This window comes from Bos indicus x Bos taurus, chromosome 15 (genome assembly GCF_003369695.1).
Source record: "Bos indicus x Bos taurus breed Angus x Brahman F1 hybrid chromosome 15, Bos_hybrid_MaternalHap_v2.0, whole genome shotgun sequence".
NCBI classification, from domain to species: domain Eukaryota; kingdom Metazoa; phylum Chordata; class Mammalia; order Artiodactyla; family Bovidae; genus Bos; species Bos indicus x Bos taurus.
In genome coordinates, this window is record NC_040090.1 from 2,552,585 (window position 1) to 2,674,480 (window position 121,896).

General features: G+C 46.1%; 2 protein-coding genes, 2 long non-coding RNA genes and 1 pseudogene across 4 annotated transcripts; 2 read left to right on the forward strand and 3 right to left on the reverse strand.

Moving 5' to 3' along the window:
- Positions 1 to 36,333: 36,333 nt before the first annotated feature.
- Positions 36,334 to 37,357, reverse strand: LOC113904635 (olfactory receptor 9I1-like). Its single transcript, XM_027561760.1, has one exon. It carries the CDS (start codon positions 37,355 to 37,357, stop codon positions 36,416 to 36,418), a length of 942 nt encoding a protein of 313 aa, XP_027417561.1. The 3' UTR covers positions 36,334 to 36,415.
- A 23,974-nt stretch (positions 37,358 to 61,331) lies between these two features.
- LOC113904636 (olfactory receptor 9I1-like) lies at positions 61,332 to 62,398 on the forward strand. Its single transcript, XM_027561761.1, has one exon. The coding sequence runs from the start codon at positions 61,453 to 61,455 to the stop codon at positions 62,395 to 62,397; it is 945 nt and encodes a 314-aa protein (XP_027417562.1). The 5' UTR covers positions 61,332 to 61,452; the 3' UTR covers position 62,398.
- Positions 62,399 to 82,085: 19,687 nt separating this feature from the next.
- On the forward strand, positions 82,086 to 96,271 carry LOC113906000 (annotated as a pseudogene).
- Positions 96,272 to 101,323: 5,052 nt separating this feature from the next.
- On the reverse strand, positions 101,324 to 111,369 carry LOC113905247. Its single transcript, XR_003514621.1, has 4 exons — positions 109,284 to 111,369; positions 105,463 to 105,575; positions 104,020 to 104,117; positions 101,324 to 102,749 (listed from the first exon to the last, which is right to left on the reverse strand). It is a non-coding gene; the product is annotated as an uncharacterized LOC113905247 (long non-coding RNA).
- A 602-nt stretch (positions 111,370 to 111,971) lies between these two features.
- On the reverse strand, positions 111,972 to 114,853 carry LOC113904638. The gene is made up of 4 exons (XR_003514578.1): positions 114,642 to 114,853; positions 113,521 to 113,620; positions 112,644 to 112,705; positions 111,972 to 112,550 (listed from the first exon to the last, which is right to left on the reverse strand). It is a non-coding gene; the product is annotated as an uncharacterized LOC113904638 (long non-coding RNA).
- Between the last annotated feature and the right edge of the window lie 7,043 nt (positions 114,854 to 121,896).

Genomic DNA, 121,896 nt, shown 5'->3' on the forward strand with positions numbered 1-121,896 from the left:
AACTTAAAAATCTAAACATCATGCTTTATTTCTCAGGAAAACATACATTATTAAACTAACACATGGGCTTCCCAGGTGGCTCAGTGGTAAAGAATCCGCTGGCAATGCAGGAGACACAGGAGACGAGGTTTAACCCCTGGGTCAGCAACCCACTCCAGTGTTCTTGCCGGGAAAATCCCATGCACAGAGGAGCTTGGCAGGCTACAGTCCACGCGGTCGCAAAGTCAGACACGACTTAGCGACTGAGCACACACGCACGCTAACACAATAGAAACAGAAAAAAGGTAAACACACTATGAGACTTGAGAAGTAGTCTAAGCTCCAGCCACCACCAAAGACATCAGAGTACTATGGTTTGTATGTTAATGTTCTTTGGAACCTGCCAGGAACTGATAATGCTGTGGTTTTAAACACTCTGAGTACACAGTAGAAATAACACTGGTATCAAAGGCAGAGTCAGATGCACATGTACACACACCAAAATAAAACCACAAAGACCCATTGAGTCAATTGCAAAGGCCTTGAAAGAAAAAATTAGCCAAGTGAGTCTTTTTCATTGGTATAAAAAACTAAGGTTGGAATTCCTTCCAAGATTAGAATGTCTATTAATATGATTTATCTTACTATATATTAAAAGAGAAAATTATATGATTATTATAACATATGCCCAGAAAGCATTTGGTAAAATATAACACAGTTTAAGGACAATGAAAATAACAAGCTTGAAAATTAAGACTAGAAGTAGATTTCTTTATGTTGGTAAGGAAAATTACGTTCCAGAAATTAGCAGTGAACATCATCCTGAATGTGAAATACTAAAGTTATTTCCATTAACATCCCATATGGAGCAAAACAGTTGTCCCTGACAGTAATTATTTAACATTTTTCTGATAATCATAACCACTATGGCAGATTTTTAAATTAAATAAATTGTTAAAAACTTAAGTGGAATAAAAAAGTTACAGTTGACAGATTATTATACTGCAATGTAAAAAAAAAAAAAAAAAACCAGAGAACCAACTGAAAAATTATCATGACCTAATAAAAGATTTTAGTCTGATGTCCATGGAAGAAAAATATAAAAGATAAATAGCTGTAGCTGACCAATTCTGAACTGTCCATTAGGGTCACAGCTAGCTACACCTGGCATTTAGCATTTGATATGTGACTAAGTCAGGCTTCTCTGGTCGCTCAATGGTAAAGAATCTGCCGCCAATGCAGAAGCTGTGGGTTTGATCCCTGGGTCTGGAAGATCCTTTAGAGAAAGAAATGGCAACCCACTCCAGTATCCTTGCCTGGGAAATCCCATGGACAGAGGAGCCTGGCAGGCTACCGTCTATGGGGTTGGAAAAGAGTTGGACATGACTTAGTGAATAAACAACAATAACAACACGTGGCTAGTCAGAGTTAAGAGGTCTCATAACAAAAAGAGCATGAAATATCTTAATGTCCATAAATTATGCTAAATATGGTATTTTAGATATACAGTGTTAAATGAAATCTATTATGAAAAATTAACTTCATCTATTTCTTTTTAATGTGACTATAAGAAAATTTTCAATTATGATTGTGGCTCATATTCTTTGCTCTTATTACTACTGGGCAACACTGGATTAGACAATGCAATCGAAGAACGATTTAATTTATACCAAAAACAAAATACTGGTTACTACTTAGGAACCAACTTAATTAAAAAAAAAATGCACCACCCTATATAAAGAAAATCATAAAAATCTATAGGACGTAGGGCTTCCCAGGCGGCGCTAGTGGTAAAGAATCTGCCTTCCAATGCAGGAGATGCAGAGAGAAAGGTTCGATCCCTGGGTCAGGAAGATCCCCTGGAGAAGGAAGTGGCAACCCACTCCAGCATTGTTGCCTGGAAAATCCCACAGACAGAGGAGCCTGGTGGGCTGCTATCCATGGGGCCTCAAAGAGTCAAACATGACTGAGTGACTGAATACAACAGAAAGACATAACAGAATAAATGGATAAACTGGGCGAAATTACCACGTTGTTAGATAAGAAGGCTCAAAAATATGAAAATGTCACTTCTCATAGAATTAAATCTATTATTTTGGTGCAAATCCAATCCAGTGAGCTTTCTGCTCGTGTTGCTTGGTTGTGTCACGACTGTATCAATGACCCCAGTCAAGGGTTTCCCGTTAGCATACCTTTAGCAATGTGACTGCAGCTCCAACCTCCCAGAGACCGAATCTGTTTCTCCCCTCTTTCAACATTGTCCTGTTTTATGACTTTGCCCAACAGAACATGGCTGAAGGGGTGGCACTGTGGATGCTGAGACCAAGCTTCAAGAGACTTTGACTTGGGCTCTCTAATGGCTCAGTGGTAAGGAATCCACCTGCCAATGCAGGAGACACGATTTCAATCCCTGGTCCGGGAAGATCCCATGTGTCACGCAGCAAATAAGCCTCCGTGTTGCAGCCACTGAGTCCACATGCCCTGGAGCCTGTGCCCCGCAGTAAAAGCCACCACAATGAGCAGCTCTCCCCCCCTCAACTAGAGATGAGCCCCCACCCCTGCAACTAAAGAAAAATCCTGTGCAGCAGCAAAGACCCAGCAAAGCCGAAAATAAATAAATAGATAAAATAACTTTTTAAAAAGAGAGAGAGACGTTGGCTCTTAGAGTCTGCCACTGTCCTGGGAAGAGTTTGGGCTAGCCTGTTGGAGTTTATGGCACTATGGGGACAAGAGCCCAGTCGCCCTACCCAAGGGCTCCCTCTAGCCAGCCAACCCCAGATAAAGAGGTGAGAGACAGCCAAGCTGCAGCCCTATCCAGGATTCACTACAGATTCATAAGCCTCCCCAGCTAAAGTCAGAAACACCAGCTGGCTTACCCCTAGAGTATGAGCAATAATAAAAGCTTATCGTTTTCATCCAATGAGTTATTAATGAAGTAGATACTGATACGGGCTTTGCAGGAGGTACTAGCAGTAAAGAACCTGCCCGCTGATGCAAGAAACGTTGGGAGACGAGGGTTCGATGCCTGGGTCGGGAAGATCCCCTGGAGGAGGGCATGGCAATTCACTCCAGTATTTCTTGCCTGGAGAATCCCATGGACAGAGAAGCCTGGTGGGCAGCAGTCCGTGGGGTTGCAAAGATCTGGACATGACTGAAGTGACTTAGCATGCATACATGCACATAGATACTGATACATTTGATAGAACCAGTTGATATTAAAGCTTATCTAGAACTTTAGACACATAATACAAGCCAGGAAATTTCTGAAGAAGAATAAGATGTTTCACCCTATCTGATATCAAAAGACAATTCAAAGCTTCAGGAATTGAAATTAAGTTAAAACTATTATAGGGTTAAAATACACCTGTGGAACAAAAAAGTAAATACTGAAAACAAACTCAAGTAAATATAGAAACATGATATTAAAACAAAGTATCAGATTAATGAATAAAGAAAATAAGTAACAGCATTTAGGAAACTGGCATACAACATCAAAAACCAATTCAATATGAATTAAAATTGCTCATTTTTTATTTACAAAAATATGAAAGTGTAGTTTTATAAGCGTTGGGTAGACGGCAGCAGGGAAGCTTGCAAAGCCTGCACTTGGCCCAGGGGTTGGAGATGCTCTTGCGGGACCTGGCAGGAGCTGAAGTGGTTCCGTGGCAACCAGGTAAGCCAGCACGTAAGCAACACGGCTTGTGCTGTGCTCAGTCACTTTAGTCGTGTCCCACTCCTTGTAGCCCTAGGGACTGTAGCCCGCCAGGCTCCTCTGTCCTTGGGATTTCCCAGACGAGAATAGCGGAGTGAGTTGCCATGCCCTCCTCCAGGGGAACTTCCCTACCTAGAGATCAAACTGACATCTCCTTTATTGCAGGCAGAAGATTTACCGCTAAGCCACCGGGGAAGCCCAAGGGACAAGGTCCATGAGCTGTGACAGTCTCTCTCTCCCAGCCCCGTGGTGCTCTGTACCGCCCCTAAAGTCTAAAAGAGCGGGACTTCTCTTTCATTCACTTCCTTCTACCAAACTCATGCAAAATGACTCTTGTGGCCCACACTGAACCAAAACTCTATAAGGAAAGAAACTGTGGGGAGAGAGGCTCCGGTTTGTGTAACTGACACAGGACACACCCACCAGCAATTCTGTTTCTACCCATTTATCATCAGAATGATGAGCAAGAGAGCATAACTACCCATGCTTGGAGTTTGTTCCAACATCCCCATTGGAAGACATTAGGAGAATAAATAGATAAATAAGAATATCTTCATACAAAGGAACCCTATACAGCTTTTGAATGGGAAGAAAGCATACTGCAATTTACAAGTTATTAGAATTTCCACTGAGAAGGAAACGGCAACCCACTCCAATGTTCTTGCCTGGAGAATCCCAGGGACGGAGAAGCCTGGTGGGCTGCCGTCTACGGGGTTGCAGAGTCAGACACGACTGAAGCGACTTAGCAGCAGCAACAGCAAAATTTCCACAACATAAAGCAAACTAGCAAGTTGCAGAAAATGATATAAAACATATCATTTTTGTTTAAGTACATAAATGCTTATTGAGCATAAAAACATCCATGCAAAAGTAGTGAGTTCTCTCTGGGTGATGAGATTGGGAGGCAGAGGGGAAAGAAGGAGCCACTGCCCCCTTTTATTTAATATTTTTATGGATCTTTTCATTTTATTACAGCAAAATGTATTCTTCATAATAAGAAACCCAGTTAAAATCTTTAAAAGAAAGAGAGTACCTTAAAATAAAAATCACAGGAATTGATTAAATGCTAACAAAAATATTTTAGAATCTTAGACTCTGTACCTAATGCATTTAATCAGATCTCATCTGTTAAGATAAATGAATTTAGTATCTTTATTATTGACTAATGAACTAATGAATAGTAGTAAGTAGAATATTTTAGTATATTATTTGATTAACCCAAATAGGCTTTTGGGTGACGCACCATCTCTGCCTTTTTCCTGCAAGTTGAGAGACTTCAGAGAAGGATTCTTAAATATAGAGAAATCTGAGCATGTGATTTGTAATTTTCCCATGTGACTAAACAGAAAGAATCCCCATGTTCAATCTTGGAACCCTAGGAGGTGCATAATTTTGTAAATGTTGACTCCTTAGATGAAGGAATTTCCCTCAAGATGTCTGTACTGAAGCACTGAGGGGTGGGGATTTCCCTAAAGCATGACTCACTCGGGTGCCTGAGGTCAAGAAACATATTTTAAGCTCTACTTGGCACTGCTAACAATACCTGGCCCCTTCAGTCAACAGACACTCATTCACTGTCCAGCAAGTGCCAGCCGTGCACGGGAAGCGCAGGAAGCAGCAGTGGGCAGGGCTCGCGTGGGCTCTGCCCGACTGGATCAGTGAAGGTCCGCTGGAAAAACACAAGACGTTAATAAGCAGCTGCTCTGTTTCAAAGGAGAGTTGAGGGGGAGCCAACAAGAACAAACGTCCAGCCCCAGCCGTCCCTTCACAAAAGGAATCGGGAGTCGTGAAGCTCCGGGAGGTAACAGGAAATGATCAAGCCAGCTTTAGATCGAATCCCTTTAGAAACAAATCTCGAGGTTTTTCCTTCCGCAGACATCGGGCCTGCACCAGGAGCCAGGAACCGTGATCAGTGTGTCCCATGGGAAGAGGTGCACACACCAGCTGGCCGTTTAGTCCACAAATACTTACTGGGTACTTACAATATGCCAGGGCCATTCTAGGCACTGAGGATACAGCAGAGAACCCTGCACTCATGAACGGACACAGACGTGGAGTGAGAGAATCAAGAAGAAAAACATATGTCAATATTATGTCACATGTACCTACAGTATTGACGAGTAAGTGAGCGAAAGTCGCTCAGTTGTGTCCGACTCTTTGTAACACCATGGACTGTAGCCTGCCAGGCTCCTCTGTCCACTGAATTCTCCAGGCAAGAATACTGGAGTGGGTGGTCATTCCCTTCTCCAGGGGATCTTCCCGACCCAGGGATGTAACCTAGACCACGTGTAAAAGTGATAACTAATGAAAACCTACTGTATGGCTCAGGGAACCGTACTCACTGCTCTAGGGTGACCTGAACAGGAAAGAAATCCAAAGAAGAGGAGCTAATCTGTATATGTATGGCTGAGTCACTTCTCTTATAGCAGAAACTAACACAACCTTGTAAAGCAACCAAACTCCAAAAATATTAATATAAAAAATTTTATGTCAGATGGTGATAAGTGCTATGCAGGAAAATACAGCAGAAAAGGATACTAGGGAGGTTGTTCGCAATTTTAAATAGGGTGAGCAAGGAAGGCCTCATCAGGTGATACGTGAGCAAAGATTTGAAGGGGTCTTGGGTACGAGTCACACACATGTCAGGTGGAACTGCATTCTAGCAGCGGGAGCAGCAAGTGCAGAGGTCATGAGCTGAGGTCACCCCTGGTGTGTGCTGTGGTCAGCAGTAAGTTCAGAGTTTAGCAGAAGAAACGAGCATACAAAAAGGAATTTTTTTTTTACTCTTAAAAAAAATTTTATCATAGTATAGTTGCTTTTCTCCTTTTGCCTTCAATCAAAGGAGAAGAGGGCGGCAGAGAATGAGATGGTTGGATGGCATCCCCGAGTCAATGGACACGAATCTGAGCAAACTCCGGGAGATGGTGAAGGACAGGGAAGCCATGTGGTCACAAAGAGTCAGACACAACTTAGCAACTGAACCACGTAGCTGCTTTACAAAGCTGCATTAGTTTCTGCTGCATAGCAAAGTGAATACATTCACGCATATACACTTAGCATATATCCCCTCTTTTTTCGATTTCCTTCCCATTTAGGTCACCACAGAACCAGGAATTATTTTTTAATTCAACATGACAAGTGATGATGCTGGGTATTTTTGCTAACTAATCAAGGGAAGTCACGGCAGACTTCTGGTGCCAGGCCCCACAGAGAGTGGCTGATATTGCTGGAGGCAGCTGGGCAGCAAGATTATCGTTAAATGGAACCATTATGCATGTGACAAGTGGGAAAAAAAAATTGACTCAGCAGCACTGGGTGCGGACCAGACTCACCTGACCCGCTTCCTCACCTGAAAGCCACTTCACCTTTCCCTGAACAGTCTCCTCCCTCCTCGCTCATTGTCCTCTGTTTGCTCATGAGCCTGTGCCCGCTCACTGACTGCAGTCTCAGGCTGAGGGTATAGAAGCACAGCGGACCCCTGGGTCCTTCTCGCCACCCGCTGCTCCATCCCCACCACCACTCTTAACCAGCTGTGTGCCCCCGCGTCCTTCTCCTACCCTCTCCAAGCCACTCCTCCTCATTTGCTTCCCTGGACCCTTCACATCAAAAATACATAGGTCTGGGCTTCCCAGGGGATTCAGTGGTGAAGAATCCATCTGCAATGCAGGAGACGTGGGTTCAGCCCCTGGGTGGGGAAGATCCCCTGGAGGAGGGCATGGCTCCTCACTCCAGGATTCTTGTCTAGGAGCCTGGGGGACTACAGTCCACGGGGTCACAAGAGCTGGACAGGACTTAGCGAGTAAAAACCAGCAGTAGATTGATCTGTACAGAGAGATAGAGAGACACTGACATCGTGACTTTCTTTCTGTGGGTTTCCCTTCTCCAGCACAAGACTGCTAGCAGGTCCTGCCCCACTCAACGGCTGACCCAGGTCCCCAGGGAGAAGTTATTGGTCACGCTGGGTTCCAATACAACCATTTACATTCGGTCATAATGTAAACGACCGTTCTCCGTTTACATGATAAACGGGGCTTCCCAGGTGATGATAATGATACAGAACCTGCCTGCCAACGTAGGTGATGTAGGAGACAAGGCTTCAGTCCCTGGGTTGGGAAGATCCCCTGGAGGAGGGCGTGGCAACCCACTGCAGCATTCTTGCCTGGAGAATCCCATGGACGGAGGAGCCTGGAGGCCACGGTCCGCAGGACACGAATGAAGCGACTTAGCACACAGGCACGTGATAAATGGCACCTGTAATTAACAATAGAGAAGGCTCCTCTTCCACATATGCCCGTCTCTAGCAGCATGTGCCCTGCTGGGCCGTCACTTAACCAGCACTGAGGAAGCCTGAATTCTAGTTCTGACTTGTCCCTTGAGGCGTCACCCACTTTCCAGGGTCCGGTTTCCTCACTGGGAACAATTATGGGCTCACCCACCCTCCCCAGATGTGACCTGGGAGAAACACATTCTGTGAACACAGGGCTCCCCACACCACACACTTTACCCAGCAAGGGTACACGGGAGCCTATTCACCAAGGGAAAGACAAGGCCCATTGTGGCCACCTCCCGGGGTCAGGAGCTTCATCAAGGTTCCCCTTTCATCTTTAACCCTGGAGAAACCTTGGGGAAAAGAGAAGCAGGACGCATGCCTGGCTCGGAGAAGCAATCGGCACAGACTGCAGGCTGCGTGACCTCTGCCAGTTCTCTGCGGCTGAGAAACTGTGGCACTTATTCTTAGCATCCGAGGCACAAGCATTTTTTATGAGTCTCAAAATGTCCAGGCAAGACAGGAAAGGAGCACTGTCAGGAAAAATCTCCTTTAACAAAAGCGGAACTGGGAAGGGGACGGATGGGGACCCCCTGCTCATCGCATCGCACTTCCCTGTGGAAGCTGTGCTACAGGCCAGAGTGAAACTTACACACACACCTGCAAGCTCACACCCGCAAACACACCCCACACACGTACGTGCATACATGTCCACACATGGATACACGTTTCCTGCGTTCAAGAATTGTATAGGCTACCATGAGAAGCAGGTCATATCTGTAATCAATCATTTCCACACGGGGACAGACATTCCAGGGAGATGATTTCCAGGGAAGTGACATTTACAATGAACCTTGACTCTTAAAATTGCAAACTCTTGATTCCCCTTGCCCTGCTTTATTTTTCTCCAGAGGAATTATGACCTTCTAAAATAACATGAAATTTACTCATGATATTTATTGTCTCTTCTTCACCTTTACGTCAACTCTGACCAAAGCTCTTCTTTCACTTTCTTTCTTCTTTTACTTTCTTTCACTTCTCTCCTAATAGAGAAAAGCAAAGAAAGAAAAACTAATAAGCTCTAATATCTGCTGGGGTTTCCCCTGTGGCTCAGTGGTAAAGAATCCACCTGAATGCTGGAGAAGACTCTTGAGAGTCCCTTGGACTGCAAGGAGATCCAACCAGTCCATCATAAAGGAAATCATTCCTTAATATTCATTGGAAGGACTGATGCTGAAGCTGAAGCTCCAATACTTTGGCCACCTGATGCGAAGAACTGACTCATTGGAAGGGACCCTGATACTAGGAAAGATTGAAGGTGGGAGGAGAAGGGGACGACAGAGGAAGAGATGGTTGGATGGCATCACCGACTCGATGGACATGAGTTTGAGCAAGTCTGGGAGTTGGTGATGGACAGGGAAGCCTGGCGTGCTGCAGTCCATGGGGTCGCAAAGAGTCAGACACGACTGAGCGATGAACTGAACTGAATGCAGGAGATGCGGGTTTGATCCCTGGGACAGGAAGATCCCCTGGAGAAGGAAATGCCAGCTCACTCCAGTATTCTTGCCTGGGAAATGCCATGGACAGAGGAGCCTGGCAGGCTACAGTCCATGGGGTCACAGGAGAATCAGACACACCTTAGCAACTAGACAACAGTAATAATATTTGCTGAGTACCTTTGACCTTTCATAGACTTTCCTGGTGGCTCAGACAGTAAAGCGTCTGTCTACAATGCGGGAGAACTGGGTTCGATCCCTGGGTTGGGAAGATCCCCTGGAGAAGGAAATGGCAATCCACTCCAGGACTATTGCCTGGAAAATCCCATGGACAGAGGAGCCTGGTAGGCTACAGCCCATGGGGTCGCAAAGAGTCAGACACGACTGAGCGACTTCACTTTTCACTTTTGACCTTTCAGAGAAATGTTGCATCCATTTTATGCTGAGAAGGACTCTGTGAAATACAGAGGTAATGGGACTGTCCCTGTTCTCCCGAAGCAGCCACACAGCTGGGGGGCGGTGGGTGGGGAGGGTGGAAACCTACACACCATCGCTCGCCAACACCCACTAACCTTGTAAAGATGTCATGCAGTCTCTCGCGGTGCATGGAAAGCTCTCAAAGAACAGAAATTATGTTTTCATTTTTCCTGTATCCTATGTTTCAGAAGGAGAAGGCAATGGCACCCCACTCCAGTACTTTTGCCTGGAAAATCCCATGGATGGAGGAGCCTGGCAGGCTGCAGTCCATGGGGTCGCTAAGAGTAGGACACGACTGAGCGACTTCGCTTTCACTTTTCACTTTCATGCATTGGAGAAGGAAATGGCAACCCACTCCAGTGTTCTTGCCTGGACGATCCCAGGGATGGGGGAGCCTGGTGGCTGCCGTCTATGGGGTCACACAGAGTCGGACATGACTGAAGTGACTTAGCATAGCATGCTTCAGAAAACATAAAAGGCATTAAATTACCTCTTAGTACTACTAGCTGGCACTGTGAGTCCATTTCTGAATCCTTTGCATTTCTTGCCTCCTTCCAGGGACAGTAAACAAGATCAGCCTTCATGTTAGTGCCCCAGCTTCCACGGAGATGCAAGAAGTTCTTTTCCCAACTACCAGAGGCTGGCACAGAAAGGCTCCCCAGTGCAAGCTTTCTGCCTATTCCCAACACCCAAAACAATCTTAACAGCATGGATTCACTAACTGCATCCTCAGGACAGTTGCAAGTTACGCAGCCTGAGTCTAACCACCCTGACAACCCGTTATTAAAATGATGCCCTTCATAAGTGTTATCATTACATTATGTCATGGGAGGTAGTATCATTACATAAAACATAGTCAAACAAAATGTCATAATTCTAAAAGATGAAAGGCGATTTTCTCAGAGAGGTTAGGACGGTTTTCCTTCTTAGGACTTCTTATTCCTGATGGCTAATGACCATAAGGGCTTGTGGGCAAGTCACATGGTTTCAAAGAGAGAATAACTGTCCAAGTTTTCCTCAAGGACTCTTTTTCTGGTTTCTCTGAGATATAAATCAAGGGATTTCATGTAAGAACTGAAAAATCCACGTCGGAATTCAAAGTCTGTGGGTGGGGCTCATTATGAATTAGGCTCCCAGCCGGCTGCCTACGAGAAGAGACGCAGAGAGAATCAGGGTGAGGCTGAGCTGGATCAGACCACGGCACTCCTGAGACTTGGGCATGAAGCTTTGGTTCCCAGTAGCTTCTGGGGCCCGGTTTCCAGGAGGTCTAGCCACAGCCTGACTCCTCTGACCATGATATTGCCCATTTTGTCTTTACAATACAACCTCCCACTTTGTCTTAAGTGAGTGACTGAAAATCACTCAGCTGTGTCCAGCTCTTTGCGACCCCGTGGACTGTATAGTCCATGGAATTCTCCAGGCCAGATTACTGGAGTGGGCAGCCTTTCCCTTCTCCGGGGATCTTCCTCACCCAGGGATGGCACCCAGGTCTCCGACATTGCAGGCGGATTCTTTACCAGCTGAGACACAGGGGAAGTCCAAGAACACTGGAGTGGGTAGCCTATCCCTTCTCCAGGGGATCTTCCAAACCCAGGAATTGAACCAGGGTCTCCTGCATTGCAGGCAGATTCTTTATCAACTTACCCTGGTAAGAAAGGGTGGAGAGTGAGCAGAGTGCTCGACCTGGGCAGGCCCTGGACTGGAACCAGCCAAGATCGTGCGTTTCAGAGACTGGAAGGGGCCAGTGTGACCCGGGTTTGGTAACAGGGAACATGATCCGAGGGAAGCAGAGAGCAGCTCGTCGGGGCTGGATCATGCAGGGTTTTACAAGCTGCGTTCAGTTTGGTTTTTACCCTGAGAGCAACTGAAACCTTACGCACCAAAGTGTCAGGCTGACTCACAGGCTGCTGGAGGAAGATGCCCTGTTATTATAGAGAAAGTCACCCTTTCCTGTTCTCTACCGTCCAGTCTCCCCTGTTTCTCATGTGTTGCTAGTTCAACAGCTATTCTGCAACCAAAATGGCAAAGCTTGACTCTACATCTATAGAGGGCTCTGTTATACAAGATGTTAAACAAAAATGATCAAATATATATTACACATATACTTTATGCATACATACACACGTATATATATATATATTATATTGGTGGCTCAGCTGCTACAGAATCGGCCTACAATGCAGAAGACCCAGTTTTAATCTCTGGGTTCGGAAGACGCCCTGGAGAAGGGAATGGCAAACCACTCCAGTATTCTAGCCTGGTATATCCTATGGACAGAGGAGCCTGGTGGGCTACAGTCCATGGGGTCACAAGAGTCGGACAGGATTTAGTGACTAAACCACCACCATAGATCTCATAGAAGGTAGACAGATATAAACTCAATCTAGACAAATAGACATTTATATGCAAAGACAGAGAAAAAGACACAGAGTCCAGAATAGCACAGGAGAAACTCAGAAAAATGTCCTTGTCCCCCAGATATCTGCTTTGAAATGTTGTTCCACTAGTTAAGTGAAATATTTATCATTTTTTATTTAAAATAAAATACACGTTTAAACCATATGGACATGAGCAAAACACCTTCCATATAGCAGAGAAACTGAGTGAACTTTTCCTCAAAAGTTATAAAACCTCACTAACCAATAAGACAAATCTGAATTAGGGAAAGGACTGAATTGCAGAATTTCTACTTTATTAGCTACACGTCAGCTTATAACTTGAACTAATTGCTAACCAGGAAGACTGCCCTGCACAATGCAGCCACTGATTACAGACCGCCTCCTGCCACTGTTCCGTGGGCCTCGGGCCCCTTTCCTCTCTACTAGACTTGAGGACCTGACTATGCCTTCATTTCCTTGAATTTTCCAAAACAGATTTACTCCAGAGGTGGGTACAGAATAAGATGACAATAAATGCTTGGTTTTTAAGAAATAAATTGGAATCCTTCTCAAATCACATCAATGCCTTGTAAAGGAGAAAAGCTAAACCACCAAAACAAACACACACACACAAAAAATAGTCAAGTGTCTGTCTTAAATATTATCTTCTGGATTAGGCTATTCAGTCACATCCCTCTACAATGCCCATACTATCTTCTTCTTAGCAGTAGAGAAAACATTGTCCTGAAACAACTGTCAAAATGAAGGAGCATCCGTCCTTTTACAGGTTTCTCTTCAACTGAAAAGTTGGGCATTCTTTTCTTAAAGCAATTTTTATTGGAATTTAGTTGCTTTGCAATGTTGTGCCAGTTTCTGCTGTACAGCAAAGTGAGTCTGCCACATGTACAGACGTGTCCCCTCCCTTTAGGATTGCCTTCCTTCCACGGAAAGAGATGGGAATACCAGACCACCTGATCTGCCTCTTGAGAAATTTGTATGCAGGTCAGGAAGCAACAGTTAGAACTGGACATGGAAAAACAGACTGGTTCCAAATAGGAAAAGGAGTACGTCAAGGCTGTATATTGTCACCCTGCTTATTGAACTTATATGCAGGGTACATCATGAGAAACGCTGGACTGGAAGAAACACAAGCTGGAATCAAGATTGCTGGGAGAAATATCAATAACCTCAGATATGCAGATGACACCACCGTTATGGCAGAAAGTGAAGAGGAACTCAAAAGCCTCTTGATGAAAGTGAAAGTGGAGAGTGAAAAAGTGGGCTTAAAGCCCAACATTCAGAAAACAAAGATCATGGCATCCGGTCCCATCACTTCATGGGAAATAGATGGGGAAACAATGGAAACAGTGTCAGACTATTTTTCTGGGCTCCAAAGTCACTGCAGATGGTGACTGCAGCCATGAAATTAAAAGACGCTTACTCCTTGGAAGGAAAGTTATGACCAACCTAGATAGCATATTCAAAAGCAGAGATATTACTTTGCCAACAAAGGTTCGTCTAGTCAGGGTTCTTCCTGTGATCATGTATGGATGTGAGAGTTGGACTGTGAAGAAGGCTGAGTGCCGAAGAATTGATGCTTTTGAACTGTGGTGTTGGAGAAGACTCTTGAGAGTCCGTTGGACTGCAAGGAGATCCAACCAGTCCATTCTGGAGGAGATCAGCCCTGGGATTTCTTTGGAAGGAATGATGCTAAAGCTGAAACTCCAGTACTTTGGCCACCTCATGCGAAGAGTTGACTCATTGGAAAAGATCCTGATGCTGGGAGGGATTGGGGGCAGGAGGAGAAGGGGACGACAGAGGATGAGATGGCTGGATGGCATCACTGACTTGATGGACGTGAGTCTGAGTGAACTCCAGGAGTTTGTGATGGACAGGGAGGCCTGGTGTGCTGCGATTCATGGGGTCGCAAAGAGTCGGACACGACTGAGCGACTGATCTGATCTGATCCTTCCACTTAGGTCACCACAGAGCGCTGAAAACAGAAAAAAAAAAATTGTTTTCAGTGCCTGTGAAAGTCATGATTGCACCACGCTTACTCATGTTGTTCGTTGTTTAGCTACTAAGTCACGTCCAACCTTTGCAACCCCATAGACCATAGCCCACCAGGCTCCTTTGTCCATGGGATTTTGCAGGCAAGAGTAGTGGAGTGCTTTGCCGTTTCCTCCTCCAGGGGATCTTCCTGACCCTGGACTCTACAAAGTGTTCAATAGCACTGTGTTTAAAAGTAGATACGCATTGAAGAGTTCCCTGAGCCTTAAGGCAGGCTCTCATTAGCCATGATTTTATACATTGTGTCAACAGTGTACGTGTGTCCGTCCCAAGCCCTCCTTTCCTCCTTGTTATCCACCATTTGTTCTCTACATCTGTTCTCTATTTTGCTTTGCAAATAAGATTGTCCACACCATTTTTCCAGATTCCACTTATCTGCATTAATATAGGATATTTGCTTTTCTCTTTCTGACTTAATTCACCCTGTATGACAGTCTCTAGGTCCATCCACATCTTTACAAATGACCCAGTTTTGTTCCCTTTTCTGGCTGAGTAATATTCCATTGTATGTATGTACCACATGAACATTCTTACACAACCTTTCCTAAGCCAAAATGGCATACAGCAAAAAAGCGATTGCTTCAAGACACATCTGACTAACAGATGCACAAGTGAACTGGAATAAAGCTCGGATGCTCACAGACACGGTATGAAGCTACAGCAGCCTGATGCTGAGCTCAGTGCCCACGGAAGGCGCGTGGCGGGGCCGTTCTCTCTGCTGGGTGTGCCCTGCCTCTGTACTGGCCACTGTAAGACACACGTTGGACACTAACTTTGCTTGTCACTTTTTTTGGTAAAAGTAAAGATTCTCTTTGAATTTATTTTGGTTAGTGAGAACAAGTACTAATGTAGGTCTTCAGTCAAAGTGGCATAAAGCAAATTTTCAGAAAGCAGAGCACATATGTACAGGCACACCTCAGACATTGTGAGTTCAGCTCCAAACCACCACAATAAAGCAGCAATTGCATTAAAGCAAGTCACAGACCTCTCTGTCTTCAGTGCATATGAAAGTCCTGTTTACACCATATTGTTTACTAAGTCATGTCTGACTCTTGCAACCCCATAGACTGTAGCCTGTCAGGCTCCTTTGTCCATGGGATTTCCCAGGCAAGGACACTGGAGTGGGTTGCCATTTCCTTCTCCAGGGATCTTCCAGACTTAGAGATCGAACATGCATCTCCTGCATTGGCAGGTGGATTCTTTACCACTGAGCCACCAAGGAAGCCCACGCTGTAGTCTACTAAGTGTTCAATAGCACTGTGTCTAAAAATAGATATACATACCTTGATTTTAAGACCCTTTATTGCTAAAAAATGCTAGCCAAGATCTGAGCCTTCACCGAGTTAGAGTCTTTTTGCTGGTGGACGGTCTTGTCTTCATGCTGATGGCTCAGGGTGGTGGTTGCTGACAGTTACAACGACTGAGGCCATCTTTTAAAATAAGACAACAATGAAGTTTGCCACAATGATTGACTTTTCTTTTCACAAATGGTTTCCCTACAGCAGGCAATGCTGTTTCATAGCATTTCACCCACAGTGGAACTTCTTTCAAAATCGGAGTCTATCCCCTACAAACGTGCTGCTACTTTATCAATTAAATTTATGTAACATTCTAAATCTTTTGCTGTCATTTTAACAATCTCCACAGCATCTTCACTAGGAGTAGTCTCCATCTCAAGAAACCACCTTCTTTGCTCTTGCATTAAAGTTTTACCATGAAATTGCAGCAATTCAGTCACATCTTCAGGACCCACTTCTAATTCTAGTTCTTTTGCCGTTTCCACCACTCTGCAGTTACTTCCTTCACTGAAATCTGGAATCCCTCAAAGTCATCCATGACTATTAGAATCAACTTCTTTCCAACTCCTATTAATGTTAACATGTTGACCTCTTCCCATGAATCACTGATGTTCTTAAAAGTATTTGAAATGACGAATTCTTACTTTGCTCAGATCCATCATAAGAGTCACTATCCATAGCCTTACCAAGTGTATTTCTTAAATAATAATTCTTTAAAGTCAAAATGACTCTTTGATCCATGGGCCGCAGAATGAACGTTGAATTAGCAGACATGAAAACATCATTAATCTCACACATCTTCATCAGCACTCTTGGGTAATCAGGTACTTTGTCAATGAACGGTGATATTTTGAGAAGAATCTTTTATTTTCTGAGCAGTATGTCTCAACAATGGACTTAAACTATTCAGTAAACCATTTTATGGGGCCTCCCTGGTGGTGTAGATGGTAAAGAATCCGCCTGCAATACAGAAGACCCAGGTTTGATCTTGGAGTCAGGAAGATCCCCTGGAAGAGGGCATGGCAACCCACCCCAGTATTCTTGCCTGGAGAATCCCATGGACAGAGGGACTGTCACAAAAAGTTGGAACAAGACTGAGCAACTGAGCAGGCACACACAGGTGGCTTAAACAACAGAAATTTATTTCCTCGTGGTTATGGAAGCTGGAAGCCCAAGGTCTGAGTGCCGACATGGTCCTGATCCGGTGACAGCTATCTCTGGCTTAGACAGGTCACCCTCTACCCGTGTCCTCACACCGTGGGGAGAGAGAGCCCCTGCCGTCTCCTCTTATAAGGACACTGATCACTCAGATCAGGGCCCCATCCTTCCGACTCACTAAACCTTACTACTTCCTTCCCCCAAATGCATTCTCAGGGGGATTATGGCTTCAGCATATGAATTTAGGGGAATGAGATTCAGCTCATAGCAGCATCCATCTTATCTTATCTATTTGGAAAAAATGGAAATAGTAATATGATAAAATTTGAATTGTCCAGAGGATTTAGAGAGACTCACCCTTTACCTAGGCCTAAAACTAAGAAACTTAAAGTGAACCCTAAGTACAGAAAATGCTTTTCTCCTACATAAACATCAGCTCTAACTTTATGCTTTTATTGTACAATCTTGACTGTATACACTTGTGTTTGTTTTCCTGAGATGAATACTCATAGTTATCACCAAGTTATCAAAGTCTCCGTGCAAGAAACCCCTCTGAAAGTAAGAACCATGGGGATTCGAGATGAATATTTTATGTTGAGAATGAAAAGCTCTCCCTTAAGAAATCATCAGTGAATGTCTAAAGACAGACTCCTTCCGACTCAATAGGATCTCAGTAAATATGTATTCAGCTGAATCCCAAGAGTTGCATCCCACAGTTCCTTCAAGAAATAGGCCAGGATGTCACCGGCGCACAGAGGCTGGTAGCAGTTCCCAGAGAAGGGCAGAAAAGGCAAATCGAACTTCATTCAGTTAATAGATATGTTAGGAGTGTATTTACATCGTGCATAGATTGAGTCAGGAGAAGAAAAGCAGTCCAGGTGTGAGACAGACACATTGCTCAAAAATACAGAGGAAGGTGGTATGCAGCAGGGTGGGGGAACGGATGGACCGTCATGGAGACACAGAGGGAGAAGGAAGCGATCAGTCCCACTGAGCCCCTAGAAGTCTGGGGTTCTAGTCCAGATGGCAGCAGAAGGAGATCGTGGAAGCAGGAAGGGTGGAAGAGGAGGGCAGGACCCCACAGACGGGGCAGATCGAATGGGGTCTCCTGAGTGGGCGGACTAGAGTCAGACGGCGGAGGATACCCGCAGAAAAGGGTGAGACGGGAGAACGTGGCACATGAGGCTTCCTGGGGCAAGTGAGTGCTGGGCTACATGTGTGTGATCAGAAAACTTCCCTGAACAGAAAGACTACCTTGAACAAGATACCAGACGATACGAAAGTGCAGGGTGCTTCTGGAGCCAGTACATAGATTTCGGGGCCCCTTTCGGCATCTCCCCACTTCCTAAATCTGGAGCCCCTAATGTAACTCCCCCAACATGTTCACCAGTTGCCAAATGCCTCACCCCTCCTGCCTCAGCAACCATGGATCTTTCTCTCCTGAAGTACCCTGAGATCCATGTTATTCATGACGTTCCCCTAGCCATCACCACCGCATTTATCAAAACCCTCCTGCATTGGCAGGCAGATTCTTTACCACTGCGCCACCTGGCCGTGTACACACTGCTATATTTTACACGGAAAACCAGCGAGGACCAACAGACAGCACAGGGCACTCTGCTCAGTGCTGCACGGCAGTCTCGATGGGAGGGGAGTTTGCGGGGAAATGGACATGTGTATACGTATGGCTGAGTCCCCTTACCTTTCACCTAAACCTATCACAACATTGTTAATCGGCTATGCCAAAATATAAAATAAGAAGTTCAAAAGAAAAAAATAAAAGAGTCTCCCTGTTCTCTGTTTGGTTTGCTAAAGTCTTTCTTTTCTCTTTAGAGACCATGTAAAGGAATCAACAGCTAAAACATTCTCTTTTTTAATTTTTTTGGGCCATGCCATGTGGCTTGTAGAATCTTAGTTCCCTAATCAGGGATCAAAACTTGGCCCTCAGCAGTGAAAACACAGAGTCCTAACCACTGGACCTCCAGGAAACTCCCGGTAGCTGAAAGTTTTATTGTTGTACGTAAAGATGTGTTGGCTAAGAATTTCATTCTCTCTTGAAAATTGGTGAATGTTAGCCAAGGTTCTTGTGGCTTGACTCAGAGGAGTCACGACTTCTGTAAGAGTTTCAGGCACCATGACGTAGCAAATGGGACAAGCTTTTGGAGGTAGTGCACGTGCCCAGATCATGACACTTAACACCAATTTGGGCAAAGAGAAAGGTGTCAAAGACAAAAAGCCCTGGTTCCTTGTAAGGGCTCGAAGGGGAGAAGCTGGCCCAGGTCTCTCTCCTTGTCTTGCACATCATCCCCGCCGACCCTTCATATTATCTTTTCTTTGTGCACGTCTCTCTCTCCATCCTAATTTCCCCCTTTAATGGGGACACCAGTCATGTTGGCTTGGGGCCCCCTCTAATGTTGTTGTTGTTCAGTGGCTAAGTCGTACCCGACTCTTCGAGACCCCAGGAACTGCAGCATGCCAGGCTCCCCTGTCCTATACTATCTCCCAGAGTTTGCTCAAATAAGCCCGTGATGTTATCCAACCATCTCATCCTCTATTGTCCCCCTTCTCCTCCTGCCCTCAATCTTTTCCAGCATCAGGTTTTTTTCCAGTGAATCGGCTCTTCACATCAGGTGGCCAAAGTATCGGAGCTTCAGCTTCAGTGTCAGTCCTTCCAATGAACACTCAAGGTGGATTTCCTTTAGGTTTGGTCTCCCTCTGATGACCTCGCTTTAACTTGATTTTGTCTGTAAAGACCTTCAAATAAAGTCACACTTTGAGGTACTCGGAGTCTGGACCTCAGCCTATGAATTTGACAAGACGCTCAGTCCCACCAATACCGTGGGAATCGTAATTGCCCTGGAATCCACCCACACAGGTTCCCTGTTGCCTGCGGTGGGCTGGGTTTCCCCAGAGTCAGACCCTGAGATGGGTTTGAGAGCACGTGGTCCTTGTGGGAGGTGACTGCAGGAGGTACAGAGAGAGAAGTGGGAAGCAAGGCCGAGAAAGCGAGGAGGCCAGAGCCGCGCATGTTCACAAGAGCTTCCTGATGTTGTCAAAGGAGGCTCAGGCTGGCCAGCTGCACAGACCACACTGCAGATCGACCCTCTCCCAAGCGGAGTCGTCTGGGAACTTACAGACACTGCCCCTCCCTGACTGAGGACTGCTCCGAGAGCCTGCACCCCTGGCCTGCCGAGCTGCAGGGCGAGTGGTCAGAACAAGCGGCCAGTGTCTACAGTCGGAATCTCACATGGTCTGCACTGGAGCCCGCGGAGGGGCGCCGACGGCATCCCCCAGATGCTGCACGTGGTGCGCCCAGACGGAGCCACGGACCCACATGGCAAGCCTGGACGCTGCACCTCCCCTGAAAGCACTCCTTCTCTCAGAGGCCTCACTCTATCCCTGTCACTCCCAGTGCTGCAGGAAGAAACCCTCCTCCAGGCCACAGGTGCCACGTGAAGGAAAGACCTCTCTTCTCGACTCTGTATTCAGCCGATATCCTAATAATGGGGAATACCGGTGCGAGGAAATCATGTTGGTTGAGAAGCAGGAATAATCTCGGTCCCTTTTAGACTCTCTCAGCTTCATCACAGGATGAAAAATCCACAGCACTGATTATTTTTATGGCTAAGCCGAAACATTGCCACTTTGTTAATGAATGAGGCCGCGTGCAGAAGACCTCCTGCCGTCTCCAGGCCACTGGGCTGGGATCTGAAAAATTAAGCTCAAACTATTAATTTTCTTTTTTGCACATCGGAGTCTCAATGCGAAATCTTCTTCCTTCCTCCACTCTCTCTCCCCTCCCTTCCCTTGCCTTCGTCTTTCTCCCTTCCCCTCCTGCCCTTCCATCTTTTCCTTCTTCTCTCTCTCTCTCTCTATCGCCACTTTAAATATTTCTTGCCTCTTTCAAAACTTGCTTACATAACTTCCACCCTATTATAACCAGCAATTAACATGGGTCGCACATAGACTAATTCCAGAGACCCTCTTCCTTGAATCAAATCCGTATTCCTCCTCCATCCTGTCTGCTCTTTCTGTGTGCTGAGTCATACTCTAGTGATACAGTGACGCCATGAATAATCCTTCACATCTATGTAGCTCAGGAGTGCGCCAGGGGCAGAAAAGCTTTGAAAGGTCATCTGAGCCGGAAATTATGCCGCTCTCTATGTATAATTCCCCTTTGATCCAAAACAGAAGTCACAAACTGATGAACCACAAGAGAAATCCAGTCATCAGATATGTTCTGTTTGCTGCAGGAAGAGTTTTTTTTAAAATCAAGAAACTTTCTATTTAAAATATTCAATTTCAGGACTTCCCTGGCATTCTAGGGGTTAAGACTTTGCCTTCCAGTGCAGGGGGTGTGGGTTCAATCCCTGACTGGAGAGCTGGGAGGCCACATGCCTCACAGCCTAAAAACAGCAGAAGCAATATTGTAACAAATTCAACAAAGACTTTAAAAATGGTCCACATCAAAAAAACATCAAAAAAATACAATTTTGTTAAAAATAAAAAATTGGGACTTCTCTGTCCAGTGGTTGGAAGTCCACCTTCCAGCGCAGGGGACACGGGTTCGATCCTTGGTCGGGGAAGATTCTATAGGCCACAGGGTGATTGAGCCTACGCACTCTGGAGCCCGTGCGCCACAGCTCAGACCCAGTATAGCCTAAAATAAAAAAAATAATAAGAGGTATTAAAAAAAAAAAACTGTCTTCTGAAAAAATTTTTTAAAAAATCAATTTCAGCCTCCTCTGGAAAAACCAAAAACTATCTTGTTGCAACACAAATTAACTCTTGGCTAGAGCAAAGGTCCTTGCTGTCTCGACAGGAGGCCTCCCTACTCAATTCCTGACCCCGCCCTCCTGGACCGTCTTCAGCACAGGCCGCACCACAGTTCCTTGGCTCTCGGTATTTGACTCTTCCACAACAGTCCCCAAGAAGCGCATGAACATACGGAGCCCCCGGGAGAGGAGCGCTGTCTCCAGATTCAATCACGCCCTCTGGGAGCCAGGCGCGCCGAGGCCGGTCCTTAACCTGTGAAAGCCAAGCGTCCGCCACTGGACCCCGCTCTTCTCCTGAACTCTAGACGAAGGGAGAGCTGCTCTTCTCATGAGTTTTATTTAAAGCATGCAACCCCAGTTTCTTATCTAACATGGCTCAGTCATGTCCGACTCTTTGCAACCCCATGGACTGTACCCACCAGGCTCCTCCCCCCATGGGATTTTCCAGGCAAGAGTACTGGAGTGGGGTGCCATTTACTTCTCCAGGAGATCTTCCTGACCCAGGGATCAAACACGGGTCTCCTGCTTGCAGGCAGACGCTTTACCCTCTGAGCCGCCAGGGAAGCCCTTTCACTCGCGCTTGCTCCCCAGTTTCCTGTCTAGCATCTTGCTTTTTTATTTCCTGGACTTGGACCACTCTGCTTTTATTCCTTCAAAGCATGAACTCCAGGGCCTTCCCTGGGACTCCAGAGCTAAGACACCAAGCTCCAATGCGGGGGGCTCAGGTTCAATGCCTGGTCAAGGGTCTAGGTCCCACATACCACAACTAAGAATTCACACGTCACGACTAAACATCCCGAGTGCCTCAGCTAAGACCCAGCACAGCCAAATAGATAAACGAGCAATTTAAAAAAATAAGGTATAAAATCCAGAAATGAAAGTTTTCCTCCTGAGAGATAAATTCTAGAGACTTCTCTCGAATTTCATTCATGTACTCATTAAAGGGGGCTTCCCAGGTGGCGGTAGCGGTAAAGAACCCGCCTGCCAATGCAAGAGACCTAATAAGAGATGTGAATTCAATCCCTGGGTGGGGAAGATCCCCTGGAGGAGGAAATGGCGACCCACGCCAGTCTTCCTGCCTGGAGAATCCCATGGATGGAGGAGCCCCGCAGGCTACAGTCCCTGGGGTCACAATGAGCTGGACACGACTGAGCGACTTGGCGTGCATGCACCCGCTCATGAAAGGTTCTTCACTAAGCCCTTACCAGCTGTGAGGCGCTGTACCAGGCCCTGGCATCACATTGACAGGCAGCAAGGCTCAGTGGCCCCCTTCCTGCAGCTCACATTCCAGCTGGGAGAGAGTGTTACTCTGCCTTCTCCCAGAGAAATGCAAACTTGCGCTGCGATGCACGCAGAAGAAATTCCAGATGGATCCAAGAATTTAGACCTGAGGAGAGAATACAGTTCTCACAAATCTAAAGGAAAACATGGATGAATAACTTTATTTTCTTACAGAGGGCTTTCTAATCACAACAGGAAATCTCAAAGCTGAAAAGGAAAAAAAAAAATGGATCACACTAACTACATCAAATTTTAACATTTTGGGAGGCTGAAAGTACCATAAACAAACTCAAAAGAGAAACTAGGGAAAATATTTGCAACCCAAATGACAGGCAAAGGACTTATTTCCCCAATAAACAAATTACTCTTACAAATCGATCGACAGAGCACATAAAAAATTTATGAAAGAAATATAAATGATGCAGACAAATGAGATAGCTCTGAACCTCATTAATAATGAAAGAAATACAAATTAAAATAATGAGATATTTTCCGAGTAAATATTGGCCATGATATTTGAAAACCAATCCTCCTTGGTGCTGTCCATACGTAGGGAAGCTGGCATCCGCATTCACGGCTCATTGAAGCTACCCTTCAGCAGGGAATTCAGTGACACACTGACTTTATATGGTCTTGTTCTGCGATTTTAATTGCTCCTAGTTTTATTCTCTCATCCAGCAAGCCCCCATCACATCGTGCCTTCCAGAACGAGCTCACACCTGCACCTCCCCGGATTCTAAGACCTACTCTCTTTGTTCTACTCGATTTATAACTTCTGGTGTTCAGAACTGCTGCTCGCCTGGTCTGGAGGATTTCCACGCAGGTTGTCTTGGTTTCCTTAGATCTCCTAGGAAATGCAACAGCAGTCTGGCTAACTTTGAGCTGTCCCTGCCAAGGCTCCTGGTAAAGGGAAAACCGCCCTGGAGCATCTTTCTACCCCAGCCTCCTCCCACACAGTTCCTGACAATTGTACCTGGAAAAGAAGTAGAATCACCCAGAGTTCCCAGTGAAAGTCAGTAACATCAGAACCAAGACAGCTGTGTTGAAGCTCAGGGTTGTTCTGGGCAAGGTAAAGAGACAGACACTGAGGACTTCCCTGGTGGTTCCTGGTTAAGAATTCTCCTTGCAACACAGGGGACATGGGTTCCATCCCTGGTCTGGGAGGATTTCACCTGCCCCACAGCAACAGATCCCTGCTCCCACCTACTGGAGCCCGTGTGCCAGAGCTCGCGCTCCGCAACAAGGGAAAGCCCAAGCACACCCGTGAAGACCCAGCGCAACCAAAATAAACAAACAAATCTCAAAGGAAGAAATAGAAACTAGACATTCCGTCACTGCCATTATATCTAGAAGTGCCTTTTCTCACTTGAAAAGACCCTGATGCTGGGAAAGATTGAAGGCAGGAGGAAAAGGGGACGACAGAGGATGAGATGGTTGGATGGCATCACTGACTCAATGAACATGAGTTTGGGTAGGCTCCGGGAGTTGGTGTTGGACAGAGAGGCCTGGTGTGCCGCAGTTCATGGGGTTGCAAAGAGTCAGACATGACTGAGCAACTGAACTGAACTGAACTGAACTGCCTTTTCTCAACAAAGACTGCTTGTGTCCACATGGTTATAATGAGGTAATACCCACTAGATCTATGTTCCCCAGTGTTCAGCTCACTCTCCTTGTCCAATGCTTGCACTTTAATATCTGGGCAGCCCCACAAGCCATAAGCAGGAATTTGACTTTATGCCTTTTGTGATAAGAAAATAATATTCAGGCTGAAGACAGTTTTCACTCTCCTGCAGGTTGAATTTGCCCATTCTGAAGAATGTCCCCTTCCCCAAGTAAACTATGAAAGTGAATAATGCAACACCATCTTCTCAACAGAACTTTAAAGCCCAGTTGCTATTTTTCTGCAGTCCCTGGAATTATTTAACCTTTTCAGGTAGAAATTGGCCCGTTGACTACAAGGAGTCACTGATGCCCTGAAAATGAGTAACCAGCTCCTTCCCATCAATCCTGTGACTTTTTATACCCCAGCTTCTCTCATGGTGCTACGATTTCAGCAAATGTTAATTGAGTGCCCCTTTGGTGGTTCAGTAGGTAAAGAAACTTGCCTGCAACTCAGGAGACCTGGGTTTGATCTCTGAGTTGGGAACTTCTCCTGGAGAAAGGAATGGTACCCACTCCAGTACTCTTTCCTGGAGAATTCCAAGGACAGAGGAACCTGGAGGGCTTCAGTCCGTGGGGTCACCAAGAGTCAGACACAATTGAATGATTTTCACTTTCCCATCAATCCTGTGATTTTTTTATACCATATCTTCCCTCGTGGTGTTAGGTTTCAGTGAATGTTAATTAGATGCCTCTTTTCAATAAATGGTATTGGGAAATCGGATATCCACAGGCAAAAGTTAGAGCTTACCTTACCCCACCTACAAAAATGAATCAAGATCAATCAAAGAGGTAAACATAAGAGCTGAAGTTACAAACCACGTAGAAGAAAATCTAGGGGGAAAGTTCATGACGCTGGATTTCCTGAAGACTTCCTGGTGCTTCCCTGGTGGCTCAGATGGTAACGAATCTGCCTACATTGAGGGAGACTCGGGTTCAATCCCTGGGTTGGGAAGATCCCCCTGGAGAAGGGAATGGCAATCCACTCCAGTATTCTTGCCTGGAAAATTTCATGGACAGAGGAACCTGGTGGGCTACAGTCCAGGGGGTTGCAAAGAGTCAGACACAAGTGAGCAACGTTCACTTTTACTTTGTTCAATAAAGGATTTATATCCAGGATATGTAAAGAACTCATACAGCTCAACAACAGTAAATTTTTAGATGAGCAAAGGACTCGAACAGACATTTCTCCAAAGAAGATATATTATACGAATGGCCAATAAGCACATGAAACAATATTCAACACCACTAACCATTAGAGCAATGAGATCAAGACCACAGTGAAATACCACTTTGCACTCATTAGGGTTGGTAGCAAAAAAAAATATATATATATATACAAATGTTGGTGAGGAAGTGGAAAAATTGGGGCACTCGTGCATTGATGGTGGGAACACAGAATGGTGCAAAACGGTAAGTGACTCCCCCAAAATTTAAACATAGACACACCATGTGACCTAGCAACTCAAGTTCTAGGTATATGCCCAAGGTGTTTACAGCAGGGACATGAGCATATGTTTGTACACCAACATTCATAACAGCATCATTCCCAATAGCCAGGGTATGGAAACAACCTCACGTCCATCAGCAGATGAATGGGTAAGGAAAAATGCGGTGTTCAAAGAGGAGAGAATGACCGGAAATCCTGCCCATTTGCTACAGCATCGGATGACTGAAGGCCATTATGCTAAGTGGAGTCGGTCAGATTCAGAAGAACAAATCCTGCTCAATTCCGCTCACATGGAGTGTCTAAAATAGTCAAACCCTTAGCAACAGAGAATATGATTGTGGTTTCCAAGAGAGAAATACTAGTTACGTCCCAACACTTCATCCAGGATCTTGCACATAGGGAGTTACTGTTATAAAATCCATCTCATTTTCTCCATACCAGTTAACTACATCCAGTGTCCATTGTCTATCTCCTCCGTTAGGATACACGCTGCACAAGGACACAGGTTTGTTTTTTGCCAGTTTTATTCAGTGATAATCCTACCAAACTGACAGGAAAATGTCTAGCATAGTAGCTCCTCAATAAATAGTAAATGTATTAAATTAATGAATAAAATATTTTAGGCGATATCTATTGAAAATACGAAGCAACAGGTGTTGTTGTTCAGTCGCCCAGTCGTGTCCGACTCTTTGCAACCCCATGGACTGCAGCGCACCAGGCCTCCGTGTCCCTCACCATCTCCTGGACTTTTCCCAAGTTCATGTTCATTGTATCACTGATGCCATCCAACCGTCTCATCCTCTGACACCCTCTTCTCCTGTAGACAGGTTATTTTTTTAACTTTTTATCTTGGAGTATAGTCGATTAATAATGTGATTGTTTCAAGTGAACACCAAAGAGATGCAGCCATTCACATACACGAATGCAATCTCCCCCAAACTCCCCTCCTATCCAGGGAGCCTTATCCCTCGTATCCGCATTAAATATAGTAGTCTGTTCATGTCAACTCCCTAACTACCCCTTCCCCCTAATCTTACTCCACTGGAAACCACAAATTCATTCTCTGAGTCTGTGACTCTGTTTTGTAAATGAGTTCACATGGGTCATTTTTTTTAGATTCTACAGATCATGTTTGCAGCCCCCTGGACTGCAGCCCACCAGGCTCCTCTGTCCATGGGATTCTCCAGGCAAGAATACTGGAGTGGGTTGCCACCTCCTCCTTCAGGGGATCTTCCCGACCCAGGAATCGAACCCACATCACCTGAGGCTCCTGCACTGGCAGGAGGACTCTTTACCACTTGAGCTACCTGGGAAGCCCAATTCTGCACATAAGGCATGTTTTATGATATTTCTGCTTCTCCAGACAGTCTAATTTTACAATACCTTTTAGGGGGAAACCCAAAAAAGTAAAATTTACTCAGGATAGAATTAGAAACAGTTCAGATATTCATTTCATTACAGAGTCTAATGGAGGGAGGGGGCCCTTTTGTTATTGCTGTTGCTGTCATCTGTGTGAGTGTGTGTGTGTGCTGTGTGTGTGCGTGCACGCTGTGTGTGAGTGTGTACATGTGTGTTCTGTGTGTGTTGTGTGTGTGTGTGCACACGCTGTGTGTGTGCACGCACGCTGTGTGTGTGTGTGCTGTGTGTGTTGTGTGTGTTGTGTGTGTGTGCGCACACGCTGTGTGTGTGTGTGCTCTGTGTGAGTGTGTGTGTGCTGTGTGTGAGTGTGTGTGTGTGCTATGTGTGTGTGTGCTGTGTGTGTGTGTGCTATGTGTGAGTGTGTGTGTGCTGTGTGTGTGTGTCTGTGTGCTCTGTGTGTGTGCTATGTGTGAGTGTGTGTGTGCTGTGTGTGAGTGTGTGTGCTGTGAGTGTGTGTGTACTGTGTGTGAGTGTCTATGTGTTGTGTGTGTGCTGTGTGTGTGTGCTGTGTGTTGTGTGTGTGCTGTGTGTGTGTGCTGTCTGTGTGCTGTGTGTGTAAGTGTGAGTGTGCTGTGTGTGACTGTGTGTGAGTGTGAGTGTGCTGTGTGTGAGTGTGTGTGTGCTGTGTGTGAGTGTGTATCTGTGTGTGTGTGCGTTTGCAGGATAAAGATATGCTGAGATAAAGAAAAGGCACAATGTTCTTTTCAACAGTTTTCAGAACAGTTCGTGGTTTTTGAAGAAGAGATAAGTAGAAACAGCTGACACCTTGTTTCCCGATAGGATTAAAAGGATGAACAGTATAATGTCCGTGAAGCACCTTGGTCTCCACGGAATAACCTGGCAGTTGAACCATAGGGAAGCAGGATGCCTACCTTCCTTTCAACTTCTGTCAGCTTTTCCCAACTTCTTGGGTGATTTATTCTCTTCATACACCATATCTGAGTAAGATTCGGGAGAAAATATTGCTTGAGGTTTGATTCAGCATCAAGCAAAATGAGATTCAGCACCTAGAGCTATCTCAGCTTCCTTGAATTCCATCACCGGTAACCAAAATGTTTCATTTTCTTTTTATCCGCTACCTGTCTTGCTGCCCAGAAGAATGGGAGGTCCGCGGGGGATGGTGATGTTGGGGCATAAGCAGCTCTGTTCTTGTGGGCATTTGCACATGGTTAGCATGGCATTGGGCTTCCCTGGAGGCTCGGACCATAAGGAATCTGCCTGCAAAGCAGGAGACCTGGATTGGGAAGATCCCCTGGAGGAGGGTGCAGTGATAAAGAATCTGCAGCCAATGCAAGAAAGATCCCCTGAAGAAGGGAATGGCAACCCAGTCCAGTACTCTTGCCTGGAGAATTCCATGGATGGAAGAGCCTGAAGGGCTACAGTCCATGGGGTCGCAGAGTCGGGCACGACTGAACGACTAGGCATAGCAGAACACATGATGGCATTGTCCCTTCCACGAGTGTGTGTGTGTGTGTGTGTGTGTGCACACTCAGTCATGTCTGACTCTTTGGTGATCCCATGGACTATAGCTCGCTAGGCTCCTCTGTCCATGGAATTTTCCCATCAAGAATACTGGAACAAATTGCCATTTCCTTCTCCAAGGGATCTCCCCGACCCAGTGATTGAATCCATGTCTCTTGCATCTCTTGCATTCGCAGGCAAGTTCTTTACTAGCTAAGCCACCAGGAAGCCCATCCCTTTCCTGTAAGTTAGAAAAATAGAATTTGAGCGGGGATACAGAAAAAGAAATCTGTGGACTATTTCTGTATGTCTTGATTATCATGGCAAAAAAGTACTTTTTTGTGGGTTTTGTTGATCCTATCTGAAGTGTTATGACTGGATGATATGCATGGATATGGTGGATACGGATGGTTGCTGCTGCTGCTGCTGCTGCTGCTAAGTCGCTTCAGTCGTGTCCAGCTCTGTGCGACCCCATAGACAGCAGCCCACCAGGCTCCCCCGTCCCTGGGATTCTCCAGGCAAGAACACTGGAGTGGGTTGCCATTTCCTTCTCCAATGCATGAAAGTGAAAAGTGAAAGTGAAGTCGCTCAGTCGTGTCCGACTCCTAGTGACCCCATGGACTGCAGCCTACCAGGCTCCTCCGCCCATGGGATTTTCCAGGCAAGAGTACGGAGTGGGGTGCCATTGCCTTCTCCATGGATGGTATCCATACTCATACATATATGTGTAAATATGTGTAAGTAAGTAAGTAAATATGTACATATAGACTGGGACAAACGATCCAAGATTATGTGTTGTGTTGATTATATGCCATAATTCTGACCTATACCCAGGCCCTTTATGTGATAATCTGGTTAATTGGGCCTTACACCTACATTCATTCAAATTAATACATGTGAAAAACGGAAATCACAAAGTATTGGTGATGCTATTTTTGCCAGCTTTATTGAGATAGAATTGACATATGACATTGCGTGAGTTTAAGGTATGCAAACATGATCCGATAGACCTATGTCCTGTGACATCGTTTACCACAGTGAATGTAACATAGCCTTCACCTTGCATAATTACCATTGAACTGTAGCTGTTCCAGTGAAAACACCTAAGAATTACTCTCAGAGCAACATTCAAGTAAAGAACACAGTGCTGTTAACTATACCATGGTGTACATTAGACCCAGAACTTATTCATCTTAATAATGAGAAGTGTTTGCACCGCCCTTTGCCCAACATCTCCTCATTTCCTCAACCTGCAGTCCCTGGGACTCGTCGACCTGTCCGCCCTCTCTCTCCACATATAAGCAATATCATATGAGTCTCATCTGCCTGCATCGGGTTTACTTCACTCAATATGACAATGTCTGGGCCCACCCATGTTGCTGCAAAAGGCGTTTCGCTCTTTGTAACGGCTGAGTAATCTCCACTATCCACATGTACCACATCTTCTTCCATTCATCCGTCAGGGACATTTAGGCTGCTTCCATATCTTGACTATTGTAAATAGTGCTGTGAAGAACACTGGGGTGCGGGTCTCCTTTCTAAGCTGTAATTCTGCACGCTTGCAGCTGTGGAAGCCTGGGCTGGCTGCCAGTACAGACTGGGTGCTGGCTGGAAGCAGGTGTAAAGAGGTGGGAAGGACTCGGGTGGTTGGCATCTGGGAACATGAACACCTGTGGGGTAAAAAACAGTGAGATACGCCTGGGGTCCCCCGAGGTGGCGGAGCTGGCTGTTGGTTTCCTGGGTGGAGAAAGCTGTTGGGGTCCTCTGCAGAGCAGGTCTCTGGGAACTATGGTCGCCCCCACTATGGGGCTATAGTGAGGGCCTTTGCCCTGCTTCCCTGTTCCTAGCCATCTCTTTAGTCTCAGCTTCACCAGGCTCTGGGTTTGGTAAAACCAAAGTGGTTCCTCTGGGGACACTGGTCAGCCTCTCGGCTGTCCGTTCTCAGGGAAGGGAAGTCTTTCCAGCCAGGGAGTTCCCTGTTGGCACGGAGAAGCGCCAGCCTGGGGGTGAGACAAGACAGGAAAAATGAAGCTGTCCTTCCTTCCCTTCTATGTGGTCATTCTCAGGCTTCTGTTCCACTGTGTTGACATTTTGGAGGTGGACTCCTGGGCTCTCCCAGAGCTGTTTTTGATCGTGGACTCTTCATCTTTGTGAGGGGAGGAATCCTGGGGTCTCCCACACTGCCATCTTGGTGACATCATTTTGGGGGTTGTTCGAAACGATAAGAAACACACAGCACTTTGGCCTCTTGATGGATTGAATTAAATGGGTCAGTTCAAAGTCTGAAAGTCTGCTCTTTTATCTTTCCTATATCATTTTTGGTACACTGAGGCTAAAGTATTACAGCTGAAAACTTAAAATTTTGAAACATGATTCCTAAGAGGGATATATTTAGAAGTTGAAAGGGATTTAAAAAAAGAGATTTCAATATTGCCAGCTGGATTTTATCACTCAGTGTTCCCCAGATATACAGAACCAATGGAACATATATATGTACACGATTTTTCTTTTTTAACTTCTGTTGGAGCACAGCTGATTCACAGTGTCAGGCTGGTTTCAGGTCTACGACTAAGGGGATGTTATGTTACGCATATACACTGCTGTTTGGTCTCTAAGTTGTGTCTGACGCTTTTGCAACCCCAAGGACTGTAGTCCGCCAGGCTCCTCTGTCCATGGGATTTCCCAGGCAAGAATACTGGAGTGGGCTGCCATTCCCTGCTCCAGGAGATCTTCCTGCCCCAGGGATGGGACCCTGTGTCTCCTGCACTGCGGGTGATTCTTTGTCACCGAGCACCATATCCACTCGTTTTAAGATTCTTTTCCCATATAGGCCATCACGGAGTATTGAGTAGCGTTCCCTGTGCTATGCAGTAGAACCTTAGTAGTTATCTACTGCATTTACGGAGAAGGCGATGGCACCCCACTCCAGTACTCTTGCCTGGAAAAGCCCATGGACGGAGGAGCCTGGTGGGCTGCAGTCCATGCGGTTGCGAAGAGTCGGACATGACTGAGCGACTTCACCTTCACTTTTCACTTTCATGCATTGGAGAAGGAAATGGCAACCCACTCCAGTGTTCTTGCCTGGAGAATCCTGGGCTGCCGTCTCTGGGGTCGCACACAGTCGGACATGACTGAAGTGACGTAGCAGCAGCAGCAATTGCATATATAGTAGTGCACATATGTCAATCTATAGATTTTTTTTTTCTTAAGCCACTTGCATGAGGTATGATTGACATACTGAAAACTGTACATACTCAGTATATACAACTTGATGAGTTTGGAGATAAGTGTGTACCTGTGAAACCATGACCATAATCTCTATAGTACACTTTAAAATTTACTAAAAGAGTACATCTTACATTGTGTTCTTATCACAAAATAATATCATTGTAATAAAAAATAAATAGTGCGGTAGGAAACTTTCAGAGGTAATAGATCTGTTTATGGCAAAGCAGGAGATTTCTCACAAGGACTGGCCCACACAGTTCCTTTTACGGAAGTAGGAATTCCCACAATCCAGGAAACCCAGGGAAGCAGAGGTGTGGTTCAGGGTTCAAACACCAGGGAAAGCGATGGTGTTGATCCCAGTCCAAGTTCAGAAGGAAGCGTGCTTCGGTTCATGCAAGTCAGGAAGAGAAGCTGGCATGAGTTACCCCCCGACCCCCGACCCCCGACCTCTGCTCTGTGCTCCAGTCAAGCCCTCAGGACTGGAGGGCACCCACCACACTGGGGATGGTGACCTGCTTTACTGAGTCCACCAATTCAAATGCTTATCCCCTCTACCAACATCCTCACAGACACACCCAGAATTAACGTTTAGCCAAATATCTGCACTCCCAACCCCGGGGGTAAAATCGACACATAAAATCACTGTGATCGGACCCTATTCTCCAAAAGACTGCGTGTAGCGTCTGTTTTGGCTTAGTGATAAAGAACTCGCCTGCCAATGAAGGAGACATGGGTTCAATCCCTGGGTCAGGAAGATCTCCTGGAGGGGGAAACAGCAACCCACTCCAGTCTTCTTGCCTGAGAAATCCCACAGACAGAGGAGTCTGGCGGGCTACAGTCCGTGGGCTTGAAAAAAGTCAGACATGGCTTAGTTACTAAACAACAGCAGTGTCTATTTTAACAATGAGTCCTGCCAATGAGATAAGTGAAAATTCTTGGCCCAGAGCCTGGTATACATTAGACACTATGGGAATGTCTTCATTCATTTATTAATATACTTAGGTGGAAATGTAACATAAATGCCATTTCCTCTAGTGCCTTATCTCATCACCAGAAGATGGGCCCCTAAAACACGCTCAGACTTCATCTGCATTTCATTCACTTGTGCACCCCTGAAGCAACTGCATATACATCAAGTACTGTGCATGCGTCAAAGGGCATTCACGTACAGGCAAAGGTTGCTGCCACTCACCAAGATTTCCTAAAGGAAATCAACCTGAATATTCATTGGAAAGACTGATGCTGAAGCTGGAGCTCCAATCCTTTGGCCACCGGATGCGAAGAGCCAACTCATTGGAAAAGACCCTGATGCTGGGAAAGACTGAAGGCAGGAGGAGAAGGGGATGACAGAGGATGAGACGGTTGGATGGCATCACCGACTCAATGGACACGAATCTGAGCAAACTCTGGGAGATAGAGAAGGACAAAGAAGCCTGGTGTGCTGCTGTTCATGGGGTAGCACAGAGGAAGAACCACGTCAAATAGAAGTGGGGGGAAATGTGAGGCTGCTCTCACCACTACTCAAACAGCACACTCACTGTCTCGCATTTTTCTCATTTATTTATTTTTTAAATGGAAAGTTTTTCCTGCCTTTAAGCATGCAAGAACCCTCCAAGGGGCGATTTCTTCAGCCCATTGACAAAGTCTGGCATATAGCAGGAATTACTGAACATGTGTTGCCCTCTGAAGAAAAAGTAGTTGTTGACCATTTTGATGAATGGACACCAGGTGCATACCTGATTAAATCCTGATTGTGGTTAGGTCCACAATTCAGAGAAGAAAAGGTACACCACATAAAAAGCGGATGCCTCCAAAAGTGTATTTCCCCAAATTCACCATCTTCCCAGAATCGGTCCTATACCAATAACATGGTCGGACACCCACGTGTTATCTTTCTCTGGCCTAATGTGTATTCTAGAACAAAGCAGACAGTACTGGAGGGCAACCAAGCACCTCTTCCTGGAATACACCACTTGTTGTTCCTTTGATGAAGTGGGTCTCTTTCCCTCCATCTCCACTACCTAAGACTGCCCCCCTTCCACCCAGTCTCACTGCAGCCAAAGGGATCTTAAATTTCAGAGAAGATTATTTCATCCCTTGCTTTTCAAGTAAAGTCCACAAGTCCCTAAGCGAGCCTGCGAGGCTCTCCATGACCTGGTTTCTCTTGAATTTAGCAGCTGAATCTCACATTAAGCCTCTCACTCATCAGGCTGCAGCCACTCTGGTTTCTCAGTTCCTCAAGGCATCCTTGCATTTGCAACTCCTTCCATCTGGAGTGGTAACCCCATCCTATGACTATGACATACTTACTCTTTAAGCCTCAGCTTAACGGTCAGCTCCTCAGGGGAGGCTTACCTGATCTCATCAAACTGAGTCAGAATCCTACCATACAGGGTAACAGTATCCTGTGATGCTTCCTCTCTTCCCCTTTCCAAAATCACATCAAAAAATTAATTAATTGGGTTCAGTTCAGTTCAGTCACTCAGTCGTGTCCGACTCTTTGCGACCCCATGAACCCCAGCACGCAAGGCCTCCCTGCCCATCACCAACTCCCAGAGTTCATTCAAACTGGTGTCCCTTGAGTCGTGATGCCATCCAGCCATCTCATCCTCTGTTGTCCCCTTCTCCTCCCACCCTCAATCTTTCCCAGAATCAGGGTTTTTTCCAATGAGTCAGTACTTCGCATCAGGTGGCCAAAGTATTGGAATTTCAGCTTCAGCATCAGTCCTTGCAATGAATGTTCAGAGTTGATTGCCTTTAGAATGGACTGGTTGGATCTCCTGTTGTCCAAGGGACTCTAAAGAGTCTTCTCCATCACCACAGTTCAAAAGCATCAATTCTTTGGCTCTCAGCTTTCTTTATGGTCCAACTCTCACATCCACACATGACTACTGAAAAACCACAGCCTTGACTACATGGACCTTTGTTGGCAAAGTAATGTCTCTGCTTTTTAATATGCTGTCTAGGTGAGTCATAACTTTTCTTCCAAGGAGAAAGTGTCTTTTAATTTCATAGCTGCAGTTATCATCCGCAGTGATTTTGGAGGCCAAAAAAATAAAGTCTCTCACTGTTTCAATTGTTTCCCCATCTATTTGCCATGGGGTGATGGGACCAGATGCCATGACCTTAGTTTTCTAAATGTTGAGTTTTAAGCCAACTTTTTCAACTGTGTCGTGGCTCAGTATCTATACCCTGCATTCTAATCTCCATGAAGGAAAAACCATGTCTTTCTTATTTACTATTATATTCCTGAACTTAGTGTTATTTCTGAGATGTAGTTGATAATCTATAAATATTTGCTGAATTGATGAATCAGATTGTGGAATCTCCATGGAGACATTTCCCAAGTAATATTTCTAGTGGACGTGAAGGTCGTTAAAAGGTGGCAGTCAGATTCATGGTCATCTGTCTGCAGATGATAAAGTAAATGTCCTATAGGAGATGGAAGTGCTGGTTTTCATCACTGGAGAACAGAAAATAGCTTGAGTGAACTGAGCCAGATGGTGCATGAACAATGCTTCAGAAATAAACAGGGATCCTGACCTTTGGTGACCAAGAAATATTTCAAAAGTTATCCATCAGGCTCAGTTCAGCTTTACACCAAGATCGAACTGTTTTCAGTAATTAATGCAAGTCATTACACCTTTCTTGGATTCTGCAGTGTCTTGGTCCTCTACAGTACCTCAGGAAGTAAACTAACTTGAACATTTTCCAGTTCACATCTATTTTCCCCTTTCTTTCCTCTATTTTTCTTCCCTTATTTTCTTCCCCTTGACTCTTCCATGACAAATACCTAAATTATACATGATTGAATGTTGAGGATCCAGTTTCTTTTGGACAAGGTTGATTTCTACCCCACTACCCACAACCAAGGAAGATGACTATCCTCACTATGTAAGCAATAAGCTACTGCATTGTAAGTATTCAAAGTCCAGATGTTAGCGTGATGGGAAAAAAGAAACTGTGTAGCTGAGAAAACAATCAGCAATATTCAGGATGGGTTCCAAAAAATAAATTTCACATTTTATAGCATCTTATCACTTATAAAGTCCTTCAGCACTCAATTTCTCTTGAGACTGGCTTTAATCATAGCTAGGTAATTTTTACTGGTGTGATAACTGAGGCAGAGAATTTCTGGCTCAAGGTCACAGAGTTAATAAAGCAATTACTGGAACCTAAATCTACTTTTTTTTTTTTTTGCCTCCATATGTCTTTGTAATTATCAGGTCTGGTTTCTCTATTACAAAGACAAGCTAAAAGCCCAAAGGATTATCTGCAGGAGCTTCTGAATCAACTGAGCTCAAGTCTTACTCTGCTTGGGAAACCTTCAACCTGCTGAGAGCTCTCTTCAGAGCCTCCTTCACTTCCTTGTTCCTCAGGCTGTAGATCAGTGGGTTCAGCATCGGGATGACCACAGTGTAAAATACTGACACGATCTTGTCCTCCCCGAGAGATTTTCCCATGTTACCTTTCAGGTATATGAATATGAGCGTCCCGAAGAAAAGAGCCACGGCAGTTATGTGAGAAGCACAGGTGGAGAAGGTTTTGGCTTTGCCGCCAGCTGAACCAATCTTCAGAATGGCCCGAATGATGAACAGGTAGGATATGAGAATCACTGAAACGCTGGTTGCAATGACCAAGAAAGCTAAAAGGTAGATCACCCGTTCTCGTGGCCTGGTCTCACTACAGGCAAGCTTCAGCAGAGGAGGGAGGTCACAGAAGAAGAAGTCCACGTGGTTCGACTTGCAGAAGGAGAGAGAAAAGGCGCACCCGGTGCGGACCACAGAATTGACCGCGGCACCACCGTACGCCCCGGCCACCAGCCCCAGGCGCGTCTGGGGCGTCATGGCCGAGGCGTAGAGGAGGGCGTTACACACGGCCACGCAGCGGTCATAGGCCATCACGGCCAGAAGGAAGCACTCAGCACTAGCACAAACGGTGAAGAAGAAGAACTGGGTGGCACAGCGCTCAAAGGTGATGGTCCTCTTACCGGTCCGCAAGGTCTCCAGCAGCTGAGGGACAATAACGGAGGAGTAGCAAATGTCCAGGAAGGAGAGGTGGCCGAGGAAAAAGTACATGGGAGTCTGGAAGCGAGGGTCACTCTGAATCAGCGCCGTCACCCCCAGGTTGCCTCCCAGGGTGATGAGATAAAGGAGCAGAAACACAAAGAAGAGACCCGTCTGCAGCTCGGCCGACAGCTGGAACCCCAGCAGAACGAATTCTGTTACCAAAGTGCCATTCTCCGCCATGAGTCCCAGGCTGCCCACTGAAATCAAAAAAGAAAACCTCATTAAAGATAAATTCAGATGAACACGGCCTGATCTGGTCACTTCCAGCAAATCACTTCACGGGTTTTGAATACCTGTATTTCTTTTTGACCGTGCTGGGCCTTGGCTGCTGTGTGCGGGCCTTCCTGGGTGTGGCCAGCTGGGGCTAGTCCCTAGTTCCGGTGCACGCACTCCGCGGCGCGGCGGCTTCTCTTGTTGTGGCGCACCAGCTCTAGGGCGAGCGGGCTCAGTGGCTGCTGCTCCCAGGCCCTAGAGCGCAGGCTCAACAGCTGTGGCGCACGCGCCTTGCTGCTCTGTAGCGTGTGGGACCTCCCCAGGTGAGGGATCAAACCCACGTCTCCTGCATTGGCAGGCAGAGTCTTCACCACTGAGCCACCAGGGAAGTCCTCACTTTACAATTGTTACACTTTTTCAGTGGATCTTGCAGAGATCCTTGCAAGCACATATTTGTTCATCCTGCTTTTCGCGAGAAGAATATGAGGGTCAAAGAGGTGAAGTGACTAGCTCGTGATTTCATAGTAAAGAGGCAAAACCAGGACTAGAATGCAGCTCCTAGGCAATTCCTAACTTCTTACCGGTTCCGAATTGGAAACAGTCCTCGGCCTCACTGAAGAGTGAGGAGAAACCCTGGCGGTATAGCATTAAGGATGTGACCTTTGAAATCAGACCGTGGTTCCCATCTCTTGAGACCTTGGCCAAGTTAATTGAACTTTCTCAACCTTAGCATCCTTGTTGGTTGAATGAGAATGTCAGTGCTAAAGTCATGATATTACCGTGAATAGCTAACACTTGGTCTGACTCACACACTTAGAATTATTTTTTTCTAAATTCTGCAACAATGTAACATCTTCTAGGTTCATGTGTATTCTGGAATCTTATCTCCAAGTCCACAGCCCCTTGGAATTCCAATATCAACTCTATCTTTCTGCGTGGCTATTTTGATGCACATATGAACCCAACAGAGTTGGATGCAAGACAGTGAGCTGTGAGGAGCAACCTCAGCTAGAACTCCTACAAGCTGTTGCCCGCCAAGTCTCTTCTTCCTCTCTGCTTCTGCTAGGCAACATGCCCTGGTTTTCACATTCTCTTATTCCAAAGATACTGTCCCATTATTTTAAAATGCCAGATCACTATCAATTGGTAAGAATCATGAATCAAGCCATTCCAGAATTAGCCTGCAAAGCTCCTTAAGGGACAAAGCCACCACACTGAGCTTAGAATTCTAATAGAGATCGAGGGCTCACCGAGTATTCAGACAATCTTGCTTCTGTGCCTTCTGGATGCCCATCATCTGGGGTAACGGAAATACTGAATGCGGACTTCAAAGGTGATTCTTTTTGTCCTCCATCCTTGAAGCAAAAACTGAATTTGAGAGAGCTCTCACAGGATTTTAGATAATTGAGAAAATAAAACTTTGCCCAATGTTTGGCAAAAGCTGATCTAATGATGAAATAAGTGTCAGTGTCTGGTGTTTACCCCTCCGCCACTGAGGTCCTGCTAAGGTAAATATTTAGGAGTTCTTTTCTTTCCTCGGGGCCCAAAATAATATTGACTCTCAACCAAAACAATGGCTTGCTGCGTTCTTGGAATTCACACAAATCATCTTGACCAAAAAGGGAAAAAAAGAGAGAGACTCATGTTCATTTATTTATTCAGTAACAATCTGCTGAGAATTTACAATGCGTGAGGCACTCTTCTGGTTGCTGGGAAGAAAACACAAAGATCTTTCCCTTGTGAGGTGGTCATTCTAGCAGAAGAGCTAGGTATATACAAATATATTTCTTTTAAATAAAGAGCTATATTTTTTAACAAGCTAGAAGATAAGTGCTATGAAAGACGTGCACACACAGAGCTTTGGGAGACCCCAAGTATGGAGAGGAGCGTTAACAGGCTCATCAAGGAAGGCTCACTGAAAAGGGACGTTTCTGCAGAAATAGTGGGAATCAGGCAGCTACTCACGCTCCTTTGTACACATCATTTATGCACGAACATAGGAAATGAAGACACCAGCAGCGGACCACTGCGCCTCCATTACACAACACACAGAATCCTTCGGGTCCTTCTGAGACCTGAAGACAACTTTGTTCAGAAGTGCCAACCTCCTGTGCCAACACAGAGCGAAACCCCTAAGGTGTCAGAGGCTCGATGATCAGCCTAAGGCCACTCACTGCACAGACAGACTAGAAAGCAGCACAGCAGCTGAAAGCGCCCGGCAGACAGGCGGGGCTCGCTCCAAACTCAGCTGTTTCTATTTGTGTGACCTTGGGCCAGGTGTTTGGCCTCTAGACTCGCAGACACAATATCCTTGCAATAGCAACCACAGCTCTGCTCTGCTGCGGGAGGCGAAAGAGACAATTCGTGGAAATACACATGACCTGCGTAGCACAGAGTAAGCACTCAATACATGGAATTGTTACAAGATGATTTTTCAGCCACTAGGTTGCTCTGCCATGCAGAAATTGAATTTACCCCTGTTTTACTACTGAGTAAAATGAGGCTCAACTGGTTAACCCAACCTTCCCAAGGTCACACCAGGACCTCTGGCTCTAAATTCACTGTGCTTCCACCAACCGACACAGGACTCGTGATTCTGGCCCGGGAAGTGAGACACTAGCCCAGCTCCGAGCAGCCCCGGGGGGGAGACGAGAGTCAGTACCCCCTTCTCCCACAACTCCCCCGAGAGACACTTCTAGGTCTCCGCTGCGGGAGGAGCTGGTCGCCTTGGGAGCGGAGCGTCATGGTGGGGAGGGCCGCTGATGATGCTGAGCCAGCAAGAGGGCACGAGGGGAAGGTCGGAAGCGGCGTCTGGAGGCTGGCACGGACGCCTGCTGTCCGCCGCTAAGGCGGTATGGAACTCAAGCAGCTCTCCTCCCATCTCTGGATCTGTGTCCTCATATGACCAGACTGGACTCCGTGACCTTGACCGCTGCGTCCTGTTCTTCAGTGTGAGGACCTCTCTTCTCTCTTAAAAGTCCCACGACAGAGGAAAAGGGCAGGTACTAATAGCAGTGAGGGAGCACAGCATTACAACAGCAGTCGCTTTGAGTGAACTTCTGTTCTACGTGTTGTACAGACACTGCCTCACTGACCTTTCACAGTACGCCCGACACTGGAGACTCGGACTGTCTGTACTCACAGCCTGGGAACTAGAGGCTTGCAGAGGTGAAGCAGTCTGGTTCCAGGAAACCACCGGGCTTGCCTGGGGCTCAGTGGTAAAGAGTCCGCCTGCCATTGCAGGAGACGCAGGTTTGATCCCTGGGGTCAGGAAGATCCTGGGGAAGGGAATGGTAACCCACTCCAGTGTTCTTCTCCGGGAAATCCCATGGGCAGAGGAGCCTGGGGCTACAGTTCCGGGGGCAGCAGAAGAGTCAGATACGACTCAGATACTAAACAACAACAAACCATCAGGCTGAGATTTGAACCAAAGTCCGCTGGACTTCAAGGTCATGCTGCCAACTGACAAACAACTAATCTCAAAAATATACAAGCAACTCCTACAGCTCAATTCCAGAAAAATAAATGACCCAATCAAAAAATGGGCCAAAGATCTAAATAGACATTTCTCCAAAGAAGACATACAGATGGCCAACAAACACATGAAAAGATGCTCAACATCACTCATTATCAGAGAAATGCAAATCAAGACCACTATGAGGTACAATTTCACGCCAGTCAGAATGGCTGCGATCCAAAAGTCTACAGGCAATAAATGCTGGAGGGGATGTGGAGAAAAGGGAACCCTCTTACACTGTTGGTGGGAATGCAAACTAGTACAGCCACTATGGAGAACAGTGTGGAGATTCCTTAAAAAACTGGAAATAGAACTGCCTTATGATCCAGCAATCCCACTGCTGGGCATACACACTGAGGAAACCAGAAGAGAAAGAGACACGTGTACCCCAGTGTTCATCGCAGCACTGTTTATAATAGCCAGGACATGGAAGCAACCTAGATGTCCATCAGCAGATGAATGGATAAGAAAGCTATGGTACATACACACAATGGAGTATTACTCAGTCATTAAAAAGAATACATTTGAATCAGTTCTAATGAGGTGGATGAAACTGGAGCCTATTACACAGAGTGAAGTAAGCCAGAAAGAAAAATACCAATACAGTATACTAATGCATATATATGGAATTTAGAAAGATGGTAACAATAACCCTGTATACGAGACAGCAAAAGAGACACTGATGTATAGAACAGTCTTTTGGACTCTGTGGGAGAGGGAGAGGGTGGGATGATTTGGGAGAATGGCATTGAAATACGTATAATATCATATATGGAATGAGTCGCCCGTCCAGGTTCGATGCACGATACTGGATGCTTGGGGCTGGTGCACTGGGACGACCCAGAGGGATGGTATGGGGAGGGAGGAGGGAGGAGGGTTCAGGATGGGGAACATATGTATACCTGTGGCGGATTCACTTAGATATTTGGCAAAACCAATACAATAGTGTAAAGTTTAAAAATAAAATTAAAAAAAAAAAGGTCATGCTGCCAGCAGCTCACAAGCATGGTAATGAGTTACCATCTAGTGAGCACCTTTTCACCACAACCAGAACTTTCTACTGGCTTTACAAGCGTTACTCTCTACATTTGGGCAAAGAGGAGAGAAACACAAATTAAATAAAAATTTTGGAAAGTGACCACAACTCTGAGAACACTGCACACGTTCTCCTCTTTGTGGTATCATCTTTACTGGCCCCACCTTGTCTGCAGGGATGTAAGGCAGACCACGTGCCCAGGACTACCACCAGAATTAAACTCCAGTCAAGAACATGCCGCCACCAGGAGCACAGGTTTAAGTGGCAAGGGAAAGGCCATGTGGCCAGTCTTGCTCCTGCCTCCTCACCAGTTCTTCCCTGCTCTTTTGCTTTGCCCAAGTCTCATTCCTCATTCTTTATTTATTATCTTGCTACTTGTTATACATTTTTATAAGCCACTTTAAATCTCTTCTGGAAAGAGATATTGATGAATAAATAAATACAAAATAAAATCGCCTGTTTGCCAGAAGCCAAGATCATCCGAACACGCAGCCATCAGACCAGCAGCAGTGCCGCCAGAGGCCTTTGCCAAATGGATTCTGGAAAGACAGTGCACGCACAGTGGTTCAGTCTAAATCAGACCCACCAAGGATGATGAAGAAAGGCAGACGGGCAGGGGAGCAAATGGACAGCTCGGGGAGGGCTCCAGGTCTGTGCTACTGCAGTCGGTTCCTGACATCTTCATAAACCCAAATTCAAGGGTAGTGACCTAGGACTGCAACTTGAAACTGTGAAAAGCATGGAGGGTCTCCTAATCCCTAACATACTCTGTCTGTGTGCGTGCTTCTTTTTTTCAACTTTTTATTTTATACTGGAGTACAGCGGATTAGCAATGTTGTGTGGGTTTCATATGTACAGCAAAGTCAGTCAGTTATACATACACATGTACCTATTCTTCTTCTAATTCTTTTCCTATTTAGGTCGTTACATAATATCACCAGAGCTCCCTGTGTCACACACAAGGTCACTTTGTTTACCCATTTTGAAGATAGCAGTGTGTACCTATCACTTCAGTATGATCCATCTGAGCATCAGGTACATCTACTTTTCAATGGACAGAGGAAAATGTTAGAGAAAACTCAGGTTGGCAAGTGTTTGCTGACCTTCAGAGGAGCTAGAAAGTTTGTTCTCTGCAAGACGAGTTCCACCTCTCCTTGTGATGCCTTGTCTAAACTCCTGAACTGGTCCAAAATGATTGATAATTCCAGATAGAGTAGGCAATTGATTTCCTAATGTTATGGTTGGAGAAAACCAACAGCAGCTGCACAAAATCTCTAGGCAGGGAGAAGAACCATGGATCGCTGCAGACTCAGAGGAAAGTATTTGGTCCCAGGCAATTTAGATAAACTAAGCTGCTGGGGAAATATGAGTGGAACAGTGAAAGAGCAGCTTCCTGTTTTTGGAGCCCACAAAATGGCTGAAATTGCTGGGTTTTGAGGACGCACAGTAAGAAAAGGAATCCTCAACGTCATCGTGAACCCACCACGTTCCTTGGTGCTGAGCCACGTCAACACTGCCCATTCTCCGTGATCTGTTACCTATTTGCTGCTGGGCACAGAAATATCTCACTTCCAGACACTTCCTGGGGGACCACGAACTCTAGGTTATCTTTCCCCCACGTAAGTCATGTCTGCTCAAGACTCACAGCTTCACTTTTATATTGGTCAACACACCTGGGCTTCTCTAGTGGCTCAGTGGTAAGAGGATCTTCCTGCCAATGCTAGAGACGCAGGTTCAATCCCTGGGAGGGGGGATCCCCTGGAGAAGGAAATGGCAACCCACGCCCGTATCCCATGGAGAAGTATCCCTGGAGAAGGAAATGGCAACCTACTCCGGTATTCTTGCCCAAGAAATCCCAAGGGCAGAGGAACTTGGCTGCTACAGTCCATGGGGTCGCAAAAGAGTCAGACATGACCTAGCTACTGAACAACAACAGCAACAAGACATCCAGGTCATCTAAGTCACACACCCCAGAGCTCATGGAGAAAGACCTCCAGACTGACTGCTCTCTGGGATTATTAACCTCTCCAAGACCACCACTAAACCTCAGAACACTAACAAGGGTTTCTGAAGTGAAGAAGCCCAGCAGATTTTGGTGTTTAATATACTGGACTAGGAGCCAAGAGGCTACTATGGGCTAATCGAGAAAATATATGGGAAGATGATTCTCAAAGTAATAAGTCTGCACTTGGAAGGGATTGTTAGCAGGGCCCAGATGTCAGCTTTATAATAGCTCACACTGTGGAAAATATAGAGCCACGGATCTGAAGAGTACTTATATAGCTCAGCAAAACTAAACCACTTAGATCCTCCAAGTCAGGGTCAAAGTTATTTTAAAACAGTAAGATAAAAAGGTTCTACGATGTGCCTAAATTTATGCAGCCATTGCTCTCAGCTGGAAATATGCGACTAAGGTTTCTAAAGGATCTTCCTTTGTATTCTATGCTAAGCAGACTGCTGTCTACTGGGGTTGCAGTGATGAATATACAGAACTAAACAAATATTAGATGATAATGATCTTCCCTGGGCCGCTAGAATACAGCTGACATATCTACTTGTGGTAACGTCATAGGAAAAAGGAATAAAGCAATGAGGTGCAAGACCATTTGCCACTCAAGGTGTCAGGGCGGACTTGGGCCTTAAGGATGTCTAAGTGGTGGGAGAAAAGGAAAGGTAACTGCTTCTCGCATCAACACTCTGTATTCAGGTAAAAAGTAGCTCAATCTAGAGATGAAAAGAGACTATTTCAGAGCTCCCCTTCTTCTCAGAAATTTATTTGGAAGAAAACTTTAGTTGGCCATTTTCTAGTTGAATTTAAACTTATACACAGGAAAGTAATCTCCAGCAAGACTCACCGAAAAATAGGGCAGAACCAGCATGGTGTCGTGGAATTAGAATGCTCGGAAGTTCTAGCACAATGGAGTCAGGTCCCAGGCAGTCATGTAAATTATCTGAACTTCAGTTGTGTCGTGTATAAGGACAGGAATAACCCCAAGTCACAGGAGTGCTCGAGGATGCAAAGAAAAGGCATGCGTTCCCAAAGACGGGTTCTGTTGCAAGCCATGGAAGGCGTGAATCCCCCTTCCCCAGATGACAGAGGACTCTCGTGATCCCTCACTTTAAAACCCTGTCCTCCCACAATCCCATCTGATCTTCACATAGCCCATTTCGAGGTAAGGCAATTGGCATTTGGAGAGGTCACCAGACTTGTGCAAAGGCCACACCACTAGGAAGAAAAGCAGCCAGACCTGCGAACCCCTCCACCTCACCTCCCAGCCCCTCAGCACGGCGGTCATAGGGACACAGGCGCCCCCACCTGAAGGTGGGAGCTTGGGGGGCATAGGTGGGAGACCTGGAAAGTGGAAATCTTGAGTTCTCCCTCACTCTGTGATCCCACAATCAACTTCTAGAACGCCACATACATTCACTCCACACACTGACCTCAAGTCTCTCACACTTCCTCACTGCCTGCTGCCTCTGTCTCTTCTGCTCCCCGGGAAGAGAGTGCAGGAGACTCTTGGAAATTACAGGAGTCTCTGACAGTCACGGCTCTGCCCTTTGGACTTCAGACAGATGGAGCAGAGATGAGGAAAAGAGGTCCGGAGATGAGGGGGGTCTTGCCAAGAAGCGAACACCAGTGGAAAATGCTGGGAGTGGCAGGTCTCCTGCAGCCTGGCGAGACACCCTTTCTACTGTCTGGACTGCACCTCCTTTTCCAAATCTTAGCTTTTCTGTGTCCCAGAGCAACTCAAGCCCTCGCCTCTTGGAGAGTGATGAGAATAAATGAGCCGACCCCCGCAAAGGGCGATGGGAGGGGAGAGGAGTTCTGATGATGGGGAACACCTGGATAGGACCAGTCCTGCAAAGTGTGAGCAGGTCTCTTTAGTCCTGGGTGGAGTTTTTCACCCTCTAATCTCCTTAGGGCTTCCCTGGGGGTTCAGATGGTAAAGAATCTGCCTGCAATGCAGGAGACCCCAGGTTCAATCCCTGGGTCAGGAAGATCCCCTGGAGAAGGGAATGGCTACCCACTGCAGTATTCTTGCCTGGAGAATTCCATGGACAGAGGAGCCTGGTGGGCTTCAGTCCATGGAGTCACAAAGAGTTGGACGTGACTGAGAAACTAACACTTTCACTTTCAACCTCCTTAGAGCTTCTCCCAAATCAGGACCCAGTTGATCAGTCCTAAAAGAAAGACCTTAATTCTCTACGCTTTAGGTTAGGAAGATCCCCTGGAGAAGGGAATGGCTACCCACTGCACTGTTCTTGCCTGGAGAATTCCATGGACAGAGGAGCCCTGAGGGCTACAGTCCAAGGGGTCACAAAGAGTCAGACAGGACTGAGTGACTAAGCACGGTGAGCACTCACAGGAAATAACTTCATGGACTCCAGTCTGAAAGGATCTGAGATTTCCCTCTGGCCCACAGCAGAAATCCCACACAGGGCATCTCTGATGGCTGACCTTTGAGCTAATGGTGACCCTTTCCAAGCAGTCTTTATGGAGCTGGAACAATTCCCACGATGGGGACATTATTCTCCCACAAAGGAGCTCATTCTGTTTTAGAGCCTTCCTATCATTTCCAGCTCTCCTTATAATGTCAGTACCATCACATTCCAAATACCTACCGGAGTTTTACAAGTTTCTTAGATATTCAATTAGAGATGCTTCTTGCTCTTTCCCTTTTCTCAATATAACCCCTTAACTGAAATAGCCTCCCTAGTCTTTCATATGGTCTCACCTACCTTGTCTCTGATTCTAAAAGCAGTCACTTGGAGGAGGTAGGAGATGCATTATCAGTCCCATGACACAGATGAGGGGACTGAGACCCAGAGATGCTAAGTGTCTCGCATCCCTGCAAGAGAGAAGAAACACTACCAGCTCCCAACACATTGTGCTCCACACAAACCACACTGGCTCTGACCCTGCTCTCCAAAGAAAAGAGAGATGATCTGTTTGTCGATGAGAGGAAACCAAGATTCAACCTCGTCGAGTATGTTTTGAATCTGGACTGTGGTTCATTTCCTCTCTGACCTAATTTGGCCATGCTTACCTTCGGCAGGACCAAGAGCTCCTTTCCTGGAAAATGAGGCTGGATGGGAGCAGAATGTGACATGAGGTCCGAACGTGGCTTTTGGAGACAAGAGGAATAAACATCTTGAGTGCCTACAGCTCGTAAGCCGCGACACCCACAGAAGTACCCACTGGTAGGTGCCTAGATGTCTGTCCTGTTCTGGGTGCTCCAGGAAGGCAATTAGAAAACCAGGGTGTGGGAATTCGCCACTGATTCAGCATCTCTAATCAAGCCCCAAGCTTCTAATTAGGCTTCTCTGAGCCCCAGAGGAGAGAAATCTTCAGGAAATGGCCCCTGAAAAGTTAGCTTTCTCAGTTCCTCCCCACTCAGACTGTGTCTCATCTGGCAGCTCCAACCATCGGGGGGATAGGAGAGGTATTTCCACTCCCTGAGACGTTCTCAACAACCCAAGGGGACACCTTCTGAACAATCTCATTCATGGGGCACGAGTGAAATTAGTGATTATGTGAATTTCTAGAACCTGCCTGCTCTTTGACTCAACTAATATTAACAATCTGTCTTCATAAAGCAAAAATAGAGACACAGACATAGGGAGCAAACACACGGACCCCAGCGGGGATAAGGGGTAGGGGGAATGAATTGGAAGATTGGGGTTCACACACACACACTGCTGGGTATAAAACACGTAACTGACGAGATCCTATTGTAGAGCCCAGGGAACTCCACTCATTGCTCCGCGGTGACCTCGACGGGAAGGAAACCCAGCACAGCGGGGATGCACCTATACGTATGGCTGATTCACTTTGCTGTACAGCACGAACTGACACGGCAATGTAAAGCAACTAAACTCCAATAAACACTAAATTAAAATGAAAAAGATAATCCGTATATAAAGTGCTTACAAAGTACCTCGCACACCATACTAGTTTTATCCAAATTTAACCCACTGAGCCCTCACAGCAATTCTATGAGGTCGATACTATATTACTCTGCTCTACCAGTGAGGGAACAGTGCTCGGAGAGGCGAAATACCGCCCGTGGTCACACGGGTGGTAAGGGGGGAAGCTGAGACTGGAACTCGGGGAGCTTGTCAAGACACCTCCAGACGCTGCTCTTAAGCACTCTTCTGGACTGCTTGATGTCAGCTGATCACAAATAACACGATTCAGGACAGAAAGTCTGGACAGTGTCCAAAAACCATAAATGAAGACATTTTTGTGCTTGTTGTTTAGTCACTAAGTCATGTCCGACTCTGCGACCCCACGGACTGTGGCCCGCCAAGCTGCTCTTCCCATGGGATTTCTCAGGCAAGAATACTGGAGAAGGTTGCCATTTCCTTCTACAGGGGACCTTCCTGACCCAGGGATGGAAGCAGCATCTCCTACACCAGCAGGCAGATTCTTTACCACTGAGCCACCAGGGAAGCCTAATGAAAACATTTAAAGCCCTGTAATCACACCATTCCACCAGGTACCGTTATAGATGGGGCAAAGGCACCAAGACGTAGTTACTTAGCACAGAAGCTCTGGCAGTGGGCTGCGTGGGTTCACACCTTCCTGCTCTGTGCTGGGAATTTAAAGAACTTATGTGACTTCTCTAAACCCACCTCCTGAGATGGACGTGGAGGCTAAAGATGTTCCATAGAAAACATACAGAACACTCATGCATCTTGAGTGTCAAGCTTTTAGAAAGCATTTGTTTTCTATTTTCTATTAAGCTTCCTAAAATTTAATTTAAAAATATTTCAAACAGAGAGAGAAACACGGAAAATAATGTACCTGACCCCAGGTGTCTGCCGTTAGTGCATTAACCTGTGAAAACACTGGTTTCCGGGTTGAAATACTAACGATGGGTCCTTCTCTTATTTGTTTTTTTTAAAGGGCCAATAAGTACGTAGATAATACTAAAGAACAGAGTGATAAAAAATTAATATCCTTCCAGATATCTTGGTACTATTAGTATCCTTCCTGAATTTTTTATCTAGACATTTATTGCATGTATTTAAAATTCAGGATCAAAATTCATACACTTTTTATGCTGTTCCACTGGGGTGAGTTAATATAAGAAACATAGCTGTTATAAGCTACTCAAGTGGGAGAAACCTATAACCCACTGCAATACCCTGGAAAATGGTGAGACTTCATGCAGCTCATGATACTGGGGTCATCAAACAATATACCCCAAGATTCTGTACCCTAAAAGTCTAAGCAGCCCAGGAAAAGAAAAAACCAACTCCCAGACTTCTCACAATAGTTGGTGCTGTTGTTGCCCTTGTCTGATACCTGATCACAGGGGTGGTCGTGATAACCTGACCGCAAAAGACATCCCCAGGTTTCTGGAATACAGAAACCCTCTAAATGCTTTGGTGAAGGAGAGACCCTGTAAAGAAAAATACGTTTCAAAATTTTAATATATATGTTTCTGAGATGTAATATCCTTCTACTCTTGACAGAAAGGGAATTGAAATAGGTTTCTGTAATTTTGAAAACACTAATAAGGACATGGCAACCCACTCCAGTACTCTTGCCTGGAGAATCCCGTGGACGGAGGAGCCTGGTGGGCTATAGAGTCCATGGGGTCGCAAAGAGTCGGACACGACTGAGCGACTTCACTTTCACCTTCACACACAGGCACACACTTCTAAGCCTATACTAATCGATGAGATGTGAGACCTCCCTTCCACTCATTCAGTCCCTCACTGGCCCTTCAGTTTTCTCTTTCATTGTTCTATTGATTACTGCTCATGTAGAGAAAGGCTACTGATATAAAAAAGGCTTTTTGACTATTTTTTATTGAACCACAGTAAAGAATCCACCTGCAATGCGGGAGACCTGGGTTAGATCCCTGGGTTGGGAAGATTCCCTGGAGGAGGGCGTGGCAACCCACTCCAGAATTCTTGCCTAGAGAATCCCATGGACAGAGGAGCCTGGTGGCCTACAGTCCGTGGGGTCACAAAGAGTCGGACATGACTGAGCAACTTTCACTTCACACTTCATAGTTGATTTACAATGATTCAGGTACACAGCAAAATAATGCAGCTATACATATATGTAGATACACATTTTCACATTCTTTTCCATTATAGGTTTCTACAAGGTACTGTATATAGTTCCCTGTGGTCTACAGTAGGTGAGTGATCTGTTTTACATACAGCAGTGTGTGCTTGTTAAACCCAAATTCTCACTTTATCCCTCCCCCATTGCTCTCCTCCCTGGTAATCACAAGCTTGTTTTCTATATCTGTGAGTCTGTTTTTACTTTGTAAAAAAGTTCATTTGCATCATTTTTTTAGATTCCACATGTAAGTGATATCATGATATTTGTCAAGAAAGGCTACTGACAATTATTTATGTAGGTCCTTTTTGCCTGGAAAACTTGCTGAGCTCTAATAATTGCCAGTTCATTAGTTTGGACTTTCAATAAAAATAAAAGTTTCATGCATACTTTAAAAAAAGGTATCTCTTATGCTCACATGTGATGGTCAAAATGTAAATCACAGACTCTGTTGACCACTCAGCATTATATCCTGAGCCTTCTCCACCTCAGTGGTCAGATGAGGTCACACGTGCATTCACACTCCACCTCAGCTCAGAATGTCCTAGAAAGTGAAAAGTGGAAAGTGAAAGTCACTCAGTTGTGTCCAACTCTTTGTGGACTCTATACAGTCCATGGAATTCTCCAGGCCAGAATACTGGAGTGGGTAGCCTTTCCCTTCTACAGAGGATCTTCCCAAGCCAGGGATCGAACCAGGGTCTCCTGCCTTGCAGGCGGATTCTTTACCAACTGAGCCATCAGGGGAGCCCCAGAACCACTGCCTGTTCCACAGAGGTGCTTTAGGTTCCGGTCACCATTCTGCACTCCTAGCCTGTTCCAGGATTCGACCCCTGGATCAGGAATATCCCCTGGAGGAGGAAACAGCAGCCCACTCCAGTATGCTTGCCTGGGAAATCCCACGGACAGAGCCTGGTGGGCCCCAGTCCACGGGGTCCTAAAGAGTCAGACACGACTGGGCGGACTGAGCACAGCACACACAGCCCGTTTCAGCATTAGTGAGGCGGCTCCACAGTACGTGGGCTTCTGCCCCAGAGTGCTAAACTCTCAAGTCACTCCCACCCTCCGCCGCCAACCACCAACACAGCCGGATGGAAGCGACCTCTTCGTTTGTGTCTTTGTACGTCTGACGTCAACACCCACCACTGACGCAGCCCCGCCCACCAGCGAGGCTCCGCCCTCAAGGCGGGTTCCTTGCGGGTTTCTCCAGCAATAGTTTACATTCCTGAGCCTCTGGAGGTCTCAGCTCGAATCTCTTCTATCTCAGAGGAAGTTCCTCAGCCTCCTGTGTAGATCACTGGCCCTACTCACCTCCACCAACCCAACATCCACAGACTAAAAGCAAGTGTGTGCACTGGGAGATGTTTACATTTGAATCCCAGGTCCCCTCATCCAAAATATCCTATTATGCTAAATAAGTTTGGCCTCTTTGGTACTTTCAACTTATTATGAAATAACATGACCACAGAATTCCGCAGATATTAATGCTTGGTTCCTTGGAATAACTTCTTAGAAGCAGAACTCTGGGGAGAAGGACATTTTCATTTTCCAGGGTCTTCAGATAGGTTTGAGATTTTAAACATTTTTCATGTGTTATTTAGACACTTTTATACATTTCTTGTAAATTTAGCATTCATTCTCTTTGCCTTTTCTTTCCAATGAGATGTATAACTTCTCTAACTGAACCATAGAAACATTAAGGATAGCTCCTTTCATTTGAATTTATTTTTATTTTTTAACTTATTTATTTTGGCCATACCACATGGCCTGGGTTGGAAAGATCCCCTGGAGAAGGAAATGGCAACCCACTCCAGTACTCTTGCCTGGAGAATCCCATGGAGGGAGGAGCCTGGTAGGCTACAGTCCATGGGATCGCAAAGAGTCGGACATGACTGAGCGACTTCACTTCACTTTATACCACATGGCACATGAGATCTTCATTTCCGTGCTCAGGGATTGACCCCACACCCCCTGAAATGCAAGCACAAATTCTTAACCACTGGACCAGGGAAGTCCCTCTCCTTTGGTCTGTTTGAGTGATGTGAAGGGAGTGATTAGCTATGACCCTGATGCTGGGAATGATTTAAGGCAAAAGGTGAAGAGAACAGCAGAGGATGAGATGGTTAGATAGCATCACCAACTCAATGGACATGAATGTGAGCCGACTCTGGGAGACAATGAAGGACAGGGAAGGGTGGCATGCTACAGTTCATGGGGTTGCAAAGAGTCAGACACAACTTAGTGAATGAGCAACAACAGTTTATTGAGTGCCTAGTGTATGCCAGCAACTGAGCACTAAAGATGTGGTAATGAACAAAACAGATGAAACGCCTGCCCTTGTGGAGTTTACATTCTAACAGGCAGAGACCCCCCCCCCAAAAAAAAAAAAAATAGTGTCGTAAAGACGTAGAGCAGGGGGATGTGATGGTAACTGGTGTGGTAACAGAGAAGGACTCCTGGAAGTCAGAGAAGGTCTCTCTGAGGTGGCCTTTACACTGAGACCTGCACGAAAAGAAGACAAAGACCATCTTCTTATGTGAAAAACTTGCCAGACGGCCGGACCCACAAGTGCCAGGGCCCTGGGGTGGGAATAAGCTGGGCTTCCGAGGAGCAGTGATGGAGGCAGGAGCAGTGCCATTCTTGTCATAAGGAGAGTGGCTGGGAGCGTCTGGAGGTGCTCTCGCAGGAGGCCAGAGCCTCTGGGATTACTGCAAGATAATCCCAAGCCAGAGGTGGTCATTACCTTTTGACCCCTGCCGAAGCCCCACTGCTCCCATCAAATGCAATTTGAGTAAGTCCTCCAGACAGGAAGTGAGCTGGGAGAAAGTCCCTGGGCACCCGAGGGACATTTCCTGGAGGGTTTCTCCAGAATCTCCATTCCTGGAGCAGCCAAATCCCACCTGCTCCTTCTTGGACCTGGCACTCACACCCTGGACATCAAAAATGAAATGTTTTAGTACAAACCAGCAAATACTGTAAAGCAATCATCCTTCAATTAAAACTAAATAAATTTTTTAAAAATGAGAAGTTTTAGACTCATAGACAACGAACTTATGGTTGCTGGCAGAAGGGTTGGCGGAAATAATAGGGAGTTTGGGATGGACACGTACATACTGCTATATTTAAAAGAGATAACCAACAGGAACCTATCCTATAGCACATGGAGCTCTGCTCAATGTTATGCGGCAGCCTGGATGGGAGAGGAGTTTGAAAAAGAATAGATCCGTGGATATGTATGGATGAGTCCCTTTTCTGGGCGCGTGAAACTATCAACATTGTTGATCAGTTCAGTCGCTCAGTTGTGTTTGACTCTGTGCAACCCCATGGCTGCAGCACAGCAGGCCCCCTTGTCCTTCACCAACTCTTGGAGCTTATTCAAACTCATGTCCATTGAGTCGGTGATGCCATCCAACCATCTCATCCTCTCTCGTCCCCTTCTCCTCCCACCTTCATTCTTTCCCAGCATCAGGGTCTTTTCCAATGAGTCAGCTCTGCTCATCAGGTGGCCAAAGTATTGGAGTTTCAGCTTCAGCATCAGTCCTTCCAAAGACTATTCAGGACTGATTTCCTTTAGGATTTACTGCTTGGATCTCTTGGATTGGTTGGTCCAGTCCAAGGGACTCTCAAGAGTCTTCAACACCACAGTTCAAAAGCATCAATTCTTGGGGGCTCAGCTTTCTTTATAGTCCACCTCTCACATCCATACATGACTACTGGAAAAACCATAGCTTTGACTAGATGGGCCTTTGTCAGCAAAGTAATGTCTCTGCTTTTTAATATGCTGTGTAGGTTGGTCATAGCTTTTCTTCCATGGAGCAAGCGTCTTTTAATTTTATGGCTGCAGTCACCATCTACAGTGATTTTGGAGCCCAGAAAAATAAAGTCTCTCACTGTTTCCACCGTTTCCCCATCTATTTCCCATGAAGTGATGGGACCAGATGCCATGTCTTAGTTTTCTGAATGTTGAGCTTTAAGCCAACTTCTTGACTCTCCTCTTTCACTTTCATCAAGAGGCTCTTTAGTTCTTCTTCACTTTCTGCCATAAGGGTGGTGTCATCTACATATCTGAGGTTATTGATATTTCTCCCAGCAATCTTGATTCCAGTTTGTGCTTCTTCCAGCCCAGCGTTTCTCATAATGTAGTCTGCATATAAGCTAAATAAGTAGGGTGACAATATACCGCCTTGATGTACTCCTTTCCTGATTTAGAACCAGTCTTTTGTTCTATGTCTAGTTCTAACTGTTGCTTCTTGACCTGCATGCAGATTTCTCAGGAGGCAGGTCAGGTGTTCTGTTATTCCCAGCTCTTTCAGAATTTTCCACGGTTTATTCTGATCCACACAGTCAAAGGCTTTGGCAGAGTCAATAAAGCAGAATTAGATGTTTTCTGGAACTCTCTTGCTTTTCCATGATCCAGCGGATGTTGGCAATTTGATCTCTGGTTCCTCTGCCTTTTATAAATCCAGCTTGAACATCTGGAAGTTTGTGGTTCACATACTGTTGAAGCCTTGCTTGGAGAATTTTGAGCATTGCTTTACTAGCATGTGAGATGAGGGTAATTGTGCGGTAGTTTGAGCATTCTTTGGCATTGCCTTTCTTTGGGATTGGAATGAAAACTGACCTTTTCCAGTCCTGTGGCCACTGCTGAGTTTTCCAAATTTGCTGGCATATTGAGTGCAGCACTTTCACAGCATCATCTTTTAGGATTTGAGATAGCTCAACTGGAATTCCATCACCTCCACTAGCTTTGTGCGTAGTGATGCTTTCTAAGGTCCACTTGACTTCACATTCCAGGATATCTGGCTCTAGGTAAGTGAGCACATCATCGTGGTTATCTGGGTCATGAAGATCTTTTTTGTACAGTTCTTCTGTGTATTCTTGTCATCTCTTCTTAATCTCTTCTGCTTCTGTTAGGTCCATACCATTTCTGTCCCTCACTGAGCCCATCTTTGCATGAAATATTCCATTGGTATCTCTAATTTTCTTGAAGAGATCTCTAGTCTTTCCCATTCTGTTGTTTTCCTCTATTTCTTTGCACTGATCACTGAGGAAGGCTTTTTCATCTCTCCTTGCTATTCTTTGGAACTCTGCATTCAGATGGGTATATCTTTCCTTTTCTCCTTTGCCTTTAGCTTCGCTTCTTTCCTCAGCTATTTGTAACGCCTCCTCAGACAACCATTTTGCCTTTTTGAATTTCTTTTTCTTGGGGATGGTCTTGATCCCTGTCTCCTGTACAATGTCATGAACCTCCTTGCATAGTTCTTCAGGCACTCTGTCTATCAGATCTAATCCCTTGAATCTATTTCTCATTCCACTGTATAATCATAAGGGATTTGATTTAAGTCATACTTGAATGGTCTATTGGTTTTCCCTACTTTCTTCAATTTAAGTCTGAATTTTGCAATAAGAAGTTCATGATCTGAGCCACAGTCAGTTCCCAGTCTTGTTTTTGCTGACTGTATAGAGCTTCTCCATCTTTGGCTGCAAAGAATATAATCAGTCTGATTTCGGTGTTGAGCATCTGGTGATGTCCATGTGCAGAGCCTTCTCTTGTGTGCAACCATCAACAGGAGAATGTTGGATCGCACCAAAAAAAGATACCCCACGTCCAAGGGCAAAGGAGAAGCCCCAGAAAGATGGTAAGAGGGGCAAAATTGTGTTTTGAATCAAATCCCATAACCGCCAGAGCTGCTAGGAAGGTTCAAACAAACTTAGCCTGTACCAGGTCCCAGAGACCCCACAGAGACTGAGCCAGAGTGTGTTTGAGTGTCTCCTGCAGAGGTCCGGGTCAGCAGTGGCCTGCCGCAGGGGCAGGGGCTCTGGGTGCAGCAGACCTGGGTGTGCCACGAGCCCTCTTGGAGGAGGTCAGCATTAACCCACCACAGAGCCGCCAGAAGTCAGAGGAGGACAAACGCTGTCTGACATCACTTCCACGTGGCTTCTACAGGAGCCTTCTCCTCTGCTCCCCCGTTGGCCTGAGCCACTGCTTTTGTGCAGGTACCACACTGTCTTGCTCTGAGTGTGGATTGCTAATGGCTCCTAGGTGCAGTCTTCTCTGGGGTATTGCCCTCAAGTAAGGGATACACTTCTCCCAGAAATGCCAAGGGGCGGGGCAGGTGTCACATGCCCATCTCCTGGGGGCACCCCTCGGTCAGTGGATAGTTAATATGGCCTGCAGAAGGCCAAAACCCCTGCTAGAGGCAGAACTGAGCCCATGGTGTAGTTCATACTCTAGAGGTCCCTTGAGGATCAAGCCGAAGCTTGACTCCAACTGAAATGATATCATTGCATCCAGAGTTAATGAGGCAGCCTGCAGTAAATGGGCTTTACTCTGTGCAGAGTTTTGAGTGTGCAGAAAACACCCAGCCATCCCACTCCTATATTTTCTACTCCCTCAATGAAACACTGGCTGTAAAGTTCATGGCTCAACTCTTTTTTTAAGGAACCCAATCTAAGGCACGTCTCTTTCCAAAAGTACAGACAAAAGCTCTATGCTTAATAATGGAGCAACAGTAATATTTGTGTAATACATCAAAGCACTTCAGATCCTCCCAATATGTCACAAAGAGATGAAAGCAATAATTACCCTACTATTTTGCAAGTTCCCAAGGGGATGTTTGGACTTCCCTGGTGGCTCAAATGGTAAAGAATCTGCCTGCAATGCAGGAGAACAGGTCAGGAAGATCCCCTGGAGGAGGGAATGGCAACCTGTCCCAGCATTCCTGCCAGGAGAACTCTGTGGACAGAGGAGCCAGGCAGACTGCAGTCCATGGAGTCCCAAAGCATCAGACACAACTGAGCAATGTTGGGCGGGGGCCGGGGTGGATGTTTAATGGAATACTGTCATTACTGGCTTATTCTCCCTCTTTTTCTCTCTATTTTGTCCCAACAGCCACTGTACCCTCTAGACCATTCCAGGAGGCATTCACAACATAGCACACACACTCTCCTTGTTTCACTCAGTTGCGTCCACTTCTTTTGTGACCCCATGGACTGTAGCCCACCAGCTTTCTTTGTCCTTGGGGTGAAGAATGTTTAGCACACCTCGCCTCATTTCCTCCGGAATCAGTAAACATCCCTCCTAATAAAATTCGGAGCAGATGCTGTGCCTGAGATGAAACTTGACGTCAGGTTTAAGATTTAAGGACAGACGGATGTAGGATGGACGCAGTGTGTAAAACTTCACCCAGAGTTCTCAGAGTTGAGTTCTGCTCCTGCCACCACCACTGATGGGACAGCTGGACACAGGGCCAGTGGTGAGGAGGAACCAAGTTCAGTTCTCAGAGAAACTGCAGATGAGCTTTGAGACTAATGAGACTCAGGAGTTGCCACGAAATCCCACAAGATTTGTTTGCATGCTCTCTGATGTGGGAGATGAGATAATGAGCACCTTCAGAAGAGTTTCCCCTGACACAGCTGCCTTTCCCAGGGAGCCCCAGGGGCTCCCCAGGTGCGGAATCACGAGTCAGGGACCATTTTCACACTCACTGCATCCTTCTACAAAACCATCCCCAGAAGTGTTTTAAAGAGCCTCTGGTTCGCTGAGTAAGAAGAAAACCTAAAATCTGTCAGCTCTATATGTCCATTTGCATAGTCTGAGCTGCTTCTTCAAAATTCTTAAATGACTTTTGATTAGTATGATTCCAAAATTAAGATGAATCCAACCAGATTATTCTACCAGGTAAGTAAGACGTCATCGAGACCTTGATAACATTGATAGGGTCCTGGCTCTGAAGGAAGGTCCACACAGACTCGGGAAGGTGAAACTGAGCAGAGATTCTGGCCACATCATCAGAACTTGTCACCTAATGGGACCACGTCCAGACTGAGATTTCAGCTCTTACATGAAATACACAAAGAAGACTGGCTCTTTTTTTTTTTTCCCTTGAAAACCTACAGCTGCAATCTTTTCAGGCTTATGTGCGTGTTAGTAGGCAACATTTAGAAAACGTAGATAGTTTTCCCAGACGGGGTGGGGTATTATACTGCCTGGCTTAGACCAGAGAATTCACCATAAGGTACTGGATGTCCTGTAATTATGCTGTAGGTGGGATTACTCCTATGTACTGCAGCTTTGGCTGTGAAACACGGCAGACCTGAGTTAGAATCGGGACTTTTCAACTGGCTAGTCATGTGACTTTGAACAAGTTACTTAACTATTCAGAGCCTTAGTTCCCTCCAGGACAAAATAATACTTTTATCATAGGATCATTGTGAAGACTGTGTGAGATAATGTATGTAGAATGTTTAATAACCTGGTTGGCACTCTTAGGAAGGGCACACAAGAAGAGAATAACAAAATCAGAAAAAAAAGATTTATTGAGACAATATGGATAAATCAAAAAGATATACTGTATGTGGAAAAAGACACAAAATATCATGTTTGTAAACTTTACACTTAAAATAAGTATTTTTTAATATACACATATTTTTAAATATGTGTAAATATAAAAGAAATATACATAGGGGTATATATAGTTCACATATGCTAGAATGTATCCCTGTAGGGGATTGGGAAACAATTGAGGGTGGACAGAAGAATAATAAAATTATATGAAGGATCTCACCTTGCTCAATAATGACGGTTTACCAGGAACATGGGAATATGATTAATTTTGGATGCAAGACTTCATAATATGATGTTTAAGTGAAGACGCCCTGGAGAAGGAAATGACAACCCACTCCAGTGTTCCTCCCTGGGAAATCCTCTGGACAGAGGAGCCTGGTGGGCTGCAGTCCTTGGGGTCACAAAAGAGTCAGACACGACTTACTAAACAAGAAAAAAAACTATCAATCACCTGAAATAGTGTTGCGTAGTTTATATACTCAGTAAGTTGTAGCTAGAGTACACAGATGACATACTACACACATTAAGGAAATTCTTTCAAGAGCCTCATTTAGCCCACACATCTAGACATACAAATCATGGACTGTGAGAGCAAAGGAACTTTCATGATTATATCATTTAGCCCTGCCATTTTTCAGGACAGAAAGTAAAGCCCAAGGAGAGGAAGAGAGCTTCTGAAGATTATCCAGCTGGTTAGCGTCTACTAGAGATGACGGCAGTGGATCCCGACAACACCAAGAGGGCTTCCCGAAGAGCACACTTCAGCCTATGACCGGGCTGCTGGAGTGGGGTGCAGGGAACAGCTCAAGGAGGCTGTGTTTTCTGTGATAAGCCAGTGTCTCCCTCCCACTAGTGACCCCTGATCCCAGCTAGAGGACACCTCCCAACCCAAGAATAACGTGGTAAAAATTAAAGTGGAGAAAAGTCTTTCAGTTATAATTTTTATTACAATTGAGATATAATTGGTATATAATAGTGTGTAAGTTGTCCAATGTGCTGCCTTGATACACACATACTGCAATATGATCACCACCATAGTATATCTTCCACCATGTCCCATAACTGTCCTGTCTTTGTGGTGAGAACAGTCAAGAACTGGTCTTTAGCAACTTTGAAGTTTATAATACAATAGTTGGACGATAATCACTCTGCTGTGCGCTAGACCTTCAGAACTTATCTACTACTTGCTAGTTTGGACCCATACACAACATCTTTTAATACCATCTGACTAATGTATTATTGACCAGATGTTGAATTAGATAATAACTGGGTCATTTGCAGTGATGAGGATGTACCTAGAGTCTATCATACAGAGCGAAGTAAGTCACAAAGAGAAAAACTAATATATATGAATGCATGTATGTGTAATTTAGGAAAAGGATGCAGATGAACCTACTTCAGGGCAGGCATAGAGGCACAAACACAGAGAATGGACCTGCAGACACAGGAGGGAAGGGGAGGGTGGGACGGATGGACAGTGGCACAGACACACATGTGCCCCCACGTGTGACCTCGATGGCCAGCGGGAAGCAGCTACTGACTTACGGCTCAGGGCGCTCAGCTCGGTGCTCTGTGATGACCTAGAGAGGTGGAAGTGGGCTGGGGCGGCTCAAAAGGGATGCGACATACGTACACATGTAGCTGACTCACCTTGGTGCACAGCAGAAACTAACTCAGCATTGTAAAGCAATTATAGTTCAATGAAAGAAAAAAGAAAGAAGGAAAATAAGCTACAAGGATACAGTGTACGACATAGGGAGCACGGCCAGTATTTTATGATAACTATAAATGGAGCACAACTTTCAAAATTGCAAATCACTATATTGTACACCTATAACTTATGCAGCAACTGTACCTCAATTAAAAAGTAAAATTGCAGAGTAAAAAAAAAAAAAATATATATATATATATATATATATATATATATATATATATGGGTAAATGAGGGCATAGTCCACATAAAGAGTAGATTTATCATCTTCCAACCTCTGAAATGCTTTCCTGACAAGAAGGGTTTAAAATCGTGTCTGGAAGGGGTGAAACTAAAGCCAAAGTGTGGAAGAAAAAGAGAGAGAATCTCGAACCAAAAAGAGAAGGAGCAGGTAGAACTGTCCACAGATAGAAGCTCACAGGGCAACCAAACACACGGAAGGGTGTTCAGTAGAGGAGACTCCAGTGTCCAATGGATACTAGAGCAGATGGAGCCTAGATTATTTCCAAATTTCAGAGTCTATGTGTCTCTTATCTTCACAGAAATTTCCAAATATAGCCCAGAGTTAATTTAAATTAGAAGCACCAGCTCATGGCTCAGCTCCCAAAATGCAGGATGTCCAAGAAGAGTCAGCCAGGTACAAGATTTCTCAAAAACAACCTCTGTACGTTTGCTCAGAAAGATAAACCTAACTTCAGTTCAGTTCAGTTCAGTTCAGTTCAGTTGCTCAGTCGTGTCCGACTCTTTGAGACCCCATGAATCGCAGCACACCAGGCCTCCCTGTCCATCATCAACTCCCGGAGTTCACTCAAACTCACGTCCATCGAGTCGGTGATGCCATCCAGCCACCTCATCCTCTGTCGTCCCCTTCTCCTCCTGCCCCCAATCCCTCCCAGCATCAGAGTCCTTTCCAATGAGTCAACCCTTCGCATGAGGTGGCCAAAGTACTGGAGTTTCAGCTTTAGCATCGTTTCTTCCAAAGAACACCCAGGGCTGATCTCCTTCAGAATGGACTGGTTGGATCTCCTTGCAGTCCAAGGGACTCTCAAGAGTCTTCTCCAACACCACAGTTCAAAAGCATCAATTCTTTGGCACTCAGCTTTCTTCACAGTCCAACTCTCACATCCGTACATGACCACAGGAAAAACCATAGCCTTGACTAGACGGATCTTTATTGGCAAAGTAATGTCTCTGCTTTTCAATATGCTATCTAGGTTGGTCATAACTTTCCTTCCAAGGAGTAAGCGTCTTTTAATTTCACGGCTGCAGTCACCATCTGCAGTGAGGAGAGAAAACATCTGTTCTTCAATTCTGAGATTTATTTTTTCCCATTTCATTCTCAACCTCAGATCTCCAGTCTATGTGGAATCCATGGCCAAGAATAATCTCACCATAGTAACTGAGTTCATCCTCATGGGCTTTCCTGACTATCCTGAGTTGGAGATTCCCCTCTTCATGGCGTTTCTGAGTTTCTATCTAGTCACACTTCTGGGCAACCTGGGCATGATCATTCTGATCCACGAGGATGTCCGGCTCCACACCCCAATGTACTTCTTCCTGAGCCACCTCTCCCTGCTGGACACCTGCTACACTTCGGTCATCACCCCTCAGGTCCTAGCCACCCTGGCCGCAGGCAGGACAGTCATCTCCTACGGCCAGTGTGCTGCCCAGTTCTTCTTCTTCACCATCTGTGCAGGCACGGAGTGTTTCCTGCTGTCGGTGATGGCCCTCGATCGCTACGTGGCTGTCAGCAGCCCGCTGCTCTACACTGTGACCATGCCTCCCAGGATCTGCTGGGCGCTGGTGCTCGGAGCCTACATCTGTGGGCTAACGGGGTCCATCCTGCGTACCTCGTGCACGTTTACCCTCTCCTTCTGTGACGACAATCAGATCAATTTCTTCTTCTGTGACCTCCCACCCCTGCTGAAGCTGGCCTGCAGTGACACAAAAGATGTGGAGATTGTCATTGTCTTTTTTGGCAACTTTGTGATTTTGGTCAACGCCTTGGTCATCCTGATCTCCTACCTGCTTATCATCAAGGCCGTTTTGAAGGTCAGCTCTTCAGAGGGCAGGGCTAAGGCTGTCTCCACGTGTGCCTCCCACCTCACTGCTGTGGCTCTGTTCTTCGGGACCCTTGCCTTCATGTATCTGCGGAGTGCTTCAGGCACATCCCTAGAGGAAGACAAGGCAGTGTCTGTCTTCTACACTGTGGTCATCCCCATGCTGAACCCTCTGATCTATAGCCTGAGAAACACAGATGTGAAAGCAGCCTTTAGAAAGGTCGCTGGTAGGTTCCAGGTGTCCCAGAGCATGTAGATCTGGGTGAAAGGCTCTCTCGGTCCATTTTGTTCCCCATATCAACCTATCCTAACAGGCACCAGCAGTATATGCAACCTGCATCCTCAGAGAGACAGTAACTACACAGGCACACAAGAAAGACTGCAGATCAGCAGCAACATGGATGGACCTGGAGATTAGCATCCTCAGTGAGTTAAGTCAGAAAAAGAAAGACAAACACCATACTATATCACCTATTCAGTTCAGTTCAGTTGCTCAGTCGTGTCCAACTCTTTGCGACCCCATGGTCTGCAGCACACCAGGCTTCCCTGTCCTTCAGCAACTCCCAGAGCACATTCAAACTCAAGTCCGTTGAGTTGGTGATGCCATCCAGCCATCTCATCCTCTGTCATCCCCTTCTCCTCCCACCTTCAATCTTTCCCAACATCAGAGTCTTTTCAAATGAGTCAGTTCTTTGCATCAGGTGGCCAAAGTATTGGAGTTTCAGCTTCATCATCAGTCCTTCCAATGAACACTCAGGACCAATCTCCTTTAGGATGGACTGGTTGGATCTCCTTGCAGTCCAAGACTCTCACAAGTCTTCTCCAACACCACAGTTAAAAAGCATCAATTCTTTGGTGCTCAGCTTTCTTTATAGTCCAACTCTCACATCCATACATGACTATTGAAAAACCATAGTTTTGACTAGATGGACTTCTGTTGGCAGAGTAATGTCTCTGCTTTTTAATATGCTGTCTAGTTTGGTCATAGCTTTTTTGCCAAGGAGCAAGCACCTTAATTTCATGGCTGCAGTCACCACCTGCAGTGACTTGGAGCCCAAAAATATTAAGTCTCTCACTGTTTCCATCATTTCCCCATCTATTTGCCATGAAGTGATGGGACTGGATGCCATGATCTTCGTTTTCTGAATGCTGAGCTTTAAGCCAACTTTTTCACTCTCCTCTTTCACTTTCATCAAGAGGCTTTCTAGTTCTTCTTCACTTCCTGCCATAAGAGTGGTGTCATCTACATATCTGAGGTTATTGATATTTCTCCCGGCAATCTTGATTCCAGCTTGTGCTTCCTCCAGCCCAGGGTTTCTCATGATGTGCTCTGCATAGAAGTTAAATAAGTAGGGAGACAATATACACCTATGGTGGGATTTAAAATGTGACACAAAAGAGCTTATCTACAAAACAGAAGCAGACTCACGGATGCAGAGATCAGACTGTGGTTGCCACAGGGAACAGAGGATGGAGGTGAGTGGGGAGTTGGTGTTAGCAGATATGTGAATGACTTGTGGTTGCCACGGGGAAGGGAGAAGGGAGGTGAGTAGGGAGTTGGGGTTAGCAGATGTGTGAATGAGTCTGTCTTCTGACTCTTGAGCCCCCATGGACTGTAGCCCACCAGACTCCTCTGTCCATGAGTTTTCCAGGCAGGAATACTGGAGTGGGCTGCCATTTCCTTCTCCAAGGGATCTCCCTGACCCATGGATGGAACCCAGATCTCTTGTATCTCCTGCATTGGCAGGCGAATTCTTTACTAGATGAGCCACTGGGGATGCCTGGGGGTTAACATATGCAAGCTCTTATATATAGCAGGAATAAACAACAAGGTCCTACTGTATGGCACAGGAAACTATATTCAATATCCTGTGATATCCTTTATAAACCATAATGGAAAAGAATATGAAAAAAGAATACATTATGTATATATGTATATGTATGTATAAGTGAATCACTCTGCTATACAGTAGAAATTAACACATTGTAGAGCAACTATACTTCAATAAAATTTTTTTTAATTTTAACTGTGTATATGATAACACTTGTTTCCAGCAATTCAAGTGTACTTTCTTCTCTTGCTCCCAACCCCACTCCATTCCTTAGAACCCAGAAGTCTCAAGCTGCTCACTGACATCGTCACTCTCAGTGTCTCGGAGGCCCCGGGAGTCTTTGGTTAGTCTTCCCCAGCCCAGTGCTCTTTGTGCCCAGACTTGGGTTTCCCGTCCTTTCCTTCCCAGTTTTGCCCCCGTCAGTTCTGCCTTCTTCTCTGGGACGAGGATTATTTCTGAAGATGCCAGTGGGTAAAGTTAAATAGTCTTCTGTGGCAGCCTGGAGGGGAGGAGAGTTTGGGGCAGAATCGATACACGTATATGTAGGACTCCATCCCTGCATCATTCAGCTAAAACCATCGCAGCGTTGTTACTCGGCTACACTCCAATACAAAACAAAAAGGTTTTGTAAAAAAGCTAGTCTTTTTTTTAATGCAGAAGTGACTGATTCCCTCAGTAAGTGGGGAATGTTGTATAAGACAAAAGTGAGTCTCTGCCCAGACTTATAGAATGACATACACCAAGAGGGAAGGTGGAATGGATCGGGAGATTGAGGTTGACATATATACACTATTGATATCGTGCATAAAATATGTAACTAACGAGAACCGACCATATAGCACTGACAACTCTATTCAATGCTCTGATCTGTGGTGACCTAAATGGGAAGCAAATTCAAGGAAGAGGGGATATGTGTATACATGTAGCTGATTCACCTTGCTGTACAGCAGAAACCAACACATTATTGTAAAGCAACTATACCTCAGTGTTTAAAAAGTGAGTCTCTAAATGGTCACGGGAAGGGAGTGGTTAAGAAACGAGCCTTCCTCCTCACATCCTAGATTCTCGAGTGTCTCTCCTCCTGGTTCACACCAGAACAATGGAATTTGCAAATCTGCAAGTTGCCTTCCCACTTAATCCCTCATTTTTTTCCTATTTAATGTTACTCTGATGCCTTCAAGATGAATTAAGCCTTTGGGAGTGTTTCCTCAAGGACCAAGTCTTTCGTTTCTGAAGGATATGGAGCACGGCCTCCCCTCCTGACTCATATTGCCCGCCTCATACACGGTTCTCCCCACCAAGCATCCCGTATCCAGGAAAGGCAAGGTCAGAGAGCAAAGGAAAAGGCTGCAGCACATATTATCTTCTCTAGCAAAAGATCTGGTAAGAGGGGAAAGTAACTGTAAGTCCTTCACAAGACTGAGAAACCCATTAGGGCAGAGTCTGTTTTCTGCAGGCTGAACTCGTCCCCAGGTCCAGAGCTTGAACCAGAGGAGTGCTCAGTAATTGCCCTTGAACCCGTTTTTATGGCACATGCATGGTCTCATCTGAGCCTCATGGAGGTGGCAAATACAGAAGCCACGGTAGCATAAAGATCCTCATTCTGCAGTTAAGAAAGCACTCTCTCACAGTCCCTTTGGGCCTTTGCTCAAAGTCCTTTTATTCAGTTTATAGCAATAGACAAAGGCATGACTCTCAGAAGCAGGCTTGTATTCGAATTCCAGTTCTACCACTAACTCACTGTGACAACTGCGATAAGTGGTTTAATGTCTCAAATCCTAAATTTCCTCAAGTCTAAAACAAATATAACAACTTTTAATTCAAGAGCATATTGCAAACATTAAATAAAGTGATGAAAAAGAAATCCAGCACCAATCAGTTGCTCAGTATATATTGTTCTCTTTCCTTCTCTTTTGTTCACTTTCTGATGTCAACCCTGGCCCTTGCCACAATTCCATAGCCACGAGCAAATATTAAATAGATCATGAGCGAATGAAAAGGCAAGACAATGAACACAGAAAGATGAGTAACATTCCTTTTCAACTAAGAAATAAAATGAATATGGATGTTTAATTTTGAGGGCAGGGTAGGAGGAGTGAGTGTGTTTATTTGCATCCCACACACTCAAGGGCAACCCAAGGATGTCCTTTTTATTGAATGTGTTGCTGTATGCCCAATGAATCCCTCTAACCTGTCTTGAATTTATGAGAAGTTGATCCTCCATGCCCCTCCACATGGGAACAGCTGTTTTGTTGAGACAGCCTGCCCCGCTGCCTGCAGCTGTTCTGCTCAGAGGTCAGCACCTGACGTGAATATAAGCTGCTCCCTGGGCATGTGAAGCTCGACATATGTGAGATCAAGCGGAGGAGACCAGACTGACCAACGTGGAGAAGTCAAGGGGGCGACGACAGTGAAGTAGCTATTCAAAGAGAATCTGCGTCTAGGTCACCATGGAACATTAAGTAGAGTCCCCTTTCCTGTACGATCTCATTAGTTATCTGTTTTATGTTGTTGTCGTTTAGTCGCTGAGTCGTGTCTGACTCTTTGCGACGCCATGGACTATAGCAACTGCTGCTGCTGCTGCTGCTAAGTCGCTTCAGTCACGTCCCACTCTATGTGACCCCACAGACGGCAGCCCACCAGGCTCCTCTGTCCACAGGATTTTCCAGGCAAGAATACTGGAGTGGGTTGCCATTTCCTCCTCCAAGGATGTATTTTATATATCAGATCAGATCAGTTGCTCAGTCGTGTCCGACTCTTTGAGACCCCATGAATCGCAGCACGCCAGGCCTCCCTGTCCATCACCAACTCCCGGAGTTCACTCAGACTCATGTCCATAGAGTCAGCGATGCCATCCAGCCATCTCATCCTCTGTCGTCCCCTTCTCCTCCTGCCCCCAATCCCTCCCAGCATCAGAGTCTTTTCCAATGAGTCAACTCTTCACATGAGGTGGCCAAAGTACTAGAGTTTCAGCTTTAGCATCATTGCTTCCAAAGAAATCCCAGGGCTGATCTCCTTCAGAATGGACTGGTTGGATCTCCTTGCAGTGCAAGGGACTCTCAAGTCTTCTCCAACACCACACTTCAAAAGCATCAATTCTTCAGCGCTCAGCCTTCTTCACAGTCCAACTCTCATATCCATACATGATCACAGGAAAAACCATAGCCTTGACTACATGGACCTTTGTTGGCAAAGTAATGTCTCTGCTTTTCAATATGCTATCTAGGTTGGTCATAACTTTCCTTCCAAGGAGTAAGCGTCTTTTAATTTCATGGCTGCAGTCACCATCTGTAGTGATTTTGGAGCCCAGAAAAATAAAGTCTGACACTGTTTCCACTGTTTCCCCATATATTTCCCATGAAGTGGTGGGACCGGATGCCATGATCTTCATTTTCTGAATGTTGAGCTTTAAGCCAACTTTTTCACTCTCCACTTTCACCTTCATCAAGAGGCTTTTTAGTTCCTCTTCACTTTCTGCCATAAGGGTGGTGTCATCGCATATCTGAGGTTATTGATATTTCTCCCGGCAATCTTGATTCCAGCTTGTGTTTCTTCCAGTCCAGCGTTTCTCATGATGTACTCTGCATAGCAGTTAAATAAACAGGGTGACAATATACAGCCTTGACGAACTCCTTTTCCTATTTGGAACCACTCTGTTGTTCCATGTCCAGTTCTAACTGTTGCTTCCTGACCTGCATACAAATTTCTCAAGAGGCAGGTCAGGTGGTCTGGTATTCCCATCTCTTTCAGAATTTTCCACAGTTGATTGTGATCCACACAGTCAAACGCTTTGGCATAGTCAATAAAGCAGAAATAGATGTTTTTCTGGAACTCTCTTGCTTTTTCTATGATCCAGCGGATGTTGGCAATTTGATCTCTGGTTCCTCTGCCTTTTCTAAAACCAGCTTGAACATCAGGAAGCTCACGGTTCACATATTGCTGAAGCCTGGCTTGGAGAATTTTGAGCATGACTTTACTAGCGTGTGAGATGAGTGCAATTGTGCGGTCGTTTGAGCATTCTTTGGCATTGCCTTTCTTTGGGATTGGAGTGAAAACTGACCTTTCCTGTCCTGTGGCCACTGCTGAGTTTCCCAAATTTGCTGGCATATTGAGTGCAGCACTTTCATGGCACTATTTTATATATAGTACCAGGATGTATGTATGTCAATCCCAATCTCCGAATTTATTCCATCCCCATCTTTCCCCTTGGTAGGTATCCATACATCTGTTCTGTATGTCTGGGAAGGAAATCAAAAAAGAGAGGGCATATATGCATACATATAGTGTGTGTGTATATATATATATATATAGCTGATTCACTTTGTTGTATAATAGAAACTAACACAACATTCGCAGAAGGCAACGGCACCCCACTCTGGTACTCTTGCCTGGAAAATCCCATGGATGGAGGAGCCTGGAAGGCTGCAGTCCATGGGGTCTTGAAGAGTTGGACACAACTGAGCGAATTCATTTTCACTTTTCACTTTCATGCATTGAAGAAGGAAATGGCAACCCACTCCAGTGTTCTTGTCTGGAGAATCCCAGGGATGGGGGAGCCTGGTGGGCTGCCGTCTATGGGATCACATAGAGTGGGACACGACTGAAGCAACTTAGCAGCAGCAGCAGCAGCAATACAACATTGTGAAGCAACTACACCCCAATTAAAAAAAAATTTTTTTTTAAAGAACCTGCAACAAAAGACTAAGGAAGAGCACAGACAGTTCCCATTCCCTACTTTCCATTGCATTGAAGTCAGACACAGTCACGTTCTTGCTTCCTTAAGACACATTCTGCTAAGTCGCTTCAGTCCTGTCCAACTCTGTGAGACCCCGTAGACAGCACGTTGGGATCCTATAACACACTTCCCTTTGGGGACTAGCTCGGGCTTGGTCATCAGGATCAGGGGACTCCATCTTCACAGAACTTTAACAGAAAGGAGCTCTTTAGCATGTTGCAGCAGGTCTGCCCTCATTGACACTCATTTCATCCACACTCTTTGAATAAACAAAGGACTGGTCTTAGTGTGAGACATGGTAAATAGTGTAAACGAAGAGTGTATCTACACTTCTGTCCCTTTCCCATTATAGGAGAAACTGCCCTACTCGTCGCCGTTTGCTTAGGTAACTATGGTTCTGGCACTTGACTTTGTCCTTCCGGTGGTCAGACTAAACAAGCCCCTGGAGCAGATTTCATCAATCCGTGAACAGAGTGGAGAATCATGAGATGCTCTGGACTCATACAATGGTGATTACTAAGCAGGAGCAGTAAGGTATCTCTGCCTTGAGGATTTAAACTGAAAAATATGGGGAAAGACTACGTTAGCTAAGAAATGAGACTCACAAATGATGATAAGATATGGAGAGAAGGGCTGAGTCAGGCTTATGGGCAGATCGAGAGGAAATGAGCAAATGTCAGATGCTGAGAAAGCAGCAGAGAGACCAGTCCCTGGTGCTACATGAGATCTTTCCGAGTCTTGAATTCTGTTCCAGACTGAGTTCTAGCATTGCCAGTAAGTCGCCCAAGAAATCCCTGTCTGCCTTCTAGAGCATAAATATCTTAACCATAAACCCTTATTCTATAGATAATCTGAGTGGTCTCTTTTACAATCTAAAGAACCTAAAAACTCATTGTCCTGATTCCTAATAAAATACTACTATTATTACAGCTAAGAGTTATACCTATTATATGCAAAACACAAGTCTAAAAACTTTTAGATGTCTTTAGCAACCCTATGATGCCTTAGCAGCCCTATGATGTAGGTGCAGTTATTATCCCCACAGAGGGGTGAGGCACATGCCAGCAAAGTGATGCTCAAAATTCTCCAAGCCAAGCTTCAGCAGTACATGAACCGCGAAATTCCAGATGTTCAGGCTGGTTTTAGAAAAGGCAGAGGAACCAGAGATCAAATTGCCAACATCCGCTGGATCATAGAAAAAGCAAGAGAGTTCCAGAAAAACATCTATTTCTGCTTTATTAACTATGCCAAAGCGTTTGACTGTGTGGATCACAATCAACTGTGGAAAATTCTGAAAGAGATGGGAATACCAGACCACCTGATCTGCCTCTTGAGAATCCTATATGCAGGTCAGGAAGCAACAGTTAGAACTGGACATGGAACAACAGAGTGGTTCCAAATAGGAAAAGGAGTATGTCAAGGCTGTACATTGTCACCCTGCTTATTTAACTTCTATGCAGAGTACATCATGAGAAACCCTGGGCTGAAAGAAACACAAGATGGAATCAAGATTGCAGGAGAAATATCAATAACCTCAGATATGCGATGACACCACCCTTATGGCAGAAAGTGAAGAGGAACTCAAAAGCCTCTTGATGAAAGTTAAAGAGGAGAGTGAAAAAGTTGGCTTAAAGCTCAACATTCAGAAAACGAAGATCATGGCATCTGATCCCATCTTTTCATGGGAAATAGATGGGGAAACAATGGAAACAGTGTCAGACTTTATTTTTCTGGGCTCCAAAATCACTACAGATGGTGACTGCAGCCATGAAATTAAAAGACGCTTACTCCTTGGAAGGAAAGTTATGACCAACCTAGATAGCATGTTGAGAAGCAGAGATATTACTTTGCCAACAAAGGTCCATCTAGTCAAGGCTATGGTTTTTCCAATGGTCATGTATGGATGTGAGAGTTGGACTGTGAAGAAAGCTGAGTGCCGAAGAATTGATGCTTTTGAACTGTGGTGTTGGAGAAGACTCTTGAGAGTCCCTTGGACTGCAAGGAGATCCAGCCAGTCCATTCTAAAGGAGATCAGCCCTAGGTGTTCATTGGAAGGATTGATGCTGAAGCTGAAACTCCAGTACTTTGGCCACCTCATGTGAAGAGTTGACTCATTGGAAAAGACTCTGATGCTGGGAGGGATTGGGGGCAGGAGGAGAAGGGGACGACAGAGGATGAGATGGCTGGATGGCATGACTGACTCGATGGACGTGAGTTTGAGTGAACTCCGGGAGTTGGTGATGGACAGGGAGGCCTGGCGTGCTGCGATTCATGGGGTCTCAAAGAGTCGGATATGACTGAGTGACTGAACTGAACTGAGCTGAGGGGTGAGGCAGGCTTCCCTGATAGCTCAGTTGGTAAAGAATCAGCCTGCAATGCAGCAGACCCCAGCTCGATTCCTGGGTTGGGAAGATCCCCTGGAAAAGGGAAAGGCTACCCACTCTAGTATTCTGGCCTGGAGAATTCCATGGACTACAGCCCACGGGGTCGCAAAGAGTCGGACACGACTGAGTGACTTTCACTTTCACTTTTCATAGGGTGAGGAAACTAAGACAGAGAAGTTAAGCTGTCCAGGGTCACAGAAGCGAGGCTCTTCCAGGGTCACAGAAGCGAGGCTCTTCCAGGGTCACAAAAGGGAGGCTCTTCCAGGGTCACAGAAGCGAGGCTCTTCCAGGGTCACAGAAGCGAGGCTCTTCCAGGGTCACAGAAGCGAGGCTCTTGATTTGAGCCCAGAGGATCTGGCTCCAGAAACTCGACTCTTATTTACCAGTTTATATCGCCTTTGAACAACAATTTATAAACAGTTGTGCCTTCTCTGGTACAGAACCACTTAAGGGAAAATAGCCCGGGCGTCACTTTGCAGCACACCTGAAACTAACTCAGTGTTGTGAATCACTTGTGTGTGTGCTCACTCACGCCCAGCGTTGTGCGACCCCAGGGACTGTAGCCCACAACGCTTCTCTGTCCATGGGACTTCACAGGCAAAAGTACTGGAGTGGGTTACCATTTCCTTCTCCAAGGGATCTCCCCAACCCAGAGATCAAAGTTGCATCTTCTGCATTGGCAGGTGGATTCTTTACCACTGAGCCACCTGGGAAGCCCAACTATACTCCAATATAAAATAAAAATTAAATTAAAAATAAATAAATAAATTTCTCCCAACAACAACAGAAAGGACTTACTTATTAGGCTATTTCTCCAAGAATCATAGAAGATGGTTTTCCTGCTTGGGAACTTGGGACTTGTGTGAAGGGACATTCAAAAGTCAGTCAGGGACAATCCAACAGCCAATAGGTCAGAGAAGACAAGATAAATAAAATTTAAAAATGTATTTAACAAGGAGAGAAACTTACTTAGCCTAAATGCCTATACACCTGCAAGTTCTTGACTAAACAGCTGGGTAGAAAATGAAAGAGATTGTATAGAAGAGTCATTCAGTAACAAATTTATTCAGTGCCTACACTGACCCTATTATCTGTGACGGGTAAGATGGGACCAGGGCACTTAAGTCAGCTTCAGCTGGAAGTCTTGTCCCAGACAAGACAGCTCTACTGATGCTTGAGAGGCTGAAAGCAACAGTGGTTTCTCAGATCCACCAACCCACTAAGCTGTGTCCAAGTTCCCTACATTCAATCCCTCTGGAATAAAAGGAACGAGGGAATGCTTCCTTCCCAACGTTTCCTGCAGACCTCCAAGAAGAAAGGGTCTGCACAAGCATTCTTACCACCGCCCCCCCCATTATCATTCTGCAAGACCATTCATTTACCTCACTCAGGTCTGTGCTGAAATGTCGCCTCATTTGAGAGAAAGCCACCTTGACCACAATATTAGAACAAGAGCTGCCCTGCTGCGCGTCACCCTCTCCCCACTGCTCTGCTGCTTTACTCTTCAGGACACGACAAGGCCTGGTCTCTATTTGCCTGTTTGTTTTGACCGCTACCTCCGGTAGAATGTAAGTTCCATGGAAGCAAGAACTATCCACTGTTTCTAGTGAGCTTCCTGAATCACAGTAGGCTCAATAAAGACTTACGGAAAAGCAGAAAGCTTTAAATGAATAGGATTTCCATTTCTGGCAAGACGGTGGCCTAGGATTTTCCGACCAAACTGGCCTTAAAACGTGTAAAGAGATAAAACAAGAGCACCTAGAAAGATAAACAAGTGACAAGATACTAAGAAATCAAGGGCTAAACATGCAAGGCAAAAAGAAGAACCGCAAGAAGTAAGCAGAGTACTCAAGCTCTGTTTGCCATCTGTAGCATCTCCCCAGGAGGATGTGTTAGTTGTCTATTATTGTTAACTTGGCAGCTTAGAGCAGCAAATGTGTCCTGTCACCATTTCTATAGGGTCAGGAATCCAGGCACCAGTTGGTTGGGACTCTCCCTCAGGGTCTCCCACAAAGCAGCGATTAACACCTCGGCCAGGGCTGCAAGTTAAGGCACGGCCGTTGGCAAGACTTGCATCCTTCCCCACTGGAAGCCAAATATGTCAGTTCCTTGCACCATGGACCTCCCCGTGGGGCAACTCATGACATGACAGCTGACTTTTCTCAGAGAGAATAGCTCGATACAGGCACCAGCAGGTTTTTGAAACTTAATCTCAAAAGTAACGCCCCGTCACACTTTATTTCCTAGAGGTGAGTCACTAAATCCAGGCCATTCTCAAAAGAGTAAATCACTCAGAGACGTGCATACCTGACGGCAGGGATCACTGGGGGCCACCTTGGGGGCTGCCTACCTCATCATGCCCTCTGACCCCAAATGACTCATGTTATCCAGCTAGGACTGCTGAAGCACCTAGCCTCTTAGCCAGCCTCCTTTGCAGCTAAGTGTGGACACACAGCTTAGCCAATAGAGTGTTTGAATAAATGGTGCAGACCATCCCAACAAGCCCTGCTTCCTCCCATCCTGCTAGCTTGAGGCCATTAAACACTGTGACCTTGGAAGGTTGAAGATCAAAGAGCCACAGGATGACTCACTACTTGAAGGCTTTTTATTCTTCTGATCTAACACAACATTGTAAAAACAACTATACTCCAATATAATTTTTTTTTAATTTTTTAAATTAAATAAGTTGAAGAACTGAACACTTCTCCCACAGAATATTTTAGAAGGCAGGTATTTAAACTAAAGAAGGTCTAATGCTCAAAACTCTACTACAATAGAGAATGGGAAAATAACCCAGATATGGCTCACTGAGACCTGAGAACATCCATATGGGGTTTAGCCAGCTTTCCCAGAGGTAGTAAGACTTCAACTGGGTCTCAAAGGAAGCAGAATCCCTGAGCAGAACAGACTTACGGGCGAGACCACCCTGATTGAACGCAGTGCGGCTTCACAGTCCTAGGCTCCTCCCCACCTTAGCTACCCGCCGTCATCATTTCTGATCAGCCCTCACAGCCCTCAGCGGGCAGCTGAGAAGCCACGTGGCCTCAGATGAGACATGCGCCCTCCCCCTCCGGGTCTGCTTCCTCATCTGTGATGTATCAGAGCCGGCCTGGGTCGACTGCTTCCTGCCAGCCCCAGAGGACGAGGCTCGGAGGTGACAGTGCTCTCTCCCTGAAGGGCTCACAGAGGAAGGAGCACGCGAAACGGTGTCATCCAAGACTGCTCTGCCACTTACCCTCCTGAGCTTTGAATCCTTAGCCCCGTGGTTTTCTCACCCACCGAGAGAAAGAGGAGGATATGATGACATCCGTGAGTCATGCCGACTCAACGGAGCTGACTTCTCCTAGAAACACAAAGCCCTGCCCCGCTCATTTTGTGATTTGCAGTCAAGTCTGGGCTCACGCAACCCCCACTGAAGGCAGGCAACTTATCACAGTGAATCGTACAGAAAAAAGAACCCCTTTTTCATTTAGCATCATCTTAGGTGACACCTAGGGGCTTCCCAGCTGGCGCTAGTGGTAAAGAACCCACCTGCCAATGCAGGAGACATAACGATGTGGTTCAATCCCTGGAGGAGGGCATGGCAATCTACTCCAGTATTCTTGCCTGGAGAATCCCATGGACAGAGGAGCCTGGCGAGCTACAGTCCATGGGGTTTCAAACAGTCAGACGTGATTAAAGCAACTTACACACACACACACACGTGATACCTATAAAGTGTTAAAACCACCAAAGAATTCAATAGGATCAGAAAACTCAGTGATTCAGAAACAAGACAATCTGAATTGGGTTGTCTGAGCAAGAAGGCAAAACAGTTAGACACCGGGAAGGCCTGGGGGTTGCAAGCTTTGAATTTTGCCCAGGAACTCTAGATAAACTGGGCTCACAGCCTGGTCTTGCTACCTGCTGGGAGTGTGTTCAAAAGTGGGTTTCAGCAAAATGTAATATCAGCCCGAGGAAGATTAGGTAATTGCATTTTCTATGACTTTCAGATCACCACAGCAGCAATCTCTTTGGATCTGCTCAGAAAACAGGAAATATCACAGTGCTTCATAGAATTTCTCCACAAAAGCAAAAGAATCAGCTCTTTCCCCATGAGGCAGGGTAAATCCTGTAACTATATTGGGAGATGAGATATATTCCAGGGAGAATTAAGTGTGTTGAGTATTTAGTATCCAAATGTTTGAAAACAATTTAATTTTTTCTGTGACCTCTCAGACAGGTTATCTTGTCAAGGCTTAATTCTGTCTCCTGTGAAGCAGACACAGAAATACATACCTTACTGATGGCTGCAGCTGCTGCTGCTGCTAAGTCACTTCAGTCGTGGCCGACTCTGTGCAATCCCATAGATGGCTCCACCGTCCCTGCGATTCTCCAGGCAAGAACAGTGGAGTGGGTTGCCATTTCCGTCTCCAATGCATGAAAGTAAAAAGTGAAAATGAAGTCCCTCAGCCGTGTCCAACTCTTTGCTACCCCATGGACTGCAGCCTATCAGGCTCCTCCGTCCATGGGATTTTCCAGGCAAGAGTACTGGAGTGGGGTGCCATTGCCTTCTCCAGTTAGCACCAAATACGTCAAGTGCAGGGAACAATAATTGGCATAGAGATATTACTCCCCTAACACTCACATGGTTGAATAACTAGGTATTCAGAGCACATACCAAGGCTAGGTCCCATCCCTCTGAGGAGGCTGTCTCAGCTGGTGAGGTCAGAAAGACCTTCTTTAAGAAGAAGCTTTCAAAAAGATAATGTAGAACCGGTCAGAACAGCTGACCAAAATCAAATAGCCTACAAAAAATAAACGCTGGAGAGAGTGTGGAGAAAAAGGAGCCTCTTACACTGTTGGTGGGAATACGAACTGATACAACCACTATGGAGAACAGTGTAGAGATTCCCTTAAAAAATTAGGAATAAAACTACCATACTACCCAGAAATCCCACTGCTGGGCATACACCCAGAGGAACCAAAAAAGACACATGTACCCCAATGTCCACTGCAACACTATTTACAATAGCTAGGACATGGAAGCAACCTAGATGCCCATTGGCAGATGAGTGGATGAGGAAGTCATGGTACATATATACAATGGAATATTACTCAGCCATGAAAAGGAACACATCTGAGTCAGTTCTAATGAGGTGGATGAACCTAGAGCCTGTTATACAGAGTGAAGTAAGTCAGAAAGAGAATGACAAATACTGTATATTAACACATATATATGGAATCTTGAAGGATGATACCAATGATCCCAAGTGCAAGGCAGCAAAGGAGACATGGACATAAAGAACAGACTTTTGGACTCAGTGGGAGAAGGAGAGGGTGGGATGATCTGAGAGAACAGCATTGGAACATACACATTGCCGTAAGTAAAACAGAGCCAGTGGGGCTTGATGTACGACACAGGGAACCCAAAGCCAGTGCTGTGACGAGCTGGAAGGGTGGATGGGGAGGTGGGGGGGAGGCGGGTTCAGGAGGGGGAGACACATGCATGCCTGTGGCTGATTCACACTGATGTGTGGCCAAAACCATCACAAAATTGTAAAGGAATCATCCCCAAATTAAAAAAAAAAAAAAAAAAAAAAAGATGATGTGGAAATGGATGTTACAGAGAGGGAGGTGACCACTCGGAAACCTCGCAGGCCTGGCCTCTGAGGGTCCCAGTTACCCTGTTGCAATCCTCCCAGCCCTGGGGCTCCATCCCGCACCTGTTAGCTCTGGTTTGCTCTCTCACGACCCCACGGCGTGTCCTGAGGTGCCACCCAAGATGCCCCACCGAGACCAGTTTGGGAAGAAATCTTTTCTGACACGCCAGGGAAAAGTTGCTTCTTCTGTGAGCTTCAGTGTTCTCTTCTTCCAAGATTTGGGAGAATGGCATTGAAACATGTAAAATATCATGTATGAAACGAGATGCCAGTCCAGGTTCGATGCATGATACTGGATGCTTGGGGCTGGTGCACTGGGACGACCCAGAGGGATGGTATGGGGAGGGAGGAGGGAAGAGGGTTCAGGATGGGGAGCACATGTATACCTGTGATGGATTCATTTTGATATTTGGCAAAACTAATACAATTATGTAAAGTTTAAAAATAAAATTAAAAAAAAAAGAATTAAATGTAAAAAATAAAATCATAGAGGAACTATAAAAATATTGATGAATGTTTTATAAATTTTGAATAAAGAAAATCATTTATAAACTTAACATTAAAATATAATGATAAATGAATAAAAAAAAAAAAGAACATAGTGGAGCAGAGGGTCATCTTTCTTTAACGTCAGAACCCCCTTTCCAAACAAAATGAAATAAAGTACCTATTTACAAGCGTGACAAGAAACGCCGCTTTGTTTGAACCGTACCCGCTGAGCCCCCTGCTTCCTTCCCCCACTGTGTCCCGCGAGGCATCTCCACAAAGGCCGAGGCCTCTGAGGAGCAGAGGGGGAGCCTCACAGAACCGCGTGCCAAGGTCCTTTCTGACTCCAGCATCTGTGTGTTTATGGAGTCCAGGAGCTCTGCTAAGAGTCATGGTTACTCCCACCAACTGCAGGAGAAGAGCATGTGAGCCCACCCTGATGTCCACGGGCACAAAGACCCACAAACCCTGGAGAAAAAGAGAAACCAGTCACCCAGACGCTCTCCCAGTACAAGGTCACATTCAAATATCAGACATCAGACAGACGTGGACCCAGAAACTGGCAGACACCTGCTCGTAGCTGTTTCAAGGGAAGCTCTCTCTGTCACGTTTCCCCATGAAGATAACGTTTTGAACAGATGCAAGTTTTAGCTACCACCCTCTGACAGAACATTGCCAGAGGAACGTTTCTTTTTGGGTCAATGAGGGCCTATCGAAGGCACCCATGATGGTGCCTGTTCTCAGGCTGTGTTAACTACGTTATGCAAATGCTGTGGGACACGAACAAGGGCTGGACTCAGAGGCTGTGCTGCCTGCATGTTCACTGGTTCTGACTCTGCAACACCATGGACTGTAGCCCGCCAGGCTCCTGTGTGCATAGGATTTTCCTGCACGTTCGCTGGTTCTGACTCTGCAACACCATGGACTGTAGCCCACCAGGCTCCTGTGTGCATAGGATTTTCCTGCATGTTCGCTGGCTCTGACTCTTTGCAACACCATGGACTGTAGCCCGCCAGGCTCCTGTGTGCATAGGATTTTCCAGCACGTTCGCTGGTTCTGACTCTTTGCAACACCATGGACTGTAGCCTGCCAGGCTCCTGTGTGCATAGGATTTTCCAGGCAAGACTACTGGATCAGGTTGCCGTTTCCTACTCCAGGGGATCTTCCCACCACAGGGATTGACCCTCGCCTCTTGCATGGCATGTCCTGCATTGCAGGCAGCTACTTTACCACTGACACACCTGGGAAGCCAAAAGATTATGCCCACTCTGGAAAAAAGGTGGTGTATTAGCCAGTCCAAATCCGACTAAGCAATGGGATACTGCTGTGTCTACAAAGCATGTGATTGTTTAGAAATCTGAATTTGCTAGCTATTTAGTCCAAATACTGAAATTTTCAAAGTAATCTTTTAAATGCTTCAAAGAAACTTATATTTCTAATCTTATGATTCAGAGACAAGCGTAGCAAAAAGAGTTGGAGGACATTTAGTTAAGCGTGTCCTAAAGCATGGGTTCCATGTCTTTAAATTTTCATCTCTATGGAAAGAAGGAGAAAAAGGGTGTGTGGCTAAATAAAGATAAAGAATGCTGCTTTGAAAGAAGGATTTATAGAGTCTTGGAATAGAATAATAGATGTGAGTGCAAACTCAGGATGTCTATCCCAATAAGTTCCAAGCTGAGTTTTCAAGACTTGGGTCTCAAAAAGATATCAAAATGCCAGCATCTTCCACAGTCCAAGTGAAGGCATGAAGCTCTGTTTTGTACCACATAACTGACCCTTTCGACACAACAGACAGTTAACATGTAGGCTGGCTATATGATTTCAACTTTCTAACTTTTGGACTGGCTCCCCAAAAGGCAGCTGGATACATCAAATTCTCTTTTTAAAGTATTTGAACTTAAAAAAAAAAAAGTGAAAAAAAATTTTCAGTTTTTCAATAAGATGATGGACCTCCAGGGGGTGAATAGCCACACCCATGTGTAAGTTATGAGGAGTAAAAAAGAGAAAAATGATGGGAAACATTTCACAGAGGGACAGAAGGTAAGAACACAGAAAAATCACAGTAATAGCAGTGCTCTGGAGGAAAGGCACTTACGATCGAAGAGGATAAGAGCAATGGGGTGAACCAGGGTGGTCGATACTCAAGGTACTGCTAATCAACAGATTTGATATGGTACTTATCAGAAACGTGGTGGGCCTGGCAGTCTGAAATACTAGGAATTTGATTTTGCCTTATGAGCCTTGAAAGTCTCAGGATCAAAACTGACATGCAGCCCAAAATGTTTTATGGAAGTTCTTTGGCCGGTGAGAACTCCTAGCTCACAAACAAGTCTTTTTTTTTTTTTTTTTTTTTTTTTTTTTACAAACAAGTCTTTAACCCTGACTCCAGCCAGCCTCCCGGTGAGTCTCCGGGTGATGGAGAAGTCTCCACCCCCACCCCCTAGAGGCTTCATTCCAGAGGGCAGAGCCTGGAACAATGAGTAGCTAACAAAGAGCCCATTTTCACCCCTAGAAAGTGAAGAATCAACCTGATTTCTATTAACCCCTTTCCTATGCTGCTGCTAGGGGGTTAATAGAAATCAGATTGATTCTACACTTTCTAGGGGTGAAAATGGGCTCTTTTCTATTAACCCCCTTCCTATGAGCTACCTCTAGACTCTAGAAGCCAAAGATTAAAGGAGACGGATGGTGGTTAAGAAGGACCAGTGTAGGGTAAAGGAACAAGCAGTGCCCTAGAGTCATGACACCAGCTTAAGTTCTGGCTTCTGCACTTGCAATTTATCCTTTGACAAGCCACTTTAACTTCCTGACCCTCAGCTCACACATTTCAAGAGTGAAAATTCATAATGGCTATTTCAGGATTATTGAGAGAAATCAGTCAATTAATGTGGAAACGTCCGACACAGAATGAGAGCTTCATAAATCTAACGATTTTCACAGAATTGCTTTCTCTCAAGGCCCCTCCAAAAGGAGATGCGAGACAGATGATACCTGTGTTCATAGCAGAACAAAAATAAATTATGAAAGGGCTCACCGGGAATTGTTGAAATGACTGGAAGTGTTTGACTTGAAGAATAAGAGACGAGATAAGAGTGGGCATGATCGCTCTCTGTCCTGGGAGAGAGGGGTCTTCTCAACATGCAGAATCAAGCATAATATTAATGTGGAAAACTTAACCTTAAACTCGGTCGCTCAGTCATGTCCAACTCTTTGCAACCCCATGGATTGTAGCCTGCCAGGCTTCTCTGTCCATGGGGTTTCCCAGGCAAGAATACTGGAGTGGGTCGCCATTTCTCCAGGGGGTCTTCCTGACCCAGGGATCAAACCTGCATCTCCTGCACTGGCAGATTATTGACCAGTGTGCCAACTGGGAAACCCAATCCTAATGTGTAGAAGATTCAGAAAGAGCAAGGCGGCTTTCCCAACAGGAAGAATTTTCCAAAGGCAGACTGTAGACTGCCCAGAAAGTCCCCATCAGGTAACAGCGGACCCTGCGCCTGACCACAGCCGACCCTGCACCTGACCACAGCGGACCCTGCGTCTCACCACAGCAGGCCCTGCGTCGGACCACAGCGGACCCTGCGTCCGACCACAGCGGACCCTGCGTCCGACCACAGCGGACCCGGCGTCCGACCACAGCGGACCCTGCGTCTCACCACAGCAGGCCCTGCGTCGGACCACAGCGGACCCTGCGTCCGACCACAGCGGACCCTGCGTCCGACCACAGCGGACCCGGCGTCCGACCACAGAGGACCCTGCGTCCGACCACAGCGGACCCTGCGTCCGACCACAGCGGACCCTGAGTCCGACCACAGAGGACCCGGCGTCCGACCACAGCGGACCCGGCGTCCGACCACAGCGGACACTGAGTCCGACCACAGAGGACCCTGCGTCTGAACACAGCGGACACTGCGTCTGAACACAGCGGACCCTGCGTCTGAACACAGCGGACACTGCGTCTGAACACAGCGGACACTGCGTCTGAACACAGAGGACCCTGCGTCTGACCACAGCGGACCCTGCGTCTGACCACTCTGGAGGCATCATTCTCATCACAGTCTACATCCTGCTGGGGGTTGTCAGGGCCCAACTTTGGAATCCATGTAAGGCAGCCCTGCCGCACAGCTGGGCTGCGTGACAATCTGTTGGGGATATTCTAGGAAAGAGAGACTCCAGATGGGTCCCTTCCACTCTTGATAGTCTGAGGCTCTCTGGTCTTAGACAGACAACAAGCAAGTGTTGTCTTAGACCTTAAACAACAAGCTGGTGAACCTGAAGAAATGCCTACCCCAAGTCCACTTTCCAGAAGGATGCACAGGTAGGTGAACACTCTCCACAGTGACTGCCAGCGGTAGATTCTTTTGTCGCTATTATTTATTTTTATTTATCTCTTCACGTGGTGCACCAGGTCTTTGCTATAGAACGCAGAATCTTCCGTCTTTTGTGGCATGCAGAATCTTTAGTTGTGGCACGTGAGATCTAGTTCCCTGGCCAGGGATCGCACCCAGGCCCCCTGCACTGGAAGCTCGGAGTCTCAGCCACTGGACCACCAGGGCAGTGCCTACGGATTCTTTAAATCGTAACATTCTTTTCTCTCTCTGAGCAGAAAACCATGAGATTTTCATCTAACATCTGACACTAAAGAAGACACAGGCCTCCAGGTCTGGAATGTCTAATTCCATTCTCCTCTGAGGCCACCCAGCTGCATGGAATCCGTGGCCGAATAGATCTCACCACTGCGACAGAGTTCATTCTGTGGGTTCACAGACCACCCGGAACTGGCCACTCAGCCCTTCCTGATGTTTCTCAGTTTCTATCTAGTCGCCCTTCTGGGCTCTCCAGGCAAGAGTACTGGAGTGGGTTGCCATTGCTTCTCCAGAGTCTGAGAAATGTGGAGATGCTTACTCTAACCCCAGGGGACACCCAACTCCGCACACCATGGGCTTCTTCCTGGGCCTTCTTTCCCTGCCAGATGCCTGCTGCATCTTGGTCATCACCCCTCCGATCCTGGCCACACCGACCACGGCCAAATGGTCACCTCCTGTGGCCGATGTGCAGCCCGGTTCTTTTTCTTCGCCGTCTTCACCATCACTCACCATCTTCACCACCGTCTTCACCATCAGCTCACTCTGCCTGCTCGCTGGGATGGCCTCTGACCGCTTTGTTGCCATTAGCGATCCGCTGAGCTATAACGTGGTGACGTCTCTGGGCCTATGTCTGGGGGTCATCGAGGGCCATCCTGCGTACTGCGTGCCCCTGTACCCTCCGCCTCTGTGATGACAATCAGATCCACCTCTCCTTCCATCTCCCACCCTGATAAAGCTTGCCTCCAGCAACACGACGCAAAGTGAGATTGTCACTCTCTTTTCTGCCAAACTCACCTTCCCGGCCAATGGCGTAATCATCCTGGTCTCCTACCCGCTCATCATCAGAACGATTCTGAGGGTGACGTCTGCTGGTGGGAAAGCCAAGACCTTCTCCACCTGCACCTCCTATCTCACTGCTTTTGTTCTCTTTGCGACACTTGCCTTCATGTGCCAGAGAAGTAACTCAGACAAAATCCCCAGAGAACAAGATCCTGTCTTTTACACTATGGTCTTCCTTATGCTGGATCCTTTGACCTACAGTCTGAGGAACAAAAACATAGATGGCGCAATCAGAAAAGTCATTTGTAAAATTCAGTCCCCATGGGATGTAGCTTAGATAAGGGTCCTTCATCCTCACCCACATTCTCCCCAGAGAGATAAGCATCAATAGCATCAATGCCATATGAAGCTTACCCTAAAGAATGAACGCTTTCACTGGCACCTCAGAAGTGGGCAAGAACTACCAGCTCTATAAGAAAAGCTGCAAGCTTGGTGAAATTTGTTTGGCTGCTTCCTTCTGCCTCTTTCTCCTTTCCCTCTTCCTCTTTAGTCCAGCCCCCAAATTCTCAGAGTTCTAGGGCAACTCTCTGATATCACAGAGCTAAAAGATAGCGTAATCCTAGTAAACTGATCACCACATCCAACCTCCCATTCCCCAACGCAACCGTGCTTGAGTTTCCAGTTACCCTTTCTTTATCCTTTTGTCTCTATGCTCATTAATATTGACTTTTACTCCTTATGAAAGAATTATAGCTGGGGGTCAGGCTAATGGAAGAATAAGGGACTTTTTAATGATATAACCTGCTGTTCGCTCTTTTTTTCTATTTTTTAAAATTTATTTATTTAATTGGAGGATAATTACTTTACAATATTGTGATGGCTTATGCCATACATCAATGTGAATCAGCCATAGGCATTTGTGCCATATGCTCTTTATAGGGGACACTCTTTAAAGATATGGCATAGATTGGCTGAAGGCAAAAGAATGAAAAATTATATTTCATGGAAACACTAAGATAAAGAAGCTAGCATGACTATGTTATTATTGAACACGAGACTTTAAGGAAAAGAACACAAGCAGAGATGAAGAAAAACATGAATTTTTCAGAAGGACGTAACAATCGAACACCTTTATGTACCGAATAACATAGCTTCAAAATACGTGAAGAAAATACATAGGTAGATATGCTAACCCTTCTCTTCAGTAATATGTAGAAAAAGTAGGTCACAGTCAGTAAGGGCAGATAGTTGAATACCACTAACCAAATTGATCTAATTGATATACATGGAATGCCACACACCCAAAGCCAGAAGAATCCAAATTCTGTTCAAGTTTCTGTGGAGCATCCACCAAAGTGGATTATGTGCTGGTCAGGCCTCAGTAAATCACAAAGAAATGAAATCAAGACAAGCAAGTTCTCTTTCCACAATGCATTCAGTGAATAATGTTTGTGGTGGTGGTGTCGCCGCTAAGTCATGTGCAACACTTGAGATTCCACGGCCTGTAGCCTGCCAGGCTCCTCCGTCCATGGGATTCTCCAGGCCACAGTACTGGAGTGGGTTGCCACTTCCTTCTCCAAGGGATCTTCCCAACCCAGAGATCGAACCCAGGTCTCCTGCACTGCAGGAGACAAACTGAGCTACAAGGGAAGCCCAATAATGTTAGTAATTAATGACTAAAAGAAACTAAAGAATACACTCCTAAATAACCTGTGCAGGAAAAATAAATTAAAAATGGGAATAAGCAAGTATTTTAAACTGAGCACTAATAAAAAACATGAAAATTTGGGGTGGGGATGATATTAAAGCAGTCGTTAGAGTTCTAAATGGCTATACTAGGGGGGAAATGTCTTGAATCAATTATCTGAGCTTCCACTTCAAGAAATTAGAAAATGAAGATCAAATTAAACCCAAAGAAAATAGAATAAAAGAAGCAGCAAAGATGAGAAAAAGATCAATGACATAAAAAATAGATGAATGTCGATTATACCTCAACAAAGCTGTTAATAAAAATAGATTTTTAAAAACTCAGCAAAAACTCATGCTTTGCTTCCTTGAAAAGATTAGTAGAAGTCCCAGGTACCCGTAATATAAATTTTAAAAGGGCATTACTACAGATCCTATAGATATCATAAAATAGAATAAGGAGATAGTATAATCAACATTATGCCAATAAATTTGATAACAGAGAAAATAGACAAATTCCTTAAAAAACATAAGCTTCACAAACAAAAATAATCATAAAATCTGAATTAGCCTACATTTGTTGAAGGAATTGGATGCATTTTAAACAACTGCCAAGACATTCCCACCAGCAATGTGGGAACTCCGGCAGCGAGAACTCCAATCTCTCCGTGTGCTTTCTGACCCTTGGTATGATCAGTATAAAATTATAGGCTTTGGAGAATCATTTTCCAGTTTCTTATACAGTTAAAGATACATCTGTGTCCCAGTGATTCCTTCTCCTTGGCATGGACTCATGAGAATAAATGCCTATGTTCACCCGAAACAACTTTCATAGCAACGTCCACTGCAGCTTTATTCATAGCAACTCAACACTGAAAACAACCCAAATGTGCAGAGACAGAAGGATGGATAAATGAATTGTAGTCTATTCAGACTCAGCAGTTTTTAAAGAAATGAACCATTGATACATACAACAACATGGACAAATCTCAAAAAAAAGGAAAGTTATGATACATGAAAGAAGCCAGACGGAAAGGTTCCACTTCTGCGAAGTTCAGGTAGACAAACTAACCTATGGAAATGGAAAACAGATAGTGGCTGCCTCTGGAGGATGAGGGAAGAATGATGGTCTGGAAAGGAACAGGAAGGATTTCCTGGGCTATGGAAATCTTCTATACCTCAATCTGTGTGATGGTTATATGTGTACATGTATGCTATCAAGATTCATTAATCTGCACACTTAAATTGCAACAATTAGTGTATTTTGTTGTTGTCGTTCAGTCACTGTGTGTGCTGTGCTTCATTGTTCAGTCTGTCCGACTCTTTGTGACCCCATGGACTGCAGCCCTCCAAGCTCCTCTGCCCGTGGGGATTCTCCAAGCAAGAACACTGGAGCGGGTTGCCGTGCCCTTCTCCAGGGGATCTTCCCAACCCAGAGATCGAAGCCAGGTCTCCCGCATTGCAGGCGGATTCTTCACCATCTGAGCCACCAGGGAAGCCCTGTTTAGTCACTATCATGTCAGTTACTGTATTCATATTATACCTCAATGAAGTGCTGCTGGCATGAAACCATACACCTGTATTTAGCATCAGTTATCTTGAAGGAAAGAAAGGCTTTAATGCTTCAAGAAGAAAAAGAGAAAGGGAGGAAAGAAAAAGAAAGGTGAAGGGAGGAAGCAGGGACGGAGGGAGGGAGCAGGGAAGGAGGAGAGGAGCGAAAAGCACACTTACAACTGAAAGGTTTCCCCAGGACAGCCTTTACTGACGCCCGTTGTCCGGACATCCTAGTCAGTGCAGCATTTGTCCCAGACTTCCCACTTTCTAATCAATAGCTCGGCAGACCTGCAGCTTTGTACTTCTGCCTTCTCCCGTGGTCAGTCTAACAGCGCGGGGACATGTATATAGTAAGCGGGGCTATCACACTGACATGCATTTAAATCTGAAAGACTAATCAGCCAAATCTCGTCTCTCTTTGATTCTTTCCAGAATGAAATCTCTTGTCCAAGGACAGCAAGCAAGGTGTCCTCTGCTCAAAAAATTAAAAAAAAAAAAAAGAAGAAGAAATCACCCAGACATAGCATCTAGAGACAGCTCATTTCTTAGGTCTAGGATGGTGGTGAGAGAAATATTCCAATCTGCTGCTCCTGGCAGGACTGGTGTACCAGCCAATTATACCGTGGTCCATGACTCAGCGCGTGATGCCAACAGGTTGTTCACTAGGCTGACTCCTAGGGATAAATGGCCTCCTGCTATTGTGTATTAGAGAGCAGCTCGAAAGCTTTCGCCACAGTACTTTGGTCCATTTTTGTACAAGGCAAAGGTCAGGACAATACCATTTTCGTATTTTGCAGCGAGCACTTTTGGTAGCAAGAAACAGAAGTGCATCTTACTCAAGACAATTAATGATGAACATATACTTTGCACAAAATGTTTGTCATTTATCATGCATTGCAGATGTCTCAGTAGTGTCCATGAGGACTTGAACAGTAGAAGATACAAATCATCTGAAGATACATTACCCCTTGCTTTCAAAGACTGTGCCTGATGACAACAATTTAAAATAGCAGGTGTGTTTACATTTCACTCTGCAAAGCACAGCTTTTCAAACTCATTGAAAGTAATGTAGGTCATTTCTTTAATTTCAATGTTTTGTGCACAGAGAGAAAGTAAAACAATACTTGGCAGTGTCTTGTCTCCAATAGAAAACTATAATCTCACACAGTATGATGACAATGGTTTTATGTCAGTGTCATTAAAAACTTCAAACAGAAAATCTACCCCAATAATTTGATTTTTTTTTTTTTGGCCCAATTCTACAAAGCAAAGCTGTTGAGAGTTCATTCTGACAAATATGAAATTAGCTGACATTATTGTGAACGCTGCTGTAAATTCCACATAAAACGTCAAGCTTGAAGACAACATTCCTTGTTTATGTGCTGGTAAAACAAATACAAGTTTTACTGAAGCACGAAATCATGAAAAAAAGAAAAGGATGTTCTTAATGAGTTATGAAACCTATGGCACAGACTTATATTTGAAGTCAACTGTGGCACACAGAATTTAGAATCACATCCAAACAAGTTATGATGGTTTTTCCATCAAAATAGAAGCTATACTCTTTAGCATTTACAAGTATTTTCATACGACACAGTTTAAAAGGGAGTACAAAACGTTTTGATCAAGATGGGATTGAATAACAAAAACAAAAGCTCTCTGGCATGGCAGCTCAACATTTCTTTCCTGCTTCTTATCCACAGCATTGTAGAAGTATGTAAGCCTTTGAAATGCTCCTCTTTAATCAACCTGAGTGATCTACAATAATATTGAGCTCCTTTGTTTAAATGTTCCCAAAATATGAATTGTATTTATTTAAAATCAGTTAGAAATCTTGATCTTTAATCAAAAAATGTAAGGAATGGAGCACAAGAACCTTCAACTTTTGAAGATTTTAGCAAGTTCCAAGTATTGAAAGCAAGTCTTGCAAATTGGAAGGCATTGAAATTGAAATTTATCTGTTCCATTGAAAAGAAAAACTAAACAAACATACAAATCAATGTACAAGATTTAATTCTGAATTTACATAATTGTGGCTTGGATTATATTGACTTGTGACAAGACTCTTTTTGGTGGAGTCCCTGATTGACTTGGAGAAATTTCTCTTCTGAACTGGAATGAAATAATAAAGTCAACCATTTTTCATTCAACATTTAAATTTGATGAAACATTCAAAAGATCATAATTTTATGATTTTTGTCTTAAAAGAAATTATCAAAGAAAAGTAGGTGTTCTAACTAAAGGTCAAAAAATGCATGTGCGTAAATACTTATTTTCACTGAAACATACAGTTCAACATGAAAAAATAGAATTCAGAATTTTCTCCATTCAGCAAAATTTTCTTAAAGCATACTAGACATCTCTATGAAGAAAAAGTAGTGATTCCCTCAAAAGTATTATAGTTTGCTGCACCATCTGGATGGATCTGACTAGTATAATGTTGAATGAAAGGAATCAGACACAAATGACTATATATTATATGATTCCAGATACATATAGGACAAAAGAAAATAAAGTAATCAGTGCTGTTAGACCTGGGTCAGGAGTGATGATTGGAATGGCACACAGAAGGGCTCCAGGGATTAGTGATGTATTTGATTTCCATCTGGTGCTAGTAACTCGGGTCTGTTTAGACTGAAAATTCATGTACAACATTAATTTTTCTGAGTGTTTGTTATACTTCAATGATCTTTTTTAAATACTATGGATATTATGGATATTCTTCTACATGACTATGATATTATAATACTACTGTTACCGAGTCCAAGTTCGCTCTGCTTGTCGCATGACAGGTCAGTGAATCGGAGACCAGGTATTGAGGCAAGGAATACTTTATTTGGAAAGCCAGCAGACAGAGAAGATGGCAGACTAATGTTTCAAAGCAGCCATCATATGAGGTCTGAATGCCAGGTTCTTTTACAGGTCAAAGATTGGGAGAGGTTAGGAAACAGAGTAAAAAGGCCATTAATCTCGCAAATATCTCCTAGAATGGCAAGCCTTGGGCAGGGGTGTGTTAATTTCTTGCTTCTGACCATTCACAGGTGGACAGGTCCTGAACAAAGACACTTGCTTTTAACAGTCAGGCAGAGGGTCAGGGTTCTTTGGGATACGTTCCCTTCTGTACGATTATAATAACAAAGGCAGCGAAAAGCAAGTCAAAGAAACAGTTCCAGTAAGCTGGATTTGGTTCTTCCCTGCAATACTACCACACCTAAGAAAATGACTGATTATCCCATCACAATATTCAATATCCTGTTCTCATTCGTATTTTCCTTATTTACCCAAGAATGAGTTTTGTAGTTTTTATTAGTTTTAATCCAGGTCCAGTCTAAATTAAAGCACTGCATCTGACTGCTACATTTTTTGCCTTCTTTTAATCTCATACAGTCCCCCTTCCTTTTCACTTGTTTTGAGACACACTGCTGTGTTATAAATATTCTACATTCTAGATTTGTCTGAGTGGTTGGAGTGGGCAGAATTCTACAATCCCCTCTCCTTGGATGAGGGCAGCCCCTAAGACATGATGGGATAGCACTTCTGTTATGAGAGTACCAGATTTTTAAGATGTGATAGGGTGCCCAATTAGTAGAGGCAGTTAGCCTGACCAGGTCTAACCTGATGGAGTCAGCCTCAAAGAGAAAGTGAAGTTGCTCAGTCGTGTCCGACTCTTTGCAAGCCCGTGGACTGTAGCCTACCAGGCTCCTCTGTCCATGGGATTTTCTAGGCAAGAGTACTGGAGTGGGTTGCCATTTCCTTCTCCAGGGAATCTTCCCAACCCAGGAATTGAACCTGGATCTCCCACATTGTAGGCAGATGCTTTACCGTCTGAGCCACCAGGGAAGAAGCCTCAAAGAGAAATTCAAAACAGTAGAGACATCGTCTTACATGCCTTGTAGAAGCAAGCTGCCACTCGGTGAGAGAGGGCCAAGAGGGATGGGTGGGCTCGAAACCAGCTCCTGGCCCGCAGCTACCAAGGAAATGGGCACCACAGTCCTAAACTCACAAAGCAATGAATTCTGCCAACAACCCGAAGGGACTTGTAAGAGAACTTTGAGTCTCAGGTGAGATTATTATCCCACCCAGAGCTTACATTTCAGCTGCAGGAGACCCTGAGCAGAAGACATGGATAACTCATGCCCTGACGGCCGTTTCGTGGACATTATAAGATAATAAATACGGGTCATTTTGTAACAGGGAAGAACAACTCTGCCTCCACATTAGATTAGATGTTTCTTTTACTTTAGCCTTTGTAGTCTATGCTTTTGTTTAGAGTTAAGAATGTTGCCTATAGCTTAAAATATATAAGAGAGCCAGTACTCAAGGTTCTGACCTTTAAGAGTATAAGGGTTTTCCATTCATACAGAGACAAAAAGTGGCAGAACCAAGAAAAACATTGTCTTTATTGGAGGTTTATAGGAACATCATGACCCGACCTATTTGGACAAAAGAGTCCTGCACCAAGAAGCTTGAACAACCAACTTCACCCCTCCCTAACCTTACCATTAACTATCGAAATGACCCAACAATCCCCCTACTGGCACATACCCTGAGACATCGTAATTCAAAAACACACATGTACTCCAGTGTTCACTGCAGCACTATTTTCAATAGCCAGGACACAGAAGCACCTAAATGTCCATCGACAGAAGAATGGATTAAAATAAGATGCTGTGCATATATAGAAAAGAATATTAGTCAAAAAAAAAAAAAAGAAACAAGATTGGGTCATTTGTAGCGATGTGGATGAAACTAGAGTCTGTAATATAAAGTAAGTCAGAAAGAACAAAACCAATATTGGATGTAACTCACATATATATATATATGCCGGAGTCCAACTCCAGCAGCCAAGGATTCAACCTGAAGAGGTGAATGGTGTCGGCGAATGAGACAGCCTCTCAGTTTTCTTGGACTGCTTGTTTATTTCAAGTTTAAGATTCTCTTTTATACTTTTACAAAAACATTAGGCCAGAGGTTTGACATTTTCAGTTCCCCTTCTCCCATTTTTATTATCTCCATAAATCATTGTTGCTCTTCAGAGTTCCTGCTTCAGTGATTCTCTGGAAATCAGCCTTATCATCTATTATCTACCTCTTCTAGTGTGTCCTATAGTTAACTTGTGATTACATTGTAACTCATGCTACATTCCTCCGTTTACTACTTATCTTCCTAAAATCCTGTTTGCCCCTAACATCCTGAGCTCACTATCTCTTAAAAAGGCTTCTAGCTATAGTGTCTCTAAAAATTCCTAACTTCTATAAGCTGTAGAAAAATATGCTAACTTTACAACATTCCTTAAATCTTTAACTTCTGTTTTAATTATTTCTAAGCCCTAAATTCAGTAAACTCCTTTGCCATACACATTCTCCTCAGAAATAGGCTTCAGATATCAATCCCTCCCATGGCCTCAAGCTACGGCCTATGTGTTCATCCTGGAACACTCTTTTGTAAAAGTCCTTGAACAAATGTCAATGATTAACTTTATGAATTATTTTCTGAGCACAGCTGCAGAAGACTTTGTGCCTTCTCATGCTCCTCTCAAGAACAATAAGCACCTTAATACTCCTTTTCAGTCAACTCAGCCGAGGAGAGGAAAGGACAAGTCAGAATTACAAGGCCTAACTCCTTCATCCCCGGCCGTGCCTGCGGAATGAGGAGAGGGGGCTGGGGACCGTGCCTCCACTTTGTCAGTAATGCCTAATGCGGCTCCGACATATATATATATATGAAATCTAGAAAAACGGTACAGATGGACATCCTTGCAGGGCAAGAATACAGATGTGGAGAACAGGCTTGTGGACACTGGGGGTGGGGGGAGGAGACAGTGGGAGGAGTTGGGAAAGCAGCACTGACGTAATACACGAGACGGACAGCTAGCGGGAGCCTGCCGGCTAGCACAGGGAGCTCGGCTCCGTGCTCTGTGAGGACCTGGGGGGAGGGAGGCTCAAGACGGAGGGGACACAAGTGTACACACAGCTGATCACTTTGCCGTGCAGCAAAAACTAACACATCATGGTAAAGCGATTATACCCCAATTAAAAAAGTCCAAAACGATTAATGTTTGCTGATACAAAAGTAGAGTCATGGATGCAGTAAACAAACTCAAGTTTACCAGGGGTAAGTGCGGAGAGGAGGACGCTGAGAAACTGGGGCTGACATATACACTCTACTGTAGATAAAATAGATGACTAGTAAGTGCCAGCTGTGTAGCTCAGGAAACTCTACTCAATACCCTGTAATGGCCTATACGCAAAAAGAGTCTTTAAAAAAAAAGAAAACAGCGGATATATGCACATGTATAACTGATCCACTTCCCTGTACACTCAAAACTAACACAACCTTGTAAATAAGAACAAATAACTGTATGCCAATAAAAACTTGTTTTTAAATATCAATTCAAAAAAAAAAGAATGCTTTGTTGAACCCCTTGGGAGAGTGAGGTTTTGGGGGGCAGGAGCCACTCGCCTCCTTGCGTGGCCCTCCCTCCCTCTGCTCCAGACCCTGACAGTTCAGTATCGTTTGCCTTCACTGTGCATCAGACCCAAGAACTCATGTTCGCTCATGATCTTAAGCAACTAAATTTGCGATGATCTGTCACTCGGCAATGGAAAACACGTATGTCACCCTCCTCTGTGTTTCTTGTAAATTAAGAGTTGCTTTTAAAGCAGCATCAGATAAACTTTTTCTGGAAAGAAACAGACTGTAAATATTTTAGGCCTTGCTGGCTGATCCAGCCTCTGTCAAAGCTGCTCGTCTTCCAGGAGGATGAGAAAGCAGCCGAAGGCAACACTAAACAAGTTATTGTGACAGCGCTGCAATGAAGCTTCATTTTGTAAAGCAGATGGCTGGCCGGGATGAGTGCTCCTGGACCCTGCTCTCCCGCCCTGCACTTTCTGTCCTCCCTGGCGCCCCCTTCAGGCTGCCCAGTGCACAGTCCCTGCACCCCGTCCTCCCGCCCACCTGCTGCTGGGAGCGTCCCTGAGACGCTATTAACACTAATATGCTGCTGTTGCTATGTTTCCAGTCCTGGCTCAGCCATCCCTTATTTTTCACAGCGTTTTAAAATTTACCAAGCTCTGCTGAACGCCTAATTATCACATTTAAGCTTCACAACGGCCGAGCGAGTGGGATGCACCATAGCTCCCATCTTTGGAGAAACGAAAGTGAGACCCAGGGAATTGAATGTCTTGCTAGGCTCACAGATGGCAGGGTCTGAGTCAGGGTTTGAATCCTGGGGAATGTCCAAGCTGTCTCCTGAGAGCTTGCACTAGGGGAGCCTCCTGTACGAGGACTGGGCTCCTTCTCATTGATGGGGGTTGGGGGGTGGGTGGGAATGGGGATGTTATACAACAGAGAAGAAATTTCAGGCTTCAGCCATGAGCCAGGGCAGGGACGTGGCAGCCCTGAGCCTCCCGAGGCTTTTCTAGAGCTCGTGGCAGGATGTGCAGCCTGCTCTGTGCGGCAGCCGGGGTGGGGAAGGACAAAGCTCGGCCGATCCACCCCCTGCATTGGGAGATATTTCAAACCACACAAGCCGCCCCCGCCGTGTTATCCGAGCGGCCCTTGCGGGTGACGCCCTGTCCCGTTTCAGAAGGACTGCCTTGTCACTCGGTGCCGGAGTGGGGCCGGGTCCAGGTGACTCAGGTTCTAAGCCTGGATCTCGCATTTACGGCTTTCGTGACCCGGAGCAAATTGCTCCATCTCTCTGCCTGTAAAATGAGAATGTAAGTCCTGAGTCACCTGGAGGATAATGAGGACCGAATGGGAGCGTGGGTTCAAGGGTGCTTTCCACACTGTGCAGTCGTTTCTGCCCCGAAACTGCCCCCCTCATACCTGCCCTCCGGCGCTCACCTGAGCTCTCTGGAACCATGACTGTGTTTGTCCCTGGCACAATCCGTGGGCCCTTCGTGTATTAACAGCCCCTGCTCACTCCGTGTTCCTGGTCTCCCCTCAAGCACAGTGTATAATCCCTGCGCACGCCCTTCTAACCCAAGTCCAGACACTCCCTGGCCCCTCCTCAGCCCCCATCCCTCCTGGGTCAAGATTACAACTAGCAGTATGCTTTCAAAATCTGTGAGTCTGCTTCTTTTTAGTAAGTAAGTTCACTTAGAGTTACCAAAGCAGAGACTTTGCAGGGAGAGATAAATTAGGAGTTTAGGATTAGCAAACACCCACTATTATGTATATATAATATAATGCTATTATATATAAAATATTATAATATAAAACCAACAAGGACTTACTGTATGGCATGAAAAATTCTGCTCAGTATTCTATAATAACTTACATGGGGAAAGAATCTGAAAAAGAATGGAGATATGTATACATATATATAAAACGGAATCACTTTGCTGCACACCTGAAACTAACAACATTGTAAATCAACTATACTCCAATCAATTTTTTTAAAATAAAAAAAACAGTTACAGCTATTCCAATGCTCCTGTGGTTATATTCACTTGAAAACTGAAGGGAGAAGAAGGAAAACTGGATGAAGATAGGCAAAATGCACCCACTTCCAGTTATAAATAAGACTAGGGATGTAACGCACAGCATGATAAATATGTGGCCCCGTGGACTGCAGCCTGCCAGGCTCCTCTGTCCACGGAATTCTCCAGGCCAGAATACAGAGTGGGTAGCCATGCCCTCGTCCAGGGGATCTTCCCAACCCAGGGACTGAACCCAGGTCTCTCACATTACAGGCAGATTCTTTACCACCTGAGCTACCAGGGAATCCCCATAATTAACCCTGCTGTATGCTACATATGAAAGCTGTTTCGAGAGTAAATCCTACCAGTTTTCATCACAAGAAAAGAAATTTCTTTCTTTTATTTTTGTCTCTGATGATGGATGTTCAGTAAACTTACTGTGGTCATCATTTCTTGATGTATGTGAGTCAAATTGTCATGCTGTACACATTAAACTTATCCAGGGCTGTATGTCAATTATGGGCTTCCCTGGGGGCTCAGTGGTAAAGAATCCGCCTGCCAATGCAGGAGCTGAGAGTTTAATCCCTGTATCGAGAAGATCCCCTGGAGAAGGAAATGGCAACCCGCTCCGGTATGCTTGCCTGGGAAAATCCCATGGACAGCAGAGCCTGGTGGGCTACAGTCCATGCGGTCGCAAAAGTCAGATACGACTTAGCAACTAAACAACAACATGTCAATTCTATTTCAATAAAACTGGAAGAAAAAGTAAAGTGTACAATTCAAAACAAAGGAAAATTAGAATTCTCCCAGAAAGAAGCCTTCTGGGACATTCAGGCCCCAGCATCACACTGTGGTCCTTACAGGCGGAAGATACTTTCAGGAAGCCCACGAAACCACCGAGAGAGGCCAGGGAGAGGCCAGCGGGCAAAACGCAAGGCAAAACCGCCCCGGCCTCACAGAGAGTGTCTCAGCCCCACCTGACTTCACACACCGAGCCTCTGTCAGGAGTCACAAGAAGGTTTTGCTGCTGAAGTCAAGTCTAAGAACCATCCATGGACTCCAGTATTTTCCTACCACAGGAGAGAAAACGGAGGCCCATCGGGGTCCTTGCCACCCAACTATGAGTACAGCCGAAAGCAGACTGAAGCTGACCCCTAAGGCCGCGGCCCCTGGGAGCCCCATGTCAGCTTCCCCACCCTGGTGACAGTCAGGCCTCCTGGAGGCCGGCAGCCACAGGCCACCAGCTGCTTCTCTGGCCTGTTCTCCAGCCCTTCCCTGGAGACCTCAGGCTCTCTGCTGGGATCACTGGGTTAACTTTGGCTTCAAAGATTCTGCGGTGTGAGCAGGCCCAGGAGACCCTGGGCAGGGAGGTCTGAGGCCTTTAGAAACACGGGCCCCCTGCCGCAGCATCCTGGAAGAAAGGAAGGGCGTGCTGGGCAGGGCGCACCCCCAGCTCCCACTGTACCAGCCAATGCCTCCCTCAGCCAGGACGTCAGGAGCATCAGGACCAGTCAGAGTGTGAGCGGCCAGGATGAGGCTGCCGGGGTGAGGGCTGGAAGCGTGTCGCCGAGCCCTGGAGAAGCCCCAGGGTACAGTGGCGGAGGCTGAAGTCTGGGAGCTCGTCGACGCTCACTGTGGTCCGGTTCAGGGTCTCCGAAAGACCCAGCACAGGTGTCTGGAGCCTCCGGGGGAAGCCAGGCCCAGGGGGTCTGCTGGCCGAGAGGCCCTAGCCTCCCGCCCACAGGACAGGGCAGCCCCTGTGCCCGGGTCCTTGGGGCCCTGCTCTCAGGAATGCCTGCGGGGGACACTGTCCGGACCCCAGGGTACCTGCCAGCATCCAGGCCCTCAGACTTCTTCTCCGCCAAAGGGGATGTGATCGTCGGGGCTGTGACCCCCTTACACGCAGTGCTGGGCCAGCCGAAGGTCACCTTCTGGCAGCCTCCATGCCCACGGTGGGTCGTGCTCTTTACCCACGTGGATGGAGGGGAGAGGCGGGGGCAAGTGGAGGAGCCCTCTTGATCGATGCAGGCACTGGGGGACCCCCGGACCCGCCACCCAGCCTCCAAAGCCCCGTGGCAGGGACACCCAGGCAGGGAGGGCCCCTGTGCATTGGGTGGTGGAGACCCTCTCAAGGCTTTCAGTAGATGGAGGAACACCCCCTTCTCACACTGGACGATGCTGTGTGTGTGTGTGCGCACGCTCAGTCGCGTCAAAGTCTTTGCGACACCAAGGACTGAAACCTACCAGGCTCCTCTGTCCATGGGATTCTCCAGGCAAGAATACTGGAGTGGAGAAGATTCCCTTCTCCAGGGGATCTTCCCAACCCAGGGAAGGAGAAGGTCTCCTGCACTGACAGGCAGATTCTTCACCATCTGAGCCACCATAATGCTAACATCCCTTAAACGCGATGGAGAGAAGAGCTAGCAGGTTTAGAGCTAGGAATGTTCCAGAATCATGGGTGCAGGAGCTGCGGTCAGATGTATCTACACACACGTTTCTGGGATGAAAGAGAAGGCAGCCCCAGGCCACGCTTGTCAGCAACTTTCTCCCATGAGTCCAGATTCCACAGATGCCTGAACCATTTCCAAGGCTTCCCTGGTTTCTACCCAGATTTCAGCCTGTGAGCCTGCAGGGTCTATCCAGAAGGGTGCCCAGGAAGTACGGAGCTGAACCCCACTGTCTGCCTTCTGCAGGTCTGTGTGACTTCTTCGTGCCCAAGTCTTTGTCAGAAGCCATCTGGGGCGTCTTCTGCATCCACTCACCGCTCTTTGCTTGTTTCGGTGGCCACCCATCCATGCAGGCGCGTGGCCGTGTGTCCGCCTGGGTACACGGCTGCCAGATTCCACGTGCGTCTGTCCCGTTCACCATAGCCTGTGTCGCCCATCTGCCTGTCTCAGCCACACCTGAGCGCCTGTCTCTGGGTGTGTCTGCCCGCCTCTGCGCCTGAGTCGCGTGCCCCAGCCCACGGGCCTGCCTGAGTTTGGGGACCTGATGCCGTGTGTGCGTCTGTGTTGCTCTCAGCGTCTCTCTGTATGTCTGGACGCCCTTGTGTGTCCATCCCTTTGTGGGTCACTTTGTCCATCTCGGGGAGGCCGCCAGCCTTTCTCGCTGACGGTCCACTTATGCATGCCTATATTCCCCAGACACCCCAGTCCCCCGAGGCTTCTTTCTTTCAACAGACATACGCCTAAATTCAATCCCACTTCCCTGCCTGCCCTTGCTTGGCCCATGGAGAGACTCCAGAGCTGTTCTGTGTGGCTCTCTACACGGCTACTGACGGATCCAAACACCCTCTGTCTTCCACCCTCTCCAAGATTGGAAGCCCACCTTTTCCTGAACCTTCCAGGGCTTCTCTTCACTGTGTCTGAGGCGGAAGAGGACCCAGCCTTCCTGCCATGGACTGCAGGTCTGCGATTCCTGGCTCTCAGGCGTCAGGCCCTGGGAGCACCCCACCCTGACATCCAAGCAGCTCCGGCCCACGCCCAGCTTTAGCGCGGCCCCCAGCCACCGCTCCCAGGGGTGGTTGGAGGGATGCCCCCGCCAAAGTTCAAGCCCATGGCTAAGCCGCTGGCCTTGTACAGAGTCCCTCGGGTGAGAGACGCACCCGGACAGAGACAAGTGCGTGGACCCTCTGACAGGTGCACTGCCGCTGGGTCCAGAAGACACAAGCGTAACGGGTTGCAGGCTGTGACCTTGAAGGTCACTTTCCTCTTCTCAGCCTGGGATTCCCCTCTGCAAAATCGGGGAATGGGTATTGGACTCGATCAGTGGTTCCCTAGTGCCAACCCACAAACTGGCGATGATCTATAATGACGGTTTCTCTCGTTGGCAACAAGACAGCAAAGAAGCGACAAGGTGCACACGTGTGTCGGTGTGAGGTCACCAGGTTCTTAGACCTTCTTAGATGCCGGCTGTGTTCTTTTTTCTTTTCTTTTTCCTAGCTTGTCGAGATGTAACTGACATACATCACTGCAGAATGGTCTGACTCAGGCATGCGGTGAGATGGTCACCGCAGTGAGTTCAGTTAGCACCGGTCATCTCATCTGCTGCCGCCGCTGCTGCTGCTGCTAAGTCGCTTCAGTCGTGTCCAACTCTGTGCGACCCCAGAGACGGCAGCCCACCAGGCTCCCCCGTCCCTGGGATTCTCCAGCCAAGAACACTGGAGTGGGTTGCCATTTCCTTCTCCAATGCATGAAAGTGAAAAGTGAAAGTGAAGTCGCTCAGTCATGTCCCACCCTCTGCGACCCCATGGACTGCAGCCTACCAGGCTCCTCCATCCATGGGATTTTCCAGGCAAGAGTACTGGAGAGGGTTGCCATTGCCTTCTCTGAGTCATCTCATTTAGATACAATCAAAAGAGAAAGTAAAAAAGAAAAGAAGAAAAATATGTATCCTTGTGATATGTGTATCCTTGTGATGAGAACTCTGGGGATTCACTCTCCTCACAAGTTCATACATGTAACATAAGCAGCTTTAACTGCATCATGCTGAACTTACACCCTAGTACTTTTTATCTCAGAACTGAAACTCTGTACCTTTTCACCTCCTTCCTCCAGTTCCGCCCTCCCCACTCCCTGCCTCTAGTAACCACAAATTTGATCCCATTTTCTGTGATTTTGGCTGCTTTTTGTTTGGAGGATTTTTTTTAGATTCCACATATAACTGAGACCATACGGTATTTGACATTCTGTGTATGACTTATTTCACTTAGCATAAAGCCCAGTGGCTCACACAGTAAAGAATCTGCCTGCAGTGCAGGAGACCCTGGTTCAGTCTAGTCTCTGGATCAGAAAGATCCCTTGGACATGGAAATGGCCACCCACTGCAGTTATTCTTGCCTGGAGAATTCCATGGACAGGGGCGCCTGGCAGGCTACAGTCTGTGGGGCCGCAGAGTCGGACACGACTGAGAGACTGGCACTAATGCCCTCCAGGTCCATTCACACTCTCACAAATGGGGGGTTTCCTCTTTTTTGTGGCCAAATAATGTTCCATTGTGTGTGTGGTGTGTGTATATATGCCATATATAGACACAGATAGCTATAGATATAGATGCCACAACTTCATCCATTCTTCCATTGATGGACATTGTTTCCACATCTTGGATATTGTAGGTTTTATTTTATGGCAAAACTAAAATTTGGCAACCTTAGGCCAAAGTCCCATAATTTTTTTGTTGATTGGTTAAGCAGACTGGGACACATGTTTTCCAACAGCCCCTGACCGAGGGCTGAAGATAGACCCCAAGATTTATAACTCAAGCCAGGAGCATCTCATTGCCTCTCCCCGCCTTTCTCAGTAGGTTGGGAAGTTGAACACATAACAGACCACTCTGCTGAATTCCTTGATGTTTCTGTGAGACATTTGCCTGGACTTGCTGCTGCTGCTGCTGCTAAGTCGCTTCAGTTGTGTCCGACTGTGTGACCCCAGAGACGGCAGCCCACCAGGCTCCCCCGTCCCTGGGATTCTCCAGGCAAGAGCACTGGAGTGGGTTGCCATTTCCTTCTCCAATGCATGAAAGTGAAAAGTGAAAGAGAAGTCGTTCAGTCGTGTCCGACTCTTAGTGACCCCATAGACGGCAGCCCACCAGGCTCTTCCATCCATGGGATTTTCCAGGCAAGAGTACAGGAGTGGACTTGAGTTCTGCCTAATCTTCAGCAAACATTAGATAGGGAAGTAATGTTTATCAAATCAATTTCCAGGCGGAGAATCTACATTCCCCCCAGCATGCCTAGAAGTCTACAGGTAAGTCCACGACTGCTTATTGTGACCTTTAAAAGACACTCGAAGAAATATTAAATATCTTCCCTTCCAGATTCCACTGAGGCATCAAATGCCACAATTATAAAAATCATTCAGTCAGAAGCAAACACTTAATTCTCAATGGCTATTCTTGAGTAATGCATAGCAGTTGTCAGTCATTCACATCCTAGTAAAAGTGAGTTTATCACGTGCTTTTTTTCTGCAATGTGGGTTGAGAGTAACTTCATAATGACTGTATCTATCATTTATTGAACAATCACCATGAGTGGAAACTGCTTTTTAGATTCTTAACAGTATCAAAATTCTTATAAAGAATTAAATTAGAGCATTTTAGATTAAAGATTAAATGAGATCATACATGTAAAATACTTAGAAAATGCCTGATAACTTAGAGAAGTGTTATGTCAGTATTTATTATTATATTCTTTTTTGCTTGTTTGTTTTGGCGATGCCACATGGCTTGCAGGAGATCCTAATTCCCTGACCAGGGACTTAATCCGGGTTCCAACAATGAGAACACCAAGTCCTAACCACTGGACAACCAGGGGACTCCTGGCATTTATTTTAATCATGTCATTTAATTCTCACTACTTTACGAGGTTGATATCACTATCCCCATTTTACAGATGATGAAATTGAGGCTCCAGGAGGAAATGTCACTTGCTCAAAATCAGACAGCTAGTAAGTAGCAGTTTGAGATTCAAAGTCAGGCGATTCAACCCCGGGGCGGAAAAGGGCACAGAAGCAGAGGAGGGAACCTCAGCGAAACGAAAATGCTGCCTATTGTGGGGCTGGCTATGATTCCAAATGCTTACCTGCACACTACTCAGGGTGTAGAGTGTTACACTACAACCTCGCGTACCCTGAGACACGTCTGAGGTCGTGGCCTTACCCTCAGAAATGCTCCTGCTCTGGGCCAGAAGGCAAGCATGAACGCAGACAGCCATAAGACCAGGGCACCCACGCGGCTTTCCAAGGACCTACCAGGAGGACTTGGAGCAGAACAGCCCAGACCCAAGGCTCCGAGCTGGAATGTTGGGCTACAGGGACCTCGGCTCCAAGTCAGATGTCAGGACACTTGGCTGACAGAGAATTCTTTTTCTAGTTTTTTAATTTATGAGAAAAGTCTCGCCAAGATAGCTTAAAAATTACTTTACTAGACCTTCACTGGTGGTGGTGGTTTAGTCGCTAAGTTGTGTCCAATTCTTGCGACCCCACGAACCCTGCCAGGCTCCTCCATCCATGGGGTTTCCCAGGAAACAATACTGGAGAGGGTTGCCGTTTCCTTCTCCAGGGGATCTTCCTGACCCAGGGATCAAACCTCATCTCCCGCATTGCAGGCAGATTCTTTGCCACTGAGCCACCAGGGAAGCCCGTACAACAAGACCCGCGTTGCCCTAATTGAAAAAGGTTGAAGTGCAGGAAGTCAGTTCAGTCCTCACGGTTACAGCCTGCTCTGAGGTCCCACTCCAGCAGGGTGGGTGACGTGAGGATCTAAGACCGCCCGCCGCTTCCCGCTGGGCCCCCCTTACCAGCCCCCACGGTCCTCACAAGAACGAGAGAGCCAACATCGCTCCCGGGTCAGGTGCCCCAGTGACAAGGAAAATAAAGCCTCCGGATACACTCAGCACTGGGGTGCCGACGACTGGTCTCAGCTTAGTAGCTCCAAAATCACACGGTTCACATCCAGTCAATAGGTGCTTTCTGAACAACCGCTACAGGCCAGGTCATAATCCCCTCGGATACGAATGTGAGTAAGCCCCAGCTGCCAACTTCAAAGGGCTGACAGTCAAGTAGGGCACAGACAATGGCATTACGTCACAGTTCCAGGAAAAAGTGCTCACCCAGGAATGCCTGGTATTGGTGGGGCTGCTCGAGCTGCCCAAAATCACTGTCAAAATCAGACATCACTTATTAACTCAGAATGAGAAATGTGCTTTTCAGCACGACTGACAGCCTTGAGCTGGCTGGTCAGTGTATTCTCTCCCTGCAGAAAAGCCTCTATCCGAAGCCAATGTCTTTTCGGAAGGATGAACCATGAGCCTGGAATTGGAGCGTATGGAAGAAACTGGACCAGCCTCGCTATGAAATCAGACCCGCGACCAGAACGCTTGGCTCAGCTGGGACATCACTCAGGCAGGTTACGTCTTCAGCTGACGGTACTGTAACCTGTCTGGTTGTTACATTCCAGCCCCGAGGATACACCTGGCCCACCTCCTAGGTCTCCGCAGCATCACAGCCCAGTGGGTCACTTGTGACGTGAGGCTGACCTCTGCCAGTGAAGTTCATTTTCCCCAGGGCCAGCCTGGGAGGCCACAGGCTCCTAGGTCCATGAACTCAGGGTGTCTGCATTGTCCCTCTAAACACGGGGGACCCCACTCCGTGGCATGGTATCTTCATTTTGCTAAAATTCAAGGGCGCCCCAAATGGACTACATCTTAAGAAATGTTTGAGCATTTGGCAACAGTCCTTGTTTTTTCCAACTCTGCTTCTGTAAAACCCCAGAGTTCATCCAGTCAAAGGACCTGGTAGAAATTCTCCTGGTTTCACGTGAATCTCAGGATGCAAACCAGCAGAGGGAACCAGTAGAGATGGGCTGGGAAGCAGAAGCACTAGAAATGATGAAGGACCCTGGCTTCAAAGTCAGGAAACCTGGATTTGAATCCTAAAAACATCTTACTCATTATGCGATCCTGTCCAATTAAGGCATCCCTTTGGAGCTCCACATTCCTCACCTACAAGACGAAGATGACAAAGATATATCTTAGAGTCATTGTGGGTGTTAACAATGGAATAATCAGTGCCTGGTGTATAACAAATGCTCATAAATGTTAGGCACTTCCCAGGCAGCGCAGCAGTAAAGAATCTGCCTGCCAAGGCAGGAGACACAAGAGACGTAGGTTCCATCCCTGGGTCGGGAAGATCCCTTGGAGTTCGAAATGGCAACCCACTCCAGTAGTTAATGGTTGTTGTTCTTAACAGTAATAATAGATTGTAACAATAATGATAAGATTCTAACAATAATGTTCTAACAGTAGAATGAGTGTAATGAAAGATTCTAACGATCAGGATAAGACTCTAACAATAATGCTAGCAGTGTAAACTTGGAAGGAGCAGCTACCTTTTGAGAAAAGCCAGTTCCCAAGCCCTCTGTGTCATCTCGGCTAGTCTAGGGCCGGAGAGTCACCAAAGACTGTTAAGTGAAAGAACCTGTCTGCATACACCTGGTGGAACAGCTTCCCTAACAGGCAGGGAAAGCCTGAGACAGTAAACCCTGCCTGGAGTAGCCTGGACGACCTCCAGGAGGAGGGGAGGGAGACGAGGAGAAGGACTAGCGAGAAGGGCATGCGTTCATTCAGGCGCTCGACAGCTAAGACCTGTTCAATGGGGCCTGCTTAAAGTATAATGGGGGGAGGGAAGACTTGACCTCAAACCATCTGAGACAGAAGGAGCTCTGTGATGATGAGATAAAGGCCAGGGTCCGGGGGCTGGCAGGGGGCGGGAAGCAAGAACTCAAGCCCAGCCTGAGGAGCAGGCATCAGGGAAGGCTTCATACAGTGCCACTCAATAGACAAGTCATATTTTATTTAGTCATCATGCTTCTCTATGAAAAAAAAATTCTTTTAATTCTGTGAGAGTTTCTTAGCTTTTTTTTTCGTTAGCATATAATCACTTTACAATGTTGTTAGGTTCTGCTGTACAACGTGAATAAGATACATGCTGTGCTTAGTTGCTCTGTCTTGTCCAACTCTTTGAGACCCCATGGACTGTAGCCACCAGGCTCCTCTGTCCATGGGATTCTCCAGGCAAGAATACTGGAGTGGGCTGCCATGCCCTCCTCCAGGGGATCTTCCCACCCTAGGGATCAAACCCAGGTCTCCTGCATTGCAGGTGGATTCTTTACTCTCTGAGCCACCATATGTTCCCGAATTCCTGAGCCTCCCTTCCACTCCCTTCGTCAGCCCCACCCCTCTAGGCCATCACAGAGCACCAAGCTGAGCTCACCGGGCCACACGGAAGCTTCCCACTGGCTGTCCATCATATTTCACACACGGCAGTGCACACGTCAGGCTTCTCAGGTGGCTCAGTGGTAAAGAATCTGCCTGCCAACGCAGGACACAAAAGAGACAAGTTCAGTCCCCGGATCAGGAAGATCCCCTGGAGGAGGGCATGGCAATCCCCTCCAGTATTCTTGCCTGGAGAATCCCATGGACAGGGGAGCCTGGCCGGCTACCGTCCATGGGGTCGCAAAGAGTCAGACATGACTGAGCGACGAACACTTTCACTTTTTTAGACAGGGTTACAGGTGAAACGTCTGGGACAGCCACAGTAAGAAGCTCCTGCTCCCTGTCACGGGAGGAGGAAGTAGTGGGAGAGGTCCTCCCACTAGAACTGTGGTCTTTCTCAGACGAAGGAAGACACGGCCAACCCACAGCTGAGCAGAGGGAGCGTCTGGGAGCGTGAATTCTCAACCCTGACTCTCCTCCCAGCCCCAGTCTCTGGTCAGGCCTCCAACCAGCGGAGAGAGGGCAGGGCAGCCCACAGACGAGGTCCACAGAGGTCAGGACACTGGCACCCAGAGGACTCAGACAGCTGGGGAGCTCATCCCAACAGCAGGCAGAGAGCTCCAGGCTCTGTTTCTGCTGTTGCTGGTTTTCATTCTTATTGGAGTGAGTAGTGGACTTGCATGCTGTGTTAGCTTCAGGTGTACAGCGGAGTGAGTCAGTCACACCTGTACATGTACACACTCTTTTCAGATGTGTTTTTTCATTCCAGAGTACTGAGTAAAGTACCCTGTGCTATACAGTAAGTCCTTAGTGTGTGTGTGTGTGTGTGTGTGTGTGTGTGTGTTAGTCACTCAGTCGTGTCCAACTCTTTGGGACCCCATGGACTGTAGCCCACCAGGATGCTCTGTCTATGGGATTCTCCAGACAAGAATACTGGGGTGGGTTGCCATTCTCTTCTCCAGGCAAGTCCTTGTTAGTTGTATATTTTAAACATAGTGTGCGACACACTCCTCTTAGCTAGAGTAGTCTAACCTCCCACGTTTACTCTGATTGCCAACGTGTTATTTCTCCCTCTTATACAATGTTCTCTTTTATGTGCTTTGTCATAACTTTTTACTAATAAATAATAAACCCTGTTAGGAGAAATAATAAGTAGAAAAGCACTTTTATTTCTTAGAAGGGATGCTTATGCATTCATTTACTATTGCTATTATTATAGTTTTCTATTTATTATACTTTTTTCTTGTTTTTTTCCCAATTTTTTCCTAAATTTCTTGAAACGTCCTAATTATTTAAATATATTTTCCTTATACTACTTGGGAAGTTCTAAATCCTGTTTCAATTCTTCCAATAATAACCCTTTTTAATTCACTTGAACTTTTATTTCTCAGTGTCAAGAACTATACAATATTGAAACATAAAACACTTATTAACAGCATACCTTTACTTCTCTGCTTCTTTCACCAGCACCCTAAGATATATTCTTTAGCCCATTGCATTCCTTCTGAAGGTGAATTGGCTTCTCCAGCCTGAGCCTATAGGCTTTGAAATAACCTTGACAAGAGACAAAATTAAAAATAAAAGACAGACAGACACGGAATCGTAAATACCTCATGATACGTCTTACATGATAACCTAAAATAGTCAGACTCCTAGAAGCAGAGAGTAGTAACAATGGCTGGAAGGAGGGAAGAGGGAAGAGGCTGGAAGGATGGGAAAAAAGCGGGGATATCAGTCAAGGAGTGCAAATTTTCAGTTACGCAAAAGAAACAAGTCCTAGAGAGCTGCTGTATAGCGTAAAGCCTGCAGTTAACAATGCTGTATTGTGTGCTTAAAAGTTAGCCAAGGGACCCCTGGCGTCCCCACCCCTGCCCAGGCGCCAGCCACCTCCGACAGCCCGAACCAGCAGCCCAAGCTCCAGATGAGGGTCCCTGCCGTCAGGTTAAAGACGCCCACCAAACCTCCGTGCCCCTAGTTGGGACAGAGGGGCAGCCCCAGGCGGGCTACCTGTGTGTTCCACCGTCCCACCAAAGGGATAGACTTTATTTACTGAACCCTGGGACGGGGTCCTGTGGGATGTTCAGCACCTGGAGCAGCAATCCTCAGCGAACACCCTTTCTGTGTTACGTAACTGACTGAAAAAGTGACAGTGGAAGTTTTTCCTAGATCAGATCAGACCAGATCAGTCGCTCAGTCGTGTCCGACTCTTTGCGACCCCATGAATTTCAGCACGCCAGGCCTCCCTGTCCATCACCAACTCCCGGAGTTCATTCAGACTCACATCCATCAAGTCAGTGATGCCATCCAGCCATCTCATCCTCTGTCATCCCCTTCTCCTCCTGCCCCCAATCCCTCCCAGCATCAGAGTCCTTTCCAATGAGTCAACTCTTCACATGAGGTGGCCAAAGTACTGGAGTTTCAGCTTTAGCATTTCCAAAGAAACCCCAGGGCTGATCTCCTTCAGAATGGACTGGTTGGATCTCCTTGCAGTCCAAGGGACTCTCAAGAGTCTTCTCCAACACCACAGTTCAAAAGCATCAATTCTTTGGCACTCAGGCTTCTTCACAGTCCAACTCTCACATCCATACATGACCACTGGAAAAACCATAGCCTTGACTAGACGAACCTTTGTTGGCAAAGTAATGTCTCTGCTTTTGAATATGCTATTTGGTTGGTCATAACTTTCCTTCCAAGGAGTAAGCGTCTTTGAATTTCATGGCTGCAGTCACCATCTGCAGTGATTTTGGAGCCCAGAAAAATAAAGTCTGACGCTGTTTCCACTGTTTTCCCATCTATTTCCCATGAAGTGATGGGACCGGATGCCATGATCTTCGTTTTCTGAATGTTGAGCTTTAAGCCAACTTTTTCACTCTCCACTTTCACTTTCATCAAGAGGCTTTTGAGTTCCTCTTCACTTTCTGCCATAAGGGTGGTGTCATCTGCATATCTGAGGTTATTGATATTTCTCCCAGCAATCTTGATTCCAGCTTGTGTTTCTTCCAGTCCAGCGTTTCTCATGATGTACTCTGCATATAAGTTAAATAAGCAGGGTGATAATATACAGCCTTGACGAACTCCTTTTCCTATTTGGAACCAGTCTGTTGTTCCATGTCCAGTTCTAACTGTTGCTTTCTTCAAACCCATCAAGTTGAATGTTCATTATGCACAGCTTTTTGAATGGGGAAAAAAATGTTTTTAATAGAAATGGTCAGAGAAGGGAGGAATAAGGCCAAGCAGCTGGTGTCGATGAGAACATGAGTGGATACTCAGCAAGGGGACTGGCGGGCGTTCTAGCCAGGAATGCACAGCCTGGACCTCCCACAGGTGGGCCATGGGCCTAAGCATCCCCCTTTCTGGGAGCACTTCCGGTTCCCGTCCTTCCTACGCGTGGTGCCCGGCAGCGCCCACCGGCCCTCGGTCCTGGCCAAGCTCTTGAGTCACTTTCACTGGCCCCGGGGGGGCCTGGTGGGCTCTGACAATGGCAGCCTCGAGCGGCCGGAGCAGCAGCTGCAGGCAGAGATCCCACGCGTGGGCTGCCGCGTGGCCTCCTCCAGGGGGCTGGGCCGCCGGGGCTGCAGCATCGCCTTCTGCCCCACAGCCACGGGCATTGTCTGTGACTGGTCCCACTTCCACTCCAGGCTCCTGGCCGAGGCCATGGGAAGAAGGTGACCCAGAGGACATGGGTCTCCACCTCCTTCTCCTGCAGGCCGTGGGGCCCAGGGCCTGCTCAAGGGCAGCTTGAGCCTGAATGTATCCTCGGGAGCGATGCCCGACTTTGCGGATTTCCTGTTGGTGCCCCGCCCGGCTGGGTACCCTGGCAGCAGTCTGATGAGGAAACTCTGGGAGGAGCTGCAGGGATGCAGGTGGACCCGATTCGGGGCGTCCACCCCAAGGCCCAGAGAAGGCACTCAGAACTGCAGGGGGGCTTGAGAAGGCGACAGCTGCCCACCTGTCTGCCTTCAGACGTCCGGATCTGACTGCCACTTACCAAGCCTGCCGGGTGCCCATTGGAACCTGATGACTTGCTGCCCAGGAAAGGGACCCTTCCTGGGAGGTGCTTGTGCCAGTTCACAGAATGCCAGGCCTTGCCAGGTGAGCAGCCAAGACCCTTGCCCAGACCCTGTTCATCTCAGAGACCTGCAGACAGGCAATGAGGCCTAGTGGAAGGAATACTGAACTTAGAGCCAAAGGGACTAAGACTCAGGTACCTTATTACCGGGCTCCCCAGGCAGCACTAGTGGTAAAGAACCTGCCTGACAATGCAGGAGACACAAGAGGCATAGGTCCCGTCCCTGGGTCAAGAAGATCCCCTGGAGTAGGAAAGGACAACCCACTCCAGTGTTCTTGCCCAGAGAATCCCAGAGACAGGGGAGCCTGGCGGGCTACAGTCCGTGGGGCTGCAAAAGAGTCAGACACGACTGAAGTGACTTAGCACACACCTCATTATTAAAGATATCAGGGGTCTAGTTGTAGAAGAAAGAACTGGCTCCTACTGGCAATGGGAGTCTTTGTAAAATTTTCAGAAATTATGCAAATTGTTTGCTAAACCATGGAAATCAGCAAACACTAAAATCCCAGCTCTTTTCCCCAGAAAGCCAGTTGTTAAACATTCAGCAGCACACCACTGCAAATATCCAAGCAAAGTTATAGGAACGAGGTCAGAATAGAAGAAAAGTCCTCCTAATTTTAAAAGAATGTCTTTGATTAGGCACAGCATTTTAAAAATAGGTTTCGAGTAATTTTATCAATACTTAGATCATGTGAGTTCTTGTAAGACTGTAGCAGTAGCAATAGTTAACATTTTGAGTACTGTTCTATACCACGTGATGCTTCAAGCACTTTGTATGTATTGATATTAATGCATTTCCTCTTTGTGATGACTTTATAGACAGGTCCTCTTTTAGGTAGAGTTTCATATCCAAGGTCACACACCTGGTTCAAGGCGGAGTCAGAAGTCATGCCAGGCAGCCTGGCGGCAGAGTCTGGGCACTGCCCCTCAAAGCTGAAGAATTCCAGGAATCTCCCATGAGTCTATACCCAGGTTCACCCACAAGCCGCGTAATCTGCTCAGCCTCCCTCCTGTATTCTTATAGGGCTTCCATAACTACTTCAACAAATGTGTGTTTATGCCACAAGTATTTATGAAGTGAGTTTCATGCATTTTGGAGCAAGGAGGCAGGGATACAAAAATGCTCAAAATGTGTGCTTGCCTTCAAAGTGTTTACACTCTAGTTGGAAAGAGTAATAAATAATCACACATACCAGATATGAGAAGGGATGGCAGGAGTGGGAAAGTGATCCAGTTGGTTCAAAGCATGGGACAGACTAAAGAAAAAAAAAAAAGCAAAAAGGAAAGGTTGGAAAGGCCAGAGGAAGCTCTATTATAGATATCGTCAAAGGTTTTCTTAGAGTTCCAGCTTTCTAGATAAGATCACAACCTAATCAGAGAACTGAAGGCAATCCCATCTTCTCCAAAGGTGTTAAAAGACCCAGAAGCACCCACACTAAAGTCTCAGGTGGGCTCCTAAAGGAACTTTGCCTGACCTGCCTTTTCTACTTGTTAAGTTATTCCCAGAAGGAAATAAGAGTGGGGCTTTAATAGTCACATAAGCTGAGGTTCTTCCAGCTATGAAATGTGTGGGATGCACTGAAACATATTCCTCGGGCTATACCGTCTTTTAATCACAAGCCTTCTCTGTCGGCCGCACTGCTGGGATGAACACGGCGGCGCTTTGAAGGCGGGTCTCAGCTTTTGTGTCCTACCTCCCAACCGTGTCTGGCACAAAGGAGGAAGCTTCGTAATCTGGAAGGACAGATGGTGCAGAATTGGATGGATGGAGACACCTGTGTTCATAAGACCAGCCTGTGAGTGAACTGATTTATGCAAGACCCAATGCTTCCAGGTTTCCAGTAACTCAACTCTCACTCCCCTCTTTATCACGGGTTAGCACAAACTTGGAAGATGAGATAACCTGTTAGCAAGGGTTAGCAGGGTTGTTTTGTTTTGTTTTGTTTTGTTCATAAAATCGCCTTCCTCCAAGGGCTGGCAGGCACAGTCCCCGATGTGGAGGAAGCCCCACCCCCGGCTCGCACCTTGCCTGTGCTGCTCCTAAGTAGTTCTTTCCTTCTGCCTCTGTCTCCATCTCACATGCTGCATTATATCCAAAAGGTTCGTCTCACCACTGAAGCCCAGGAAGGGGTTTTCTTCACCCAAGACGGGAAGATGCCAGCCACGTTTGACATTAAGAACATCTACCTCCTCCCAGACCAGGTTGAAGAGACCACGATGGTTGGACATTTTAAGCTCAGATCTCCTCCTGGACAAGAGCTGCTGGTAAATGACCGTAATGTCATCCGGGCAGAGGGACCCTCAGCGATGAAGGCAGAGATCTCCGTAAGGGCCAGGCCCACAGCTCCTCTCACCCCCCAGCACCCAGCACAGACTGTTACGTTGAACTGACAGGACACTTGTAGGGCAGACCATTGACCTACACAACTCCGAGGCTGTTCGCAAATAAAACCTTCCAAAATCATTCTCTGGCTCCCAAAACAAAAGAGCTAGCTAAAGGCAAGAGTAATTAATAAATTATATACATGTGTAATATATATATAGATAAATTATGTATAAGCTCATTAAATGCCACTTTATATCTTCAGAAGCATGATTGCATAATATTAAACAATACAGATTGAGAAAACATTTAAATATTTTTGCTATTGGACATTACACTGTTTTCCAATTTTTTTCCATTTAAATACCTCCATTGTGTTATAACTTGTGCATACATACTTAAGATTACCTCTGATTACTTGAAAGTATAATAAATACTTAGAAGTGGAATTTGGGATCAAAGAGTCTTATACATTATTACAGAATTACATGGCTTCTTATCAGAGGGAAAAATTGAGAGTTGAACTTAAAATCAGAAAAACAGGCTTGAATCTCAAGTTGCTACTTATCAGCTATATAATCACAGGCAAATTCTTTTGTTTCTTGACTTAATGTGTAAAATAAGAACAATCACTATGTTGTCAGGTTATTATGAGAATGAAAAAATTAATACTTAAAAACACTTAGCAAAGATACTAAGATACTTCAAAATAGTCAGCAAAGAAAAGTATACATAATTGTCAATTCGAGTTTATCCTGAGATAGCGATGTATGTATCTGGAGCTGCTACTGTTTTATTTTTATTTTTTCATTTGGAGTATAGTTGATTTACAGTGTTGCCCTCATTTTAAGTGTATTGCAAAGGGAATCTGTTATGATGCACATGTATCCACTCTTTATAGATTCTTTTCCCATATAAGCCATTACAGAGCATTGAGTAGAATTTCCTGTGCTATACAGTAGGTCCTTATTAGTTATCTATTTTACATATAGTATTGTGTTTATGGGAGAAGGAAATGGCACCCCACTCCAGTACTCTTGCCTGGAAAATCCCATGGACAGAGGAGCCTGTAGGCTGCAGTCCATGCGGTCGCTGAGGGTCGGACACGACTGAGCGATTCACTTTCACTTTTCACATTCATGCATTGGACAAGGAAATGGCAACCCACTCCAGTGTTCTTGCCTGGAAAATGCCATGGACAGAGGAGCCTGGTAGGCTGTAGTCCACGGGGTCACGAAGAGTTGGACACAACTGGGTGACTTCCCTTTCACTTTCCACTTTCATGCATTGGAGAAGGAAACGGCAACCCACTCCAGTGTTCTTGCCTGGAGAATCCCAGGGACGGGGGAGCCTGGTGGGCTGCCGTCTCTGGGGTCGCAGGGTTGGACACGACTGACGAGACTTAGCAGCAGCATCATACAGTGTGTGTATGTCAACAGCAGTCTTCCCGTTTATCCCTGTCACCTTACCCCCTGGTAACTATAATTTTGTTCTCTGTATCTGTAACTCTACTTGTTTTTTAGATAAGTTCATTTGTATCCTTTTTTAGATTTTACATATAAGCAATACCATATGATATTTGTCTTTCTCCGTCTAAATTACTTCACTCAGTATGACAATCTCTAGGCCCATGCATGTTCCTGAAAATGGCGTTATTTTGTTCTTTTTTATGGTTGAGTGATACTCCATGGTGTGTGTGTGTGTGCGCATATATATATACACACACCACATCTCGTTTATCCACGCCTCGTTGGTGCCCGTTTACACTGCATCCATGCCCTGGCTTTTGTAAATAGTACTGCAGTGAATATCTGGGTACATCTATCTTTTTGAATTATGGTTTTCTCTGGGTATATATACACCTAGGAATGGGATGGCTGGATTGTTAGCCTTGTACCTTATGTTGGGAAATAGATAATGGATACCAAGCTTGTTTGCACAATGGGAAAATGACACACAGAGCCCCATTTGCCCTTTCCCTGACCCCTAGTATCTAAGGTTACCAGGTAGGGGACTGCTAATTTCAGTGCAGTTGCAGCTCAGATATCATGCCATACTTCTTGCAGTTCCGTCCAATTCATCCCGGAAGGGTTTAGCATCCCCTTATCTGAGTATCCATAACATTTTCCACATGGTTCTGTAATAAGAAAGAGTAAGAAAATTACTGTAACGAGTATAAATGTCTTGTCCCCCGTCTCAGTGATTGCAGCCTGGTCCCTTCGGGCCTCACCTTAGTCTTGTGGGTCTGTTTCCACTCGTGTGACAGGTCAATGGCTGAATTCTTCCCCCATCCTGCAGGAAGAAGCAAGGGGGCTGATGAGCACGGGGGCAGAGTGCTCGCGCTGGTGGACGCTAGCTACGGCATTCGGGATGGGTGGACAGCAGGGACCCACTGCAGAGCGCAGGGAACCATATCCAGCCTCCTAGGGTAAGCCACGATGTAAAGAATAAGAAAAAGAATGCGTGTGTGTGTGTGTGCACACGCGCATGTGCGCGTGCTCAGTCACTCAGTCGTGTTCGACTCTTTGTGACCCCATGAACTGTAGCCCTCCAGGCTCCTCTGTCCATGGGATTTTCCAGGTGGGAATCCTGGAGTGGGCTGCCATTCCCTCCAGTATATACACACATATGAGGGAGAGAGACTGCCACAACGTTGTCAATCAACTATACTTAAAAAAAAAAAAAAAAGAGTAAAAATAAGCAAAAACAAATGTTAAGGGAGCAGACTCCCAGGGAAGAATTGAGTACCATTACTTCACATACACAAAGGGTGGGCCCCTTTGGGGTCATCACTCAGGTGTCTTCCCCCTCGTTTCTTCTTCCCCAGACCAAACAATCCTCTTACCAGAGCTTCCCAAGAAAGTTCATTCTGCAAGCATGACCTGAATCTCAGCTGCTCTCAATTTAGAAAGACTCTGCTTCCCAGGGCACACTGGCAGTATCTGGAGCCGTCTGGGGTTGTCACTTGCGGGGGCTGCTGCTGGCATTCAGGGGATAGAGGCTGGGGATGCTGGTAAACCCATTTTGATTTGCATTTCTGTGATAATGAGGGATGTTGTACCCTGTGATGCACAGCACAGCCCTTCACAGCGAAGGAAGATCAGTACCTAACGTCGGTGATGCTGAGGGCTGAGAAGCCACACGCTCGTGCCTTGGCTCCTGTCTGTAGTCTTTGTTTCTGATGCACGGTTGATTGGTGTCTCAGTTCTGTTTGGGTTGGGGGAAAATAAGACCCTTGAAATAAAAGTTAAGGAATTTAATGAGCCCATCGTTGAGGATGAACTTCCCAGAACATTCAGAATATTATCCTAGTTACTAGAATTTGTTGTGCAATCACAATGGTCAGGGCATTGTAGTAGGGCTTCCCTGCATCCACTCATTATTTCCTCATACAAGCTTCAAGATAGATATAATTGCTACCCCCAGTTAATGGAGGAGAAGCAAAGGCTTAGAGAGCTTAAACCCAAGGTCACTCAGCTTATAAACAGCAGAACGAGAATTTCAGCCCAACATCTGGGAGCCAGCCCTCTGTCTATGGAGCAATGATTCTAGTTCTTTCTTCTCCTTGAGATTTATTGGTTTCCGTTCAGTTCAGTTCAGTTCAGTCGCTCAGTCGTGTCCTACTCTTTGCGACCCCATGGACTGCAGCACGCCAGGCCTCCCTGTCCATCACCAGCTCCCAGAGCTTGCTCAAACTCGTGTCCATCAAGTCAGTGATGCCATCCACCCATCTCATCCTCTGTCGTCCCTTTCTCCGCCTGCCTTCAGTCTTTCCCAGCATCAGGGTCTTTTCAAATGAGTCAGTTCTTCGCATCCAGTGACCAAAGTATCGGAGCTTCAGCTTCAGCTGGTTCCCCATAGACTGTGACATCTTACGAACTTATTTTTACCTGTTGATCCCTCCCTAATACCCTACACAGTACCTGATACATGGAATACATTGATAACTGAGCAAGAAAGGCAGGGAAGGGGAAGAGGAAAGGAATAAAGAAAGGGAGAAGGAGGTAAAGAGCGTTTTTAATTTTTTTAAGGTGAGGGAGGAGAGAGAGAAAGAAAGGAGAGGGAGGGGCCAGTCAGTGAGAATGGCGCTGAGCCCTGCCCTGGGGCTGACGGCGCAGGTGCCGGTCAGCCTCCCCTGCTTCCCTCGTGCACCGTCTCCTCCTTTGCGCAGGTGCCCGCCCCCCTCTGCAGTGAAAATGTCCTGCGGGAGCCAGGAAGCCAGCCCTACCTGAGAAGGCAAATTGCTGCTCTCGCTGCCTTCCCTGCCCCAGAGGAGAGATGTCCACGGCACCAGGGAAAGAGGGAAGCTGGCCCTCAGTCGGCGGGCGGCCAGCGAGCAGTCAGGGGAGGTTTCAGATGAGAGCTGATATTTACATCAAGGAAAAAAGGTGTTACTGCTCAGTCATGTCTGACTCTCTGCAACTCCATGGTCTGTCCATGGAATTCTTCAGGCAAGAATACTGCAGTGGGTTGCCATTCCCATCTCCAGGAGATCTTCCCAACTCAGGGATTGAACCTGGGTCTCCTGCATTGCAGGCAGATTCTTTACTTTCTGAGTTACCGAGGAAGCCCACATCCAGGAAAGATTTTTTTAATGGGAAAAAAATCCAGGGAAGAGGAGATCAAAAGATGGTGTCAATATGCCCTTCGCACATGCTACCTTATGACCTTTTATGGTTACACATTCATTCTTTCTTTCATCAACCATGAGTTTGTCCAAATTTTGTACCTATTTTAATGTCTGGCATGTAGTAGGCACTCCATAAATATTGGGAGAAAGCCCCCCAGTGATTTTTTTCATTTTTTTTTATCAGAGTATAATTGCTTTACAATGCTGTGTTCGTTTCTGAGGTACAACAAAGCTAATCAGCTACGTGTATACATATATCCCCTCCTTGAATCTCTCTCTCACCCCCGACCCCACCCCTCTAGGTTATCACAGAGCACCGAGCTGAGCCCCGCTGGTGATTTAATCTATATTTTACTAAGATGGCATGCATTCAACAGATAACAACTGGCGTCTATTGTATAGGTGCCAAGGTGGTGAGGCCCAGTCTTGGCCCCACAGAACTCGTGATCTGCTAAAGGAGAAGGATCATTGTATAATAGAAACTTGGCTCAAAGTTAATATTCATCGCTTCAATCAGAGCTCAAGCACTGAGTCATGAAAGCAGAGAGAAACAACCAGTTCTAATGGAGGATAGGTAGGGAGACTTTTCACCAGAGGGGGTGACGTGTGATATGGGCCTTGAGCAACAGGTATTGTTTCAAAGGCAGTGAAACTTGATAAGGACAGTCCTGGGCAAGGAATAAATTAGGGAAATCTTAGGCATGAATGCAGTGAGCCTAGGGTGACTTGAGTCTAGACTGAGATTCGAGATGTAGGAAGCAGGTGGTCACATCACAGAAGGCCTTACTTGCCAGACTCGGAAGCGTGAACTTTGTTCTGTAGGACATAGGGAGCCACTGAATCACTCAATTAGAGAAGCAGTGGGTGTTTCGATATGTGTTTGGGGTGGTGGGTGCACTGAAAAGGAAAGAGATAGGGTTGGGAAGACCAGGGTCAGAATCCAAATGGAGGAAAGAGGTGAATGGGAATATATTGCTGCTCCGGTGCTCTAGCCACAAAGCCGATCAGCTCACTACAGAAAGCAAAGCTCTGAAGAGTTCTATCAAAGCTGTGATTTAGAAAAGCATGGAGACTTCCCTGGTGGCCCAGTGGTTAAGACTTTGCCTTCCAATGCAGGGGGTGCAGGTTCCATCTCTGGCAGGGAGTAAAGATCCCATGTGCCTTGCAGCCAAAAACCAAACCATAAAACAGAAGCAATACTGTAACAAATTCAATAAAGATTTTTTAAATGGTCCACGTCCGAAAAAAAAAAACTTTAAAAAAAAGGATAACTCCATAAAAAAGGAGAGTCGATGTATGTAGGTGGTAAGCATTCCCATAAATATTCCTTACGTAAAATAGGCTGATGAATAAGTGCAGAGCTAAATTAGCTGTGGCTACCAACTGCAACACTGCCACCGCGGCTGGTTAGTTCAGAGGGACAGTGCGTCCGGAGGTTGCCGAGTCACTGCTGTTTCACTGTAGCGTGAGGCATGCAGAGCCGCAGCTGTCAGGATTTCCGCCACCTGTGTTTCTGGCCCTGAACCTGGGGACATCAGGCCATCTGGGAGGCCCATCGTAAGAAGACTGAGGCAGAGTGATTCTGCGGGGAAAAACCGTCACAATTCGTATAACCACCTGACCACGGGAAAGTTCCAGAAGCTTCCGCACTCTGTTCTCTGACCTTGTTTCTCTCTCCTCCTTTAGACAGTGCTTCATGTGAGATGTGCCCCGAGGACCAGTGGTCCAACGCGGAGAGCGGCCAGTGCAGCCCCAAACCCATGACTTCCTGTCCTCCCTCCAGCTCTCCACACATGTCAGCTGTCTGCCCAGCCCTGCATTCCCTCCTCACTCTGGCCGTTTGGGGCATCTTCATCGGGCTCCACCACACCCCCATCATCTGAGCCAGGAAACCCCAGATCAGCTACCTTCTGCTGTCCACCCTGGCCCTCTGTTTCCCCTTCCCCCTCATGTTCATTGGCCCTCCAGGGCCCCTCACCTGTGCTGTACACCAGGCGGCTTTTGCAGGGGGTCACCTCCACAACTTGTATGTCCACTGTGCTAGCCAAAACCATCGTGGTGGTGGCAGCCTTCCATGGCACCCGGCTGCATGCCCAGATGCAGAAGTTCTGGGGCCAGTTCTCCCCAAAACCATCCCCATGGTCTGTTCCCTGATCCAGGCAACCCCATGTTCACCCTGGGTGACCAGATGACCCCCACGACCTGTGACCTCTACAGAGCCTAGCCCACAGTGACCTAAAGTGTGATGAGGGCTCCTTGGAACTGTTCTAGGCCATGCTGGGCTACTTGGGGATTACTTGCTGTCTGGTTTGCTTGCTGGTGGTCTTCCTGACCCCACCAGCTACCTGACACCTTCAGTGAAACCAAGCGTATCACGCTCAGCACGTTGGTCTGCTCCTGTATCTGGGTGACCTTCATCCTCCACACACAGGAGTGCCCGAGGCAGGGACACAGTCCCTCTGGAGGTCTCTGCCATCCTGGCATCAGAAGCAGGTCTCCTGTTCTGCCTCTTCCTTCCCAAATGCTACATCATCCTTCTCCAGCCAGAACAAAACACAAAAGAACAAATGCTTGGCAGGCAGCATCTCAAGTGAGAAAATCAGTAGTGAGCAATAAGGCATCCCACCTGCTCAAGGATGCCTTCCCTAAGCTCCTCAGTAGGAAAATGCTGCTTCCTCTGAGCCCTGCACTGATCCGGACCCTCCCTGTCACTCACCTGCTTCTCTTCTTGTCTTTCATCCCATTAGAGGGAGATGAGACATGTTTGCAAATAATACCGCCCTTGATGGAAACATCTGGTCTCATTCGGTCTGTGACCCCTCAGCAGTCAGCCAGTGCCTGATGCAAACAGGAGACGGGATAGTTGTTTGATGAATGAATGAATCAGCTTCTGCAAAGGTAGCATTGGAAGAGATCCTTGAGAGGAGGTGGCAAGGTAGAATGGTTGGAAGAAGTCAGAAAGACTTGATTCAAATCCTCCTGGCTCCTCCATGGTGTAGCTTTAGGGACTTGAGCACGTTACTTAACCTCTCTAAGCCTCAGTTCTCTGCAGTGCAAGATGAGACTAAGTCTTTCTCTTAGGTTGTTGTGATAATAAAATGGAAAAAAAAAATGTGAAGGTTCTCAGCACTTACGAAACACTCAAAAAGTAAATAGATAAAGTCACCAAGTCCACCCTGACCTTTTACAGATCAGGAACAGGAACTGATGCCAAAAGAGGGGACCAGTGAATCCAGGACACCATTGTCCAGATGTTAGGAGTCAGATGAGTAAGTTTCAAGCCATGGCACTTCCATTGCCCCAGCTGTGTGATTCTGGACAAGTGACTTAACTTCTCGGTACCTCAGTTTCCTTGTATTGTAAAAGAAGATAAGAATAGCACCTATTTTGTGGGGTTATCAATGAGGAGTAAATGAACTATTATTTATAAGATATTTATAACATTACTCTGCATATTGTAAAAGTATTCGTTAAATAATTCAGTAAAATTATAAATAATGGCAAACCTGAATCTCTTGATTGACTGCCAAATAGCTGAAACTTTTATGAGACCCTTGCTCAGGCTAGATCATGGGGAGGAAACTTCAAAATGGTTAAAGAATAGTCTGTACAAAGAGCTTGTAAGCTAATATTCCCAACCTAACCTGATCAGAGGGGACAAAACATATCTATTGTGAAACTATTTATAAGAAGTGAATAGTGAAAAGTGAAAGCTGCTCAGTTGTGTCCGACTCTTTGCGACCCCACGGACTATCCAGTCCATGGAATTCTCCAGGCCAGAATACTGGAGTGGGTAGCCTTTCCCTTCTCCAGGGGATCTTCCCAACCCAGGGATCGAACCCAGGTCTCCTGCATTGCAGGCGGATTCTTTACCAGCTGAGCCACAAGGGAAGCAAGAAGGGAATAGGCAGTGGCCAAAAGGCAGGGTAGGAAGATTCTGATCTCACCTGTTCCCACAGGTACACTAAAATTACAGCTATTGATGAGAAAGAGCAACTATTGATGAGAAAGTCTTGCAGACTAGCAGAAAAGAGCTTTTGCAATTAAAGTTACAGAAAAAGAACCACGACAAAGCAATTAGGAAGGGCAGAAACATGGTACAGCCAAGACCCATACTCCCAGGTAGGCAGCCCACAAACAGGAGGCTAATTACAACTGCAGAAATTCTCCCCAGGGAGAGAGGGGTCCAAGCCCTACATCAGGCTCCCCAGCCCCAGGAGTCCTGCGCAAAGAAGATAAGCCCCCAGAACACTTGGCTTTGAAGTCCAGCAGGACTTACTTTCAAGACAGCCAGAAGGCAACGGGAAACAGAGACACCACTCTTAAAGGACACACAGAAAGTCGCACATGCCCCACACGTAAAGCAGAAGCAGTCATCTGAAAGGAGCCTGGCTAGCTGTCTTGGACAGTCTCTGAGAAAGCAGGAGGCAACTGGGTCTCACCGTGGCGACAGAGACACTTGCAGCAACCATTTGGGGGCGCTCATGCAACCTGGTGATGACAAACCGTGGTGGTGGCAAGCGCCTCTTGGGAATCCTGCTCTAGCTTATTACTGCCAGGATGCTGCGCCACCCACCAGTCACCGGAGGCTGAATCATGTGCTACCAAAAAACCTATGGGTCATTGAAGAAATCAGAGAGGAAATTTGAAAAAAAAAAAAAAACCTGGGGACTCCCTGGTGGTTCAGTGGTAAAGAATTTGCCTGCCAATGCAGAAGACATGGATTCAATCCCTGATCTGGGAAGATATCCCATGTGTCATGGAGCAACTAAGCCCGTGCACCACAACTACTGAGCTTCTGCTGTAGAGCCCAGAAGCCTCAACTACTGAGCCCACGGACCTCAACCACGAAAGTCCACACACCCTAGAGCCTGTGCTCCAAAACGAACGGGCAAAAAAAGCCACTGCAGTGAGAAGCCCGTGCACCACAACTGGTGAGCAGCCCCGCAGCAAAGCAGACCCAGCACAGCCAGAAATAAAATAAACAAGCAAATAAAGTTATTTTTTAAAAAAACCCTGGTATAAAAGACAATGAAAACTCCACTTCCGTGAGAGCACGAGGGCCCGGAGGCATCCCACAGGAACTGGGCACCTTCTGGTTAAATGATGGTGCTCTTGGACGGTCCTCGGGGAGGGGTGTTGCTGGACACTGCTACACAGAATGTCAAGGCCTCCATGTTTCTGGGCAAAGAGACTCATCTTAAGTTCCTGCCAAAGGAGGTTCAAAATGCTTTCATCTTGGGGCTTCCCTGGTGGCTTAATGGTAAAGAATCTGCCTGCCAATGCAGGAAACATGAGTTTGTCCCGATCTGGGAAGATCCCACACGCCATGGACCAACTAAGCCTGTGAGCCACAACCATTGATCTGGTGCTCGAGAGCCCAGGAACTGCAACTACTGAGCCCCCTCGCAACTGCTGAAGCTCAAGCACTCGAGAGCCCATGCTCAGCAAGGGAAGCCACTACAATGAGACAACCAAAAATAAATACATAAAATTGATTTTTGAAAATGCTTTTATCTTGTCTATGGCCAGCCAATAATTTTATTTGGGCCAATGAAGATGAAGTCACAAAGGAAACAAGCATATAGATTAAATAAGAAGACTCTGTCTAGAGAGAGAGAGTTGTAGCATCCCACAGTCCAAGTCAGCATTTTGACAAACGTGACTTAGGAATCAGCTGCCATGGGCTTGGAACATGAAAACTGAAAAGTAAGAGACTAACCAAAGTCTGAAAAGCCTGAAAAAAAGAAGTGGGAATCCCGGCACAACTGCAAGGGATAAAAAGAATATGGAACCATAGAAGAAGATCCACTTGGTTGGTAGAGCAAGAGGCTTGGTCTATATTTCTTCTTTTTTTTTTTTTCCTTTTTTTGGTCTCACCTCATAACATGTGGGTTCTTAGTTCCCCAACCAGGGATCAAACCTGGACCCCAGCAGTGAAAGTGCTCCATCCTACCCACTGGACCACCAGGGAGTTCCTTGGTCTATATTTCAAATAAGAAAACGTAGATACAAAGAAGATAAGTACATAGGTCATGTGATTCTGGGGACTTCAGAAACTGCTGGTTGTCTACCAAAATGTGTTCACCCCTTTTCCCACAGTAACCAAATTGCAGCAGGCATTTGTCTGCCCACCTGTGGACTCTTGCTGGGAGGCAGAGATATTGCCTCATAAGCTCTGAGCTGAGAAGGAACTTTGAGACCAAAAATCGAAGCAGGCAACCACACAGAGTGCAATTCTGGAATTTACTGTTGGTGACTCACAGACAGGCAGGGTCGGGTGGACGAAGATCCCGAGGTATTTGCAGCTGCACCGCACTTCACCAAAAGGGGTACAGGGGAATTTAAAGGGGCCAAAGCTAAAAATAGAATTGACCGCTAGGGAGAAACATGTCTGCCTCACCAGGATCAGGAGTTTTTCCCTGCATTTCCACGGTCATTAACCATCTGCGTCAGCAAAAGGCATGCTTTTGATTTTCATCTCAGATGAACGCAAGAGTAAAAGTTGATAGGGAACTTACCTTACTTGGGTGCATTCCTTGTGAGTAGGCTAAAGCTGAGTCACATGGAAGTGCGGGTGGGGTTGGACTGCAGGCCTAAGGTGGAGCTGACAAAACGAATTCAGTAAGGCTCGCACAGCTCTTCTGTGTGTGCTCAGTCGTGCCTGACTCTTTGCGGCTCCATAGACTGTACCCGCCAGGCTCCTCTGCCCATGGGATTTTCCAGGCAAGAATATCGGAATGGGTTGCCATTCCCTCCTCCAGGGGATCTTCCTGACCCAGGGATTGAACCCTCGTCTCTTGCGTCTCCTGCACTGCAGGTGGATCATTTGCCATTGTGCCACCTTGCAATT

What these genes read in the sequence shown, in the direction of transcription:
- LOC113904635 (XM_027561760.1), bottom strand. Translation starts at nt 37,357, where the DNA reads ATGGCGGAGAATGGCACTTTGGTAACAGAATTCGTTCTGCTGGGGTTC.
- LOC113904636 (XM_027561761.1), top strand. Translation starts at nt 61,453, where the DNA reads ATGGCCAAGAATAATCTCACCATAGTAACTGAGTTCATCCTCATGGGC.